Here is a 144,179-nt window from a genome sequence, read left to right as displayed (position 1 = left end):
AAAATATAGCAAAATAATATGAATTCATCTTGGAAATACAAAATTCTTTAAGAAAATCTAAAACTTTTGGGCACAAGAACGAAAGAGTGCTCTTGTTCAAACCCCACATACCTTGAAATTAAAACTTTGAGTGAGTTCTTGTCTTTGGCTTGCTATTCTTGAAATTAATGGGTGCTTCTTGTAGCCTTCAAAATGGGGATTTCAATTCTAAAAAAATTATTGAAAACTACCGATTAACTTTTGAGTTCTCTTGAAGTTTGTGTAGAAATCCTAAGCTATGTTCTTGGTGGTTTTTGAAGAAAGTATGAATAATATGGTATTTTTTGGGTGTATATCGTGTTAAGGATGATAAAGGAGTGGAAAAATACCAACTTTACCCTTAATGAGACAGAGAAAAGAAGCTGAAAACTGGGCACAAAGGCTATGGCCTGGGCGGCGCCTTGCCCAGAGCCTTTGCTAAGGTGGGCGGTGCCTTGCCCAGAGCCTTAGCTAAGCTGGGCGGTGCCCCTTAATAGCCTTTAGCTACTGGTTTGGCACCCTAAACATTCCCTAAATGGATTTCAAAATTCCTAAACTCACCCGAGATACCTTATGACCTTGCCCTATCACAAGGCAACAACAAAATCAACAAACGGAGGTCGGGAAGGTCGCAAAATAATTCATCGAAGTTTGAGGGCTCAAAAATAAACTAAGTGTTAGAACACTTAGGTAAAATTCTAAGTGTTAATCTTCTTTTAACCTACTTTGAAGGCTTTGAGATGAGGAAACTTTACGGGTCTTTCATAAGGTCTCCCTACCATAGACTGATATCACACAACCCCTATAGACGTTTCTAGTCATGATAAAGTCACCCATTGAGGTAGAAAAAAAGAAGGGGTTTGAAATACATTTAGGATCAAAACCAAAATGGATAGACATATAAGGGGTCATATAAGAGATAGTAGACCCAGGATCAAATAGGCAATATACATCATAAGAGAAAAGTTTGAGCATACTATTGACAACATTGGGGGACACTTCAGAATCCTGGTGAGTGATAAGAGCATACAAACGGTTCTGTCTGGTGTCGAAGACTAGCAGGTGTAATACCTTTTGGTATGGGAGCTTATGAAGTAGCGACATGAATCTTATTTGCCCTAGAATCAGCCCTAGAAAGACAATCCCTCCGCATATGACCAATATGCCCATATTTAAAGCATTTTTTCCTTTCTTCTTCACAAACACCATGGTACACCTGACTATAGAATCTAAAAAGAGTATATGATAGAGCTGACTAAGCCCCACTAGCCTGAGGATGGGCTTTTAGTTCTCTAAACCCACTATTATACTGAGAATAATGGTCACCTGATGGCTTTGGATAAGGAGCACTAGCCATAGAGTAGGAACCAAAATTGCCTCATTTATTGTTAGACCACTTCACACCATCTCTACCACTTTGCTGCTGACATCCATCCTGATCCGAATAGTGAAACTTCTTATTCAGCCTTTCACTTATCTGTGAGTGCTTCTTTTTTTTCTCTTCCACTTGTTTCATATATACCATAAGTGTATAGATGTCCATATCATTATTCAACGAGGCAACCTTGATCTTCTAGATCAATTCATGGAACCACCCAGAGGTAAAATTTCTAATTTTGGCCCTCATGCTAGACACCAATTCTGGAGCATGATGCGACAGTTGATAAAAATTTAAGGTATACTCCTTTACTGTCATCTTGCCTTGCTTTATATTCAAGAATTCCTCAGCCTTCGTCTTCCTCCACTCTTGAGGAAAGAAGCAATCAAGAAAAATATTGGGGAAGTCATCCCACAAAGAAGACTCTGTATCTCTCCCCTAAGCTGCTCCAACTCTTTATACCATTAGTATGCTACATCTTTCAACTGATAACCTACAAACTCTACACCCTCCACATCAGTAGCATGCATCACACAGAAGATTTTTTCATCTTATTAATAAAATTTTGAGGATCTTTCTCAACTTTAGAAGTAGTGAAAATAGGAGGACTCAACCTCATAAATTGTCCAACTCTAGTGGTCTTAGAGAATAGAGCAATCAAAGCAACACGCTCAGTCTGGGAGGCCACTAATTGGGAAAGTAAATGAATTGACTGGCGAAATTCAACATTAGACATGTCAGCCTAGGGTGCCTGAGGAAGGATATGGGGAACCGATAAAGCTCCCTTAGTGCAATCCAAAATAGTGACCCTTGATCAGTCTGAACTCCTAGAGTAGGACGAGCTCCATCCACATTATCCTCAAACGGGATAGAAGAGTTTCCATAAACATCATATCTTTTGGAAGGCATGATATAGAACATGAACATAGAGAATTAGAGGAAATTCAAGACCTTAGACTCTATATTTTGAAATAGAACAACAAAAAAGGAAAATATTCCTAATTGCCTCATACCCTCTCCCTTATTGCTACACATCCAAAAATGAGACTCTACTGATCATGGATTTTTTGGATACCCAATGATAACAAACCTTGGATGTGATACCATTTGTTTTATGACCCAAACTAGGGCTTATCCATGATGGGTATCTCATGTCTACCAAGATTAGAGGCTACCCCTGTGCACCTAACAAAACCACATAATATCCCTAATGTCGAATGAATTCCAAAGTTATAACAAGATAGGTTTAAATAATAAAGGGTATGTCTATAATTGATAATCATTGACTGGCCAAAATAACCAACTACATCACCCAAGTCCAAAGTAATCCTACAAAGCCTTCTAATAAAAGAACAAATAACTAATCTTGGTCAGGACATGTCCCTGACTCTGGCAGATGATAATGATAATGATAATGTTAATGCTAATGAAAATCTCAACTCTAGTCTATGATTGGAACTAATTAAATATCTAAGTATTCCGAAGTATGTAAGCTCACCACTTCACCCCAATAAACCAATGAACCAAGCCAATCTACCTAACTCTGTGCAGAAAAAGTAGAGGTATCTTCGGTTCCTGCATCGCGTGGGGATACAATGTTTGAAGACCGTTAGTGAGGTGAATACTAGCATGTCACTCAAGGATAAGGATAACATAATGTCATACTCAACACTTCAAAATCAATCAAAATCTAGTGCACATAATTATATGAAAATACATAAATATACATCACATGCTGGGATAGGGAACAAGTCTTAATATGTACTTTAAAACTTTATCCTAGATTATGTATCTCAGTCGTCATAACATAAGAAGGCACCCACAGGATATATGGGCCTAGATATCCCCCAGCTTGTAGGGCACTAGTGCGTGTAGCGGCACGAACCAGAAGGTATACATATGCACTATAGGGGATTCAAAACTCCTGACATATTAAGGTAACACAAGCACCAAATCATATAACATGATGAGGGGGACTCAAACCTCCCATCAAATGCTATTAAAAAGAGGGACTCAAACCAACCAGTCATATAGACCCCCACATTGGCAATTGTGGTTTCCAATATTAGTCCTTCAAGACCTCCACTTTCACGACTCGACTATACAACCCTCAATAAAGTCTAATTAAAATAATTAGCACATATTTTTTCATATATTGAACCATGATATATATTTATGCATACATTGTTGGTATCGTCATACCAACTACACTTGCAAGGTAACATCAACAAGCCAAACTAATTACCATCACTTGGGGAAATTAAAAACCCCATTTGGTTTAATTTCACATTAGCTTGGGGAATTACACAAACCTATAAGGTCCAATTCCAAATTATTATGCTTCATTAACCTTTTTACATTATGCAGTAGTTCAAAAGTAGTTCAATGTGCATATTTTTCATATTTAAAACCAATTCCATACTACGGGGTTGGGGTCATAACACTTCAAAAACTACTAGTTTGGAAAATCATAATCCCTAGTTCATTCACTATTCCCATACATCAATTTGATTTTTAGAACCACCATATAAACATAAACCATGCAGGGACAAACATGAAACGTCATATAAACAACAGTTATTCCAAACCCCCAACCTATGATTTCAAAACTAAACTCAATACCATATGAGCAACAGTTTAAAGCTTATGCTTTTAGCAAATTAATAGTTAGGGAATAGTAACATGCTTGAAATACTAAGCTTCACAAAAAAATTGAATCCTTGAGCCCTTGGATAACCTACTTCTTAGAAACCTTAAGTATGGCTTCTTGAGAGAATTTATGAGAGATTTGAAAGTGTTTGAGCATGTTATGAATGAGAAAAAACCTTTCCTAAGTAATTTATGAACATGGGGTTTTAATTGGGTGAGAAAAATATTATCTGAAGTACCCTTAATTTTAAACTAGAATTTAGTTTTCAGTGACTATGGGTCACTATAAGAAATATAGACTCATTATGACTAGTCACTATAATTTGTAGACAAGACACTCTCTAAGGCATTCACAATTTGTTGACCCTATGACTCAACCTATATGACTTATAATCAGACCGTACAACTTATAGGGTCTAATTATAGTCAACCCAACAACCATTTGAGGTTATACTAGACACCTTACAATTTGTACCTAATAGCCCATAACAATTCCTTATGACTCATAGTGAGACACTCATACTTAGAGCAGAACTTAACCACCCACTTACTGATTTGGTTATGATTTGAGTCCATCAACTTATCAAGACTCCCTAAGACTCATCTAGGTAATCATAGTCAGGATAAAAAAATTTTGAAGGACCAAAAACCCAAGGCATTACATTGATGTGTTCATAGATCACAAGTTTCTTTGGTATGTTTTTAACTAGAAGGATCAAAATCTTTGTTAGAGAAAGTGGCTATACTTATTGAAAGACTATGATATGAGTGTCTTTTACCTTTAATGTTATGGCCGACACCCTTAGAGATTTTATACGGGGAGTGTTTCTCATATGGAGGATGATAAAAAAGATTTAGTTTGTGAGGTTTATCAGCTTGCTAGGTTAGAAGTTCGATTGGTTGATTGAGCTGAATGTAGTGTTTGGGTTCATAATGGTTCAAATTATTCTTTGGTAGATGAAGTGTAGGAAAAGCAATATAGAGATCCTATTTTGCTAAAGTTGAAGGAGGTAGTTCATAGTTATAAGGTAGAGGTTTTCTCCCAAGGGAAAGATGGTGTTCTTCGCTTCCAGGGCAAATTATATGTTTCGGATTAGATGACTTAAGGTAGTGGATGTTTATAAAATCTCACAATTACCAATATTCTATTCACCTAGGAGCTATTAAGATGTATCCTAAATTGTGGAAAGCCTATTAATGGAATGGCATGGAGAAGGATATAACAGAATTTGTGGCTAAGTGTCCAATTTGCCAGCAGGTTAAGGTTGAACACTAGAGGCCTAGTGGTATGCTTTAGGAATTCAATATTCCTACTTGGAAGTGCGATGTGTTAAATATAGACTTCATTATAGAGTTTCATTGTACTCATCAACAACATAGTTCTATTTGGGTTATCGTGGACCAAATGACTAAGTTGGCCCATTTCTTTCCAGTTAATACTTCAGGTTCAACCAAAGATTATGCTAACCTCTATCTTAGGGAGTTGGTGAAGTTTCTGGAGTCCTTTTGACTATTATTTCAGATAGAGATACCTAGTTAACCTCTCAATTTTGGAAGACTTTTCAGAAGGGTCTTGGAACCCAAGTTCATCTTAGTATAACTTTTCACCTGCAGATAGATGGTCAGTCAGAGATTAATATTCATACATTACAGGACATGTTGAGAGCATGCGTGATTGATTTCAAGGGTAGTTAGGATGATCACTCACCTTTGATTGAGTTTTGTTATAATAATAGCTATTACTCCAGTATTCAGATAGTCTTGTTTGAGGCTCTTTATGGTAGGAGGTGTAGATTCCTATTGGATGGTTTGAGGTAGGTAAAGCTGCTTTGTTAGGGATGGATGAAGTATATGGGGCAATTGAAAAAGTTTAGCTAATTCAAAAAATGCCAAAAACTACTCAAAGTCGTTAGAAATACTATATAGATGTGAGAAGAAGGGATCTTGAGTTTGATATTGGTGAATTCATCTACTTGAAGATTTCACCTATGAAAAGGGTCATGATATTTGGTAAGAAAGGAAAGATTAGTCTCCCGTTATGTTGGTCCTTACAAAATTTTGAGTTGATATAGTAAGGTAGCCTATGAGTTGGAATTACCTGCAGAGTTAGCTTTAGTGCATCCAGTTTTCCATGTTTCCTTGTTGAAGAATTACATTAATGATCTAGCCTCAATAGCTCCTTTAGAAAGGGTTGGAGTAGGAAATAGCCTCTATTATGAAGAGGTCCCAATTGAGATCCTTGATCGTCAGATTCGTAGGTTGAGGAATAAAGAGGTTGCTTTGGTAAATGTTTTCTGGAGAAATCAGTCAGTAAAGGGATCTACATGGGAAGTATAGGCAAACATGCTGGACAAGTACCCCCCCATCTTTTTCACTTTGAACCTTGTTCTAACTTAAGGTAATAGTTTGCTTCATTAATTAATTCTTTAATTTGTATCTTAGGCTATCCAACTACTTTTATGTCATAGCATGCATTCATTAGTTCAGTTCAGTCCATGCATTAGTCATAGATTCAAATATCAACTCATGGTTTAGCTTGTAAGTGGTCAGTGCAAAATTTCAGCTTCTTCCTCTAGTACTTCAGTTAAGTAAGTTTTATTCGAGGATGAATAATCCCAAGGGGGGATATTTTAATACGTCAAAATTTATAGATCTAGACCCACCAAAAGACAACCATTTAATTAGCTTCCAAATACCGCTAGTGTCACTTAAATTTGAGGTCATAGTAAGAAGTTATGGAAAATCTCCTAAGGCACTGTCAGGCTTCCAGTGACAACAACTCTTGCAATGACTCATTGACAGGACCAATGATTCTTGAAATGACTTATTGTCACTATAGTGAGTGACCAAAGAATTGAGTCTAGTGGTAATGAGTCCAGTACTCATTGTCAAACTAAATGAGTCATCGTGTGGACCCGTTGTCCCAATCGCAAGGAACCAAGAAAATAACCCTTGGACAATGACCCTACATGATGGTTCATTGTCAGGCCTAACAAGTCATTGTATACATATAATTTTATCCCCCCCAAAAGCTAAATTTTGCCATTTACCCCACCTTACCATACACCCGACTCCATTCCATAATTTTTCCCTAAAAGGACAAAAAATAGCCAACTCTTAACAAGATCCATACAAATTTCACCACATCCTAACCTCCCCAACCCCCTACCCACATACCCTATACCTCACCCCCTCACTTGAGTCACGGTTTTCCCATATCTCTCATAAAAGAATATAGAAACCTTCACAAAAAAGATCTAATAGATAATACACTACTAAGATAGCATACACACACTGTACAGAGGACAAACTCTATTTCCATTCACACTAATTTCACATACTCATGCACATACATACTTTGCAAGATTCATATACGTACACACATCTGAACACACTAATTAAAGAACAGTACATACACCAGAAAAGAGAGATAGAGAGGGGGTAGAGAAAAATCGCTAACCATTAGAGGGAGAGAGTAACGTAAGAAAAAAAGAAAAAGAGAGGAGAGAGGTGGATTGAAGGAGAAGAGTAAAACCAGTAAGGAATACATAGTAAGAGAAGGAGAAACTAAAAAAATAATAGCAAAAATAGGGGAGATCTATCAAAGAAATTAGTAGGAAAACGACCAGTGTTTTTGAATCCTTTGGTAAGTTTCTCACTAAAATTTGCTTCTCCCTCATCATCAAGCCACCAAAAAATCACTATCCCCATCATCCCAATTCCTAAAACCACTAAAACCACTAGTTTCACCCATAATCACTAAACCCACAACCTAATCTGACATTTTCTTTATCTTTTCATCATTGTTGGAGCTCGCTAGAGCTCCGACGAATCCATAATAGTCCAAGTCCAAAAATTCCTAATATTTTTATTTTTTGAAGAAACCCATAACCCCATCGACGCCAGTGATACTATGAATTCAAAATTGAAAATATTTATTTCTCAGGTATAGATTAAATTGGGTTTTTGGAGTTTTGATTTGGGATTGTTATTTTTGGGGTTGCTCAGCTGTATGTTTGATTTGATTTGGTGGGTTATTATTGAAGTTAGACTCAAGGTTCTCGATGCAAATTTCATCATATTTAATTGAGTAATACTTGATTAAAAGCAATATTAGGATCCATTCTTCATCTTATTCTTTACTAATCTTTATCTTTTGATATTTTATGTAGTGAAGTCATAGTGTGTAGACTTTGATTTTGTTGATTTTGATATTTTTATATCATTATGTGTGATTGTTGCTATTGAATAATTGATTGTATGAATTTGGTAATCAAATGATTTGGGCTCAATTTGGGGGTAAATCATAATTTGAGGTGAGAATTTAAAATTGATAAAGGTGAATATTGATAATTTTAATTCATAATGCAAATGATTTTGTTAATTGTTTATTTGCTATTAATTTTCACTTGATAGTATCATGATAGGTAAAAATAGGTAGGGAAACGATCAGTTGGTTAGGCAAATTTAGTTCTTATGGATTATTGAATATTTGTAATGTTTGTTGAATGGTTTTATTTCATCACATTTAGTTTAATTGTACTTATTTAGTCGAGGAATTCCCCAAGTTTATTTATATTATTTTAATTGAGGAATGCCCTGAGGGAGTTGTACTCAAAGACGGTGCATGATTGATGCCCGGAATGTCGGGTGGAGCTAAATCTAGGATAGTTTAGAATAGGGTTTATATTTTTGTATTTTTTATTTTTTGGATTGTATAATTTGGATTGGACATTATTTTATTTTAAATTTTTGTTTGGTTTGTTTATTTGTTTGTTTATGTGATTTGTTGGTTTATTCACTTCATACCATCATACTTTCCAACATAGTTCATAGAGTGACCGTGGTTGAACCAAGGGACTGAGGGGTGCCTAACACCTTTTCCTCAGTAATAGTTTTTCTTAACTGGAATCTTTGTTCGTGGATAAGTTTTAAAGAGTCAAAAACCATTTTGAACAAGAATTTCCAAAGGTGACTTCACACATCAAATTTATACCAAGTGGTGACTCTGAGTTTGATTGTAAAATGTCTTTTTTTAAACAAATTTGTATCTTTATCACTTTGATAAATAAAATCTTTTCAAACTCAAATAATTCATCTCTTGGTTAAAAAATATTGTGATAGCTTTGGCGACTCCGCTGGAGAATTTTTAGAATTCAAGCTTATTTTTTGAGTTTATCGGCTTAATTTGGCACTGTAGGTGTATAGATGCCTTATTTGTGTTATCGTTTGTGTTATTATTTTATCATTGTTGAGTGCCTATGTGCTACGTGGTTATAATTTTTCTCTTATGTGTTACCGCTTTATATCTGGCATCATGTGCATTACCTCGAGTTATTTTTTTGCAATAAGTCCCATAGAACACGTGTATACCCAAACATTCATTGAGTCACCCTTATTTTAGAAGGGGGAACCGTTCGGTGTATGGAGTAGGAAGAAAGCTGTTGCAGCCATTGTTGATCATACGCTACTTGAATAGCCTTGTTAGTAGACCCAAACCTAGGTTGACCTTTAGTTTGTGCTTATTTGCATCATATTGAGACCTAGCAGGGCTTGCTTGGTCCTTTGTACAAGACTCACCCCTAAAGCATCCTTACGTGCTAATTGTTAAATATTTTAGGGTAACATAGTCATTTGACAAACTGATTTGGGTGAAGCATATGCTAGAATTAAAAGAGAGTGTGAAGAAAGAAGAAAGAAAGAAAAGGTGAGTCAAAGAAAAAAGTTTTGTAGTATTTAGGAGTTCTCTTCTGGCTTTTGTTTTCCACAATCAATAATTTAAAAAGATTTTTTATCTTTTGCACGCTGTTTTTTCAAAAAAAAAAAGATCAAAATATTTTCCCTTTGTTTCCTTTAGCATGCATTCATAATTCAAAAATGTCAAAAGATTTTTTTTTAATAGAAGCATTGAAAAAATATGGTAGAAGTTTGTACATTTCAAATAATGAAAATGTCTTAAAGATTTTCCTTTCATAGTTGTTAGTGTCATTTTTATGTGAAGTGTCAAATTGAGAACTCCAAAAAAGATTTTATTGATGTTTTTCATCATTTGTTTATGGTTGTGTCTCCGAAGTCAAGGTTCATTCGGTTATTTAATCTTTAATTGACCAATCTGAATGAACTATGCACACGTGATTCTCCTCTTTCAAGAGTAAGATACATAGGCAATCCTTCTTGGGTTCAGTGATCTTATTTAAAAAATAAAAAAAAAGATTTTCTTTAGATTCATTAGATTAGGTGTTTCATATGCTTTCCTAATAGAAAATACAAAAAAAAAATCCTTTAATAAGTTTTAGGTTTCATTTTCGTATGGAATCCAAAATCAAAATCCAAAAAAGATTTTTCTTTGGTGATCATGGGCTTCATTTTTAATAAGGGATTTTGAGTTGAATTATTCAAAAACAAAATTTTTGCTCAAATTCTTGTGAAAATTTTTCAAAAATGAAACACACAAAAATAGAGTTTGATTGGTCATTTTGTGGTCAAAATTCACGAACTATGCATATCTGATTCTCCTCTCCCGAGAGTGAGATACGTAGGCACCCTTTTAGGGTTCAGTGATCTTTTCCAAAGCAAAAAAGGAAAAAAAAGAAAATGATTTCGAGGAAATCTTAAACTCTAACGCATTTATTACCTCTTGTTCAGTTAGTTTAAGGTGGTTGGTTTGTGGCATTTTGGTCGGTCCACTATATTGAACCAAGTCGAAGAGAAAGTTATGGCCAACAAGGATACCGAGGTTGTTGTCACTAATAAAATAGGGAGTTCGGGAAATGAGATTTAGGACCTAATGAAGAGATTCAAAAATTATGGTAACAAATGATAGAAATGCATCGAGCTTGGGCTAACAGATTGCCTCCTCCTCCAGTTCCCATGGATAATCTGAAAAATCATTATACCTTACCTCCAGTGTCGCATGAACAATTTCCCATTTCTATTAATACGCCACAACATGCACCAGGGTTTACTATAGGGAAATACTATCCGAACACTTCCAATATTCATTTACTAACTCCTCAACACAAAACTATCACATACTCGGCTCCACCTGCTGTTCATCCTTTTTAGAACCATCCCCACCTGAAGAACCTACTTTTGATGTTCATCCAATAATTTTGCCTCCCCACTCTATGAGAGAGCCTGTATTGAATATTTTTGGTGATCAATATTGTGCTCTTGAGCCCACATTAAAGTTGACGGGTACACCCAGCTGCTTGAATTTTATCTTAATGCTAAAAAGCCTGTTATGAGAGAAGAACAAGTGGAAATGACCAGAAAGTTGAAAAGTTTGGAACTGGCTATGAGGAATTTCCAAGAACTTGGGGGTTACAAAAGTGTCTCATATAAAGACTTATGTTTGTTTCCAAGTGTTAACCTCCTTCTTGGATTTAAGATGCTGAAGTTTGAGAAGTAAGATGGACACGACAATCCCGTATCATATCTGAGACATTATTGTAACCAACTAAGGGGCATTGGAGGAAGGAAGAATTACTCATGGCTTATTTTGGTGAGACTCTTTAAAGTTTAGCTGCAGAATATTTGTTGATCAAAATATCGACAAGTGGAATAGTTGGGATGAACTGCCTAATGAATTTGTGAAACAATTCCAATACAATATGGCTTTGATTTAAGATGAGAAATCCTTAACTAATATAAAGATGAAGAGTATTGAAAGTTTCAAAGATTATACGATTAGATGGCATAAACAAACTGCTAGAGTGAAACCGCCAATGAAAGAAAGCAAGATAGTGGAAGTGTTTATTCAAGAGAGGTATGAAAAATATTATCAACACTTGTTACTTGTATTAGGCAAGCCATTTATAGGGGTCCCCAAAATGAGAGAGGTGATAGAGGATGGAATTAAGACCAATTGCATTGTGAATTTTGCAGCATTGAAAGCAACTACTAGGAAAACTCAAAATAGTCCAGGAAATGTTGAAGAAAATAAGAAAGAGAAAGATGTAGCTACTATTGTAGTCGAACAAAATGCATATCTAAGAAGATTGCCTTGCCATTATCCTTAGTCTCAAGTCCAAGGTTATACCCAAGCTCCATATGATCAATCCCAAAATTACAATCCTCCTGAAAACCCATTATACTCTATTTCCCCACCTCCACATCTAACCATATATGTTCAAACTCCTTCGGACTCACAATGGCATGCACCAACTCCTCAGAGTTATCCTTCAACTCCATAAACATACCCAAGCCTTTCTAGGTAAAATTTTCAATCCAAGCCAAACAATGAAATAAGGCATTATCCAAGGGATAGTTTCTTACCAATTGGGGAATCATATGCCAGTTTATTTTAGAGATTAAGATGGTGGAGTATGAATAATCCTCTCTTTGGTACACTCTTAATCCACATTTAAGAAATTTTGATCCTCATGTATGATGTGTATATCATTCTAATTTTCAAGGTCACAGTATTGAATATTGTCATTCTTTGCAAAGAGAAATAAAAAAAGCTAATTTAAGATAAATTAATTATAGTGCAGAACACTAACATTGGGGAAAGCTCTAGTCATGCTGATATGCAAACCATTAGCTAAGATGTCAAGCTCAGCAGTTGGAAAGTCACTCCTCTCCTTACTAGGATGGATTTGGGGTAGTTTATTTTTTTTTTCATTTCTATTATCCGAATTATTTTAGTGTTGTAATTCAAGATCTATCTTGTTGTGTTTCTTTGTTGTTAAGTTCAAACCCTTTATATTTCCTTTCAACAAAATGTAGTGTTCTTTTTTCTTTTAATTTTATGTTGTTTGTTTGTGTTCTTTATACTGTTCATTTTATGTTGGTTCTAGTGATATGACATGCTTGCGGAATTTTCAATCAGATCTTAAAATCTAGTTTAATTATGATACATTGAAATAGAAATAGAAGAGAGCAATTCGAGAAAATAGATAGTGTTGAGACATTGGGTGACCAAGCTGAAGCTTTCCATGAATAAATTAAGGTAATCATTTTGAGAATCACAAGAATAACTTGGTCATCAATTGAAAGACATATCTCAATTATTTCGAATTAGATCAAACAGTGGATGCATGATCTTCCTTGTCAAGAAAAACAAAAGAAAAATTTACTCCACTAAAATATGTGTCATTCGGTGTGAGATTTGCATATAAATGATGGATTAAGATGTTTAACAAGTATAAATGAAGAAATGACATGCATGCTCAGTTAAAATTTATGTTATGGAAAAGTTGGTACAAGTGACCTTCATTTTCATAGTGCATGATATGTGCTTGCATTTTCAAGGACTGATATGACTAAGGCATTTCATTCTGCTATCTAAATATTGTGTCATCCTTTGTTTACCCCATTTGAGATTTAGTTTTATTCTTCTTTTGACCCTTTTTTGGAATCAAGATAGAGCTAGTAAAAACATAAAAAAAATGTGTTAAAAAAGAAGAAAAAAGAGAAGAGTGGTAAGAAAAATAGAGTCAAAAAAGTGTCAAAGAAAACAAGAGTCAATAAAAGAAAAAAAGAAGAAAAGAAATCAGAATCAAGCAAAATAATGAGTTATCGGAACTACGCTTGACCTGATTATCCTCTTTTGGGGGTGTGATATGTCGGCAACCCTACTCTAGGTTTGGTCTAATCCTATAAACTATTTTGAATTACCCAGTCAAAAGAAACTAGTGCATGAGTTAATCTTCATTGTTTGAGTTGATTCCAAAAGTTTTAAGCCCCACCCCACTTCAAGTATAATGTGGGCCTCATGCCATTCTTTATTTCTAACCCTATCCAAAATCCAAGTTACAACCTAAGAAAGACCTTTGGAACAATCTTTGAGAATGTTAAGGCTAAGCATGCAATAGATGTGATGATGCATTTTGGGAACTATTTGTCTTCCTTAACATAAGGAATCAGGAAAGAAATTAAACAAGAGTCTTGTTGGTGAAAGCCCTCACAGGCATCATAAGACGATTATGAGTTAAGAGAATGAAATGAGAGTCTTATTGGTGAAAACTCTCCGAGGCATTGTAAGACGATTGTGAGTTGGAATTAATGAAATGAGAGAGTCTAATTGGTGAAAACCCTCACGGTCACCATAACATGATTGTGAGTTGAAAAAATAAAAATAAGAGAGTTTTGTTAGTTAAACCCTCACGGACACCATAACCGATGGTGAGCTGAGGAAAATATGAACAAGAGAGGCTTGTTGGCAAAAATATTCAAGGCGTCACTAGCCGAATGAGGATTGTGAGCTCAATTGGTCTATGGAAGCAACTCAATTTTTAGGGTCATTAACTCAACAACAGTTGGTGAGAGTTCGGATAGAAATATCATGCAATTTAATCCAAATGTATGTCATAATTATTAGAGTTGACTGCTATTTTTAGATAAGTTTTTCTTTTCCCTGTTTGTCTTTCTTATCTATTTATATTTTGTTTTCTTGAGTCAGTTATCCAAAGGGAAAATCATTGTCATTTTTCTCATTCTTTGAGTCAAGTACATATCAAAATAAGCGAGAAAGGATTCCAAAACTTGCTACCAACTTATTCAATGGTAGAAAGCAAGACAAAAGTCCAACACATGAAAAAAATATGATTGTAAGCTGACACAAGGCATGCAGAAAGTTTTGTCTGCATATAAGTTTTGGGATTTATGGAAATACCAAGGTTTAAAGGGTTTGTTCGAGAAACGTAGAACAATAGAGATACTTTGTTTGTTTAAGAGTCACTCTTAATACTCTAAGTTTGGATCAATGGTGAAGCAAGATAGTGATGTGCCATTAGTTGGAAGAAAGATTAAATATGACAAGTGTAAGAGCAATCGCGTCAAAAGCTAAATCCATAACCCAACCACCATGTTTATAAACTCATAAGTATTCTTTAATGAAATAGGAAAGCATACTACTTTCCCATCAAGGACTTCAAGGCCTAAATATCAAAGACCGTAATTTCTCACTTATGAAAATACAAGAGGAAATGTTGCTACACAAGTTTGGTAATTACAATTATGGTACAACTATTCATCATAGAACCTTAGAAGACACACTTCCTTGTCTGGGTAAATCAATCTTTACTTTTTAGGTGGTTCACTTCCTAACTTAAGCCTTGATTCCTAAAAGATACACTTTCTAGTCGAGTCATTCCACTTGACCCTTAAGAGACACACTTCCTTGTCTGGGTAATTCAAGTTTTTCTTGTTAGGTGGTTCATTTCCTAACTTAGTCCTTGACTCCTAGAAGATGTACTTTCTAGTAGAGTCATTCCACTTGACCCTTAGGAGACACACTTCCTTATCTGGGTAATTCAAGTTTTGTTTATTAGGTGGTTCATTTCCTAACTTAAGAGTTGACTCTTAGAAGATGCACTTTCTAGTCGAGTCATTCCACTTGAACCTTAGGAGACACACTTCCTTATTCAGGTAATTCAAGTTTAGCTTATTTGGTGGTTCACTTCCTAACTTAAGCCTTGACTCCTAGAAGATGCACTTTTATAGTTGAGTTATTCCACTTAACTCTTAGGAGACACACTTTCTTGTATGGGTAATTTAAGTTTGTCTTGTTAGGTGGTTCACTTCCTAACTCAAGCCTTGATTGCTAGAAGATGTACTTTCTAGTTGAGTCCTTCTACTTAATCCTTAGGAGACACATCTCCTTATCTGGGTAATTCAAGTTTCATTTATTAGTTGATGCACTTCCTAAATTGAACCTTCACTCCTAGAAGCCGTATTTTTTAGCGGTGTCATTCTTTTAACACAAAGGAGACACTTTCTTGTCAGGGTATTTTTATTTTCATTTGTCAGGTAACATAGTTCCTAACTTAAACCTCTATTTATAGAAGATTCACTTTCTAGCTAGAATTTATCATTTTAATTCTAAGGAGACACACTTCCTAGTATTAGCCATTTACTTTTATCCTTAAGACATACATTTATTGATAGAGTCTTGATTAACATTTGCATTACAATATTTTACAAGTAGTTGGGATTAGGTTTGACACCTACAAGAGTTTTTGATGATAAATTGGGGAAAAAATTTAATTCATGTTATTTAGAACTTCACTTTTAGGACTTTACTAGTAAATAGGACTTCATTTTTCTAGAAAATAGAATATTTCTTTATCATAATCTTTGTTTTGGGATAATTTTTGTTCTAGTTTGATGTTGATTTTAGGAGCCTGCCTGAAGAACAAGGTGAAGAAACAGAAAGTCAGGAGCCCTCCTGGAGAATAGGGTGAAGAAATGAAAAGTCAGGAGCCTTTCAGAGAATAGGGTGAAGAAATAGAAAGTCAGGATCTCTCTTGGAAAATAGGGTGAGAAATTACAAGTCAAAAACCTATCCAAAGAACAGGGTGAGGAAATTGTAAGTTGAGAATCGCTCGGAGGACAGGGTGATGAAATTAAAAGTCAACAGATTAAAGAAATAGCAAGTCAGGAACTTGCCTAGAGAACAGGGTGAAGAAATTTAAAGTCAAGTAACATGTTAAAGAAATTGAAAGTCAACAAGGTGAAGAAATTGTAAGTCAGAAGCCCACCTGAAAAACAGGGTGAAGAAATTGAAAGCCAACAAGCTGAAGAAATAGCAGGTCAGGAGCCCACCTGGAGAATAGGGTGAAGAACTTAAAATTGTAAGTTAGGAGCCCGCCTAAAGAGTAGGGTGAAAAGTTTCAAGTTTAAGTTCAAGTTTAGATGTCCCACTCGAAGAACATAGTTAACTGTTATTATCATCTCCTATATCAAATTTTGCATGAAGAAAGAATCTATATCTAAGTTCAACGCAATAGAAGTAGATAACTTATTAATTGAGAAAGCATTGGAAGTTTAAGTCAAGAACCAAGAGGATCTGCATAGACAGGATTCTTGTAATTTCATTTATCTTTTAAACTTACAATTTTTCATTTTTAATGTAATGATAGAGTCGCGGACAAAACCTCAATAGTACCTTACTCGACTCTCTAACTCAGTATAGTACCTCTCATGTTCAACCATTAGAAATGCATCTAATTGGATGCCCACATAACCTGGGATAGGTAGGGTGCCTAAAATCAAGACTCGATTACACTCTGTCCTTTTTACTTCTTCATTTTGAATAATGGGCGAGTCAAAATTCTATCTCGTTGTCTAATGTTTTATCTACAAATACTTTGTGTTCATAGTCAAAGAAGGCATGATGTAAACAGATAATTTTGTCTCTCTCAAAAGCCAAATTTTCCCATTTACCCCACCTTACCATACACCCTATCTTATTCTATAATTTTTTCCCAAAAGGATGAAAAATAACCAACTCTTGACAAGATCCATAACAAATTTCATCTCATCCTAACCACCCTACCCCCTACCCCACCCCCTCTCTCAAGTTATATTTTTTCTATCTTCCCCATAACGGAATATATACACCTTCACAGAAGTGATCCAATAGATAATACACCACTAAGATAGCATACATATATTGTATAGAGGACTAACTCCATTTACATTTACACTAATTTACACATACTCACACACATACATACCTTGATGGATTCATATACATACACACTTACACACTAATTGAAAAATAACACATATTCCATAAGAGGGAGATCCAGAAAAGGGTAGAGAAAAATTGATAACTGATAACGCTCAACTTACACGCCAATGTGAGTGGCAATTGAGTAGGTTCAAAATCAAAGTTACTTGCTATGTCCAAACCTATGGTACAAGGTAGTTTAGGGGTTTTCAATCCTGTCGAGTGTGAAAGCAATTCTTGGGCTTCTAAGGTACTAATTTAAGTCTAAAATCAATTAAAGGGTAATCAATTAGGAATGGATACTTGTTGTTCTGGCTTTTGACAGAACATTTTGCATTTATTTCTTAGGAAAATAGCATGTTTTCAATTAACAAAGGTTGCATCTAATGCTGGTCTTTAGTGTTTCAGGGTAAGGAGCTAGCTGAAGGAAAAAGCTCAAAAGATTGGCAAAAAACACTTCTGACGGTCAAAATGGTGGACCACCAGTCTCACGATGGACCACCAACTTAACCTCAGGCTTAAACAGAATCCATGATTTCAGAAGTGAGGTATTATATAGTGGACATGGACCACCACTTTGTCCATCAATTTGGACATGTTCTTTTTAAATTTGAATTTTAAATCTCTTTTACCTGGGGAACATATAAATGCCCAGTTTTAGGTTTTATTAGGGATTGTTTTTTCTTTTATCAGAGTTTTCCATACTTGAAACATATTGTACATAGTTTTTCTCTGAGATTCATTTCTAGAATTGTAGATCTAGATTTAATTATCATTTCCTCTATTGAAGATTGAAAAACAATAATTGTGACTTGTGTAAGTAAATTCTGAATTAGTTTATGAATAATACAATGATTTCTTCTCTTTCTGTGGTGGAGGATAAGCTCCCATAACTAGGGTTATGGGAGCCTTGATGTGAATAGTTGATTTGGGGTTGTGAATCTAGTAGATTCCCAAGATTAATTGATATTGCATGAACCCTTCTTTACTTTAATGACTTTTCTTGGTTGCAAACTAGAAAATTGAGCACAAGAACATCACTTGTTCGAATAAAAAAGTTTTTATTAGGAAAAGAAAGGGTTTACATAAATCTAAAGGATTTAACCATTGGATGGAGGGTAGATTCCTTAATCAGAGCAACCCATGTGAGAATATAGTTGAATTAATAATACATTTCCTAAGTTTGAATGAATTAAGGGATAAGCTTCTCATTCACGTTTAGAAACTAATGGGTAAACCTTAGAATTCAATTACTCTTTCAATTACAATTATTCATTAGGAATTCAAAATAGTTCACAACCCTAGCTACTTAAGCATCTTGGTAACCGTAACTCTAGTTTGACTACTTATATTGAATTACTATTTATAATAAAAATCGATATTTCGATTACTTTCTGTGACAAACATTTGAATATAGCTGATAAATCAAAACCCCCATTATATTCTGGAACCCTTGTAAATAGTCTAATAATAACCACTATACTTAGTGAGCACAGTATTCCATATAGGATTTGACGCCCAACCTAGTTAGGTTCTATATTTGACACCGATCGCTTATGTTTTCTAACGAGAGTTCTAATTTGGGCGTATCAAATTTTGGCATCCTTGCCAGGGATTACAGTTGTTAATTAAGTCTGTGATTGTTAATTGAGTTTTGGTCAAAGTTTTCTAAATTTTACTTTTTGTCTGTTGTTTTTGTTTTTCACAGGTTGATTGTCTGTATACCAAGTACATAGAGATTAGGTGAACCTTTATTACCTATTTATCCAGAATTTCAACTTATTGGTAGAATGGATGGTCAACAGGACCCAGAGAGAATAGCTGTACAGCAGGAAGAAGCTAGACTAGCTGCCTTAGCAGTTGCATAACTGAATTAGTAGAATGCGAATAATCTAGGTTGGGTACTAAACCCAGATGATGATGATCTGGGTGATGATGATTTATTAAATCCTGTCAACCAGAGGCGTGCAAAAAATATGCCTGCACCGGCGAACAGGAATGTCAATAGAAATCACCTTACTAGGGCGAGACCAGAGCGCCATGCCATCCAATTTAATCTTATGGATGATGATGATGACGAGCTAAGTTTAATATTACAAGTACTATGGTCCAGTTATTGTACCTCAAAGGTCTATTCGGTGGGCTTGTGGGTAATGACCCGAATATGCATTTGGTTAACTTTATCTCAATATGCAAATCATTTGACAACCTAGGAGTTGGGCAAAATACTATTAGATTGCGGTTGTTCCCGTTGTCTCTGTCTGGGGAGGCAACTTTATGGTTGAATGGGCTAACTCCCAACTCTATTACCAATTGGAGGCAACTAAAATATGCTTTCCTAGAAAGGCTCTTTTCGCTATCCAAGAGGGCATAATTGAGAGATGAAATCAGTAACTTCAGAAAGCTTCCAACTGAAGCTCTCCATAAGACTTGAGAGATATTCAATAAAAAGCCTATGAAGTTTCCAAATTATCAAATGAACAATGTCCACTTGATGGATATCTTATATCAGGCCTTGACTCTGTGACAAAGCCAGTAGTGGATAACGCTGCGGGAGGGTCATTCATAAATTTCACTTTTCCTAAAGTAGCTGAGATGCTTCATCGTATGACAAAGCAGAGTAGATCTTAGCATACCAGGGATTCTGAGGTAGCAAGATCTACTATATCTATTAGCATGACTGCAGATCAGAGGCGAAGGGAAGAAGAATGCGACCAAGACATGGTACACATAAAGATGCAGATGGATTATCTCACTAAGCACTTATTATTTGGAAAGACAGAGAAGGTTAAAGCTGTGGTGTCACTGGGAAGGGCTGAATCCAATTTTGAGGAAAATCAAGGGGGTTTTCGAGGCGGTGGCCAAGAAACCAAGGTCGAAACTATTATGACAAATTTGGCTATAAGGACTGCGATCAAGGGAATTAGAAGAATAAAAATAATAGGAGTGGGTTGTATTTTCTTCTTGGAAACCACGAGGTTGCTGCGACTAGTTTGGAAAAGATGTCCATAGAGGACATGATGGCTAATTTATTGAAAAGAGTAGAAGCAAGCAATACTAGGGTGGCTGAGATGAAAAGTGATTTGTGCTTGATGAATCATCTGGTTGATTCACACTCTACTTCAATAAAATAGTTGGATCAACAGATGAACCAACTATCTACCACATTAAATCAGAGGAAGAGTGGTACCTTACCAAGTGACATAGTTTAAAACTCGAGAAAGGATGGTTTGTGTATGGTAGTTACCTCTAAGATTGGTAAGGTATTGGCAAGCCCTCTTATGGGCAAGCCTGTGCTTGATATTGTGGTACATAATATTGATGAAGTAGAGATTGATCATCTAGTGGAATCTAAGAAACTGGATAAGGTTATTAATGATACATTATCTAACCATCAGAAGGTTGATGAGTTAGAGAAGTACAAGAAAAAGGAGGCTGAAGTGGTGGTTACTATACTTCCAAAACCACCTTCTCCATTTACCTATTGGCTGAAGAAGAAGGCTGATGACACAAAGTTTGGCAAGTTTATGGCCATGCTTAAGAAGTTGACAACCAATTTGCCATTAGTGGAGGCATTAGAGAAAATGCCCGGGTATGGAAAGTTCTTAAAAGACCTTGTTATGAAGAAGCGGATAGTTAGTTTTGAGCCGGTGGACAATTTTCATCATTGCGGTGAGATTTCCATAAGGTTGTTGGTGTAGAAGAAGGCATACCCAAGAGCATTTACCATCTCATGCACTATTGGGCCTCTTGATTTCACAAAAACTCTATATGATTTGGGAGCTAGTATTAACTTGATGTTGCTTGCTGTATATAAAAAATTAGGTTTAGGGGATTTTACTCCCACAAACATGAGAGTAGTTATAGTGGACAGGTCTGTGAAGCAGCCCATGGGGATTTTATATGACGTATTAGTTAAGGTGGGCAGTTTCATATTTTTGGCTGATTTTGTCATTCTAGATTGTGAGGTGGATTTTGAGGTGCCCATAATCTTGGGTCAACCTTTCCTCACAACCAGGAGTGTACTTATTGATTTAAGGGAAAATGAGCAACTATTCAAGTTGAATGATGAAGTATTTTGATTCGATGTATGCCATTCCATGAAACAGCATAAAGATATGAACGTGTTTTCTATTTTGGATGTTTATTATAAGGAGGAGCAGTAAGTGCCTATAGAAGAAAAATTTGCTATGGAGACTTTAGCTACTGTATTGATGAATTTTGATCATGATGGTATTAAAGATTATGAGGAGACGGTGTGTTCCTTAACAGGCATGGGGTCTTATTTATATGCTCTCAAGAAGTTGGATTTGGACTTAAAAAATTATCCAAGTCTATATGCTAAGCCTTCTATAGAAGAACCACCTACCTTAGAGCTGAAGGAGTTGCCTGGTCATTTAAGGTACAGGTTTATAGGCAGTGGGAATATGCTACCTGTGATTATTGCTGCTGATCTAGGTGAGTAACAGGTGGAAGCTCTCATCTCTGTTCTTAAGAGATATAAGAGGTCTATTGGTTGGATGATTGCAGACATCATCGGTGTCCCTCCTGGTATATGTACATATAAGATTCAGCTATAGGAGGATTGTGTTCCAGCTATTAAGCATCAGCGTCATCTAAACCCACCAATGAAAGAGGTGTTAAAGAAAGAAATCATCAAGTGGCTAGACAAAGGAGTAGTATATCCCATTTTAGACAGTAAGTGGGTAATTCCTATTCAGTGTGTGCCCAAGAAAGGGGGAAGGATAGTTATGGAAAATGATAAGAATGAGTTAATCCACTCAGGCCTATTACTGGGTGGAGGGTGTGTATAGATTACAGAAAACTCAACTCGTGGACATTGAAGGATCACTTCCTAATGCCTTTCATGGATTAGATGCTTGATCGACTATCGAGAAGGGGTTGGTATTATTTCTTAGATGGGTATTCTAGTTAAAACTAGATTTCTATTGCTCCTAAAGATCAGGAAAAGAGGACATTCACGTGCCCATATGGTACATTTGTTTTTAAGTGGATGCCTTTCGTTTTGTGTAATGCACCAGCCACTTCTTAGCGGTGCATGATGTCAATATTTTTTGATATGGTTGAAGATACCTTGGAGGTGTTTATGGATGATTTCTCAATTTTTGGTGATTCTTTTAAGCTCTGCTTGCTGAATCTTAGTCGGGCATTGCAGTGGTGTGAGGAGTTCAACCTTGTCTTTAACTGGGAAAAGTGCCACTTCATGGTGAAGAAAGGCATTCTTCTTGGTCACAAAATTTCAGCTAAAGGTATTGAGGTAGATAAGGGAAAGGTTGAAGTGATTGAGAAACTACCTCCCCCTATCTCAATCAAAGGGGTACATAGCTTTCTTAGTCATGCGGGGTTCTATCGCAGATTAATAAAAGACTTCACAAAGATCGGAAACCCGCTTTCCAAACTTCTGGAGAAGGAGGCTAAGTTTACTTTTGATGATGACTCTAGAAAGGCTTTTGAATGCCTTAAGATGAAACTAGTAGAGGCTCCAATTATTGTTGCTCCTGACCGGACGAAATCGTTCGAGATTATGTATGATTCCAGTGGAGTAGCACTTGGAGATATTCTTGGACAAAAGAAAGAAAAGTTGTTCCATCCGATATATATGAAAGCAAGGCCTTGAATGGGGTCTAAAAGAATTATATCATGACTGAGCAGGAACTTCTACCAGTTGTGTATGCTTTTGAGAAGTTTCGAGCATATTTGTTCGGTAGCAAGGTAGTGGTGCACACTGACCATGCTTCCTTGAGGTACTTAATAGTGAAGAAGGATGCTAAGCCAAGGTTGATCTAGTGGGTATTTCTACTTCAAGAATCTAACTAGTGGGTATTTCTACTTCAAGAATCTAACTTCGAAGTCAAGTATAGAAAGGGATGTAAGAATCAGGTAGAAAACTACTTATCCAGACTCGAAGGTGAGCAAACAGTCAAGGAGGAGCTAGATATTGATGATTCCTTTTTGGATGAGAAAATATTAGCTGCAGTGCTTAAAAATTACCTTGGTATACTGACTTCACAAACTATGTAGTAAGTGAAGTAATGCCAGAGAATCTTTCCTTCCATAAAAAAAAGTTTCTCCATAAGACACATTATTAGGCAGTGCATCCCAGAAGTAGATATGTTGAGTATACTAGAAGTGAGTCATACTTCTCCAGCTAGTGGTCACCATGCAGGGGATTGGACTATAAGAAAAGTGCTTCAAAGTGGATACTATTGGCCCTCCTTATTCAAAGATGCCTACGAGTTCACGAAGAGATGTGACCAATGTCAAAGGCAAGGGTCTATCTCAAAGCACCATGAGATGCCAATGTCTAAAATGCTGGAGGTAGAACTATTTGAAGTCTGGGGCATTGATTTCATGGGGCCCTTCGTGAGATCATTTGGGATGAAGTACATATTAGTTGCCATTGACTACGTGTCAAAATAGGTTGAGGTAGTGGATCTAGCAGATAATAAAGAAAAGCGAGTTGTTTCATTCTTAAGGTGAACTATCTTCTCTTGCTTTGGGGTACCATGGTCCATCATAAGCGATGAAGGATCACACTTTTGCAAAAAGATGTTCAGAGCTGCCTTGGCAAAATATGGAGTAAAGCAACATAAGGTGGCTACCCTATACCACCCACAAACCAGTGGGCAGGTGGAAATCTATAATCAGGAAATCAAGGCTATCTTTGCCAAGACTGTAAATGCTAGCAGGAAAGATTGGTCTAGGAAACTGGACGATGCCTAACGGGTATACCGAACAACTTTTAAGACACCTATTGGCATGTCGCCATACCAATTGGTTTATGGAAAGGCATGTCATTTGCTGATTGAGCTGGAGCATAAATCCCCGTGGGCACTGAAATAGCTTAATCTAAACTAGAATGAGGCAACAAATATGAGACTGGGGCAGCTGAATGAGATGGATGAGTTCCGTCTTGGAGCTTATGAACGGGCTGAATAGAAATACGTTAGTTTTGTTGGAAAATTTAGGTTATAACAATAAATTTTAGTTTCCTAATTGTGAAATGTTTAATTACTCGAATGTATCAATAGAATCATTTTCTTATTTCTACTAATGATTCTAACAAAAATCCATTTTTGGAGTGCAGAGTGCAACAAGAGTTTGTATTCTCAAATGATATCATAGGGATATGTATTTATTGTGGAAATTCCATTTTCTCTACAATTAATATCTTCTTTATCTTTTTTTAAAGGCAAAAAGATTTTAAAATCTTATAATTTATGATCAATTCATTCAATATTTCCTTTTTTAGAGGACAAATTTTCACATCTAAATTATGTATTAGATATACTAATACCCTATCCCATTCATTTGGAAATCTTGGTTCAAAATCTTCTCTATTGGGTAAATATACAAGGAAAGAATGAAGAAATACCATGACTATAGGATTGAAAAGCGGGATATCCAGAAAGGTGACTTGGTGCTTCTGTTCAACTTCAAACTCAAACTTTTTCCAGGTAAGCTTAAGTCCAAATTGTCTGGCCCATTTAAAGTGAACCAAGTCTACACATCTGGAGTAGTGGAACTTGAAAATAAAGATGGAAGTGTCTTCAAGGTAAATGGGCGGCGTATGAAACTGTATATTAGTCCAAAGGACTTGATAAAGATTATTGCTACTATATATCTCGATAAAGTCTGAGTAATCGAGATAACTAAGTCGTGTTGCGATGATAAATTAGGCGCTAGTGGGAGGCAACCCACAGTGTGTTGTTGTAAAGCATTATTAAGTTATTTTGTTGTTTTAGTGCATTTTTGATGTGTTTGTGAAGTGTGCAAGATTGAAATGTAGAAAAAAAGAGTGATACAGTTGGAAAAAGGGTGTAAAATCTGAGCTACTGGAACAAAAGTGATGGCCGATTTGGTGGACCACTAGTCACCTCACAGACGACCATTTCCACCATCATAAGTGATGAAAAATTCAATCACTGGAGCAAGTTGATGGCCAAAGTGGTTTGGGTTCTGCTCTACTTGATTGTACCCTCTATGGAGGACTGTAATTGGCATATGGGGGCGAATATTGTTGTTATAATTGTATGTTTTATGCTATCATTCCAGTTTATTTAATTATGTTGTACAACTATGTTGGCATTATTTCAGGTTAACTTTTTTACCTTGACATAGTTATCTTATCCTACTTTATCATGTTTATATCATGGTCTAGCTCAGTTGGCCGATGATGCCTATTAAGTAGTCGTGGATTTGGTACTCACACAATACTTCTATATATTTTGGTGCAGATCTAAGTACTAGTTGCCACCACTAATTCGACGATCATGTTATGGTTGATTTGGAGATAGGGTGAGCTCTTGGAGTCGGAGTCACCCTATTTTCTTTTGCATTTTTTATATCTAGTCTTTTATTTTGTGATAGACATATTGGTTGCTCCAAAACATAGGTTGTGTTTATAGTAGCTATTATACAGGATCTACTAGGTTGTGGGATGGTTATTTGGATTTTTAATTACCTCTTGTCTATTTCTCTTGCTTTGATTATTTAAAAGTTATAATTGTCTATTTTTTCTCTTTTTGGATATTTTCCACCTACTTAGCCTGTTGAAATAAGCTCTGGTCTACGTTTTAGCTTACCTACTGTTGGAGTTTTATAGGGTCCATCATGACTCATAAACTGGGTCATGCCAAATTGGTATTAGATCCTAGGTTTCACTAGTATTGTTTGTGTAAGAGCAAGTGTCTAGTCTAGTCCGGCGAATCAAAACAATGATGTTTGTTTCCTATTATTGGGAGGTTATATGAAATTCTTGGGAAATCTTCACTTCTTTCACTCATTTAAAGATAAGTGTCTAAGTTAGTTTCTAAGGCATTATTTTTCTTTCACTTTTTTAGATGGGTAGGACACATGCCACCTCTATACGAGATAAAGGTCTAAGATCGAGCCTAGGGATCCAATTGTTATTTGTGGATGGCTAAGAGGTTGTAGAATACCTTGAGATATGTCACCAACTAGGGTTTATAATAGGGGATTTGCATCTGACCCTATTCTTGTTCTTGAGCCAGAGGTTCTTCTACCCCAACCAGTGGTAGGCAAGAAAATAGCCTAGGCTCTACCAAGGTTTTTTTTTCTTTATTAATTAGGGATACTTTGGTTCAAATATTTGGGTTAGTTGGTAGTTGTCGTCTGATGATGTGATGTCTATATATCAGAGTGGTACTAAAGGGGGTTTTGAATATTAATTGCTATGAGTGATCATGTGCGGTCTTATATAATATTTTTGGCCTTTGGTACATGAAATTAGTTGTATCTAGTCTAGTAAAAAATCCTAACGTTGTATAAAGGGTATATTATGGTGCATTTTACTCTTTTGCCATATGATTATGTTTAGTTTCATGGATAGTTGGAAATATTGAGTGGATTATTAGCTCACTTTGTTGGTATATTTGTTGGATATGGAAATTTTCATTCTGGTTGGTTGTGAGCATTGCATCCTTATATCATACAAATTTATGAAGTATTGTAAATTCTTAAAATATTAGGAAAATTGACATTTTCTTATAGAAAATATGACATTTTAAAAATCATTTGTCAAAGGATGTGCCGGAGTAAAGTTATTGATATTTGTATTGGTCATTGGTTGTAATGGGTTGACAAACTCCTCATGGGTTCTATGTCAGGAAGCTTTAGCTCCATTGGTATATATGGAGGCTGTGCGACAACCTCGGGCATCATTATCATTATTATCATTATCAACATTATCTTTATTGAACTTTTATTCACATTATGCCTTTATTTTTGTTAAATTACCTCTTGATGCATACTTGTCTAAGTGTGATTCATTCCTTTGTACTTTTGTGTATGATATATGTATAACTTGTATTCTATTCTTGTATTCTCTATGATATGTGTGACTTTTATAGAATAGTTAGTGGAAATGGTGTAGGTTACCAATATGCCACCTTTTCTAATTGCAGGTGAGGCACCCTTAGTGTGTATTATGTATGCTATATTTTCTACTTTGCATAATTAGCCTATGATACCTACTAAGTACAAGTGGACTATACTCATCCGTATTGTGCCCTTTTGGTAAAGATCTAGGTTTGACTGTTCCTCACAGTGGTTGATTCGGGCTGCATGTTGAGCTTTTCTGAGGTAGCCGTTGATTTTATGCATCTGGTGTTGACTATTAGCTTTCCTTATCTAGACTATGTCTTTATTTGTATTCAGAGACAAATTTGTTCCTATTTTTGATATCTTATGTGTTTAGATCTCAAGTGTACTAGATAGTTTTTCATTGTGACACTATATATTAGAATTATGGAATTAAAACTTTTTTTATGTTCTTTTTCTTTCATTATATTATGTGATTTGACTTTGTTCTACAAGTCCCATGTAGGGTTATTAGTTTTATTTTCCCTTATTGTATCTTTTTCTGTGATAGGCTTACATGTTAAGGCTTACCGCGACAAATGCCATCATGACCCTTGATTTTTAGGTCATTAAAAATTTGTGTTAGAGAAAGGTTCATTGGTATCAATAGTGTATGAATGAGGTATTTAATACAATCTCGCGGATTGGTACATAGATGTCTGTATATACTTTAAAAATATATAAGATGTGCTTAGAAAATTTCCCATTTTTTTCCTTATCATGGAGATTCATTCAAACCTTGTGTTCTAAGTCATATTTAACTCTTTTCTTGGAATATGGTGATGAATAGATATCATAAGGTTAGAGATGCAACGTCTTCATCAAAGGAGAGAGCCTAGTCTTATGGGTGAGTTACGAGTCATGAATGGTCTTGAGGTAGTCGTTGTGCACGTCGATCTCCCCCAATCTAGTAGCAGTACTAGGGGACTCTCCCTTGAGTCCCTTGTTTAGTATGTTGGGGTTGTGGATCCTAATTTTATTCTAGTGAGTTCTTCTACCCAGTTTTTGATGGGTTCTTGATTTTATTGTTGACCTATTTTGAGGGAGATCTTATGGATGCAATTCTAAGTATCTTACCTTTATTTATACCAGAGTCTATTTATGGCATTCCTCCAGCCCTAAGTGTGGATCCTTTAGTAGTACCTAATTTTTATTTTGGTACTCCGTCGATTCTAAGTATTGTTTTTTCTTTAGCACCTATATTTTAGTATAGTATTCCGAGATTAATATTTCAACCTTCATCTATGTTACCTTCTCAGGTGGGATCTCAACCTTCTAGATTCACCATGCCTCTTCATCAGAAAGAGTAGTTATGTTATTTGAGGATTGAAAGAGGATTTAGAGATTAACTAATTTAGGTCCTCCTATGTTTAGTGTTTCTGTGTAAGAGCCTGCCTATAAGTTCTTGATTTACTATCAGGAGAGCTCGTTTGAACCTGTATTTGGTTGAGTCACATAGTGTTGCATACACTACTTATAAGTTGAGGGATGCTGCCATAGATTAGTAGAGGCCACTTGTTTGCAGACCTCTCTATTCTGCTAAGATGACCTAAGATTAGTTTGTTGAGTACTTGTTTGAGAGATTCATGCCTCATAGTCTGAGGGATCGGATGAGGGATAAGTTTGATCACATGGATCAAGGCTCCATGATTGTTTCAAGTATGAGGTACACTTTCATGCCTTGTCAGATATTCCTTTATCAGCATTGTCATTGAATCTCAATAGATTCGAAAGTTTGTAAAAGAATTTGATGTTTTTCTTCAGGTAGCTACATCTAAGATTATTGTGCTTGAAGTATTATTTAAGAGAATAGTGGATCATACTAAGATTAATGAGGGTATTCTTTAAGCATCTCAGGGAGGTAACCAGAGGGTGTGCCGTCTAGGTAAATTTAGAGGTCACACATCTAAAATTAGGGATTGTTGGGTTTTTTTTGGGTATCATGATAGACCACATAAGGAAACCTTAAAAAGTTTAGCTACTGAGTCTTCTGGTTTAGTAGTTCAAGGTGGTTGTTCTGATCTAGTTGTACCTCCTCCTGCTAAGTTGGGTAATAGTTGTTGCTATGTGTGTAATGAGACTAGCCATTTGGCTAAGCACTATCCATGTTATTTTTTCAAAGCAATCCCTATTTCACTTGTGAGAGGTAGGGGTTCTACTAGAGGTGCGTAAGGCAGAGGTAGTGGAGCATATGGTGGTGGTCACTGGGCTATTTATCTAGCTATTGGTCATGGATAATGCTGTGTTATACTTTTCAGACCAGACATAAAGGCCTACGATATTGTCATCATAGGTATCGTCTTTATTATTTTTAGACCTGCATTTGTATTATCTTATCTGAGATCAACTTTATCCTATGTGTCTCTAATTTTGCTTTATGTTTTTATTCTGCTACTAAGCCTTTTGCCATGCCTATTGAGTAGGAGACTCATTAGTGGTGAATCTAGTGTACATATCTTATGTTGTGATTTTTGATGGGCATAATACTTGGGTTGATTTGCTTTTATTGGATGTGGTAGATTTTTATGTCATCTTCGGTATAAATTGGTTGACTCTTTACCATATTGTCCTAGATTTTTATGCTAATATTGTGACCATAGCTTTGTCGGATGTGCCAAGAATAGCTTTGAAGGGTGTGCTTCATTCGAGTATTAAAGGGGTTATATCATATGTTAAGGTTGGTTCCTTATTTGAGAGGTGATACTTCCCTTATTTGGCTCATAATTATGATAATAGTGTTATTTATCATCCTTCATTGATTTCTGTTCATTAGGAATCTCAGGTTTCTCCTGATGTTTTCATTGGTACGTTAAATCTTTTCTCTCATGATGTGTATTATTTGCTTGATCTAGGGTTTACTATTTCTTATGTAACCCCTTATGTGGATATTCATATTAGTTTTGGTTCTAAGTGTATTTCAGATCCCTTTTTGTTTCTACCTTTGTAGGTGACTCTGTTATGGGTAAAAGAGTTTATTTGATTTGTGTGGTATCCATCTGTTGTAGGGAGACAATGGTGAATATAATATAGATGTTTATGTTAGAATTTGCTGTTAATTTAGGATGTATTGGATCCATTCATGCTAGGCATCTCTCAATTGTAGAGTCTAAAAGGTTTGTTTTTAATTCCAAAATGAGCTGGTGATTGAGTGGGAAGGTATTTCTCTAGCACCAAAAGGGAGGTTTATTTATTATCTTAGAGCTCAAAAATTTATTTCCAAGGGGTGTCTATATCATCTAGTTTGGATTAAGGATTCTAATTATGAGGGTCCCACTTTACAATCTGTCCAAGTAGTCTATTAGTTTTCTGAAATATTACCTGATGATCTTCTTGGTATTCCTCCTGATAGGGAAATATACTTTGGGATTTATCTTCTTTTGAATACCCATCCTATCTCTATCCCTCCTTATAGAATAGCTTCAACTGAGTTGAAAGTTCTTAAGAACCAATTAAAAGATCTTTTTGATAGGGGTTTTATTCTCCCTAGTGTTTCTCCATAGGGTGATCCTCTACATTTTGTGCTTAAGAATAATTGGTCCCTTTGGATGTGTATAGACTATCAAAGGTTAAATAACGTGACAGTGAAGAATAAGTCTCCTCTTCCTAGGATAAATTAACTATTTGATAAACTTCAGGGGGCCAAGTACTTTTGTCAGATAGATATTTGGTAGTGAAATCATCAGTTGAAGATTAGGGAGGTGGATGTCCCTAAGACTGCTTTATGAACTCGATATGGCCAATATGTGTTTTTTATCATGTCATTCGGTTTTACTAATGCTCCGACAGTGTTCATGGATCTTATAAACTTGGTATTAAGGAATTTCTTTGATTTGTTAATCATTGTGTTTGTTGATGACATCTTTGTATATTTTAATAGTGAGGAGGGCCATGCCAATCACCTCCGTATACTATTTTAGTCTCTTAAGGATCAATAATTGTATGTTAAGTATTTGAACTGTGAGTTCTAGTTGAATATTGTGACCTTATTGGTCATGTTATTTCTAGTGAAGGGATTATGGTGGATCCACAGAAAGTTATGGTGGTTAAGAAGTGGCATAGACCCATGACTCCAACTGATATATGGAGCTTCTGAGGTTTAGTAGGGTATTATATGAGGTTTGTGGAGATTTTCACTTTGATTGCTGCTCCATTGACTAATTTGACTCAAAAGGTGAAGTTTTCACAGTTGGATGGTTCTGAGGGTATCTTTAAAAAGTGAAAGGATAAGTTGACTTTGGCTCTGGTTTTCACCCTAACCGAGCGTAGTGATGGCTTTGATATTTATTGTGATATGTCCCGTGTGAGATTGGGTTATATTTTGATGTAGATGGTGAGGTTATGGCGTATGCTTCTAGGCAACTTAAGGTTCATGGGAAGAATTATCAAACTCATGATTTGGAGTTGTTGGCTATTTTTTTTTCTTTGAAGATTAAGTGACATTACATGTATAGATTTCATGTTGATATATATTGATACCATAAAAAGTTATAGTATGTGTTCGTCCAAAAGGAGTTGAATCTCAAGAAAAGGAGATAGCTTGAGTTGCTCAAGGATTATGAAATATGTCTCTATTATCAACCAGTCAAAGCTAATGAGGTTACAAATGCACTTAGTAATTTATATATTTTGAGCTTTTCTCATGTCGATGAAGAAAAACGAGGTTTAATGAAGGATATTCATCATTTGTTTAATATTAGAGTTCGTCTTTTAGATTTCGAGGAGTGTGGGGTGATCATTCAAGAGGTGGTGAAGTCTTCTCTCGGTACTGTGGTAAAATAGAAGCGGGTTTTAGATCCTATTTTGACGTGAATCAAAGATAATGTGGGTAAGCAGAAAGTCATGATTTTTGATATAGATAGTGATGGTGTCTTGAGGTACCAAGGGAGATAATGTGTTCCTGATATTAATGGGCTACGAGAAAGTATCTTTCTTAAGGCTTATTAGTCGATCTATACTATGTATACTAGTTCGACAAAGATGTACCATGACTTTATGGAGAATTATTGGTGGATTAATATGAAGAGAGCTATGGCTAATTTTGTGGAAAATTATGTGTTTTGTCAGCAAGAGAAAGTGGATCACTTAAGGCGAGGTTGTTTGTATCAAGAGATTGAGTTACTTGTTTGCAAATGGGAAGTGATTAATATGGATTTCATTACTGGTCTTTCATGGTATCATAGTTAGTTTGAGTTGATTAAGGTCATTTTGGATACAGTGACCAAGTTCGCTAATTTCAAGGTGAATATTAACACTATTTTCCACCCTAAAATGGATGGACAAGTGGAGAGGACTATTCAGATGTTTGAAGACATGCTAAGGTCCTATGTGACGGACTTTGTTGTAGTTGGTTTGATCATTTGCCTATCATAGAGTTTTCATATTATAACAATTATCATTCTAGTTTTCAGATAGATCTATTTGAGGCTTTGTAGGGTAGAAGATATTGTTCTCCTATTTGGTGATTCAATATTGTGAGACTATATTCTAGCTCCGGACATAGTCTATTAGCCAATGGAAAAGGTAAAGGTGATTAGGGAAAAGCTTAAGACTGCCCAAATTAACAAAATCATATACGGATGTGAGGCATAAGGTGTTGGAATTTGATGTTGGTGATTGTGTATTTTTTAAGGTGTCTCCTATGAAAGGGGTGATGAGGTTTGGAAATAAAGGGAATCTTAGTCCCCATTATGTTGGCCCGTACATAATCTTGAGGAAAGGGGGAAGTGTGGCTTATGAATTGGACTTGCCTTAGAGTTTAGGTTCTGTCCATCCCGTGTTCCATGTCTTGATGTTGAAAAAATATGCGGGTGATCCTTCCCTGGAGGTTTCTTTGGAGAGTGTTGCCGTTTTGAATACCTTGTCTTATGTGGAAGTCCTGGTTTAGATTTCTGATAGGCAAGTTTGTAATTTGAGGACTAAGGATGTGGCTTCAATGAAGGTGCTAAGGGGGAATCATAAGGTTGAATAAGGTACTTGGGAAATTGAAGAGAACATGAAGTCCAGATGTCCATTCTTATTTTTCTCTTTTGATTATCTTTCTTAAGGTATGTGTATTCCTTAATTTCATTGTTTTCTATATTTGTTAAGGGAAAGTGTGGTTGTATTCTATGTTAAATCATGCTAATGGATACTTTGTCTCATCATTTGGGGATGAATGATCGGAGGGGGGGGGGGGGGGGGGGGAGGAGGAAATGTAATTTTGCCTCTGAAAAATCCCTAAGTTTTGAGCTTACAGCTTAGACCATGACTCACCTTATGAGTCATAAAATGACCATGGGTCGTAGGACCCTAATCGTACCCTGAAAAGTAAGGTTTGTCTAGATAACTACCCTGACCACGCCTTGTACCTCACAAATTATTAATACTCAATACGAGTAATGATGTACCAATCGAAGGATGACCAGTGTGTTAACCAAAGATTCTATCTTAGGTATGGATAAGATATAATGAATCATAAGGTCTGAGTATGATCCATAGGGTATGACTTGTAGTCAGACTAATATGGGTGATTTGAGCTACTTACCAGACTACAACTCGTGGTGAAGAGTCGTAAGGTGTCCTCACGAGTCATAGGGTGAGCCATCATCACTAGAGAAAAATTTCCATCTTTTTTTAGGGGCACTATTTTAAATTCCCTCCTTCCCCAATTAAATCCCACATCCATAAAACATTTTAGGGACCCTATTCTCAACACTTAACCATTAAGTACATTCTTTCTTATCTCTAAAATCCCTAAGTCATGAACAATAGGGTTTGAAAGGAATTGGCATTTAGTTCTTAGGAGGGTTGATTTCTCTCTGTCATTCCTGATATATTAGGCATGTTACTCTTTCTTAAAGTTTATTTTTTAAAAGCTTGTACTTGCAATTGTTATTAAAGTGATTTAAATATGGTTTATGAATGTGGGTTGAGGGTTTTCGAGTTTTAATGAATGATTTGTTTTCGCATGGATTTTAAGAATGATTCATGGGTTGAATTGATGGTTTTAAACTATTTGGGGTGCATGGGTGTGGTTAATTGGAATGGGGGTCATGATTTACCCCAAATTGATGATTTTGAATATTGTATTTTGTATAACCTCAACCTAATCTTGTGAAACTTGTTTGAACATTAAAGCATGCATATTGAATTACTTTTGGAACCATTGTATGATGTAAATAGGTTATTTAAACATAATGTCCTTGATTTAATGAACAAAGAAGGTCGAGTGTTTCCCCCAAGTTAATAAAATTTATAATGGCATGATGATAATAGCTTGGAAGTGCAGTAGGTATAACGTTACAAACGGTGTGTGCCTGATATGTATCATTTCATCAATGAATAGGAATGTGTAACTATTTTCATTGGGCTTAAACGGGGTTGTATAGCTGGACCGTGTAAGTGGAGGTCCTGAGGGACCACTACTAGAAATTGTATTTACCAGCAAGGGGGTCGAAATAGGCTGGTGTTTGAGTCACCCTTGCTTTATGACTAGGTGGTTTGAGTCCTCCTTTTTACATGATCGAGTGTTCATGTAGCCCTTGATATATGAATGGGTACTTCGAGTCCCCCATTGTTCATCAGTGGGGAGAGATGAGCCAATACATATCGTAGGTGCCTTTTTATGATGGTTGAGATATGCAGTCCGGGATAATGTTTTAGAGTTCATGATAAAACTTGTTCCATATCCAGTCATGTTATATTTATATTTATGTATATGCGTATGACTGTGTGCATTGGATTTGGATGATTTTAAACTGTTGATTATTGCATTATTTAATCCCTCCCCTTAGATACATTCTAGCACTCGCCTTACTAATTATCTTCGGATGTTGTATCCCCGTGCAATGCAGGAACTGGAGAGACTTCTACTTTTCCTGTGCAGTTAAATGATTTTTGGGTTGTCAGTAGTCAACTTTGAAGTGGTGATCTTCCATTCTCTGGTAGGGCCATTACTTTAATGTCTTGTTTTATTTATGTCTAAGGCTACTTTATTTAGATTTTTTTGTTATCATTGGGGTAATAACGCTCAACTTACTCATCAGTTTAAGTGCAAGGCGGTCATCGCCAATATATTTACCCAACATTGGAGCCGGGGTCGAATCCATAAGGAACAATGTCAGTGACGATCAAATTAATTTTGAATAATAGATACAAGTTAAATTCAAACCAATATTACAAAAATATAAAAATGGGGGGAGATAGGTGTCTACACGAATGTTTCTTTTTGGGTTTTTTCTAGTATAAATTCGAGGTTACAAATAATAAGAGTTTAAACAATTATGCAAGGATCTTGGGATTAAATGTTACTAAGGGAAGTGATATGTGGATTCTAATGGTTAACTTCATTATTAGTAGAACAAGTGTGGGTAGGTTTTTTTTATGAGTTTTTGATGCTAGTCTTTCAACAAAACACCAAATTTTCACCCATTGATTCTTTCGAATAACTAACGGATGTGTTCAACATTTGATAATAACAACATCAATCTTGGCATCCCTACTTCTAGGATAATGCCCATAGTATAGTTGACTTCACGATCACCCGTATTTATAAGATAGTGAAAATTTAGTAAACTACACACACAATTGTCTATCATTGCTTCGGTCTCCATATCCGTCTTTCAAGGATGATGTGGATCCCTAAAGTTCACCCAAAACCCTTCTTTTGGAGATGGCCTTGAGATTTCTAGAATTTTGAGCTTTCACTCATCAAACCCATGTAGATATTTGGGGCTTTCACCATAAATCCCAATCAAATTAGCATAGCAATGATAAAACCTATGAACTACCAGATAGAAGATAATATTAACAAACCACACACACTATTAACCCCCTATATTAACACATAACGACAAGAGAGAGATCTATCTAAACATAAGATAAATAACCATAGATATACCCAAAATCTCCATTAAAATAACTTGTTAAAGATTAAGTGAATGTTACTTACAACTTTTCACTCCCACAAATCAATAATGAAAGTGGTCTAATCCTACATATAGAATATCTCCAATGTATTCTTCACCCAAAATTTATACAATATTTTTTCTCCACGTATGGAGCCTATTAACTCAAAAGCTAAACCTTAAATTTTGGGGAAGAAGGAATATCATCAATGAATGCTAAGGTTTGCGTCTATTTTGACAAAATTGGGATCAATCACGTGCATTTCCACATTTGCCCTTGGACTAAATTCTTCCACTAAGCCACGATCGTACTAGCTTGGTTGTGACCGCTGCCTCCTTCATCACGAAGGACTTACACGACCACAGTTGATTGACCCAGCTTGACTGCCATGATCGCAGTCAACAGATCGCGACCACGGTAACATAGGCCTTTATGCTCCAGGTCTTCAACTATACTTTCTTGTTCCCTTTTTGGTCATTTTAAGCTCCAATCCATATCTTTCTATTTCCTTAACACTATGCCTGTAAAGAGTGGATATTAGTGCATTTAATCACAATTATGTCTTATTTATTCATTAAAAAAAGGTAATGTACACGATTATTCAGTGCAAATGAGTTGTAAAATCACCACTCATCAACAACCCCAACTTAAAGTTATTTCTTGTCCTCAGGCAACACTACCTCCTACCATGAGACACAATTGTCTATGCCCAAAATTTATGCCATAAAGATCACAATGACCTCAACTTTAGTCATCACTACAGGTAGCTAATTGCTCATATGCTTGGCTATCTTCACTACACCCCTTATTATAAAATCGTAATATCTAAGGTTGCATTAGACTTTTAAGGAGCAACTAGGCAACAAGAAATAATACTTTTAGATGTGGCTTCTTTTTTACCACAACTCCGATGTACTCCATTTGCCTCATTGTTCAGGAGGTGACATAATTACCCACCTCAACTTTTTCATATGCCAACCTCATAAGAAAGAGAATTCCATACACCAAACTACTAAATACGCAACAAGGATTTTTAAGTGTAAGAACTCTCTCCCTCACAAAAGAAATCTATTTTCAAAAAGTGTCATACCATAGGCTTAACCCTATTTTCAATCACCACTAAAAAGAAAGTAAAAGGTTGAAAATCTCGAAGAACTTTCCAAGTTTGTAACGTAGGTTTGGTCTAGAGTAGGATATCATTCGGGAACAATGTGGCTATTACTTGAACATCTACATCACACTTTTCAATTCTTCTTTTTGACTATGGGCCATCCTTCTTTGTTTTATCTTTTTGTATACCTACTTTTCTCTTACTTGGTTCACCCATTTTTCATTCTATTTCTTTTTCCTACAATTTTCATGCAATACCATTCTTTATCTGATCCTTTTTCTTCTATTCCTTTATTTTCAACACTTAGGCACACTTAGTTGAGAAAAAGAAGCTATTGAAATGATTTTAATTTTTTTCCTCTTTAATTTTTTAAACAGTCTACAAAAATTTAATGAAATATATAACAAGAATAAAAGAAAATTAAATAAATAGTACTCATAGACTTTGGGGTCTAAACCAAAACTACACACTTTGGATTAACAAGAAAAATTTCAATCTGACTGCTCCAAAGGATTAACAAACACTTTGGATCTTGGATCGATTTTGCACCAGTGCTACAAATCTTCAAAATTAACAAAACCTTTGCACTAGTGCAACAACTGCATCTCAAATCAATGCTTCGATTATTGCTCTGACCACCATTGCTTCGATTGACTACTGCTCTGACTACGAGTTCTCTAACTACCAGTGCACCAATCAAATACCGCTCCAACCACCAGTGCTCTAACCTTTTTCTATTAAATCCTAGATATCTATTGAAATAGTTATTCATCCTTCTTGTAGCTTCTCTAATTCGCCGAAATACTTGCAAAGTGCCATAGGATTTTAGTGCCCTAATTTCTTCCAATGCATCAATTTTTGCACAACACACTCAAGAACATAAAAAAGAAGAATCAAGACCGAATAAAAATATAGTTCTAACCAATATAAAAAGAATACAAATATACGCAGAAAGGGGAAGAAGATAAAAGAGGTGGAATTAATTAAGAAAAAAGATTAGAGAAGAGAATCTATTTTAGTGCAAAGTTATGTTACAATGTATTTTTCTTCTCTTTGATTCTGGGTATCCCTTCTTCTATCTTTACTTTTTGTAAATTTCTCAACTAATAATTATATTTGATTTGAAGTTTTGTTACTAAAGATCTGTGTAATTCAATTGGCACTATGTAGGGAGGTAATGTTAGAAAAACAACTTACTAGTCATTGAGTTGATAGGTCAATATGTTCTTGGTTTTGGATCAAGCTATTGCTCAAGGTGATTCCTTCAAGGTAATTTGGGAAAATAAAGATTCTTGATTTGAGTTTAACATAGCTTTTTTTTTTGTTTTTGGTTGCCAAAGTTTGAAGCTTTTGTTGTGTCTTGTATTGAAAAGATTTAGGTTGTTGTAGCATTTGCCAATAATTGCTTCACCAACACATTATCTTTTCTAAGTTAATCATGAAGGAGTTACTTTCTTGGATTGTACTCAAGTGGAAATGCCACCTTTAATGACGATTGAGGTAATGCACTTATTGATTTTAGTTCTTGTTTGGTTATTTATGTTGTTGCTGCTAGATTGATCTCTTTTTTGATAAGCTTATGTGACAAGATGGGTTAATGGAATTGTAATTGAACTATCAAACACCTGACTATTATGTGTTAGGAGAGGTTAGTAGCATGGATGTTTGACGGCTAAGAGGCAATGCCTCTTGTAATTCTTGTCATTACAAAAATGAACATCCTGGCTTACCTCGACACAAAGATTGCATTCAATGTGAATCTAAAATTTTTATATTTGATCAGTATGTCTGGAGGATATTGAAGGGATTTGAGCTAAAATATGACAATTTTGGCCTTAGGGCTTTGTTTCAGTGAGAAGGGTTCAACATGGATGAGTGGATAGAGTGAACTTCGTGATTTTAAACCTTTGTAGTGAATAATATTATGCTATGTAAGTGGAAGTAGGGTAGTATTTCAAATACTCCCCAAGTTCTGATGTTTGAGCTAACCAAGGTTGGCCCAACTAACTCAGAAGGGACTTTTTGGTTATCAAAAAAGAAGGGCCTTTAGTATGTGACTCTCAAGTTAATTTACAGTAGTATATTATAGTAATTGGTTATCAAAAATAAAATAAATTATTGAAGAGACTTATGCCCTTTGTATTTTATAAAATCTGGCATAGAGAGATTTATTTTTCTAAATTTTTCTTTTGATAAGTTATTTCTTCCGTTCCTCAATAAAGTTTTGTAGGCTTTGTGGTCTTCTATTCTAGGTTAAATGATTAGATTTGTAAGATTCCAGTCATACTATTGGAAGTCCTTGCACCTAGCATTTAAGCTTTTATTGCTAACTGATTTATTGAATTAATATGGCAAAGTACTAGTTCCAGCTATTGTAGTTTTGTGCTTCTAGGTGAACATAGGGAGGCTACTACATATTTTTTATTAACTTTAAAACTCTGTATCGTCTCTGCAAATAAGGACTTTTATTGATATTTTGATTATTTAATTTATAGTTCCTATGTAGAGTAACTGATGTCCTGTCAGAATAACTTGTAGGGTTGAATGAAGATTGGATAAAGGATAATGTTGTGATTGTTTATGAGGTATTTGACATCTTCAATCTCTTTTTTGAAATTGGTAGCTGCAAAAGATATTTTCTTAGTATACTTTTCTAACAACAAAAATAGAAATGATATTTTGTTAGGAAAAAACAAAACTGTTGCTAACCAAGTTAAGTTGAATTTTTTAAATCATCAAACTAAGTTAAGCAAGATGTGCTAAACAGTTCCTCAATAATATACTGTCAGATTCTATAGAGTGATTTGGTTGAATTACTTATTTCTTTTTTTTTCAAGTTCCTTTCCTACTAATTGCTTATTCACATTCTTCAGTTTTCAATCACAAATGTTGTCTATTAACTTATAAATTTGGCATGGTCTTGTATGATTTTTGTGTTAATTTTTAATTTTAACCCTCGAAAAACTTGTTGGCTTTTGCCTAGAAATACCATTTGGCCAACTATCAGTACAACTGTAGAGGCTGTTACCATGATATTTATTGATGCACAAAAGATCATGTTCTACTCTTTAACTATAGGAAAGCCCAAAGAAAACACCACCCTGCCAAATCCTTGCTTGTAAAGATCCTAAAATGATCTCACATCTATTTAGGCTAAACAAACAAGGTCACTTTAACAAGCTAAACACTGTAAAAATTTGGCTTTTCTTTCCTTCCATATCCCCCTACCTAATTTGAGACATTCCATTTACTGAAGCTTGAAACTTCTGCTAATTCTTTAAGACATCAAAGAATAGTTTGATTACACCACTACTATAGAGCAATTTTAATTTTGAGTGTGGTTTCCTAACTTTATCCTTATAAAGTTGCTAGTAGTATTTTTTGACATTTTCTTCATCTAACCAGCCAATTATGGTGAGATGATATACGATGACACTAACAACATTTCAGCTGAATCAAGGTCTATTTTCTTTTATTCTTCTTCTCATCCTTTTTTCTTCTTATTTTTTTCTTATTGGCAGCACTAGACAAAATAAAACTTATTGATGTTATTTGGGTATAGTGGTAGCCATTTAGGATAGTATTTTTCTTGTCCTTTATCATTGGTTATGTTGCAACTGTGTTTCAAGAGAAGATGTAGAATATTCTTTCAATCCCCTCATTTGTGATATTTTCTAAAGAGCATAACCGGTTAATGTAGCCTATTTGATTAAAAGAAAGTATCTGAAAATTGTCTAATTACTTGTAATTTAGGATCAAGTACTCTTTTTTCTTCAGAGAAACCATGTAAATATTTTTACTGCAAGTTTTAGTGCATTAAAAGAATACTCTATTAATGAATACCTATGTTGTTCAGACTCTTCAAAAATTTCATCGGGTGCGTGTGGAATCCTTCAAAAGTTATGCATTTTTGAGAATCCGGCATAGGTAAGGCAATATTTTTGGATAGTCTGAGCTACTTAGTGGTGAATACATAAGAGCAAACATAAGTAAAACAGTAGAAAAGAACTTAAAGACAATTAACAAGCCTGAGTAGTGTCTAAGCTCAATAATTTTGAGCAATTATAGGTAGGTGATCTAGTTTAAAGTCCTTTCAAGTTCATCTGCAATTGACTAATGGTATTGAACTAATCAATGGACAAATTTGGGTTGTCATGAACATATTACAAAGTAGTTTTGCAAATAATGATCGATCCAAAAAAAGTTGAAATTTCAGCTTGGTTTGCTAATCTGATACCTTGATTTGGTGATATAAAACAATCTCAAATTTAATTGTTCTCCTTATTAAATATTGTAGTTTGAGTAGGGTGGCAGTATCTATTAGAATCTCGTGCAGTTAGACAGGCAGCAACATCATTCAAAACTTTTAGAGGAGTTGCTAATAAGATTAAATTGGCATATACAATGCTTAATTTCCCTCAATGGCAAAGGTATGTATCTACTGAGGTGGACTAACAAGTCCCATAGGATATTTTTCTCCTGGTGTCTCATTAAGTTGTCTTATATTCTCAGTCTAAATCTCACAAAAAACTTTTATCTCCACAAAATACAAAATGCATTCAGCTGGTTGCCCAAGAGCACATGACAGTACAAGTTCATGCTCTGGATGAACTTCCTTGTTATACAGGAATTGACATGGATAATAGTACAACAAATGATTGGGACAATAGTGAAAAATATGAGGGTAGCAGTGAAAAATTATTAGATAAAAGATCAACTGGCTCAATAGATTCCAACAGTTATTTATGTAATAAAGATAAAGATGACACCAAAGAAATGCCGATGAACATATTTATTAAAGAGAATAACATGATAAACATGTTGGTGAAAATAGCGGCTCGACATTTATTGTGTAGTTGGGCAGCAAAAACATAATCTGAAGCATAATTTATTTCAGGTTGACCACATCTATTGTTAAGAATGTGTTAAAGCAATAGGTAGGAAGTTTACTTTATTATGCTTATGAGTAGTGCTCTTTGTTGTCCGTAAGGAGTGTTTGGACCCAAAATGTTGTTTTGTTTACAAATACTATTATATTCATGTATACTTTCTAATTTGTGATATTAACATATTGTGTTATAATTTATTATGTATGTATATAAATATTTACTTTAATAAAAGTGACTATTTTAAATAAATTATTTCACTTTAATAACATATGGCAACAATCATTGCAATAGATCAATAAACTATTGCAATAGGTAGTCAAAAAGCATTGCAATAGAATAACAAAAACGTCACAATAGATGCTATTTCAATGGTTTAATCACATTGCAATAGAATCTATTACAATGGTCTAATGTTGTTGCAACATAAGTGTCGCAATAGATGTTGTTGCAACTGTTTAATGTCGTTATAATAGCTTCTATTACAACGGTTAGTAACCGTTATGATAGATAAAAATAAGCATCTCAATAAGTCAAAAAATAACCATCACCATAGGTCAAGCTATGGAGACGGTTGTTAGAGAACCATCGCTATAGATTGACCTATGGTGATGGTTCAGACAACAGTCACATACACCATTGCAATAGACCTATTGCAATGCCCACCTATAAGACTTTTGCTGAATCGTTGTGGTGGAGCTATGGCAATAGTTTTTCTGCTATTGCAATGGTTTTGCAACCATCACAATAGGGGTAATTTCTAGTAGTGTTTATACTACGAGTTCTAAGATACAATTATATCAAAATCAAGGGAGTTAAGAAAACTTACCAAGTTAGATGATTCTATTGGAATGAAATGACACTTGGATATGCAATGTAAAGCCACAAAATAGAGAGAATTTTAAGACAAATATGAGAGTGAAGCATGGGAAGAAATGGCATTTGGATGGTAGCTTAAACTATTTGACCTTGATCATGGTCCTTGTTCTGCTATCACGTTTATGTGGCCTTCGCGATCGCGGTGGCATGGACGACAGTTGCGGTAACTAAGACCAAGCAATAGGGTTTCCTGCATTTCTTGTTCAGTCCAATTTTCTAATTTCATATATTCCTTTTTCAAATTCAATAAAAATTCCACTTATCACCAACATTTTGTGGATTATTCATGCATAACCAAAAAAATGAAATCTACTCTATCATGCATAAATAAAAAGGATATGGGCCACTTTTGGTGGTGTGATGGGTTGCCTCCCATCTAGCACTTAGTTTAATATTGTAGCACGACGCCTCCACCACTTTTTTTGTGCTTCCACTTAGAAGATTTGAATTTCCATCACAACTTTCATTTGACATAAATGAGTGGCAGAGGGACAGAAGGATTAGATCTTCCAAGGTAAAACTTGGAAGATGTGAGAACATGGTGAACAAGTTTCAATCTCTCCATTTTGAAGACTTAAATCATTTACCCAATTTCACATTAAACTTATGGTTTGGATCTTTGGGTAAAAGTTATCTCATCAATAGGCCATTCTTTGTACATCGGAATTTCAGTTCCTTGTCTTTTGGTAGATGGGGTTCGATATGATCTTTTGGAATGTCAATTCCATAATATAGGAATCCTACTCCATCGCCCCACAATCTTTCATTTGTATCAGTGGATGGATTCTCATTATATCCTTGAGGCACAATGTTTAAAAGTGGGTTGAATGAGGCCAAACCCCTATTTTTGAAATAGCTTCCTCAAAAAAATCTTCACCCTAGAGTGAGCTAGAGTCATCACAGGGGATTTGCCTTATTTCTTCTTAAGATTGTAGCACCATTCTTTCTATTTTGGCTTCTTCTTCCTCAATTGAGTTAGTAGATTGGGAAGTCATTGAGGAGTCTTCGCTACCAAACTCATCATCATAGCTTGGTTTCTTTTCTTGATGAACCTCCTCTTGGGAAATGGGCAAGGTAGTAATAGTTTAAAGCTTTTGTTCTTTACTCATTTCCCTCATTATGACATGTTTCCATCCTAATTCCTCTTGATGTATGTCTTCTATATTCTCCCCCATTACATCCAATCAATCAAGTCTTATTTTTCAAAACCTACTATGTATGAATATGAAGCACAATAATGTGACACAATGGGATCAAGGTATGTCAAGCACATTAGCAATATATAATCATTCATGTATACAAGTTACACTACTAGAAACAAGCAAACAACTAGCAATATGACTGAAGTTTCCTCACAACAAAAATATCCCACTCACTCATATGTAATAATTCATGTCAATATAGGGACGATAAAGATACACCCATACTCAAAAAATAAGTCCCAATCAATGCATGCCAAATACCATACACTTGGCCTTATTTTCTTTATCATAGCATTTAGACAGTCAAGTTAGGATCATTATAGGACTTTTATCCACTTGTAATGTAGGCTTGAGGATTTGTAAGGTACATATGGATATATCAAGTGACTAAGCCTCCTTGGCACTATACTAACCTTGGTATCACACATACTAGCAAATTTTATTTTTATTCAACACTTATTTCTCCCTTTTTATTCTTTTATGCATATTGAGGTTCGGTGTGGTCTTATATTCTTCCTTTTTCTCTTTTTCACAATTGGTTTATTTTTATTTTTTATTTCAAACCATGAAGGAAAAATAATCATATGCCAAGTTCTCCATGTGTAAGATTTGGTTGAAAGATGTGACTTTCTTATGTCATATTATTTCTATTGAGGGAATCATGGTGGATCCACAAAAATTTTTTGTTGTGAAGTGATGGCCTAGACCCATGACTCAATCTGACATTCAGAGCTTAATGGGTTTACTCGGGGATTATAGGAGGTTTGCAGAAAGTTTCTCGACAATAGCTGCCCTATTGACTAAGTTATCTCAAAAAAAAGGTAAGGTTTTCTTTGTCTCAAGAAGCTTAAGGATAAGCTAACTTTGGCTTAGGTTTTGACTTTCCTGAAGATAATAAGGGGTTTGTGGTTTATTATGATGCATCTCGGGTGGGACTTATTTGTATTTTGATACAACAAGGGAAGTTTATAGCCTATAATTATATGCAATTAAAGGTGGGGTACTAGTTTAGAAGGTTGTTAGGTCATCTCTTAGTCCAAATATCAAGGATTCTAAGTGTTAGATCCTATTTTAATAAAAATCAAGATTAATGTTTGTGTGTTAAAGGTGATAGTCTTTGAAATCAGTAGTGATGGTATTATGTGGTATGAAGGGATGTTATGCATTCAAGATATCAATGGTTTGTGACTAATGAATTTGGCTGTGCTGCATGAATCCCACTATGTTGCTCATCCTGGTTCGACAAAGATGTATAATGATATGAAAGAGATGTATTGGTGGAAAGTTATGAAAAAAGGGATGTGGTTGATTTTGTAGATAAGTGTATAAGCACATGAGGCTCAATCAGTTGTCTCAAGAAATTGATTTTGTTAAAGTTGAGCACATGTGAGGTGACTAATATGGATTTTATTCTAGTCTTCCTCGGCCTACAAATCAATTTAATTCGGTTTGGGTCATCACGGATAGGATAATGAAGATTGCTCACTTCTTGCTAGTGAGAACTACATTATGCAAAGTTGTACCTTCAGAAGATTATGAAGATGTATGGGGTACCTATTTAGATTTTCTCTGATTGTGGTACATAATTTTCATCTTATTTTTAGCAATTTTTTCAAAAGAGATTAGGGACTAAGGCTAGTCTGAGTATTATTTTTCCTTCGTGGATAGATATATGTGCAAGTAGAGAGGATAATTCAGGTATTTGAGGATATGCTTTGGGTAGGCGTGATTGAATATGGTGGAAATCGGGTTGAACATCTACCTCTAGTAGAGTTTGCTAACAATAATAGCTATCATTCTAGCATTAGTGTGGACCCTTCTGAGGCATTGTCTAGTAGTAGGTATAGATATCCTATTGGTTGGTTTGAGCTTGGTGAGGTGGATATGTTAGGTCTAGATTTGGTTTTTTAGGCTATGGAAAAAGTAAAGGTGATTTGATATAGGCTTAAGGATGTCTTAAGTTGCCAAAAGTCCTATGTGGATGAAAGACGGAGTGACTAGAGTTTGAGGTTGGGGATAACGTATTTGTAAAGGTATCTCCAACGAAGAGAGTAATGCGGTTTAGTGAAAAGGGGAAGCTCAGTCCTTAATATATTGGTCTTTATGTAGTTTTGTGAAAGGTTGGTAATGCGGCTTATGAATTAGAGTTGCCTTCTAGTTTGTGCTCCATTCATCTGGTATTTCATGTTTCAATGTAGAGTAAGTGAATTGGTGATCCTTCTTTGGTTGTTCTTTTTGAAGTATTGGGTATCTCAGATTCTTTATCTTATGATGAGGTCTCGGTTGAGATATTGGATTAGTAGATTCATCGATTATGGTCCAAGGATGTGGCCTCAATTAAGGTAAAATGGTGAAACCACAAGGTGGAAGAGGCTACATAGGATGCGGAGAAGGACATAAAGTCCAAGTATCCACATCTATTTCTGCCCCTACAATTCTTGATGAAGGTATGTGTTCTTAAGCATACTTTTGTAGTAAAACTTTGTTAAAGAAACAATTAATATTGTTGAGTCTTTATTTCCGAACTTGGTTAAAGGTTGGATTGATATTTGAAAAGGCAAATGAATAGTGCTTGTGTTTACCTTACCTTGTCTGTCATTCGGTGATGAATATTCCTAGTGGTGTAGACAATAACACCCTGATTTTTACACACTTAGAAAATTTCATGGATTTCTAGTTTCTAGATAAGTTATGACTAGAGGGAACAAGTCGTACACCCGGTACAAGTGGTATGGGTTGGTCGTATGCTGATCAGTGATGGATGGTAGGTTAAATTTTTTTCCTGGAATGAATACGACTTGAGTGGTATGAGTCATATTGGTGGATATGGGTTATTGGGTTTGGTTCTTTCCTTCACTTAATCTTAGACTTGGAAACTTATGTTGGATCAGAGCATGAATATCTCTCTATAAGCCGTAAGTTAGGGTATGAGTCATACCATGCACTCGTATGGTAGATAATGTTTAGTCCTCTTTTAAATATTTTATGATAGGGGTACGAGATAAAAGTTTGGGTTGTATTCATGGGTATAATTTGGTTTAGGTAAGTCGTACCCTGGGTAGAGTTGGATCTAAGGGAGAGGCCAAGGGTACGATTGGTGGGTACCACTCATATTGGAGGGTACGACTGGTATGGTTAGTCGTACCCCTTGGTGGAAATTTTATGCAGTTTAAGTGAGGGCAATTTGGACATTTCCCCACTTGACCTAATAAGGCCCTACGACTGTTAACTCACTTGGGAGGTTATTTTCCCTATTATATTATTCATTAGCACTTATAAAACACTCTATAATCCTCTCTATAGTTCTTGGACAAATGAAGCTAGGGTTTTATCTTAAGGACTAATTAGGGGCATGTGTTGGGGATTTTTGTCCATTATCTTCTCAATTAAAGCATGTACTCTTCCCTCATTTCTTGTTCCAACAAAAGGCATTGTTTTATACATTGTTTTCATAGCATGATTTATTGTATGGTTTTGGGGTTTATAAATATGTGTTGGGGTTTTGGTTATAAATACTTGGTTATGGTTTTACCATGTTTTAATAATGTTATTACATACATAAGTGGTGGTATTGGATAATTGGTTGCATGGGAAAGGCCATATGGTAGTTGGTTTTGGCTTTTGGAATACTTTTCCCCTAACATGTTTGCTAAAATGCCTATGATTATGCTTTTACTATGTTATTGGATTTTTAATGGAACTACTGGATAGCATGGTTTTGTAATGAATCTCTAAATGTTTTAAATGGTTTGGTGGTCATGATTATGGTTAATTCAACATCCTCGTGGGGCATAATGGAATCCCCCAAGTAAACATGTTCATGAAAATCCTTGTAGGGTAAAATAGAATCCCAAAAGCAAAAATAATAATGGAACACTTATGGGGTACATGGGACTCCCCCAAGATAACTCGGTTAATGGGTACACATGAATCCATTTTACCTTAAAAGTTTTGGCTAAGGTCAAAACTTGCAAGTTATAGTCGTTATGGCAATATAACTATTAATAGACTTGGTTAATAAATGGAATAATGGATTGGTTGGTTGGAAATGGTTTTAATTGGAAAATAATGGTGGGGTGTGATTGCTAATCATGAAGGTGGGAGTTCAATGAACAAACACTGGAAACTCATTTTTGCCTACATGAGGGGTTGGTTATGCAGATTATATAAGATACTTGAGGTATTCGGGAATCCTCTAAGTACACTGTATATATGAATCATGAAGAGATAAGGGTACTTAGGAATCCCCTACTCTCTTGGTATCTATGGTTCATGCGGCTACACATATCAGGGCAAGTTCAAGGGGTTACACTAGAACTATCTACCCCGTGGGTGGTTAAGGATAGTTAAGCTACACATACCCTGGTTAATGGTTTTAAATGCATGCTAAACTAGGTTCCCTTTCCTGGCATAGTTATATATATGTATATGGTTTATATTCACATGGTTGGTTAACATGGTTTTACTAGATGGTATTATTTTATCGTTATCTTGAGTTTACGTTAGCACTCACTCGCTAAGTCATCCTCGGGCGGCTATATCCCCACGCAATGCAGGAACCAACCGTTCTACTCCACCTACATAGTTATCAAATTTCAAGGTCAGCTTTTGGATTGCAGTGGTGAGCTTTCATCTTTTTGGAAGGCTCAATTTGTTATTGACATTTTCATATACTTTGGTTACTTTATGGATATTTATTTTGGCTATGGTAGGGGGAATGTCCCAACCGAATATTGGTTTTCTTTTGGTTAGAGATTTTTGTAAAAGTTCTGTGGGTTGGTATGGGTGGGGATCAATATCGGTGTTAGCCTTAGTATTGGGGCTGACACCAGTTGATTGTTCCATCCTCTTTTATTTTGGGATTATATATAAATATTATGGAACTTATATGGTTATGGTTATGGATTATGGTTTGGTTTGTTATTGGTTATTGTTTAGTATTGGAAGATTGGGCTTGTTTCGGTGGTCATGATCAAAGACCTATCCCTAAGTCTTAGATTGTACAATAACACTATCTTGTTATATATTTGGAGTTCATCTAACTCAGGATATGCATAGGTTGGTTAGGTTGGGTAAAGGGGGTTGTCTCCAGTCCCTGTTGGACTTGGGATGCCCATTACAATAATGCCATGGTTTAGGTCGTCTCATACAAGATAAATTATGCATGTCAAACCAATCCACATAAGCATGCTAGACTTATCCACATAACCATATCGACTCCCAAGTCCAATTAAAATCTAAACCAAGGCAACCAAGGCCATTCAAATGCATTTTTATATTCATTTATCCATTAATGCAATGAATTTAGTTTAACATAGTTAAACTGTGGAATTATCCATAATTAAAGTCAAATTAACAAAGTTGGTTGAGGTTAATACAATTACAAGAAAAGGTTCATCAAATATACGAAAACCCATGTCCCTTATTCCAACCATTTAAATAATGTGCAAATTCAGTCCTAAAAACATCACTTTAAAGCATGAATAATCAATTCAAAACATGGGGCAAGTTATTCAATCAGTAACGACTACAACCCTCAACAAAATTTCATAACCCACAAATTAATCACATGAAAACCAATTTAATTTAAGCCATAATATTAAATTAAAGTTTAAGTAAGAGAAACATGCCTGAAAACACATAAGAAATTGGACTCAATTGAGAGTTTGGAGCCCGGATGATGAATTCACTGTGAAACGCTTGAATGATTATGGGATTTGAGTTTTTAGAGAGAATGGATAGTTTTCATCTTTGAAATCTAAAGAAAAGAGGCTTATTTTATGTTTAAAGTTTGTACAAGGGGTAAAAAGACCACAAGCCCCACACTATAAGTAAAAAAAATAAAACCTAGATGAAATTAAAATACTGGCATGGGACGCCGTTATCACGGAGGTTATCCTCTATGCCACATTGATATCATAGATGTTTTACTCAGTGACACGGCCTTATCATGGACCCTCACTGCCCCGAGGTCCAAAAATGACCCTCAACCCCTTCCAAGATATCAAAAACTTTTCCCAAACACCCTTTTAACCTCCATAGTAAAAATTCTAGTCAAAAATCAATATTATGCTTGTGGAAAGGTATAAATTAAAATAATTGAAACTTTAAGGGGCCTTACATTATCACCCTTTAGGATCTTTCATCCCAAAATGATGTGTTAGGAGAATTTTAGCATGAGAATAGCAAGAATACACCAGATTCAAATGACAACTCAGAAAATGACAAGAGGAAAACAAAACTAATACCTTAAGCACTTTCATCTAACACAGGAAACAAAAAATGGATATTTGGCCTTCATATCTTCTTCAACTTCCCATATTTCCTCTTCTACCCTTTGGTTTCTCCAAAGGACCACTGAAGCTTTATATTTGGTCCACAATATACGAACTTGCCTATCTAACATTTTATACGGGACTTCCTCATAGGATAAGGAATCCACAACACCAACATCCTTAATAGACACTACTAAAGAAGGATCACCCACATACATTTTTAGTAAGGAAAAATGAAACATGGGTTAAATAGAACCCAAACTCGTAGGCAAATCTAACTCATATGCAACATTACAAATTTTCCTCAAAATTTTATATGAACTAATTTAACTGGGACTGATCTTTCCATTTTTTCCAAATCTCATGAATTCTTTTATAAGAGATACCTTCAACAATTCGTAATCATTTACTTCAAACTCCAACTTTCTTTCACTTACATCCGCATAGGACATTTGGTGACTCTGAGTTGTACTAAGTTGTTGAATCACTTTCACCTTCTCCATATCTTGGTGAACTAATTCAAGACCAAACAACCTAGTCTTACCAACTTTAAACCACCCAATAAGATTGTCACAACCCAAACTAGGCCCTGGCCGTGACGGAATCCCAAACCATGTAGGCCCAAAATGCCCTTCTCTATCTGGTAATCATGCACAACATTCATATAATAAAAGAAGATGTAGAAACATAATCTTCTAAGGAAACATGGTCAACTCTAAATTCAACATAAGTATGGAAACTATAAATCAAATACATCTAAATAACATCTGACTCAGTCTGCGAAATCTCTACTACATGAAAATCTGACAACTGTTTAAAACTAGGAAAAGGCCCCCAGTAGACCAAAACTAAAATAAGTGACATAATCTGAAAACATAGGCCTTCCGGAATAGAGAAGGCTTACCACTACACAATCTGATCAGTTGTATGAATTATCTACTGCTTATCTGGACCCCTAGACAGAGTCTTAGAACCTGAGAGGTAAGGGGAGAGGGGGTCAATACAAATGTACTGGTACACAGAGCATATCCAAAATAATCATTTATAAATCAACATATATGAGAGCAATTTAACATAGTTCAGAAGTATATCATATAGTAAAAATTCTCGTGGGCATTTTAAAGACTCTGTAAAAATCATCTTAACTCTGAGAAATCTGTGTTACTTTTGCATTAGGTGGTATACCCTACAACTCTGAAAAATTCCATGGGATATATAGAACTTCTAATAACTCAGTAGCGAATCCCCTAACCCAAGTGTGCCTCAAGGGTCGGAGTCTCTGAATCTACTATGCCACACAGCCATCGTCAGCGTACAATAATAATCTACCCGTATCGGAAAATACGATTTCAGGCTAAGAGTTGCTTAAACTCGTGCCTTCTATAGGTAACCACCTAACCCTCTATAATCCCCATTTTAAGACTCTATCAAAATATGTAGTCTCTGAAAACATACTCTGAAAACATCTTTTGAAAACATACTCTAAAAATATACTCTGAAAACATACTCTGTTATGGCATAAATACATATGGTATCATCATACCATTGACTTGTAAGTCACATCTCTGAGCCATTATTAATCTATTGTAACTCCCTGTTTTAAAAACACAAGTTTTAGGACCACCATTTCAATAATTCAATTCACAGAAACCCTTTCTCAAACCTCATGTAAACACATGCAAGGAACTCATCTTTGTCAAGCATTTTAGTTGTACAGTACAAGGTGGTCATGTCAACGTTCTCAATTCACATGTAATTCTTTCTCTTAAACACAAAACATATTTATATCAAGAAACACCCTCTCAACAATTTCAAATAGTGCTCAAATGCTATAATATTGTGTAAACATCTTTACAATCACAAAACCATAATCTTTAATTCAATTCACAAGAGAGAGTTCATAATTTATGCTCTCAACGATCTTAAATCTCAAATTTCATACATATACGTATACATGTAAATCAATTCAGGGGATAGGACCACAAGGTCAAAACAATAGTAACATTAAAATATTCGGAGTACGTAATTTAGAACATAGATTCCAAAACCCCTTTGAAATTCATGCATAAAAGTAAAAAAAATCATGCTATAATGGTTTTAAGCATAGTTTTTAGGATAAACCCCACATACCTTTATCTAGAAATTTAAAGGATGCTTCTTGATGCCCACAACTTGGGGATTCTAAATCTTTAATTTGTTTTGAAAACCCATAGTTGAATCTTGAGTTTCTTGGAGGAGAAGTATATGAACTAGGATTTTTATTTTGAGGAAAATCTTAAGATTGTCATATATTATGCTTGTAGAGGTCTTAATATACTGTTTGGACGTTTTAAGAGGCTTGGAAAAAGTCCAAATTGCCCTTGTTAACTTCTAAATGAAACTAGAAAAATTAAACTAGGAACCCGATTTTATGGGCCACCACAACGCGCCACTATCGCGGTGTCTCACTGAAAATTAATGAATGGGAAATTGGGAACCTACACGATGCACCACTATCGTGTTGTCCTACTAGAATTTGACAATTTCTAATTAAACCCTTTTCACGGTGCACTAAACACTAGGATGACGATTTTTCAACTAGCACATAAAATAGCCCTAACTTCTTCATCGAGTGTCCATTTTGGACGAATCTTATATCGACAGAAAGCTTATTCAGTCATCTACGTAATAAAAAGTTGAAATCTAAAGGATTCTATTGGGAAAAAAATATAAACCATTCTAGAAGCCAATGCTTGATATTTTAGGGACAAAATTTAGCTAAGAAAAACTTTGGGGCTTTACAATATCCCCCCCTTAGGAACATTCATCCCCGATGTTGATGCAAGATATAGAAAAGTCTAATTTCAAGCATACTAAGGCATAGAAAGAATAATGCAAGGATTGTACCTTCTATTTTATCATCCATTGGATAAAAAAGGTTTGGGTATCTAGCTCTCACGTCAACTTCTAATTCCCAAGTCGCTTCTTCAATTGTATGGTTTCTCCACAGCCCTTTAACTGAGGCTATCTCTTTGTTCCTCAATCTTCTAACTTGGCGATCCAAAATCTCTACAGGCTCTTCTTCATAGGATAAGGAGTCTGTTACTTTGAGTTTTTCGATAGGCAATATTAAAGAATGGTCATCAATACACTTCTTCAACATAGATGTATAAAATAACGGATGAACCGAACCCAAACTAACAGGCAATTCTAAATCATATGAAACTCCACCTATCCTTCTCATAATCTGTATGGTCCTATATAGCAAGGACTTAGCTTACCTTTCTTCCCGAATCTCATGACTCCCTTCATGGGAGAAACCTTGAAAAACACCCAATCTCTAACCTCAAACTCTATATCTCTTCTAACATCGGCGTAGGACTTCTGATGACTCTGAGTAGTCTTAAGTCATTCTCTAATGACCTTTACATTCTTTATTGCCTGATGAACAAGATCAGGCCCAAATATTTGCATCTTACCTACTTCATACCTATCTTATTAGTGACCTACATCTTCTCTCATACAATACCTCAAATGGTGCCATCTTAATAATGGAATGGAAACTATTATTACATGTGAACTATATCAATGGTAAGCGCTCTACCCAATACCTTTAAAATCAATCATGTAGGCCCTCAACATATCCTCAAGTGTCTAGATAGTGCGCTCAGCTTGCCCATCTGTCTAAGGGTGGAAAGTCGTGCTCAAATTCACTTGGGTACCTAAATCCTTTTGAAATGATCTCCAAAACTATGAATAAAATTGTGTAACTATGTCAGATATGATTGAAACAAGTGCCCCATGCAAACGAACTATTTCTGCAATAAATAGCTTGGCATAATGCTCTCCCAAATAATTTGTCCTGACAGGTAGAAAGTGAGCTGACTTGGTCAACCTATCTACAATCGCTTAAATGGAATCATACTGGTTTTGGGACCTCAAAAGTCCTGTAATAAAGTCCATATTAATTATCTCCCACTTCCACAAAGGCAAAGCTATCTCTTGAGAAGAACCACCTAGCCTCAAATGTTCCACTTTAACTTATTGACAATTCAAACACTTGGAAACATAGTTATCCATATCACACTTCATATTATTCCACCAATAAGTGTTTTTTGAATCTTGATACATCTTAGTAGAGCCAGAGTAAACAAGATACCTGGACATGTGAACTTCGTCAAGGATTCTCTTCCTCAAACCATCTACATCTGGGACGCACAACCTGCCTTGGTATCTCAAAATACCATCACCACCAATATCAAATAACATTAACTTTTTTTGACCCATATCTTTCTTGATCTGCATCAAGATGGGATCTTCAACCTACTTCTCTTTAACTCCTGCACAAATGGAAGATTTAGCTATCTCATGAACAACTACTCCTTCATCCACGAAATCTAAAAGTCGCACTTCTAGATTTCTAAGTCAGTGAATATTCTCCACCTTCTCCTTCTTTTCTTTTCCTACATGAGAAATACTGCCCATAGATAACTTGCTGAGGGCGTCGGCTACAACATTCGCCTTGCCTGGATAATAGTGCAGGCTCATGTCATAGTCTTTTAAAAGTTCCAACCATCACCTCTTCCTGAGATTTAATTATTTCTATGAGAAAACATACTGTAAACTCTTGCGGTTAGTAAATATATCAACATGTACCCCATACAAATAGTGCTACCGGATCTTAAGTGTAAAAACCACAGCCACTAACTCCAAGTCGTGAGTAGGGTAGTTCTGCTCATGCACCTTCAACTTCCTAGATTCATAAGCCACTACCTTACCGTGCTGCATAAGAACACACCCAAGTCCCACTCAGGATGCATCACAGTATACAACAAAACCTTTTGTACCCTCCGAAAGAGTCAGAACAGGAGCAGTAGTCAACTTGTTTTTCAACTTCTCAAAACTATTCTCACAAGAGTCAGACCACAAAAACTTCACCTTTTTCTGAGTCAACTTAGTAAGTGGTACAGCTATGGAAGAAAAACTCTCGGCGAATCTTCTGTAATAACCTGCCAAACCCACAAAGCTTTAAATGTCGGCTGGACTCGTGGGTCTGGGCTATTTTCTCACTACCTCAATCTTTTGCAGATCAAACTTAATCCCCTCACTAGACACAGTATACCCTAAGAACGCAATAGCATTCAACCATAATTCATACTTGGAAAATTTTGCATACAATTTATGATCTTTAAGGTTTTAAAGGATGATCAGAGGTGATTAGCATGGTCTTCCTCACTCTTAGAATATACCAAAATTTCATCAATGAATACAATGACAAACAGATCCAGAAACTGAAAAAAACCCTATTCATTAGATCTATGAAAGCTACAGGGCATTAGTCAACCCGAAGGACATAACTAAGAATTCATATTGGCTATATCTGGTTCCAAAAGCTATTTTGGGAATATCTAACTCTCTAACTTTCAAATGGTGATATCCCAAACGAAGGTCTATCTTCGAAAAATATTTAGCACCCTGAAGTTGATCAAAAAGATCATCAATCCTAGGAAAGGGATATTTATTTTTAAGCGTGACCTTATTTAACTGGCGGTAATCTATGCACATACGAAGGGAACAGTCTTTCTTTCATACAAAAAGTACAGGTGCACGCCAGGGAGACACACTGGGGTAGATAAATCCTTCATCTAGAAGATTTGATAGCTGTTCTTTCAACTCTTTAGCTCTGCAGGAGCCATCCTATAGGCGGAATAAAAATAGGATGGGTATCTGGCAATAAATCAATACAAAAATCTATCTCCCTATCAGGTGGTATTCCTGGGAGATAATCTGGAAAGACTTCCAGGAATTTATTTACTTAGGGACAAATTGAAGAGGGAGACTTTTGGTACTAGAATCTTTAACCAGACTAAGATGATACAAGCAACTTTGGAATAAGTTTACAGGCCCTGAGATAAGATATAAAGTGCCCTCTAGGTACTAGAGAATGTCTCTCCCATTTTATCACAGACTCATTTAGAAAAGAAAAGGTAACTCTTTGGGTTCTACAATTCAAGGTGGCATAGAACGAATGGAGCCAGTCCATCCCTAAGATGGCATCAAAATCAACCATATAAAGTTCTAGGAGATCTGCCTTGGTATCTCAGCTGAAAATAGATATAACACAATTTCTATACACCCTCCTAGCCACAACAGAATCTCCCATTAGGGTGGAAATCAAAAAAGGTTCAGCAATTACATCAGGCTCAAACCCAAAACCAACAACCACATATGGGGTCATATAAGATAAGGTAGACTTGGGATCAAGTAATGCATATACATCATGAGAAAATATTTGCAATGTACCAGTGACTACATCTAGTGAGACCTCTGCCTCCTAGTGGTTGGTAAAAGTGTACAACCGATTCCAACCATTTCCAGCGGCTGAAGTGGTACCTTTTGAGGTGGTGGTGCAGATGAATTTGCCTGCGACTTGGCTTCTCCAATATTATTCTTTGCTACCAAACAGTCTCTATGGATATGGCCTGGATAGCCACATCAATAACACCACATCAATATCACTCATAGATAGATACTTTTGAGGATCAAGTATCATCCCGGTTTAGTAGGATTGAGATGCTAGATCTAGGAAACATTAGTGAGTAGTCAGACCTACTTAGTGAAGAGGTACGCTCTATTACTTTGATCCATATATTATCCATCCCTCCAGTTGTATCTCTAATTTGTAAGCCACCACATTCATCTGATCCCTGATACTTTGATTTATTCACAAAAGATGATATGGTGGTTCCCATGGTTGGGACCAGGAACCAGGAGAGGCTGAGGAGGGACCTACAGAATCCAGACAGACCATATGAGCAATCCCTTAAAAGTGCCTCCGATGATACGATAGAGACTATATTTGTTGATAGGCAGAGGCGTGTCGAGATGGTTGTGGGTGCATCTTGTCGTAGTGCACCGCTACTACCATGGACTTTATTAGTAGAAATTCCTCTTTCTAGGGATACTCATGACACAGATGCTTAGTATGTCCCAGGTATGTACTCGTTCCCTTTATTTTATAATATTTTATTGCATTAGGGATAGTGCATAATTTTTATTTTTGGGTGGGTATACTATAGTCGTCATGAGTTTTTATTATCGCGCTTTTTTTCTGTTGGTTATGGTATGGTTGTATAAGCAAAACGTCTAGGTTAAAATTTGTGTTTTACTGGGTTTTGTTTTTTATTGTTATGTGTTTCTGAGTAATTAGAAGATTTTAAAGTATTTAGGGCAGTTGTCATGTTTTTCTATTGATTTTTAAGAAAAATAACACCCCTCAAAAATTGTGTTTTAGAATTATGTGAATGTATATATGTGTGAACATTGTGGATCTTGTTATGACATTAGGATCAGGGTCATGATAATCACTTGCTAACAATTGCATGAACTAAATAAGTAGTAGCTTGTAATATTCACTTTGTTGCAAGTGTCTGTTAGATGGTACTTAGGTCCCTTTGTGTGTTGAATTCAAAACTTGCCTAGTTAGTCTTGCCTAGGTTGTAGGATAGTCAATTAGGAAAAAATCATAGGTCTTCTTTTATTTTGTGTCTATTTTTATCCTAAATAACCTTCCTAATGTGAAATAATATCCCTTGATCCCTGTTTTGAGCTTTATAGCCTATTTTTGTTTTTTCACCTTTCATTTTTCCATTTGTGTTGCAATAACTTATTTTGGCATGTCCTTTCTTGGACATTGTGCACCTCAACTCAGACAAATCTCTTAAGTTGTGGGTGGCTTTCATAAGGGTGTGCGGTGTAAAGTGGGTATGTAGAAGGGTAAAATAATAAAAAAAATTTACTAGGACTAGGCGTGGTAGAAAAAAGAAATAGAAAAGAAACACAAAAAGAAAAATAAAAGAAAAATTGTGAAAAAGAAAGAATAAAAGACCACACCCAACTTGAATGTGAAATAAAGAATAAAAAGGGAGAAAAAAGGGTGGAATAAAAAAGAAATTTTGCTAATAAGTGAGACCCCAAGCTTACTGTAGTTCCAAAGAGGCGTAGTCACTTGATATGTCCATATATACCATACCCCCCCCCCCCACCCCACCCACCACCCAAGAAAAAAACCATTAGTATAGTGATCCTATCCTGACTGTCTTAAAAATAAGGGCATGATTTTGGTATTTGGTGTAGATTGCTAGGAACTTCTCTTCTGAGTGTGAGTATTTCTTGATTTTCCCTACATTGACATGCATTATTCCATATGAGTAAGTGGGACATCTTTGTTGTGAGGGTACATGAGTCATATTGCTAGGTGCTTACGTGTTTGGGTAGTGTAACTTGTACATATGCATGGTTTTCTATTGTTATTGTAGTGCCATACCTTGATCACATTGTCTCACATATGTGTTTTATGTTTTATACAAAATTCGTTTTGGAAAGTTGAGATAGGAGGGGGCATTGCAGTTAGAGCTTAAAGTGTTGATTTACTTCCTTAACATGCTTAGATTCTCCTAATTAAGCATTGTGTTTTCTTTTGTTTTATTTTATTGTGATATGTTGCCTGAGGATATGTGAATGTTCTAATTTAAGGGTGTAGATATGCTATAGAAATATAGAACTTTCAATGCTTAAAATCATCAAACAATATGCAAGTTTCTTAGGTTGTTTTTGTTAGATATAATGTATTTTTGGTATGTTTTGCAGGAAACTAGGTTTTGGATGCTAAGATCGTTAAAAAGATGAAAATGGAGTTCTTGTCTACTTAATAAATTTTGGGGTATTCATAACACTTTTTGAATGTACGTGGCCAATGCACGTGATGAAAGTTGAAGATTTGAAGCTTGGTTGCAAGTATTGGAAGGCCTAACACTTACCTATGTCTACATATGGATCACATGTATAATATGTGGTCTTTATAAGACTTAGATAAGTATCGAAATTGAAGATCCAGAGAGTAAAAGAGAGGAAAAATATCTTCTGGCACTTACATATGTCAACATATGGACCACATATAGCACATATGGACCACATGTGAGTAAGGTAAGAGCCAGAAGTCCAAAATCCTGAGAACAAAAGGTGCAGGAATTTTTCTGGCCCCTGTAGGTGTCTACATGCACCTCTCCTTAGGTTGCATATGGCACATGCGCTTTAGACTAAGGCACATATGGACATAGAAAAGTGGCCACCGACACTTTTCTGGCCTTTAACATTCAATATTTGATTTTTGAGTTTCCTCATGTACTATAAATACCCCTTATCTATTTTTTGTAAAAGTAAAGCACTCTTGATACTTACAAACATATTTCGATTTCGATATTTGATTTTGGTCTTAGAATTCTCTTGTATTTATTTTGGTATTAATTATGTTAAAGTTTTTGAAACCATAGTGGATTGACGAAGTAGGGGAAGTGCTATTGTTGATCAGAATTGATACCCATGCATGCACTGTATTATCTTCACTTTAATAGATATCTTAGTGGTTCCAAATATTAGGATACCACCTAGATTAATGCCACTTACTCCAAAAGAGTAGTAGTGACTAAGAAAAGATAACTACAATAGTGATTTAAAGTTTAAGTATCAATCCATGCTACCAGGTATTATCTACATAAGATGGTTAGCTATCATCTAATAACTAGAGACTCAAAATTTAATAGTTAACTGAGATCAAGATAAGGGTTAGTAGGCAACATCCTGAGACTCAAAAAGGTAAAGAATAAAATCCATCAGCTCATCCAAAACACTGTTAATGGTACATAACTTATTAGATTTTGCATAAAAGGTATCAAGTTTGTTTGAAAAATCACGATAAGTCTACAGAGTTAACAAGCCAGGGGAAACACAATCCTAGTGTTCAACTATGATTGATTACAACCGAAGTTGATATTAGATACTTTTTTCACATCGCTACTCAAATCCCCCCATTTACTTTTCAAGTTTTTATCTGTTGAATATATCATCTTAAAGCCGCAATTCCATGCATTCCTTTGTGATTTGATCCCAATCTTTTTTGGGTTACTATATTAGAAGTGACCACATAATATTTAGAGGGAAGGTGTAGCTTGGGAACTATCACTCATAGGTTTCCACAAGAAAGGTCATCTTTCAGATCTTGTCTTGTATAATTCTCAGTATGATATTATTGGTCCTTGGTACCATCATGAAACCCTTTTTTAGGATCCACCTGTAGCTTGCACTATTTTTGTATTATCCTCTCATGATTAGTACGACTTAGTTCTTCCTACGTACGATCATAAGATGTCATATATGATCCTTATGCCACTTAACATCTGTAGACTATAATTCTGGATATCCCTCTCACTATAAAGAGTTACGATTGTTACAAAGAATTACGATTGTGGGAAGCTTGTGTATGATAAAATACTGAATGTTGCTTCAAATATATCATCTCACGATAGCCATGGTTCGATGTGGTTAGTCTTACAGTGTCCTTTTCTAATGCCTCTAAGTCTAAAAATATTCACTTTCCTTATCTAGACATGCTTAACCTACAAATACCTTAAAACATCGCATATCCCTATAAAATTTCTTTTCTTCATGCAAGTTTCCATAGTATTAAGTATCAAAAGTGCCAAAAGTCCCCGACACATCATTCTATCAAAAATTTAAGTTGAAATCATGCATTGGGAAGCTTCAGTTAATTTACAAAACTCTCTCTGAGAAATATTAGTCTAAACTTGTGCCTCTTCCCAAACCTCATAACGCCATTCATGGGCAACACACGAAGAAAGACATGATCACCAACACTAAATATCAAAGCACAAAGTGTACGATCAGTGCAACACTTTTGCATACTATGAGCAGCTCAAAGTCTATCTTGAATGATCCAAACTCTATCCAAATACTCATGAAGCATGTCCGTACCATGAGGTCTAATCTTAGAAACCATAAACAACCAACTGGATAGTGAAAATTCCTACCATACAAATCGTTTAAATGAGACATCTATACACTAGAATTGTAGTTGTTATTATATGCAAACTTCGCCAAAGATAGATGTTGCTCCTACTAACCACCGAAGTCCATCACATAAGCATAAAGCATATCCTCTAAATCCTGAATAGTTCACTCCAATTGACTGTTGGTTTGGGGGTGAAATGTTGTACTAAGATCATCTCGGGTACCTAACTCCTACTAAAATGTCTTTCAAAAGTTAGATAAGAACATTGAAATTCAATCTGAGATGACGAACACTTGCACACTATAAAGACGAACTATCTTAAAAAATTGATATAGGCCAACCTCTCAACACTGAAAAAAACCTAAATCGGAATGAAATGAGAAAACTTGGTCAATCAATCCATGATGACCCAAACACTATCACAACTATGAGAAGTATAAGGTAACCCATCGACGAAGTCGATAGTAATCTATTCCCATTTCCACTTGGGAATGGGTAACCTTCAAAGCAAACTACTAGGTCTCAAATGCTCATCTTTCACCTATTTACCAATATACAATGAACTACAAAATCCACTACATCCTTCCTGATACCACCTCACCATCAGTGTTATCTCATATCATGATAACACAAGTTAATAACAAAAAAAAATATTTTCAATGTAAGGACATCTAGGTTCTTGCTATAAAATTGATATGACCATATGTGAAAATTGTCTTTCTAGAAGGATTATACATAAATCGTTTTGGAAGGCTAAAAGAATTGAGCTCCCATTGCAATTAATCTATTACGATATTTATGGTTAAATGAATATGAGCGACAGGTTTGATGCTTTATATTTCATTACATTTACTAATAGTTTCACATGCTTTGGTTATGTCTATTTTATTTCTTATCAATTTGAAGCACTTGAGTGCTTTTAAAATATATATATAAAAGAAGTTGAAAATTAATTAAATAAAAGTATAAAGGCTTTACGAACTGATAGTGGTCATAAATATTTATCAAATTTATTTGAAGAATTATGTACTAAAAAGACATTATCAGAAAATTAACTATACCTTATATGCCTTAATAGAATGGTGTAGTTGTAACAAAGAAAACATCACTATTCGACATGACAATCCATGATGGCAGAGAAAAATTTATCTATATCCTTCTAGCGAGATGCATTATCGATTGCAACATTCATATAAAATAATGTGCCTTCTATGTATGTATCTTCCACTCTTTATAAACTATAAACTTGTAATAAACTAAATGTTAATGATTTAGGACCTTAAGGTTATGTTGCATACATTAAATATCTTTTTGTGAGTTTGATAAACTTGAAACGGTATGTTCATTATGTATTAGAGGATGGAAGTAATCCAAAAATTAAATTATAAGATTTTTCATTCATAGAAAATTATTTTTCCAAAAATGGTGCAAGAAAGGAAAGTGAGAATCTTTATAAGAAGTTGAATTTAGATGATTTGACAATGTTATTAGACATACTAGATAATTAAATATATCAAGAAATGGTTCCTGATCCAAGTGGAAGTTTGGATCCTAAAATCCTATGAGGGAATTGAAACTTCAATCACATAAGAGTACAAAAAAGAGTGACCTTATGAGATTGAAGATTATGTATTCTTGATATCTCTAAAAAAAAGTGAACATAATTATGCGACTAAGGCATTTTCGGGTCTTAAAAAGATGAGAGGATAAAAGCAATAAAAGAAGAATTAGATTCTATAAAAATTGGTAAGATAATGACCCATTCTGTTGTTACTGTAATAAATGATTCTAAAGGACAAGGGATATGGAAAATTTCTTACAAATCTTCAATATGTCCATTAAAGGATTATTGTTAGATAAAATTTTGTATAAGAAATTTTAGACAGGCGACTGAACTTTACTCTGCTATAACAAGAATTTCCCCTGATAAAAGTGTTGCTACACAGGTATGTAGGTTGTTATAGCAGGGTCTCAATAGTCTTGCCATGAATTTTTACAACCTTTCACCTTTTAGATTTAAAGTAGAGTGTTTTCTTCTTAGAAAAACTAACTAGGGTGTCTTTAAGAACCTAGAATAATAAGATGAAGAGGTACGCTTTGAAATGATAAATCCCAAAGGTTCCTCATTGTTTTCACATATAGCTTCTTTGCGTCCAAGTACTCTTGGCTAATTTGAATAGTATCCTCGATTAGAAAACACACTCATATTATAGATAATGTGAGATTTTATACTTAGGTCCGAGTATATGATGATTGGATGGATTTAAATGAGTAAATTACATCAAACGCGAATGAATTTAGTGTATAAGTAATTGTATGGTAAAAAGTTACCAATACTTACCTGCTGCTTTATTTTACATGCCAATTAAGTAGTGAAGTGGGAATCAACCAATTTATATTTAAGGGATAATTGTTGTTTAAAGATAAGTTGGTAGAAAAGCTGGTGTTAATTTCTTAAATCTAATTTTGTTAGTGATACTTAATTGTACAATATAATATCTAGTTACAGATTATAAAATATGGTATGTTAGTACATTGATAATAGAATTTGGGGAAAGTTATGAAGTAAATTAAGGATTATATATTATTAAAATTGAAACTGATGAGTTACTGATGTTGTATTTAAAGAGAAATTGTGAATGCATGAGAATATGTAGATATGTATATTTATATAATTATAAAATAAGTAGTTAACTAGATTGACGGTAGGTATGTCCTTTTATGAGCTACTGGTTGATAATAGTTGATGTAGTAAGTGGTCGACTTCCCCTGAGTTAGGCTCTAGGTTATGGTTGAATTGGATATAATGCTTTATTTGTTTGTGTTTGTACATGCTGACTAATAATTTATTTTTTTAGTTGGAATAGGTGACAATTGATGTGCTATTGGATATTGAACTTGTTATTTATGTAACACGTATCTCGAAATTGATAACCTATAAAGAGATTGGTACAAAGTACCTTATTGCTATGCAAGTGTGGTTGATTTAACTTACTATGCAGTTATACTTCTTGATGATACTATTTATTTACCGTGAAAGATTTGATAAAGATTTATTATGAATAAATTAGTATATTTTATGAAAGATATGGGTTGGGACATAGGAATAAGAGTGGTATAATACTTAGTTTGAATAAGGGTGTCAGGCACTAGTTGTCTAATATATTTAGTACATGGACTATGCTCGTCCCCTACAAGTCATAGATGATGGACAAACATAAGACCCATAACATGTTAGTACACTATGTTTTTTGAGATTTTAATGGTTTGTGAGTGCACTGGGTTATATTATATTATTTATATATTGGTTTCTTTGTGTGGGTCATTGGTTAATGATATTTCTTAGTTTCTTGAATGAACCGGTGAGTTGACTTAATGATTTGTACATTGTACTTGATGTAAGTTATTACTTGATGTAATAAGTAAATGAGATGCTTTTAAAGTAATAATAAATAATGTTGGTCTTATGAGATATTATGGGTGTGTTTGAGAGTATTAGTATGTATGATATGATCTTATGCGTTATCTTAATTTGGATGACATCCTAAGGGAATTGTTTTGAGTGATATTGAATTAATTAGATTATTAATTTCTATGTGTATTTATTTGTAAAAACATGTAGGTTCTTGATGTCTTATCAAGATAATTGGCCATTCCATAGTTAAGGGTGAAATGTAATAGTCTGGAAGTGGTCAATTGTTAATAAGCATTGTATTATGAGTAATATAGTTATTAGTGTGAAGAGGGGAAATGGAATTGGAAATGTTAAAGTTAAATTGGTAATTATGAGTTCATGTTTGATTCTAGATTTTGGTATTATGTTTATGTAATTTAACATTGGTCTACCAGTGATGCCTACCAGTACATATGGTTGAACTGACAAAACTCTTGCTATACCTTTTTTGTGGTATAATTTGGTTGTAAAATCAGTTGATGTTTCTTGTTTGTTCTGGATATTGATCTCCAGTCGCTTTCACCTTCTCATTCCATGGTAGACACTGGTCTGATGTATCTATTATGCTATTTAGCAGCTTATGTATATTTCTAGACTAGTTCTTAAGGAAAAAGGTTTCTTTTATTGTATTTAAAGAACTGCAATGAGTTTTACAAAACTATGAACATATTAATAATATTGTTTATGACTTCCTCATGTTTTTCTAGATAGATGGTAAGGATTTTTCTATATAGCTATAGTAGAGTAGGTGTCTACATGATTCAATTAGTTAGGTTGTTGTAACACCCCAAAAAATCTAGCGTAGTCTAGAACCATGCTTCAAGTACATGTAGGGTAAATTATCAAGTTTTAATAGCATGAGAAGGGATTTTTCCATGTACCAATGCCACAAGAATGCCCTATCCCTTAACAAAGTTAAAACCTCCCTTATCGATCGATCTTTAATAGAGTGATCATTTTCAAACGAGAATAACTTATTGATTCTGATGCATCTTCCTAAACTCTTCAAATGATATATATATATATATATATGTTTGAATTATCCTTCCAACATATTAAGTTTCATAGTAATCCTACTTCAAAGTAAATATTTATGTCCTTTTCGGTAAGGCACGGCTCTATAGTAAGATACCACTAATAAAACCACGATTGTCATTACATTGTATGACCTTACAATGGTCTCATCTGATCAAGAAAACCCCAATATCAGAAAATGGGTGAAGTGTACCTACATATTACTACAGAAAACCATGATCATTCTTTTAAACCACAACCCCCCATGAATGATCGTGAGTCCCATAAATGCTTTTAATGTAGCCACTAAAACCTACTAAAACACCTTAGATTTTGACCTTTAGAAAATTTCTTGAGTTTTAGCTTATGAACATTATGGGACTTGAGGGTACTTGACGAATGATGTGGGTATGGTTTAGGGTCCTCAACTCATATGATAATTTGTGTGGTTTGGTTTTTTACTATCAAAGGTACGAGAAGGCATTATACTAGTTGTATGTCAGTGTACGAGAAACATAGTCCCAAACAGTATTATGTCCTATGCCTAGCCTAGATGATTATGCTTAGAGTATGGTTTATGGGTACCAATCATATGTTATGGATACGATTTGGCCCTTTTGGTTGTATACTAAAAAGTGTTGAAGTCCAAGTTGCTGCCTAGGATATGAGTGGTGGGTACCACTCGTGTGTAGTGGGTATGGCTTGGGTGGTATGGCTGTACCCTCCTGCGCTCTTTTTTCAGCTTTTAAGCTAGGACATTATAGACATTTCCCAACCCCAAAACCCTTAATACCAATGTCCTATAACATTAAGTGGTTCCTCATTCTTCACTTTGAATAATTAAAACACTCCTACAACATTCTCAAAACTCTCTCAAGCTCTTGGCTAAGAAAAGGCTGAGGTTTCCTTCAAGGTGCTCAATCAACACTCTGAAGGGTGGTTCCTCTCTATCTTCTTTGGTGTCTAAAGAATGTTACTTCTCACTCATTATTAGTTAAACTAAATTTATGTTTTATTTAATGGTTGTCATGATTTAATTATGGGCATTGTTTGGTTTTGAATTATATGTTGGGGATTTTGGTTGTTGATGAATGAATAATGTTTTCCAATGTTTTATTTATATTTTTTCATGTTATAATGGTGGTTTTTAACATGTGGTCACATGAGAATGGTCAATTGGTACTTGGTTTTGGTTTTGGAAACTATATGTCCTCAACATGTTTGATAAAATGTCAATGAGAATGGTTTTGTCACATAGTTTGACTTTTATGAAAACTATTGCAATGTATAATTTGATAATGGAACCTAAATTGGCTTAAATGGATTTAAATGATGTGGTAAGGCCTTGATGACCATGTCTTAGTTTATTTGGAAATCATGTGGGGTACATAGGAATCTATTAGTATTGGCTGATGACATTTCTTGCAAGCTATAGTTGGTATGATGATACCATTTCATAATTCCTTAGAAAATAACTTATGGAATTATTTAGTTGGTTGGTTGTGTTCTAATAGTTTTAAATGGGAAATAAAGTTGGGTTGTGATATCTTACCGTGAAGGTGTGAGTCCAATAGACGGAAACTAGAAACTCAAGTTTGTTGACATGAGGGTGGGTCATAGTGAACTTATACTTGTGTAGTACACAGGAATCCCCTAAGTTCATACATGTATATATGTTTCATGGTGGGTGAAAGGTAAAAGAGAATCCCCGACCCCTGTGATATCTCCAGTTCGTGCAGCTACATGCACTAGGTCTTATTTAGGGGTTAGTACTTGACCCATATAGCCCATGGGTGGATTATTATGGTAAAGCTACGCAAACCTAGGTTAAAGGTTTTAAATGCATGTTAAAATCGGTTCCCTTTCCTGACTTGGATTATATATATATGTTTAGATATGATTACATGTGGTTATTTACATGATAGTGTTCACCTTCTAGCCTATCTTTGGGCATTGTATCCCCACATGATGCAGGAATCAACCATGATACTCCTCTTACTTAGTAACTTAGATTCAGGAATAGCATTGTATCTGATTGAAGGGGTGAGCTTCCATACTTCGAAAGGCTCCAATCATGTTATGGTCTTCTCTACATACTTTTGTTATTTTGTAGACTTTGATGTTTGGCTATGGTCGGGGGCATGTCTTGACCAGATATTATTTTGATTTTTTATAAAGGTTTTAAAAACTATTTTGGGTTGGCATTGGTGGTGTTCGTATTGGTGTTATCCTTTGCATTAGTATTGTCATTAGGAATAACACAATTTGATTTTATTTGATTTATGATTGTTCCATCCTGTTATGTTATATGATTGAAACTCATCTTACTTAGGGTGTAGAGTGGTTATGGTTGAGTATTGGGGGGTGGTCCCCAGTCTCGGTTGGCTTGAGGCACTAGACATGACTAGGCCCTAGTTCGGGTCATGTCAGATTTGTATCAGAGCCCTAGATTCATAGTCAATATGGAGTCCACAAAGTCATATGAAGTAGAATCTCTTTTAATAGTGTGTAGCACGCCACACTCATAAGGGAGAGGCTAAAAAGAATCTAGAAATATTTATCTTTCTTTTGTTCTAATTTCAAGATGTAGAGTTTATGGTTTTGAATTCTTCTCTAATTCCTATTTGTTTGCTTTTCAGATTATGCCTTCTCCTTGATATGAAGTTCATGGAAACTCCTCTCTCCTAACTAGGGATAATGTTGATGGGACACACTCTACTCTTTAGATCCATACTCGGTCTAGGGGTCTCATTCCTAATTGTCCTAGAGTTCCACCAGTTGCATCTAGTCCATCTCAAACTCCTTAGGCTAAAGTGCTGAAGACTAAGTTTCATTAGTTCATTCAATTATTGGCATAGTTTCTATATACTCAGTCTAAGCATGGTATTCCTGTTACTCCATCTTTTAAGGCCATAAGGGTTGGCCAGTTTATGAGGTTGTATCCTCCAACCTTTAGGGGTGTTAAAATGGAGAAGTATTCTCAAGGTTTTTAGGATTAAATGGAAAAGATTTTTTGAGTTATGTATGCCAAGAATGTGGAGGGTATGGAGTTTACCGCCTACTAGCTGAAAGATGTGGCATACCATTTGTACGAGAAATAGTAATAGTCAAAGGGTGATGGTGTTGAGTCATCTTTGTAGGAGGATTTTTCTAATGCTTTCTTGTATCGCATTTTTCCTTAGGAGTTGAGGGACGCAAAAATGAGAGAGTTTGTTAATCTAAAGTAGGGTAAGATATTGGTGAAAGAGTATGCCTTGATATTTCACCAGTTATCATTTTATGCTCTGGTGTTTTCTTCTAGCATGAGGGTCCAGATGAGAAAGTCCGCTTCAGGATTGTCTCATGAATTGATTCTTAGGAGTAAGGATGCCTTATTAATCAAGAACATGGATATCTCTAGGTTGGTGGTATGTATGTAGTAGGTAGAGAAAGGGAAAAAAGTAGGCAAAGTTAGGGAAGAGGCAAGGAAAAATTTTTAGGTTTTCTGAGTAAGGTGGTGGCCAATAGTACCAAGGCTCGTATGATCATTTCCATAGAACTTTTATCTTTCTCCAAACCATGAGTACAACCCACCATTATAGATTTGTCCCACAATATTGGGAAGATGTCGACGCCCTTCCTACAGTTTCCAGTTATGCATCAATATTTTCCCACTTGTTTAACATCTAAGCTACATTGTTTTGGTAATCTTAAGGGTAATGTTAGGGTTAAAATGAGCCTAAGCTCTCAGTACTTATAATAACATCCAATACTTATTTTCGAAAGAGAAAAGAGCAAATTTCTTTTTCAAAGCTAGGGTCCATCTACCTCAAGCATCTAACTCGAAAGAATTTTTAATGGTTCTCATCTCCAGGTATGTAAGATTTCATCAATAGGTTCAGTTTCACCCATTGAGTCCCAAAGTTAATCTAATTCTCTAGTACAATTCCCTTTTCACAATTCAGGGGTATGGATATTGGTAATTCATTGATATCTCAGTCATTTGGTGTGATTGAGTTACAATCCCTAATTTAGTATAAATGTAAGTGTTATTACTTGGAAATGACCTCAATCCCTAGTTACATTGTAAAATCTACAATTGTTAGATTTGATTCATTTAATTCTATAATTTTTCTAGTTTATGAAATTGACATAATTGTTGCATTCTTCAAAGATGGGGTCATGAACACTCGATGACCTAGGATTTCATGCATATGATTTTGGAAGTTATATTGCCTAGTTTATATATTTTTAATGATTTAAGATAGTTTATTTATTTTATTCTTTAGATTGTTATTAGCATTGGTCATTTTATCTATCAGTGTCATTTAGTTGGGAGTAGTACATAGCATCAAACGAACGTAAGGATGAAGGCTCATCCGATAGTTCAGCTAAGACCTTTAGTAGAAGATCATAAGTCCCAAAACAATGACACCACTGTATGTTCTAAAAGGTCACCTACCAAACAAAGATTTACACTTTAGTCCTTTTAGACATTAGTTTAGTGAATCCACGTCAGTCAGTGTTCATACCCTTGGCAAGGTACTGAACATCCTTCAAGTTGGGATTATAGGTTGGACCCTGATTAGATCAATTTGGGATATGTCACTTATTACTAACTCCCATATTCTAAGATTTGCAATTCAAATTCAGATTCTTGCATGACCTTATAGTCGGTTATTCAGTTCATAATACAACATAAATTTTTTACTTGGTGTTGCATTAATTTACCTTGTTATATGTACCATATTTAGCTTAGATCAGTTATAATCCTACCGCACATACTTAGTATATTCAAAGTGTTGATTTATAGTTAGTAGAGGATTTTAAGATTTATAGTTAGATATTCATCTTGTGATCTTAGATTTCACTATTGATGATTTGATTCCTATGAAAATTTATATATTATTTGGTTCAACTTTTGCATAAGTATTTTTATCTTTTACTATCTATATTCTTAGTGTTTTTCTAGGACAAGGGTTATCTGCAGTCACTTATGATTCTAAGCATCGTGTAACAACTAGGGGGTAGTCTCGGGTCGTAACAAACTTGGTATCTCTAAAATCCCATAAAATTTTAATGAATTTATTTTTGACCCCCATCCCCCGTATGTGTAATGTCAATTTTTTACATGAATTTTGTGTAGGGATATTAAAAGGGTGTTTTGGAAAAGTTTTAGAATTTTCAGAAGGGGTTTGGTGATACTATGGGATTTTAAGGAAGTATGCCTCCGCGATAGTGGTGTGCCACACTAGTGGAGCTCCATGATAGAGGCGTGGCATTGAGACTAGCCTCCACAATATTGGCGTGCCATGCTGTTGTGTTAAAAAAGCTCAATTTTTATTTCTTTCACTTGGGGTGAGGGGCTTTTGGTCTTTTTACCCCCTACACGAATTTATAACATTAAAGTTTCCCTTTTCCTTTAGTTTTCAAAGATCAAAACCATTCTTTTTCGTCTTTACTCACAACCCAAGAAAGTTTAACGGTTTTGCATAGGATTAACCATTCAACCCTCAAATTTCATTCCCTTTAACTATTTAAGCTTGGAAGCATACTGGTATAACGATACTATGTTGATAAATTCCTTAATGAATGAATCATGGGTTAATGGTTGGTTATGTACAATTGTTTTAATTTGGGATTAAAGGGAATTATATAGCTCACTATAAAGGTGTAGATCCCAAGGGGATTAACACTGGAAACCATATTTGTCGGCGTTAGAGGTTCATGTGATCGTGTTCTTATTGCACATATTATATATATTTTGGGATAACTATAGCCTTAGTGTCTTTAGCCTTTCCTTGGTTTTCCTTGATTCATGCAAATAACACGCAATGGGCCCTTCCAGCAGGTACAACTGAACCTATATAGCCCATAGCTGCCTTTAAATTTTCATGTTCATGACCATTGTCCTTCTTCCGGAATCCTATATATAAATGAATATAAATGTGGTGTATATGGTTTATGACAGGATTTTGGCAATTGCATTATTTTATCCCTACCCTGAGTTAATGCAATACTCGGCCAGACCATCCCTAGACACTATTTCGTTTCATGATGTTGGGTCCAAGGGATATTTTATTACTCCTATGCAGCGTTACATGGTTTGGTATATCCATTACTTTGCTTTTAAGTAGTGAGCCTCCATCCATTAAAGGCCCTAACATTTCACAGGTTTCTTTATTATCCTTGTACTTTGGATTGTTTTTGTTATAGGTGGGGGCATGTCCCGACTTAGTTGATCTTCAATTTACACTATTCTATGGAAAAGTTTGGGTTAGTTGTTTGTTTTGATTTTTAAAATTTACAATTGACTTATTTATCCTTCTCATTGTTATTTTTGTTGACTTTCACTTTTAACAATTATGTGCTCTGGAGGTAAGGCTAAGGGGGTGGTCTTCATCCCACGGTGGGCTTAAATAACCGTCACGACCAAGACTGGGTTTGGTTATGATAATATAAAAGCCATAGGTTTAAGGTGTCCTAGGGTGTCTGAAAGTCACATCGAATACTGTCTTATTCATAGATGTGAAGCGTTTCACACTTATAAGTGAGGGGCTATGAGTCATTTTAGGAGAAAAGTCACTTCTTTTATGCTACTATCATGTGATAGAGGATGTGTTCTATTATAACATTCTTCTAATTTGTTCTCTACATGTTTAATAAATATTTCTCCATAGATCACTAACATAAGGAGAAGTAGAAACAAAAATGGGGTAGAGAATAAGCAAGCACCACATCCTCTAGAAAATACTCTCAATGAACAAGTCTGTCATGCCAAACTCAGGGCTACCTTTATAGCCTTAGACAAGTCCATGACCACTCAGAATAACCATCTTGCGATGGAACTAGCCAGCCTGACAATGAATGTAACAACATGTAGAGTCTAAGACTTCACTCAATTGAATCAACCAGTGTTCATTGGATGTATGTCTAAGGAGGCCCCATAGGATTCTTGGACAATATTCTAAAGGTTACAGAGATTATGCGTGTTCCTTTAACTGAAATTGTTGACATGGTTGTCTATCAGATGCAAGGAGTAACTCACACTTGGTACAAGTAATCGAAGGAATATATGGGTGCAAATATAGAACCGATACAATGGGATAAGTTTATGGTTGCATTTTTGGACAGATTTTTCCTACTAGAGTTAAGGGAAGCCAAGGCGCAGGAGTTCAAAAACCTGAATAAGGTAGAATAAGTGTGAAGGTTTTGTTTACTCAGTTAGTGAGGTATGCTACAACTATGGTTGTTGATTCTAGGGATGGCACGATCAAGTATGTGTTTGAAGTTTCTGACGATCTAGTCAAAGAGTATAGGACCAAGTTGATAAAGAGGATAGACATCTCTAGGCTAATGGTTCATGCTCATCATATTAAGGTAGAAAAATTTAAGTAGAAGGAAAAGACTTCCAGAACTGGTAGCTTTAATTTCTCTAAGCAAAGGTCATATGATGAAAACCATTCTTTATGCAACAAGAAATCTTTAACTTAAGCCCCATCTTTTTCTAGTGCACCAGCGCCTAAGTTCAAAAAGATCATAGAGATAAGGAACCAGGCTGTAAGTCCTAGGGTAGTGTGAGTAGTGTTCATACTAACCCGGTATGCAATTAATATGGTATGAACCATAAGGGTGAATGTATGGATGACAGTGATAGTTGCTTTTGGTGTAGCAAGCCAAGAACAAACTTAGGAAATACTCAATTGCTTCCCAGAAAGTTAGGTATTCCCATAAACAAAGAAAGTCCAATTCTTCAAAAGCTCCTAGAGGTCACCCAACTCAGTAGGGTGCCTCATCTAATGAAGTGGACGGATAGTGTAAGAACATGTTTTATTCTCTTCAGATTTTATCGGATCAAAAGGGTTCTTCTGATATAGTCATTAGTACATTTCTAGTTCTCCATATTTATCGTTATGCATTATAAGATGTTGGATCCATATTTTCTTTTGTAACTCCATATATAGCAATAGACTTTGGTGTTAGTCCCAATCCTTTTAGAATAATAAACCAACTCTACTCAAGTTGGTGACACAGTTATAGCGAGATTAGTATACAGAAATTGCATATTTGTAGTTTACCAGAAAGTCATCTTTGTTTAACTCGTAGAGTTAGACATAGTAGACTTTGAATTCATTTTTTGTATATATTGGCTATAATATTGCTATTCCTCGATGGATTAGATGAAGAAAGTAGACTAATTCATATTTTTGAATAAACCAATTTAAGAGTGGAAAGGTAGTACCTCAGCAACAATGGATCGGTTAGTCTCTTACCATAAGGACAAAAAGTTAATCTCCTAAGGGTGTATTTATAACCATGTCTAGGTTAAGTATTCAAAATCCAAAACCCTTCTATCAGTTCCAGTGGTTAACAAATTTTTATAATTATTTCTAGAAGATCTACTTGGAGTTCCTCCCGAATAGGAATTTGGCGTCGAAATAGATTTCATTCTCGAGACCCTACGTATTTTAATTTCACCCTACAGTATGATTCCAACTAATCTTAATTTGTTTAAGGGACAATCAAACAAAATCTTAGATAATAGTTTTATCATGCCCAATGTTTCTTCATTGGATGCTCCAATTCTTTTTATGTGAAAAAAAGTTAATGCGCTTACAATATGCATCTACTACCACTTGTAGAACAAGGCCACAGTAAAAAATAAGTATCTCATACCTATGATTAATGAATTGTTTGACCAACTTTAGGGTGCAAGTTACTTCTTTATGATAGACCTCAAATCAGGCTATTATTAGCTCAGTCAAAGAATATGATAGGCAAAAGATAGCCTTTAGAACTTAGTATGGTCACTTTGAATTTGCTGTTATGTCTTTTGGACTAATAAATGCTCCTACAACCTTTATATACTTGATAATGAGTGTGTTTAATAAGTATTGTGCATGTTTATTCTACTCCTCATAGACGACATTAAGCTTAATTTCGGAGTTAGGATGAACGTGTAAATCCTTTATAGATTGTCTTCTAGACTCTTACGGATTGTTAACTATTTGTCAAATTCAGTAAGTGTGAGTTCTGGTTTAAATTAGTAACATTCCTTGGTCATATTATTTTAAAAAAAGGCACTTAGGTTGATCCTTAAAATATTAAAGCAATAACAAACTAGCCTAGAATTATCACTCCAGCAAATATCATATAGTTTGTTTAGGTATTTTCTTATATTACTTATCCTATGTCTTGGTAGACTTAGAATTAAGTAAAATTTTAGTGGTCTAATTCTTGTGAGAAATGGTCAATAGATACTTGATTTAGGTTTTGAAATATATATGCCCTCAACATATTTGATAAAATGTAAATGAGAATGGTTTTACCACATAGTTTGACTTTTATGAAAATTGTTGAATTATATAATTGGTAATGATATCTAAATTGTCTTAAATGGTTTTAAATAATTTGGTAAGGCCTTTGTGTCCATGGTTTGGTTTAACTGGTAATCATGTGGGGTACATGGGAATCCCTTAAGGATTGGCTAATGATATTACTTGCAAGGTATAGTCAACAAGATGATACCACTTCATAATGCCTTGGCAAAACGTTCTGGAATCCATTGTTTGGTTGGTTATGTGCAAATAGGTTTAATTTGTCAATATTATCGCACTGTGATAGCTTACCATAAAGGTGTGAGTCCGATGGATGGAAACTGGACAACTCATATTTGCTGACATGAGGGTGGGTCATAGCGACCTTATACTTGTGGGGTACATGGGAATCCCCTAAGTTTATACATGTATATATACTTCATGGAGGGCAAAGGGTATACGAGAATCCCTGGCGCCTGTGATATCTCTGGTTCGTATGGCTACACGTACTGGGGCCCATTTAGAGGGTAATAGTAGACCCATATAACACATTAGTAGATTATGATGGTAAAGTTATGCAACCCAGGTTAAAGATTTTAAATTCATGCTAAACATGATTCCCTTTCCCGATATGGATTTTATATATATATATATATATATATATATGGATGTGATGGCATATGGTTATTTACCCAATAGTATTCACCCACTAACCTATCTTCAGGTGTTGTATCCCCACGAGATACAGAAATTGGCCATACAACGCCTCTTTCTTAGTGACTTAGAGTGTTTGGATAGTTATGGGTCTGATTAAAGTGGTGAGCTTCCATAATCTAAAAGGTTCCATTTCATGTTATGGTCTTCCCCACATATTTTTTGTTATTTCATAGACTTTGGTGTTTGCCTATGGTCAGGGGTATGTCCCAACCAGCTATTGTTTTTATTTTGGATAGATGTTTTGCAAAACTATTTTGGGTTGGCATAGGTGGCGTTGGTATTGGTGTCAGCCTTGGCATTTGTATTAGTATTGGGGCTGACATCTTTTGACTGTATTTGATTTATGATTGTTCCATCTGGTTATGTTATATGATTGGAACTCATCTGACATAGGGTGTAGTGTGGTTACGGTTGGATATTGGGGGTGGTCTCCAGTATCGGTTTTGATTGAAGAGCTCGACAAGACTAGACCCTAGTTAGGGTCATGTCATATTAGTATCAGAGCCCTAGGTTCATGATCAATTAGGAGTCCACAATGCCATGTCAAGTAGAGTCTCTTTTAAGTGTATGTAGCGCGCTACACTCATTAAAGAGAGACTATAAGGCATCTAGAAATGTTTCTCTTTATTTTGTTCTATTTTCAAGCTGTAGAGTTTATTGTTCTGATTTCTCCTCTAATTAATTTCTCTTCATTTGATTTTCTGATCATGCCTTCTCGGCAATCAAAAGTTCATAAAACTCCTTTATCCCAACTTGGGGACAACATTGATGGGATACACTCTACTCATGGGATCCATACTCGGTTTAGGGGTCCTTTTCCTGATTATCCTAGAGTTCCACCGGTTCCCTCTAGTCTATCTCAAACTCCTTAGGCTAAAGTTGCGAATGCTAAATTTTTTTAGTCTATTCAAATAATGGCATAGTTTTTAGCTACTCAGTATGAGTGTGGTATTATTATTACTCTATCTTTTTAGGCTATAATGGTTGGCTAGTTCACATGATAAAATCCTCTAACCTTTAGGGCTGTCAGGGTGGAGGATGATCCTCAAGGTTTTTGGCCTGAAATGGAAAAGATTTTTTGAGTTATGCATGGCAATAATGGTAAGGGCATTGAGTTTGTCGCTGGAAGATGTGGCATACCAAGTGTATGAGGAATGGAAACAGTCAAAGGGTGATGGTGTTGAGTCATCTCTGTGGGAGAATTTTTCTAATGTTTTATTTGACCATTTTTTTCCTTAGGAGTTGAGGAAAGAGAAAGCGAAAGAGTTTGTCAATTTGAAGTAGGGTAAGATGTCGATCATATAGTATGCCTTGAAGTTTCTCAAGTGATCAACTTATTCTCTAGAGTTGGTTTTGAGTATGAGGGTTTGAGTGAAAAAGTTTGCTTTAGGATTATCTCATGAGTTGATTCTATAGAGTAAGGATGCCTTATTAACAAGGACATAGATATCTCTAGGCTAGTGGTATACAAATAATAGGTAGAGGAATAGAAGAAGAAGTAGGCTAAGTTAGGGGAGAGGTAAGGAAAGAATTTCAGGTTTTCTAAGAAAAGTGGTGGCTAAAGCAGAGTGGGGGGGAAGGTGGTAAGTGGCCTAAGAAGATATGGGGAAATTCTGGGTCTTATTCAATAGCTAGTGCTCCCTACCCAAAGTCATTGAGTGATAAGAATTTCCATGGTGGTGACAATTTTAGGGCATAGGGTTTCTAATCTCAGGCTAGTGAGGCTCTATCAGCTCTATCATATCCTTCTTAAAGGTTCTATGGTCATTTGCATCGTGGTTTTTGTGATAAGGGAAAGGGATAAGTGTTTAAACTATGGTCAGCCAGGACATATGTTTTTAAAATGTACTATTGGCAAGGTTGTCTCTCAGAAAACAATATTCCTATTGCATCTTCTTTAGCTTTAGCATCAAAGGGTGCACCATCTAAATTTAGCACTAGTCATAACCATTTTTATGATCTCACTACCCGACACGAGTCAGAGTCATCGCCTGAATCGTGACTAGTATGTTGAAACTCTTTTCATGTGATTTGTATTATTTTCTTCATCTGAGGTCCACTTTATATTATGCGACCCTATATATGAATGTGTATTATGGTTTTGGTTCGGAGTGTATTTCAGACCCTTTTTTTGTTTCTAGCCCTGTAGGTTACTCTGTGATTGCTAAAAGAGTCTATAGGGGGTGTGTGGTATCTGTTCATAGTAAAGAACTATGGTGGATCTGTTTGAATTAGATATGATAGATTTTGATGCTATATGAGGTATGGATTGGTTACACTAGTGCTATAAATCTCTAGAATATTGGACGTATAATTTTGACTTTAATTTCTCAAAAAAGCTAATTACTAATTGGGAGGGTGGTTCCCTAGCTCCTAAGGGGAAGTTCATACCATATCTTTCACCTTGGATATTAGTCTCCAAGGGGTGTCTCTATCATCTAGTCTTGGATAAAGATTCTAACTCAGAGGGTCCTTCTTTGAATTTCATCCCAGTTGTGAATAAATTTCTTGAGGTCTTTCCTAACGACCTTCTTGGTGTTGCTTCGGATAGGGAGATTTAGTTTGGGATAGATCTTGTTCAGAACACTTATCCAATTTTTATTCCTCTTTATAGAATGGCTCCGGCTGAATTAAAGGAGCTTAAAGAACAATCAAATGATCTTTTAGATGAGGGTTTCATCTGTCCTAGTATGTCTCTATAGGGTGCACCAGTGTTATTCATGTATAAGAAGGATGGTTCCCTTCGAATGTGTATTGATTACTGGCTGCTGAATAAGGTTACGATACAGAATTAAGTATCCTCTTCTGAGAATAGATAATTTATTTGATCAGTTGTAGGGTTCTAAGTTTTTCTCTAAAATTGATCTTTGATTCGGGTATCATCAATTAAATATTAGTGAGGTGGATATCCCTAAGATAGATTTTCGTACCCGTATAGTTACTTTGATTTTTTGGTTATGTCTTTTGGGATGACTAATGCCCCGACGACAGTCATGGATTTGATAATTAATGTCTTCTATTAGTTTCTATACTTTTTCATCATTGTGTTCATAGATGATATTATGGTGTACTCTAAGATTGAGGTGGATCATTTCAATCATCTCCACATAGTGATGTAGATCTTGAAAGAGCAGCAGCTGTATGCCAAATTTTTGAGATATGAATTCTAGTTGAATGTTGTCACTTTTCTAGGTCATATCATTTCTAATGAAGGAATCATCGTTGATCCACAAATGTTTGCAGTGGTTAAGAAGTGTCCTGGACCCATGACTCTAATCGAGATTCTGAGCTTCCTGGATTTAACTAGTTACTACAGAAGGTTTATGGAGATTTTTTCTTCTATAGTTTCCCCGTTGACTAAGTTACCTGAGAAGAAGGTAAAGTTCTTGTGGTATAATGCTTGTGAGGGTAGTTTTGAGAAGCTTAAGGATAAGCTAACTTCTGCACCGGTTTTTACTTTGCCTAAAGGAACTTATGGGTTTATTGTTTATTGTATTTCCTCCTGTGTAGGGCTTGGTTGTGTTCTGATGTAGCATGGAAAAGTGATAGCTTATTCTTCCAGGCAATTGAAGGTACATCAGAGGACTTATGTAACTCCTGATTTGGAATTTTTAGCTGTGGTGTTCATGTTTAAAATCTTTCATCACTATTTGCGTGGGGTGCATTGGATATCTTTTTTTTTATCATAAGAGCCTACAATATGTGAATACTCAGAAAGGCTTAACCTCAGACAAAGGAGATAACTTGAGTTGCTCAAGTATTATGGTATGAGTCTTTATTACTATCTAGGTAAAGCGAATGTGGTTTCTGATGATCTTAGCATGTTATCCATAAGGATTCTAGCCCATGTGGATTAGGAAAAGTAGGAGTTGGTGAAGGACATTCACTATTTAGATAACTTTGGATTTCATTTCTTGGACTTTAAAGATATTAGTATATTTATTTAAAAAGTGGCGCAGTCCTCTCTAGGTACTGAAATCAAGGAGAAGCAAATGTTAGATCCTATCTTAATGAGGATCAAGGGTAATGTTGATGGGCAGAAGGTGATAGCCTTCAATAATAGTAGTGATGGTACTTTGTGGTAGAAAGAGAGATTATGCATTCTCGACGTTGATAGTTTGCAAGAGAGGATATTCACTAAGGCATATGAGTCACGCTATGTTGTTCATCTGTGTTCGATGAAAATGTATCATAACCTCAAGGAAATGTATTGGTGAAACAATATGATGAGGGATGTGGCTAATTTTTTGCCAAGTGCATGGTGCATCAATAAGTGTAAGTATAGCACATGAGGCTCGTATGATTGTATCAAGAAATTGAGTTGCTAGAGCGGAAGTAGAAAGTGATCAATATGGATTCTGTTATCGGTCTTCCTTGGTCTAGAAGGTAATTTGATTAGGTTTGGGTCATCGAGGAAAGGATGACAAAGTTTGCTCACTTTTTCTAGTGAGGACTAACTTCTCAGTTGAGGATTATGCAAAGTTTTATCTATATGAGATGGTGTAGTTGTATGGGGTGCTGGTTTCTATCATCTCATATCGTGGTACGCAGTTTACATCTCACTTTTGATGGTCATTTTAGAAAGTTTTGGGGACTAAGGGGAGTCTTAGTATAGCTTTCAATCCACAGTCAGATGGGAAAGCATAAATGACTATTCTGACATTAGAGGACATGCTTAGTGCTTATGTGATTGACTATGGTGGTAGTTGGGTTGAGCATTTAACCCTTGTGCAGTTTGCCTATACTAATAGCTATAGCTCTAGCATTAGGATGGCTCTATTTGAGGCCTTGTATGGAAGAAGGTATAGGTCTCCTATTAGGTGGTTTGAAGTTGGTGAGGCAGAGATATTTTGCCTAAATTTGGTTCGCCAAGATATGGAGAAGGTGAAGGTTATTCGGGATAGGCTTAAGGCTTCCCAAAGTTGCCAAAAGTCCTAAGCGTATATGAGGCAACATGACTTGGAGTTTGAGGTTAAAGATAGGGTGTTCTTGAAGGTATCTCCCATGAAGGAAGTGATGTGGTTTGGGGGAAGTTCAGTGTCTGGTATGTGGGCCTTTGTATGATTTTGATGAGGGTTGGCAATGTTACCTATGAGTTGGAATTTACTTCTATCTTGAGCGCCATTCACCCGATATTCAATGTCTCTATGTTGATGAAGGATATTGGTGATCCATTGCAAATCTTGCATATCAAAGATATTGGTATTTTGGATTCCCTCTCTTATGAGGAGATCCTAATTGAGATCTTGGAACATCAGCTTCGTTGGTGACAGACCAAGGATGTGGCTTCGGTAAAGGTTCTTTAGAGGTATCATAGGGTTGATGAAGCTACTTGGGAAGCGAAAGAGGTCATGAAGTCCAAGTATCCACATTTGTTCCCCATTCTGAAAATTTGTGCTTAAGGAATAAGTTGATATTTATATGTATTTTTATGTCTTTGTTTTCTAGCATTCGTTAAAGGGAAGTTTGATGGGAATTATCATCTTAAATCATACTTATGCTTGCCTTTACACATCATTCAAGGATGAATGATCGAAGTGGGGGAGAATTGAAACACCTTGGCTTTGGAACATTAGAAAATGTCTTAAGTTTGAGCTTTTGGACATCATACAATGTGAGGGTACTAGTTGTATGATGTGGGTATGGTTTAGGGTCTTCAACTCGGATGATAATCAGTGAGGTTTTGTTGTTTACTGTCAAAGGTATGATATGGCATCATGATAGTCATATGGTAGGCTACGAGAAGTATTGTGCCAAACTCTATGTTGTCCTATGCCTAGCCTATATGATTCTTCCTAGGGTACGGTTTAAGGGTACCAATAGTATGTTATGGATATGAGTTAACCCTTGTGGTGGTATGTTGGACAGTTTTGAAGTTGAAGTTTCTACCTAGTATACGAGTGGTAGGTACCACTCGTATGTTGTGGGTACATTTTGGGTGGTGTGGACGTACCCTCCCATGCTCATTTTTCAGCTTTTAAGCTGAGTATGATTTAGACATTTCCCACCCTAAAACCCTTAAGACCCACATCCTATAACCTTAATTGGTCCCTCATTCTTAACTTTGAAAGATCAAAACTCTCCTAAAACACTCTCAAATCTCTCTCAATCTATTAGGCTAAGAAAAGTCTTGGGTTTCCTTGAAGGTGTTCAATTAAGGCTATGAAGGTTGGTTCTCTCCATCTTCTTTGGTATCTATGGTATGTTACTCCTCCATCATTGTTACTTCAATTAAATTCATCTTTTGATGAATGGTTTTCATGGTTTAATTATGGTATTGTTTGGTTTCTAATTGTAACTAAGGGGTTTTGCTTGTTGAAGGGTGAATTTATTTTCCGATGTTTTATTTATGGTTTTTCATGTTATAATAGTGTTTTGAACATGTGGTTGCATGGGAATGGTCAATTAGTATTAAGTTTTGGTTTCAGAAATTATATGCCCTCAACATGTTTGATAAAATGTCAATAAGAATGGTTTTGTCACATAGTTTGACTTTTATGGAAACTATTGCATTGTATGATTTGGTAATGGAACCTAAATTGGTTTAAATAGGTTTAATTGATTTGGTAAGTCCTTGTGGACATATTTTTGCTTAATTGGAAATTATGTAGGGTACATGTGAATCCCTTCAGGATTTGCTAATAACATTGCTTGTTAGCTATTTTTTGTATGATGATACCACTTTATAATGCCTTGGAAAATAACTTATGCAATTGGTTCTCTGGTTTGTTGTGTTCTAATGTTTTTAATATGGTAATAATGGACGATTGTAAATGCTTACCGTAAAGGTGCGAGTGATGGACGGACACTGGAAACTCTTGTTTGCCAATATGAGGGTGGGTCATGATGGCCTAATACTTGTGGGATACACGGGAATCCCCTAAGTTTATACTTGTATGTATTTATCATGGAGGGAGAAAGGTACATGGGAATCTCCGGCCTCTGTGATATCTTTGATTCGTGTGGCTAAACATATTAGGGCCCGTTTAGGGGGTAACACTGGACCCATATAGCACATAGGTGGATTATGATGATAAAGCTACGCAAACATAGGTTAAACGTTTTAAATGTATGCTAAAACTAGTTACCTTTCCAAACATGGATTATATATGTGTGTGTGTGTGTATACATGTATGGATGTGATCGCATATGGTTATTTACTTGGTTTTAAATGTGTTCATTATTTTATTCTTACTCCTGAGTACATGCTGACATTCACCCACTAACCCGTCTTCGAGTGTAGTAACCCCAAACGATGCTGACACTGGCCGTTCTACTCCTCCTGCTCAACGACTTTGATCTAGGGACACCTTTATATCGGATTGAAGTTGTGAGCTTCCATACTCCAGAAGGATCCATTTGATGGTCTAATCTTCTCTACATACTTTTATTTTTTGGTAGACTTCGATTTTTGACTATGGTCGGGGGAATGTCCCATCCAGATATTGTTTTGATTTCGGATAGAGGCTTGGTGAGACTATTTTGGGTTGGCAAGAGCGGTGGTATTGCTTTCATCCTTGGCATTGGTATTATTATTTGGACTGACACTATTTGAATGTATTTGATATATGATTGTTCCATCTTGTTATGTTATATGATTGGAACTCATCGGCCATAGGTTTTAGGGTGGTTATGGTTGGGCATTGGGGGTAGTCTTCCGTCCCTGTTGGGCTTGAGGCACCCCACACGACTAGGCCCTGGTTTGGGTTGTGTCACCTACAAACCAAGGTACGATTATATTAGATCTCATGGTAGTACCAAGACTCATTTAATCATGTTAATAAAACTTTTATCTAGCTTAAAACCATGAGTGTAACCCATAATTTTGGGTTTATCCCAGATTCTTGGGAAGGTCTCGTATGTCCCTCCCTACAGTTCCCAGTTATGCATCAATATTTTCCCGCTCGTTTAACATCTAAACTACATTGTTTATGGAATCTCAAGGGTTATTTTAGGGTTAATATGACCCTAAGCTCTCGTTACTTAGAATTACATCCAATAATAAGTTTCAAAAGAGAAAAGAGTCAATTTCTTTTTTAAAGCTAGGGTTCATTTATCTCAAGCATCCAACTCTAAAGAATTTTTAAGGGTTCTCATCTCCAGGTATGTAAGATTTCATTAATTGGTTCTCTTTCACCCACTTAGTTCAAAAGTTAACCTAGTTCTCATGTACAACTCCTTTTTCATAATTTAGGGTTATGGATATTGGTAATTCATTGTTATCTCAGTCATTTGGTGAGATTGAGTTACAATCCCTATTTTAGTATAAATTTAAGTGTTATTACTTGGCCATGATAACAAACCCTAGTTACTATGTAAAATCTATGATTGTTGGACCTAATTCATTTAATTCTATAATTTTTTTAAGTCTATGAAATTTACATAATTGTTGCATTCTTCAAAGATGAGGGGTTATGAACACCCAGTGACTTAGGATTTCATGCATCTGTTTTACAAGTTATATTTCCTTGCTTATAGGTTTTTACTGATTTCAGATAGTTTATTTATTTCAATCTTCTGATTATTATTTTCATTTACCATTTCATCTATCATTGCCATTCAGTTGGGAGTAGTGCTTAGCATCAAACAAACGTAAGAATGAAGGGCCATCCAACAGTTCGGCCGATGCCTTTAGTAGAAGAGCATAAGTCCCAAAAATACGGCACCACAATGGTTCTAAAGGGTCACCCATCAAACCAGGCCTTACAGCTTAGTCCTTTTAGATATCAGTTTAGTGGATCCACTTCAGTCAGTGTTCATACCCTTGGCAAGGTACTATACATCCTTCCAGTTGGGGTTACAGGTTGGACCCTAATTAGCTTAAATTGGGAGATGTTAGTTATTAGTAACTCCGACAGTCTAAGATTTGGAGATCAGATTTGGATTCTTGCATGACCTTATATTTGGTTATTCTGTTCATCACACAACATATGTACATTACTTGGCGTTGCATTAATTTACAATTCTATATGTACTATGTTTATCTTAGATCAGTTAATTTCCTATCTCACATACTCAGTACATTCAAAGAACTGATCACATACTTTTTTTTGCGCTATATTATCTTATACTATAGATCCTGACACTCGATATATGGGCCTCTTAACGTATATTATTGCTATACTCTAGTACAATCTCTTAACGTATCACCAATAATAGCTTTAGTGAATCCTCATTATACAAATATCAGAGGCAGTATTTCATTACATTTGGTCTTTATCGCTCCCAATTTTTGAATAGTTAAAGTTAGCTGGGGGCTTGTCCCAGTAACTTAGCTTAATTCAAGATTGTAAAATTTATAATTAGATATTCATCTTGTGATCTTAGATTTCATGACTGATGATTTGATTCCTATGAAAATTTATTATATTATTTGGTTCGACTTTTGTATAAGTGTTTTTATCATTAATTATCTATATTCTTAGTGTTTTTCTAGGACATGGATTATCTTGGATTCACTTGTGATTCTAAGCATCGTATTACAACTAGGGAGTAGTCTCGGGTCGTAAAAAACTTTGTATCTCTAAGACCCCATAAAATTTCAATGAATTTATTTTTAATCCTTCGGCATATGTAATGTCGATTTTTGACTTTTATTATTTTTAGCGGTATTAGAAGGGTGTTTTGGGAATGTTTTGGAATTTTTGGAAGGGGTTCAGAGCTACTTTTTAACTCTGAGGCAGTATGCCTCCATGATAGTGGCGTGCCACATTACTGGGGCTCCGTGATAGAGGTGTGGCATGGAGGCTAGCCTCCATAAATTGGAGTCCCACGTTGTTGCATTAAAAAAGTCCAATTTTTATTTTTTCACTTGTGGTGAGGGATTTTGGTCATTTTACCCCTTACACGACGTCATAGCATTAAAGTTACCCTTTTTCTTTAGTTTTCAAGGATCAAAACCATTCTTTTTCCTCTTTACTCACAACCCAAGAAAGTTCAAGGGTTTTGCATAAAATTCACCATTTAAGCTCCAAACATTGAATTCTCTTTGAATTGTTCTATATTTCACACAAGTTTCTCATCCCTAACTTATTTTTTTACATTTTTACATCTATTTAGACAACATTCATGTATTTTGATTCATGGGTCTGAAATTGGGTTGAGGGGTTTTAATAGTGAATTGGTGCATTTTTTTAATGGTTGGAATAAGGTGCATGGTTTCTCCAAATTGTATAAATTTTTACTTGATAATGGTATAACCTCAACCTACTTTGTAAACATGATTTTGAATTTGGATAATTGAATGGTTAAACTTGTATTTTTAACCCATTGCATTACATTAAAGAATAAATGGATATAAATATATTTAGATAGCCTTGGTGGCCATGTCTTGGTTTTCAAATGGATCTTGGGAGTCAGATTTGTTATATGGATTTATTTGGCATAATTATATAAGCTTGCACGCATACTGGTATGACAATACCATGTCGGTAAATACCTTAATAAATAATACATGGGTTAATGTTTAGTTTATATGCAATTGTTTTAAGTTAGGCTTAAATGGAATTACGTAGCTCACCATAAAGGTGTAGATCCCAGGGCGATCAACACTGGAAACCTTACTTATCAGCGGTGGGGTCCATGTGATCATGTTCTAGTTGCACACATTATATATATTTTGGGATGGGTATAGCCTTGGCGTCTTTAGTCTTTCCTTGCTTTTCCTTGGTTCATGTGGCTAACACGAAATGGGCCCTTTCAGCAGGGACAGCTGGACCCATATAGCCCATGAGTGCCTTTAGGATGGAGAGAGCTTCATATTTCAGGTTAATACTTTAATTATCATGTTCATGACCCTTGTCCCTCTCCCGACATCCTATATATGTGTACATAAATGAAGTGCATATAGTTTATGACTAGATTTTTGCAATTGCATTATTTTATCCTTACCCTGAGTTAATGTCAATTCTTGGCCAGTGACCATCCGTAGATGTTGCATCATTTCATGATGTTGTGTCCAAGGGATATTTTATTACTCCTATGTAGCGTTAGGTGGTTCGAAAAATCCATTGGTTTGCTGAGAAGTGGTGAGCCTCCAACCTTTGAAGGCCCCAATATTTCACAAGTTTCTTTATTATCCTAGTACATTAGATTCATTTTGTTACAGGTGGAGGCATGTCCCGACATAGTTGATCTTCTTGGTTTAGAGCATCCTGTGAACAAGTGTGGGTTTGTTTTGATTTTTAAAATCTTTATTTGACTTGTTAATCCTTCTCAATGTTATTTTGGTCGACTTTCACAATTTATAAATATGTGCTCTTGAGGTAAGGCTAAGGGGGTGGTCTCCGGCCCACAGTAGGCTTATGGTACCAGTCATGGCCAAGATCGGGTTTGGGTCGTGATAGTATAAAAGCCATAGGTTTAAGGTGTCCTAGGGTATTTGAAAGTTGCATCGAATACAATCTTATTCATAGATGTGAAGCATGCCACACTTATGAGTAAGGGGCTATGAGTCATTTTAGCAAAAAATTCCCTTTTTTCATGCTTATATCATGAGATAGAGGGTGTGTTCTATTAAAACCTTCTTCTAACTTATTCTCTACACATTTATTGAATATATTTCCATAGAGCACTAATAGAAGGGGAAGTGGAAATATGTAACAACCTGATTTCTGGAACCAGAACATCACTGGTGCTCATGATCCCGAAGGATCACAAGCCAACCCTCTACTGATATTTGTACCTGAACACTACATAATATAGAAAATAAATGCAAAAACTGGCCATAAGGTTAAAAATATCTAAAAATACTTAAAATTTAAAACTGAATATTGATACATCTGTCCAAAAAGCCTCTAAACTGTATTAACTCTGGAGTTGATGGGATATGTCCCTAACTAGCTTCGTCTAATAAAAATAAACAAAATCTGATACAAAAATGATTAAAGGATCTTACTTGAATGAAGAGTAATCACTACTATGCCTACTACTGCTGATTGGGACTAAACTGCTAAGGGTACTCTGGATCTCATGCCTCAGAACCTATGGTGTCAAATAAAACACCATAGCACAAATATGTTAGTACGGAAATATACCAAGTATGCAGACAAGGTAAGGCTAAATACAAGGGCTTATGTATGAATAATTACTTAACTAAATAATCATGAGAGTATTGAATGAGAACACATGCATGAATGCACAAACCATAATCACAATCATCACGACTCTGAGTACTGAAACTCGGGTACTGCATAACTGACATTTGAACTCACTACTAATACTGAGATACTAAACAATTGAATCATTTGATACTGATAAATGAGTACTGAGGTGAGATTTGTCTTATCTAGCGAGTTATCTCAGAATCTGAGGACACTGAAGTTGATTAACTGAATATACTCACATCAATGACTGAATTTAGAGCTTTCTACTCTCAACTAACTGCATTAGAGATCAAACCTTTCTAACGGATGATTTCAGAGTCTACTATCAATGATAAAAAATGATCATGTTCGAATCTGACAACAAGAAAGCTCAACTAAATTTGACATTAAGATCAAGCCTATCTATCGGGTGATCTCTAGATCTAATAACAAGAATACTCAACTGAATCTGAGAATGAGATCAATCCTATCTGATGGATGATCACTAGATCTGATAACAAGAATACTCAATTGAGTCTAAGATTGAGATCAAGCCTATCTGACGGGTGATCTCTAGATCTGATAATGAGATTACTCAACTGAATATGAAACTGAGATCAAGCCTATCTGATGGGTGATCTCTAGATCTGATAATGAGATTACTCAACTAAATATGAGACTGAGATCAAGCCTATCTAATGGGAGATCTGATATTGAATAAATTTATATGGGACCAAGCATATCTGACAGGTGGTCCACGAATCAATGGACCAATCTGAGTTCCTCACTGAGATAGATGACTGTGTCTGACAGTCCTAATTTTTGAAGATTGATACTGAAACTATAGCTGTGGGAACTAGTCACTTAACTGACATGCCCCAAATCTCAACTGGTGGGATCTAACCTATAACCCCAGCTGGAAGGGTAAATATACCGTGACCCTCGTAGGAAGTTAAGCCTAAGGAAATATAATAGTCAAGCCTATATGACGGGTGACTAGCCTTTCCTTATGCGTGACTCCTGCATCCTGGGCTGGCTATGTAGTTCTGAAGTTCAGGGATTGCTCCTAACGACTCTGCCTCTCTAATGGCGAGAATCCATCCCTGACCACACTCGGTGCTAGCTCCTACTCTAACCTGAAAGACTCTGAACTGATTCTTAACTGAACACGAACTAAGCTGAATCTGATTCTGACCATGTTTCTCTAATGATCTGACTGAGTTAAGATGAATTATCTTGGTTCCGTATCTAACAAAATACTACTGAATCTAGTTATCTGACTGTACGACACTGAGCTATGAATAGATTACTCGATTAATATAGAGGTCAAAACTGAACACTTGAATACTACGAGATCTGAGTTGGGTACAAAACTGAAGCTAGATTACTAGCGATACAGAGATTACGACTATTATAGAGATTATTGAGATTTCTTAATTTTTGTATTTGTCTGAGAATATAGAGTTCTATAACTCGCTGAGTTCTGTGAATTATGGCTAGACTGGAATTATCATGAAAATTGACATGGGCTCTAGAAAGCAGCTAAATTGTTGGGTATAAATACCCCCACGACTCAATAACATAAAATTAAAACATAACCATTCTTGAATAGTCAAGACCATGGACAATCATTTACCATCACAATCACTAAGGCATCACTTCATGCATTTAAGAATCCTAAACATGTAATAAGATAGAGGGACATGCTATTGGATCAAACTCTATTCAACAAGGCCTTGCATCAAGCACTTCACACATATTTAAGTCTTGGCATGTACCGGAGAACACATAATTGGGGAACTTCATGCTATCATGTTACATTTATTCATTAAATACTTTGCATGTATTAAAGTCTTAGCGTGTATCAAAGAGCACATAATTAGGGAATTTCATGCTATCATGCCATAATTCATTAACTAAGGCTTTTTCAACAAACACTTGGCATGCATGGGCTTACACACAATTTGGGATTTCTAGTCAACATGCTATAACAACTCTAATTCATTCACATAAGTATTTTATCATGCATATGGGGAGCATGGTCTGCTTATTCAACAATTTTTACACTTAATTAACATGAAAACATCACTTAACAACCAACTTGAAGAGGGCTTGTCATGAATACACATGGGTATCGCTTACTAGGGTTAAAGCTTTAAAACCATACAAATAACCATGAATCAAAACTGAATAATAGCGTGAGCATCAATTTCAACAAAAATGAATCATGGAAACTCATAAACATAAAATCTGTGAATTTTTGAAAAAAGGTTCTTGAGCTTCTTGGATGAAAGGGACTCAAAAATCAATATCTACATACCTTAGAAAAACTCTTTCTTGAAAGCTGTTGTAGAGATTCTTTATTTCTTGATTTCTCTTGAAGAAGAAGGAAGGGTTTTGATTTTGTAGAAACCCTAGATCTTGTTCTTGAACTACTTTGAGAGAAAACAATGATATTTTTGGTTAAACAAGGCCAAATCCTATGTTAAGAAGTATATATAGGGGTTGGGAAAAGACCCTTTTCCCTCTTAGAATTAAACTGAAGAATCTCGGTTTTACATGTTGGCGTGATGTGCCATAATCATGCTAGCTCACTAGAAATTGGACAATTGGGAAATTGCATGATGGCATGACATGGTGGAAATTGTGTTGCAACCTTGGTTGGGAACTGGAAAGGCACCGCGACAAGGTGAAATTTCTTTGGTGCACTAGAAATTGACAATTCTGAAATTAAGCCTTGGCGCGTTGCGTCATAATTGTGGAGGCTCACTAGATTTTGATGATTGAAATTTTGGATGGCTCCGTGATGCGATAAAGTGCCGGGTGGCACACTGTCTCACTAAAATGGCTCTAACTCTTCGACCTAGTGTTGGATTTGGGTAAATTTGGTATCGACAGAAAGCTTATTCAATTCTTTACATGATAGAAAACTTCTCAATTGGGAAGAAACTTCTCATCCTTTTAAGGTTGGATTAACACTTCACTGAATACGCTCTAAGGATCAAACTACAAAAGAATTTTGTAAGGTCTTACAAAACAAAAGACAGGTGGAGAATAAGAAAGAATCACAAGCTCTAGAAAACCCTGTCAATGAAAAAGCCTGTCATGCTAAATTTAGGGTTACATTTATAGCCTTAGACCAGTCCATGATCACTCAGAATAACTAGTATGCGATGAAACCAGCTATCCCGACAATAAATACAACAACATCCAGAGTCAAAGACTTTACTCGAATAAATCAACATATGTTCTTTGGATATATGTCTAAGAAAGACCTATAGGAGTTCGTGGATAGTATTTTGAAGTTTACATAGATTATGGGTATTACTCCAAATAAAAGTGTCTACCTGGCTATTTATCAGCTGTAAAGAGTAGTTCAGACTTAGTACAAGTAATCGAAGGAAGATAGAGGGGCAACTGTAGAGTTGGTACAATGGGACAAGTGTGTGGTTTCATTTTTGGATAGTTTCTTCCTACTTTAGTTAAGAGAGGGCAAGCTTGAATAGGGTAGAATTAGTATAAGGAGTAATCCCTTGAGTTTTCTCCATTGGTGAGGTATGCTCCAACTACGGTTGTTGATTTCACAGATAGCATGATCAAGTTTGTGTTTGAAGCTTCTGACAATATAGTCAAAGAATGTAGGACCATGCTAATAAAGAAGATGGACATATCTAGGCTAATGGTTTATGCTTAGCATATAAATAAAGAGAATATTAAGAAGAAGAAAAAATAGAGTAAGAGGTCCAGAACGAGTAGCTCCAATTCATCTTGCAAAGGTTAAATGGTGAAAATCATTCTCCATTCCACCAGAAATCTTTAGCTTAAGCCTTATATTTTACTAGTGTAGCAGCACCCAAGTTCAAGTAAGATCATTGAGATAGGGAACAAGGTTGTAAGTCCTAGGGTGGTGTGACCAGTGTTTATACTAATGTGGTATGCAATAAATGTGGTACGAACCATAAGGGTGATTATATGGATGATACTGATGGTTGCTTTGGGTGTAGCAAGCCAAGCACAGACTTAGGAAATGTACAATGGCATCCCAAAAAGTTAGGCATACCCATCAACAAAGCCATTCTAATTCTTCAGCAGCTCCTACATGTCACCCTACTCGGTAGGGTGCCTCATCTAATGCAGTTTGCGGATAGTGTAAGAACAGGTTCTATTCTCTTCAGATATGATAGGATCAGAAGGGTTCTTGTGATATAGTCATTGGTATGTTGCTAGTTTTCCATATTTATCATTATGAATTATATTAGATACTTGATCTATACTTTCTTTTGTAACTTCCTATATAGAAATAGACTTTGGTGTTAGTCACAAAATCCTTACACAATATTTCATTGTCTCTACTAAGGTCTATGACTAATTTAGAGCAAGATGAGTATACATAAATTGCATAGTTGTAGTGTACGAGAAATTCATCTTTGTTGAACTTGTAGAGTTAGACATGGTAGCTTTTGAATTCATTTTTAGTATATATTGGCTGCACTATTGCTATACCTTAATTGATTATATGATGAGAGTAGTCCAATTCAACTTTTTGAATGAATCTGTTCAAGAGTGGAAGGGTAGTACCTCAGAAACTATAGGTTAGTTCATCTCTTACCTTATGGATAAAAAGTTTATCTATAAAAGGAGTATTTATCATCTTGTTTAGGTTAAGTATTAAAACTCAAAAACCCTTCGATTAGTTCCAGTGGTAAACAAATTTTATAATTATTTCTTGAAGATCTACCCAAAGTTCCTCCCGAATGCGAAATTGAATTCTGAATAGAATTCCTCCAGATACCCTACATATTTCAATTCCACCCTACAATATGGCTCAATCAAAGCTTAAATAGTTGAAAGAACAATTGATAGACATCTTAAATAATTGTTTTATCAACCCAACATCTCTCTACTGGGTGCTCCAATTATTTTACTATGCAATAAAGTTAATATACTTATAAAGTGCATCGACTACCATTTGTAAAACAAGGCCATAGTAAAAAATAAGTATCCCATACCCAGGATTAATGACTTATTTGACCAAGTTTAGGGTGAAAGTTACTTCTCTAAGATAGACCTCAAATCAGACTTTTGTTAGCTTAGTCAGAGAACATAATAGTCTAAAGATAGCCTTTAGAACTCGTTATGGTCATTTTGAAATTGTTGTTATGTCTTTTAGACTAACAAATGAACCGACAGCTTTTATGTACTTGATAATCAGTGTGTTTAAGTAGTATTGTACATGTTTATTGTACTCTTCATAGATGACATTGAGTGTAACGACCCAAGACTACCCCCTAATTGTTACACAATGCCCATCATCCCGAAGGACCACAAGATAACTTTTTACTTATATCTATACCTGAGCTATGTATAATATCATATAGTAAATGTGGAAAAACTGGTAAAAATATGCCATAAGGTTCAAAACATCTAAAATACTCAAAATTGAAAACTAAATACTGATACATCCATCCGAAAAACCACTAAACTATCTGAGCTATGGAGTTGATGGGACATGTCCCCAACTAACCCATCTACTAAAAATAAACTAAATCTGATGTGATAATAAAATAAGGATCATCCTTGAATGAAGAGGACTCAATGCTACGTCTACTGCTACTGACTGGGACTGAGCTGCTAAGAGTACTTTAGATCTCATGCCTCTGAACCTATTATGTAAAGTAAAACACCATAGCGCAAATTCATCAGTATGTGGGAATGTACTGAGTATGCAAGATGAGGTAAGGATAAATGCATGAACAGTTACTTCACTAAATAATCATGAGAGTACTGAATAAGAACATATGCATGAATGCACAAACCATAACTAAAATCATCGTGACTCTGAATACTAAAACTCGGGTACTGCTTTACTAATGTCTGAACTCATTACTAATACTGAGATACTGAACAACTGAAACATCTGATATTGATAACTGAGTACTGAAGTTGAGATCATTCTTATCTAGCAAGTGATCTCAGAAACTGATGATACTGAAGCTGATTAACTGAATCTACTCATATCAATAACTGAGTTCTCAGCTTGCTACAATTGACTGACTAAACCTAAGATCAAACCTCTCTAATTGATAATACTAGTATCTACTATAAATAATATGAAATGATTATGTTTGAGATCAGACCTGTCTAACAGAAGATCTCTGAATCTGATAATGAGAATAATCAACTGAACCTGAGACTGAGATTAGGCCTATCTAACGACTGATCTTAGGATTTGATAATGAGAATACTCAACCAAATCTAAGACTGACATCAGACATATCTAACGGGTGATCGCTGGATCTATTAGTACTGATATTGATTAACTTTATGAGAGACCAGGCCTATCTAGCAGGTGGTCCATGAATTTATGGAACTATTTGAGTTCAGTACTAAGATAGGTGACTGTATCTCACAGTCCTAATTTTTGAGTTCTACTCTAAAGACTAATACTAAAACTACAACTGTGAGAGTTCTCACTTAGCCGACATGCCCCAAATCTAAGCTAGTGAGGTCCAACCTGTAACCCCAACTAGAAGGGTATCAATACCATGACACAGTTAAAGACCTATACTCTAGTCAAACCTCTCTAATGGGTGACATTGAACAGGAAGTCAGGACTAAAGCAGTATGATAGTCAAACCTTTATCTAAAAAGCGACTCTTGGTCCTATGTTGGATATGCAATTTTGGAGTTTAGGGATTGCTGCTTATGATTCTTGCCTCTCTAACTGGAAATACATTATCGCTGCACTCACTCGGTGCTAGCTCCTATTCCTAATTAAAAGACTCTGAACTGATTCTTAACTGAACTTAAACTGAGTTAAATCTGTTACTGATCATATTTCTCGAATGATTTGATTGAGTTAAGCTGAGTTCACTTGGTTCTGTTAGCTGACGAAATACTACTGAACCTTGTTATCAGATTGAATGATACTGAGCTCTGAATAGATTGCTTGATTGCTACTAAGGTACGAACTGACCACTCGAATACTACTAGATCTGAGCTGAGTATTGAACTGAGTCTAGAATACTTATGATACTAGATTATTGAGATTTCTTAAGTCTTTTAACTATTTGAGAGTTTTCAAGTTTTATAACTCACTGAGTTCTGAGAATCGTGGCTTGACTGAGATTATCATGAAAACTGATACTAGCTTTAGACTATAACTTATTTGTTGGTATAAATACCCCTAGGACTCAATAACATAAAAGTAAAACATAACCATTCTTGAATAATCATGAACACGGATATTCATTCACTATCACAATCACTAAAGCATCACTTCAAGCATTTAGAAATCATAAACATGTGATAATATAGGGAGACATGCTATTTGCTCATACTCCATTCAACAAGGTCTTGCGTGAAACACTTAGAATGCATTAACAAATACATAATTAGGGAATTTCATGCTATTATGTCACAATTCATTCACTAAGGCTTTTCAACAAACAGTTGGCATGCATGAGCTAGCACATAATTGGGGATTTCTAGTCAACATGCTTGAATGGCTCTAATTTCTTCACGTAAGCATTTTAATAAACATATGGGGAACATGTCTTGGTTATTCCACAATTTCTACACTTAATTGACATGAACACATCACTTAACAAGTAACTTGAAGAGTCTTTATCATGAACATCATATGAATATCACATACTTGGGTCAAAGCTTGAAAACCTTGTAAACAAACACGAATTAAAACTCAATAAAAGCATTAAAATCAATTTTGAACTCCCATAAATCATGAAAACTCATAAACATAGGAAGCTTTGAATTTAGAAAAGGATTCTTGAGCTTCTTGGGTAAGAGGGACCCAAGAATCAACATCTGCATACCTTAGGAAACTCTTTCTTGAAGGCTCTTGGGGAGATTCTTGATTTTCTTAATTTTTCTTCTTGAAGAAAGAAGGGTTTGATCTTATTGGAAACCCTAGCTTTGATATTGAAGATGAAGAATGAATCCCTCAGCTTCGTTCAAGACATATATCAGGGTTAAAAAGGGTGGGAAAAGACCCACAAGCCCTTTTTTAAAAATGACTTTAAAATACTAAATAGAATTTGTGATGATCGGAGTGACGGTCTGTCGCCAGTCTGACGGCCCGTCGGATCATCATCGCACGTTGATTAGAAAAAAGCCACACTGCCTCAGTTGTGATGGTCTTAGCGATGATCCATCACTAGCTTGACGGTTTATTGTCTTGGCCATCATAGTTAGGCTAGAAAAGAGAGACACTTTCTTTGTTAATATGGTTTGGGCGATGGTCCATCGCAAGTTCGATGGTCCATCAATCTGTCTGTCGCAGCTGGGAAGTTTCGACAACTCTTAGTAAAACAGCCATAACTTCCTCATCCTATGTCATATTTTGACAAAATATGTATCAATGGAAAGCTTATTAAATTATCTAATATTAGGGAAATTCTACAAGATTTAAAATATTTCTCACTTGGGAAGTCACTTCTTAATCTTTTAGGGCCGAATTTATACTTTACTTGACACGCTCTAAGGCTTAGACTACAAGAGAATTTTGTGGGGGTCTTACATTGAGCTTATTCTTGGAGTGAGAATGAACATGCAAATCCTCAATGGATTGTCTTTTACACTCTTACGGATTGTCAACTATTTTCCAAATTTAGTAAGTATGAGTTTTAGTTTAAATTAGTAACATTCCTTGGTCATATTATTTTCTAAAAACGCATTCAGCTTGATCCTTAAAATATTGAAGCAGTAACAACCTGGCCTAGACTTATCTCTTCATCAAATATCAAATGGTTTATCAAGGTATTTCACTCTATTGCTTATCATATATCCAGGTAGATTTAGAATAAAGTAAAATTTTAGTGGTTCGATTCTCGTGAGAAATGTTTTTGGAGTTGAATACTCTACTCACTACCATTTCAATTTTAACTCTACCCGAGGGCTCAACTGGTTTATAGTTTATTGTAATACTTCCAGGGTTAGACTTGGTTGTGTGTTGATGCAGAGGGGTAAAGTTGTAACACGTTCCTCTAGAAAGATCTACTCATATGAGAAGAATTAATGAACTCATGATCTAGTGTTGGCAGCAGTTATTTTTGCCATAAAGATTTAGAGGAATTATCTTTATAGGGTTAATGTTTATGTGTTAATCGATCACAAGAGTCTTTAGTATGTGTTTAGATATAAAAATTTAGATCTCTGTCAGATAAGGTGGCTAAAGTCACTAAAGGACTATGATATAAGTATTTTGTAGAATTCGGGTAAGGCCAATGGTGTGGCCGGCACTCTTAGAAGAATATTTATGGGAAGTGTTTCTCATGTAGAGGATGAGAAGAAATAACTAGCTGGCAAAGTTTATAGATTGGACAAATTGGGATTTTTATTGGCTGTCTCAGTCGAAGGTTGTATATTGGTCCATAATGGTTTCGAATCCTTCTTTGTAGATGAGATTAAGGAAGAACAAGATAGTGAACCTATTTTTCTTAAATTAAAAGTAGCGGTCCTAAGTTAGAAAATTGAGGTTTTCTCCTAAAAGAGGATGGTTTTTTTGATTTTAAGGTAGGATTTATGTTTCGATTGTTGATATATTAAGTCATTAGATGTTAGCGGAGTCTCATGCTTGTTGGTATTCTATTAACCCAAGATCCACCAAGATTAATGGAATGTCTATTAGTGGAATAAATGAAGAAGGATATCATAGAATTTGTGGCTAAGTGCCTAAATTGCCAGAAAGTCAAGGTTGAGCAATAGACACCTAGTGGCATGCTTCAGGAAATCAATTTTCCTACATAGAAGTAGGAGGTAGTAAACATAGACTATAGTATAGGGTTGCCTCATACTCATCAACAATACGATTCTAAGTGAGTTATTGTGGATAGAATGACCAAGTCAGCTTACTTTATACCAGTTAATACTTCAGATTTGAGAGACCTCATGAAAAAAATCAACTATTTTATCCTCCCACATATATAATGTTTATTTTTTACTTAAATGATGTTTAGGGATGTTAAAAGGATGTTTGGGGAAAGTTACAAAATTTTTGTAAGGGGTTCAGGGCTATTTTAGAACTCCGAGGTAGTGTGCCTCAGCGATAGTTGTGTGCTATTCCACTTGAGCTCTGCGAGGCAGCGTGTCATGGAGGCTAGACTCCACGATATTGGTGTGCCACGTTGCCGCATTAAAAATGCCCAGTTTTTGTTTTTTTCACTTGGGGTGAGGGGTTTTTTGTATTTTAACCCCTTGCATAACTTTTAAAAATAAAATAAATCAAAACCATTATTTTTACACATTAACTCAAAATCCAAGATAACTCAAGGGTTTTTATAGATAATTCAACATTCAAGCTCTAAATTTTGATTTCTCTTCGATTTTCTTTGATTACAGGCATGTCTCTCATCCTTAACTTGTATTTTTATATTACGACATCTATTTAATCAATATTCATGTGTTCTAATGGATGGGTTTGAAATTGGGTTGGGGGTTTTTATTTGTATTACTTGAATTTCTATTGTCATGGTTTAATTAGATTATTTATTCTTTAATTTATAGGTTTTAGGACTGAATTGCTACGTTGTTTTAATGGATGGAATGGAGGCATGGATTTTCCCAAATTGGATAAATTTTTCTTGGTAATGGCATTAAACTCAATCCATTTTGTATACTTGATTTTGACTGTGGATAGTTGCATATTTTAACTTATTTTTAACCTATTTTATTGCATTGCAGGATAAATGGATATAAATAGATTTGGATGGACTGGGTGGCTATAGCTTGGATTTTAAATAGAACTTGGGAGTCAGTATATTTATATGGATTGATTGAGAAAATACCCTAAAGTGGAGCAGAAATTTTGAGACTATGACTTGGGATGGACCGCGAAAAGAGGAAGCTAATTTTGCACTACACTAGTTTGGGAGTTTTATTCAAACTATTAGGCTCGACTGGAGAACATGTGCAAAGAAGGAGAGAAACCAACAGATCAATCTTTGTTGGATAAAGTTCCAGTATGAGGTGTGATGGTGGATCTCACAGAAACAACAATTAATAGATTACTTCATGGCACCCCAAATTCACTCCTCAGGACACTTCACCTTTATTCTATACTCATTTGAAGTATCATGTAAATCAATGGTCTTGTTCAGCCACTCTCATAGCTAAAGGGAAACCTAAAAGGCTAACCAACCTGAATAAAAAAATTTTCAAGGCCTCTTTGACTCAAGAGGCAAGGTTCTGGTGGGGCGTAGTGCACACCCATTTAATGCCTACTGAGGGAGATAATATCATTGGAGATTATAGGGAAATACTGGTCGGAAGTCTTATGGCTAAACTCAGTTTGAACTTTAGGGAGATCATTGCTAAAGAGATAAAATTTTGGTCGCAAGACCCGACATGGCAGATCATTTCCATTATCTAATCATAAGGTTGTGTTAGGAAGCTAATGTACCTAAAGTTACAGGGATAGACAATGAATTGCCTACCAAGAACACCCACAACCCCATCCGATATGATGAAAATCAGCCGAGAATGATACTTGGAAAAGGAACAGGGGTTGAAATAGATCTACTAATTACAGGTACCAGCTCAGCACCTAATGTAGCGATGCAGAATACTGAATCTACAACACCAACATCCTCAACAATAGAAGAATCAATACCTACAAACAAAACAAATCCATTAGCTCCTGTGTCTACCATAGAATTTGACGTCAACCAGATGAATTTTAAGAGAGTGGCAAAACAAGCCAAGTGGTGCGAGGCTCAGCTATAACTTTTTCCTAAACAATTTGCCTCTACGGTAGACAAGAGGATTAAGGTCACACAGGATCTATTTTAAGCCTTGCTCGATTGGATTGATGGGTTAGAAAATAGTTTTAATACAGGCAGCCCTGGGCAAGGTAAAGGTAGATGTTGGGGTATTATAGTAGTACCAACTTATAGTATCGGCAGATTTGGCTGTTGATAACTATGAAGGTGCAATCCCATTGCTTGATCTCACGGGGGAAATAGTGAAGAAAAAGAAGAAGAAGGGCAAGAAAAAAGGCAAGGGTAAGAGAGAGAGGCCTGATAGCGATGAAGAAAGAAAAATAGAGAAAAAGGTGAGAAAGATAGATAAAAAAGAGGAGATGAAGAAGACACTGATTGAGTCCATAGTTGATAATGAGAAATAAGAGGCAGCCATCCGAGCGGGAGTATAGGTGTCTCAACTAGTAGGCCCCCAACAACTACTGGGATAGATGCATCAGAATAGAGAGAGACTCCCGATAGAGATAAGGTAGATGAGGATGCAGCAGTAGGGTCAGGGACCCATGATCCCCATGATTGATCCACTCCAGGTATACCCTAACCCATAGTTTAGCTTCTTTTTTTATTTTAAGTTGAGGGTAGGGTGAGTTATTGTTGTAAAATTTTGTAGTTGACTAGGAGAAATAAAAATACCTGAGGCAGTTAACATCGTTTTGTTATTTTGTGAACACTGCTCAAATGTTCTAATTCTTTAATTGTGTGATTTACATCTAATTGTGACCACTGTGCATCTTTGTATGGTATTAGTTTTAGTGACTTGATAACTATTGCTAATCAACTGTATGAACTGGATTAGTAGTAACTTGTGATATACTTGTGTGCTATGTGCGTGTGATATTTAACTTAGTTCACTTTGTATGTTAAATGCAGAACTTGCCCGGTTAGTCTTACCTAGGTTGAAGGATAGGGGTTAGGAAAGAAGGATCATAGGCTGTTTTGATGTTAGCCCACTTTAGCCTAAATGACCTTCCCTGCATGCATAATATCCCTTGATCCCTATTTTGAGCCTGAATAGCCTATTTCTTTTTATGACACCTATCACCGTCCCATTTATATCATAATAAACCTGTTTTGACTCTGGTCCTCCATGGACATTATGCACCTTGACTTAGGAAAATAGCCTAATTTGAGGGTGGCTATCATAGGGTGCGTGATGTAAAATAAGTATGAAGAAAGGTAGAATAAAAAATAAAAAGTTAGGTTCGGTGGAAAAGAACAAGAAAAGAAAAGTTGTGAAAAAAAAGTGATTGTAGAAGGGACCGCACCCATCCTAAATATTGTGATCAAGAAAAGAGAAAAATAGAAAAAGGCAAATGAGTGAGACCCCAAAATCTAGTGTAGTGTCATGGAGGCTTAGTCACTTTAAATATCATTGAGTATCATACCAACCCCTAGCTACAACAAGCCAAAGAGAAGACCTATAGTGATCCTAGCTGACCTATCTGGAAATCTTAGTAATGAAAATAAGGGTAATCCTATGGTATTCAGCATACACTGATTGGAACCTTATTTTGAAAGTGAGTGTCTATTGATTGTCCCCATGGTTACATAGGTGATGTCTGATATAAGTGAAGTAAGACTTCTTTGTAGTAACGGCACACTGGTTACATTGTGAAGTGCTAACTTATTTGAATAGTGTAGTCTTGGTACATGCATGGTTGCTGTTGCTGAATAGATGCCATATATTAATTCCTATGTGTCACATTATTGTTCTTTAAAAATATACACAGTTGTTTTTAAATTGATTGAACTTGGAGATAGTGAAAATGTTTTGAGATAATATGAATGGTTGACTGCTGAATGTGCATTGTATCCTTTTGGTTGTGTTTTAGTTACTTAAGGACAAGTAATTTTTTTAAGTTGAGGGTGTTGATATGTGACATGATGCTAACATATTTGAGTCTTTTAACTAAGAATAATTGCAAAGTCTTAAGCAACTTTTGTCATTTTTGATTATTTTCTCTTTGATATTGCAGTAAAAGCCAAGATACAAGAGAATCAGCAAGTAAGGGAGTAAAAGAGTTGATTTTTTAGCAAGTAGAGAAGGAAGAATAGCTGATGACTTGTTTGATAGGTCATCATCCTTGTTATAAGCTATCAAAGTTGTCGTTAGGCTTAGGAAGAGAATGTTCTTCATCTAGAATATGTGACGACATCTGTGATAGGCCGTTAGAAGTATGATAAACCATCACGCTCGTTGTCAGGCTTAGACAGAGAATTGCCTTCATCTAGAATATGTGATGACATTTGAGATATTCCATTAGAAGTTTGATAAGCCATCAGGCTTGTTGTCTGGCTAAAGTAGGCCTCTAATAAGTAGTCATACGTCTGATAAGGAGCCAAGCCTCATCGTCAGCCCAAGGCAGAGATTATCAACGTGAAGAGGAGCTGACGACATTCCTGATAAGCCGTCGACTCCTGATAAGCTGTCACCCACATTGTCACTATCCAAGAAAATACTGTGATGTATGATTTTTTTCCATAATTATACTGAAGTATTTAAAGCATATGTTAGGGTTTTCATTCATCATCTTGGACATCTACAACTCATATTTTGAGCACTTTTCTCTCTATATTTTGACTTTAATTCTTTAGAGAGATTATTACAATTGTTTGGGATTTTGTACTGGATCAAATTTGAGAAACAGTTGTTGCTATTCATCTTGTTGTAAGATCATCTATCTAAGTTTGAATTTAACTTGTTGTCTTGCTAATTTTATTATGAGTAGCTAAATTCCCTTAACTGAAGTTATGGGATCTATGGGTTTGGGTTTGTAACGTAACTATTAGACTTTAACCAAAGTTGTGGTATGGCAGCAGTAGTAAAGAAAGAAGCTGCTCACTCTACTTTACAAAAAAAAGGAGTAGTAAGAAAGGGGCGACTATCATACATAAATGAAACTAGTAAAGTAAGATGCCAAGACTCTTGTTTTTATATTGCCTTTACTCTTCCTCCATCCTTTTGTTTCCTATCTGCTCAACTCTTACACCCGAATCTCATAGGACCAGCTGCTTTTTTTATCTCGTTTTCACTTAGTTCGTCTAGCACCTTTTGGTTGGGGTTCGCCCTGGGGTTAGGGTAGACCACGTGGGTTTCTTTTCCAATGAATAATAAGAGGAGATCAAAGTAGCAATGGCATATGAAGTGCATGCGGAACGGTCACAGAGAAGAAAAAAGTGTGGAGGAGAAGCAGCCGAGCTTATTCCCTTCGCTTCTTAGGCTCAAGGCAGTGCTCTGGCCAAATCAAGGATTTGGGAAAAAATATAGATAGTTGGAACGCAACTCCAACTCTTACTAATCAATATATGAAATAATAAAATACATAAATAACATCTAACTTACGTCCTAGAAATTGGGGGACTCATCTTCTACTGGCGGGAATCTACAAGCTATTTGAATATGGTATGGGTGCTACAACTGAACTTATACCTACACTATGAGACAATGTAGCCAATAGACATATATGTGGATCAGTACTTTGAGTATGTACTGAGTATATGGGGGTGAAATGCATAAGTAAAATATCTTATTATTATCATAATTTCTAAAACAATGCATGCTAATTGTAAATCACTCACATAAGTTGGAATATCTGAAATACTAAAAATAATAATTAGGAGAAACAAAGCATACTTGTAAATAGAGTGAGCCATAACATTTAGTTCTAAAAGTTCTGCTAATACTCCGTCTTAAAATTATACTGTCGAAGTGTAGAAAGGACTCACTTCTAAGTTGAAATCTGAAAATTGAAATTTGTAACTCTAATATTTCTGTAAAGCCTAATCTCAGTTAAAATTGTGAGCCTTTACACTTAGTTTTCTAAAATATGGAAAATACCTTATCTTACGGTTTAAAATCTTAAAACCATAATTTCCAAAACGTGTGCTTTTATCTTAAATCTTTTAATCAATAGACTCTTAAAGAGTGAGGGACATCTGTTAGGAGGTTCTTTTAACTGACATACACCATATGAGAATCCATGGAGTCCCACGTCTGGCCCCCATTAGGTAGGACTGTTCTACCCTTGCCATCGAAATAGAACGTTTATCATAAGTGATCACAATCCGAATCATCTACGTAGAAGTGGGAATAATCTTAATCCAATATTGGCATGTAGTTCTAGGGTATGAACTTCTTGGTGCTAAATCCTACTCCCATTCTATGATCAAAATCTTAACAAATCCACTTCAAAATTAGCACAAGAGTTTACAAGAAAACCAATTATGCTTTTCTTTCTTTAAATCTCAAGTTATTTAAACAAAGTAGATTCTTATCTTAGATTAGGACCAAAAGGTCAAATATTTATCAAAATCTGTGAATAATCTTATTTGAGGGTGCTTATAGCATAAATAATCTTGAAATAGAAATCTTAATTAGGGCATAATGACCCATGCAGCAATCTTATGTTAAAACATCTAAAAATTCAAACTTGATAATGTAAACACTTAGAATTCATCATAAAATCTAGAAATTTCTACACAAGGCATAGAAATCTGAATAAAGTCCTGTAATTAAACTTCTAAATCATGGGAAATCTCATAATCTTGCAAATAATGATAATAGACATAAACCTTAACTTTAATTACATGGGAGATCTCATAAATTACAGTAAATTTGTAATTATAATAAAGTTCTTGAAACAAGGATGAAAGAATTATCCTTGTTCAAACCCCACATACCTTGATTGAAGGTTGGATGAAGAATCTTGAAATATTAATTCCTAATTGGGTTCTTAAAGATTAGGTCTTGACTATCTTGTCTTAGGAATCATCAATATAAATATTTCTTAGAGAATTTATGGTGGAATTTGATTTTTTGGAGAAGAGGATTTTGGTTTCTAGGGTTTTGCTTTTGAAAGAATGGTGAATAGTAAGCATGAATGCTTGGAAATATGATTAATCTTATGTTTAAGGTAGATTGGGGCCTTGGGAATTGACCAAAATACCCTCTTTAAACCCCCAAAGGAACTAAAAAAATGACCAAAAATCTTGATATGGTTGGCCACCATAACGCGACACAATAGCGGTGACTAACTGGAAAAAGGACGAGTGGGAACTGGGCTTTCTCTGCAATACGAAGCTAGTGCGGTGCCTTATAGTTTTTTCCATTTTGGACACTGGTGCAATGCACCACTATCACGTAGCTTGCTGGAAATTGACAAATGTGAAATGGGACTCCTTCGCAACGTGGTGGAATCGGGGAGGAGTCTTAGAGTATCACTAGAATTTGGCAACTGTCAATTTACTTAGCTCAGCAACGTGTTGAGAGTCCAAGTGATACATTGTCAATTTAAAAATGCCATAACTCCTTCACCTAGGGTTGGATTTAGGCAAATTTGGTATCGATGGAAAGCTTATTCAATTTCCATAATAAATTAATATTATTCATTTTAGAAGCTATCCCTTAACATTCTAGGAAAAAATTTATGCTAAGAAAAATATGGGTTATTACATGTCTACAAGGCTGCCAGTGATATATGTTTTAGATGTGGCAAGCTAGGACATAGAGTTAGAGATTGTCCTCAGTCAGGTTCTCAAGGTAATTATAATTGTCCTTCAGCTTAGTTCGATCATACTAATAAGTAGGGTGCCATTCCTAGTGTCACCAGTAGGCAGCACCCAAATAGAATCTATGCACTTCAGTCCCAATAGGATCAGGAAAGTTCTCCTGATATGGTCACTTATACGTTACAAGTTTATCATTTACATGTTTATGCTTTGCTAGACCCAGGAGCTTCTTTGTAACTCCTTATATTTCTTTTAACTTTAGAGTCAATCCTGAAATCCTAGTAGAGCCTTTCTTAGTCTCTACCCCAGTGGGTAAATCTATTATATCCCGATGGGTATATAAGAACTATTCGGTTATGGTACCTCAAAAAGTAACTTCAGTAAACTTTGTAAAATTAGAGATGATAGATTTTGATGTCATTCTTAGCATGGATTGGCTTCATTCATTCTATGCTTCAGTTGACTGTAGAAACCGAATTGTCCATTTTTAGTTTCCGAATGAACATGTCCTTGAATAGAGGGGTAGTACTTTATCACTTAGGGGCCAACTTATTTCTTACCATAGGGTGAGAAAAATAATATCTAAGGGATGTGTTTATTATTTCTTTCAAGTTCAAGACCCTTGTAAAAAAACCCCTAATCTTGAGTCAGTGTTGGTGGCATGTGAATTCCCATTTGTGTTTCTCGAAGATCTTTCTGAAGTCCTTCCCGAGTAGGAAATTGACTTTGGAATAGAACTTCTTCCAGATACTCAAACTATCTCTATTCCACCATACAGAATGGCTCCAATAGAACTTAAAGAGTTGAAGGAACAGTTAAACAATCTATTCATGCGTAAGAAAGACAGTTCTCTTAGATTATGTATAGACCACCATTAGTTAAATAAAGTCGCGGTCAAGAACAAGTATCCACTTCCCTTAATTGATGACTTATTTGACCAACTTCCTAAATAATTTTATAAGATAGACCTCAGATTAGGCTATTATTAGCTCAGGGTAAGAGAAAGTGATATTTCAAAAATAACATTTAGAACTTGGTATGGCCACTTCGAATTCTTAGTTATGTTATTTGATCTTATCAATGCTCCAGCAGTCTTCATGAACTTGATGAACCACATGTTCAAGCAGTACTTGGACATGTTCATCATAGTCTTCATTGATGACATTCTTGTCTACTTCTGCAGTGAACATGATAGTGCAGACCATCTCAAAATAGTGTTACAGAACCTAAGAGCCCCTCGCTTGTTCATCAAATTCAGTAAATGCAAATTTGCCTAAGGTCAAAAGATTTTCTTGGCCATATAGTCTTCGTTAATCGTATTAGAGTGGATCTTTAAAAGACCAAAGCAGTGAGAAACTAGCCTAGACCTATCTTTCCATCTGTTATTAGGAGTTTTTTAGGTTTGGCTGGCCATTACCGATGATTTGTTGAAGGATTCTAGACTATTGCATCCCCCATATCCAGATTGACTTAGAAGAAAGTCAAATTCCACTCGTTAGATTCTTATGAGAAGAGTTTTTAGGAGTTAAAGACTTGACTTACTACAACACCAATTTTTACTCTACCAAATGGCTTAGATGAGTTTGTGGTATATTGCGATCCTTCTAGAGTTTGTTTGGGGTATGTTTTAATATAGAGAGGTAAGGTCATAGCCTATTTCTCTAGATAGCTTAAGCCCCATGAAAAGAATTACCTCACTCATGATCTTAAATTAGCAGTTGTGGTGTTTGCCTTAAAGATATGGAGGCATTATTTATCTGGGATACATATGGATGTGTTCACAGACCACACGATCCTACAGTATATGTTTTCTCAAAAAGATCTGAACCAACATCAGAGAAAGTGGTTAGAGTAGTTGAAACACCATAACATGAGTGTCTTGTATCACCCGGGCAAGACCTATGTAGTAGATGATGCTCTTCGTAGGATGTCTATGGGCAGTATTACTCACATGGAGGATAGAAAGAAGAAGTTAGTTCAAAAATTTCATTAGCTTACCCAAATAGGTATTTGCTTAGTTGATTTAGCAGAGGGAAGTGTGTGGGTATAGAATAGTTCAAAATCATTTTTAGTTTCCAAAGTCAAAGAAAAGCAGGACAGAGATCCCAGTTTAGTCAAGTTGAAAAAGTTAGTCTGAGATCCAAATGAAGAGGTTTTCTCCCAAGGGGGTGATGGTGTGTTGCATTGCTAGAGTCGATTATGCATGCCAGGTTTAGATGACTTAAGGCAAAAAATTCTTACTTAAGCGCATGGTATGTGTTACTCTTTCATCCAGGGTCACTAAGATGTACTGCAATTTGCGGGAGGTATATTGGTAGAGTGGTATGAAGAGAGACATTATAGAGTTTGTGTCTAAGTGCTTTACATATCAGCAGGTTAATATTGAGCAACAGAAACGTAGTGGTTCCATGCAAGAGTTCACTATTTCCATGTGGAAGTGGGAGGAAGTGAATATGGACTTTGTGATGGGTTTGCCCCGTACTCGTCCTTAGCATGATTCAATTTGGGTCATTGTAGATAGGATAACCAAAACAACTTATTTCCTACTAGTTTATACCTCTTATTCAGTCGAGGATTATGCCAAGCTCTCTGTTAGAGAGTTGGTCAGATTGCATAGAGTTCTACTGTCCATTATCTTAGATAGAGGTATGTAGTTCACCTCTCACTTTTGGAAAGCCTTCTAAAAAGGTGGTGTTACCCAAGTTTACCTCTTTATAGCCTTCCATACTTAGATAGATGGTCAAGTAAAGAGGACTATTTAAACTTTAGAAAATATGTTAAGGGTGTGTACCATTGACTTTAATGGTTGTTCGGATGGCCACTTGCTTTTGATTGAGTTCACATATAATAATAACTATCATTCCATCATTCAGATGGCTCTATTCGAGGCACTTTATAGGAGAAGATGTAGATCTCCCTTTGATTTGTTTGAAGTAGGCAAGGTTACAGTGGTATATCCTGACTTGTTGTTTGATACCTTAGAAAAGGTTCAGTTGATCAGGGAAAGGCATAAGACAACTCAGAGCAGATAAAAATCATACGCAGATGTGCGAAGAATAAGATTGGTGACTTTGTGTATTTGAAAATCTCTCCAATGAAAAGGGTGAAGTGGTTAGGTAAGAAGTGAAAGCTTAGTCCCCAATATGTCGGTCCTTACCGAATTCTCAGCCATTTTGGAAAGGTATCTTACGAGCTTGAGTTGCCTTCAGACTTAGCTTTAGTACATCCAGTGTTTCATTTCTCCTTGATAAATAAGTCCATAGGAGACCCACCAGTTGTTGTACCTTTAGAGGGTATAGATATTTAGAACAATCTTTCTTATGAGGAGGTCCCAATCAAAATTCTTGACTATTAGGTTCGCGGACTGAGGAATAAAGAAGTTTTGTTAGTCAAAGTTCTTTGGCAGAATCAGTCCGTTGAGGAAGCTACTTGGGAAGCAAAAAAAGATATAAGGATCAAGTATCCTAACCTCTTCTCAGCAAACTCAGACTCAACTTAAGGTGATAGTTTTCCTTGAATTTATTCAGTTCTATGATCAAATTACCTTTACAAATCTGTATCAGTTCAGTTGAATAACATTTTTATATCATGCATACCTTCATGAAATTATCCAGTCATGTGTCATGTTTTCAAAACTCAGTCATGCTTCAGTTATGCATATTCAGTATAAAATATCAATATATCAGTACTTTCAGTTAGGTAATCATGCTTTAGTTGTATGTGTACAGTATATAAATTCAATGTATCAGTACTCTTATCTTAGTCAGTCGTATTCGAGGATAAATGTTCCTAATGGGGAGATATTGTAGACCCTATAAACTCCTAAGCTTAACTCACTCCGTTAAAGCTTGAAAAGAGGTCCCAGACTTTGAAATTTTAGCTAAGTGTTCTTTTAGCCTTCGTATGTTGGCGATCATATTTCATGACCCTTATGACATTAAAGTATTGATTTTTAGGTTTATTCATGATCAAGAATGTTAGTAGGTAACATCGGGTGAATTTGGATTTTTTGAACCTCGTTTGAACCATGTTTAGGTGACGAAAATAGTGGGTTGATGCTATCTTGATGTGTCACATTTCCCATCACCTCGACATATAATTTCTCCAAACTTTCAATGTAATTCCGGTGAACCAATGCAAAGTCGACGTGGTGTGTTGGTCATCGCGTTCATGTCATCGATGTGGTGCGTCGATCTACGCATCACTGGAAACATTTTCATTCATTAAAATCCCGCGTCCAGAGGGTTATTTGGGTCATTATCCCACCAATTTTTAAGCTTCTTAACATGAAACCAAACGACCTTAGAGGCTAAATTGCTCACTTTCTTCAAAATCTTTCAAATTTACTCAAGAACAAACCCTATCGCTTTTAATTTTCAAGAGCAAATCTTCAAGAACAAACCATCAGTCTTCGTGAATTCAAGCATCAAGGTATGTGAAATGTTCATCCAAGTGTTCGCTTCCACCCTTGTAGATCAATAAACTCTTTTAAACTCCAAGTTAATTGATTTCATAAATTCCATGTTGGATTTGAGTGCACTTATGATTATGATGTTAATTGTGTTCCAATCCATGGTTTATTTCAAGTTTCATGTGAAATTATTTATTATGTGTGTAGTATCAGGTGAATTCATGTTAAAATCCCTTGATTTTTGAATTGAGATTTGAAATTTATGGTGCCTACATGTTGTATAGTATTATGTTCATAGATTATGTTCCCCAAGTGCTTGATAAATTGCTCATTTGAATTAAATGTGAAAATCATGACAAGATAGCATATGTGCAAGCTTATATCTTTCAAGTGTTTGATAAAATGCCTCTATGAACGAGTTGTGAGCAAGTGAACATTTTTATGCATTTCAAGTTTATGCTATGTTGTATTTTTCATGCTATCGAGTCTTGGGGGTATTGAATACCCAAAAATATAGCTGCTTAGCTAGAGTTACAGTAGTTACAGAACAGTCTCAGTAGCATCACAAACAGTAGTACTCAGTATTCAGTCACAGTATCAGCTCATTATTTAGTTCAGAACTTAGTAGTATTCCATTAATAAGTGGGATCCATTAAACTCAATTTGGTTCAAATAGACAACACGATCTTACCAGTTTAGTCTAGCCTAGTACATTTTAGAGATTAGTTTAGTGTCTATTCAGTTGGGAGTAAGATTAGAGCACGGAGTGAACCTAAGGATGGAGACTCACCTGCACATAGAGGGTGTGATCCTTAGAAGCAGTCATTGCATTCCAGAACATGTAGCCAGTGTAGCTTGAGACATCAACATACCAATTGTGGTTTAATAATGTGTTCTACCTGGCAGTTGAGGGCACCACCATTCTCATTCAGAGCACCTATCAGATAAGGGTAACTAGACACTTATGTTTACTCGTGGCATGGTACTAACACCCTTCCAGCTGAGGTTACAGGTTAGACCCTAATCAGTTCAGAGAGGAGCATGTCAGTTAGATGATTACCTACCGTAGTTTCAGTAGCAGGCTCAGTATAGAACTCAATTAAGTTCTACAGAATCAGGACATCAAAAATAGTCAACCAGCTCAGCAAAGAACTCAGTTCAGTTCTACAGAATTAGGACTATCAGAAATAGTCTCTTAGTTAACAATAATTTAGTTATTAGTAAGCTTAGATATCATTCATTCAGTTATCAGTTTTCAGAACTTAGTACCCAATGTTAACATTATCTTAGTTACAACATACGTAGTTATGCACATAGTATCGCATAATCAGATATGTACAGCAGTTTCACGTATATATGTACTCTTATTTAGTTATATTTATGTTACTCAACCAGTTATTGTTTATGCATATGAACCCATGCATTTAACCTTACCTCACTTAGCATACTAGTATATTCAAAGTATTGATGCATACCTTTTTTTTGCACTAAGATGTTTATATCATAGGTTTAGACGCACGGGCTCCTGACCATACCTAGCAACCCAGATTATCAGCAGCATATTTTGTGGTGAGTCCTGATAGTTCAAGGACATATTTTTTATATTCAGAATTTTCAGTATATTAATAGTAGTCTAAGTTAGTTGGGGACTTGTCCCATCAACTTTACTTTTTGACAGTTCAGTTAGAGGCTTTTCAGACTAGACTATTTTAGATAGTTATTCATTTTTTAGAAATGATTATCAGATATTCAGCATTCAGTATTTACATATCAGTGTAAAATTTAGTTTTGAACCTTATGGAAATTTCTACCTAATTTTCGCATTATATAGTATTATTAATCAGTGATTGTAGTAGGTTCCATTCATGGGTTAGCTTACAGTCCTTCGGGAATATGAGCACTGTGTAGAGTTTGGGGTACAAACTCAGGGTGTTAAATTATCATACTAAAATTGACCATTCTAGATCTGCTGACACAGTCTATTTTACCATCCGATGCACTGATGTGCTAGCTTTGTGTTGGCATATTTAAAACTTTTAACTCAAAATAATTGTATGTTCTTAAGTAACTATTGTTGTTTAAGATTATATTTCTTTTAATTTTATAGGGAAGTTAAGAAGCATGAAATCTTAAGAAAACTACGTCAAGAAGGGACATTTATTGATGAAGTAGATAAGAAATTAAGTTTTGAAGATTTTAGTTGAAGATTGGTCTAATCAATCTTCAACTTGCTGATAAGTTTTCAGAGGAGGTCATCACCTTTAGCCAAAACATGGATTCTAGAGAAATAACTTGAAGACTTTTCTGTTAAGTGCTCAACCTATTGATAAGTCTTCACTTGGAAGTAGAATACAATTGTTGGAAAGATATGTTGACGACTTGTTTGATAAGTCGTCAACCTTCTGATAGGCCGTTAGGTGAAGTCATTAGCTATGGTGTAGAGAATCTGGTATTTGAAATTCAAAATCTAAACATTATGAGTATAAATATAAATTTTTTAGGTTTTGATTGGCATCTTGAACTCACTCTAAAAACAACAACTTCTACATATTTTTTTGTTAAGTTGGAATTTAGTTTTTGAGATTATTATTTTGGTTTTGGGATTGTCGTTTGAATTTTAAGCTAGAACAATCTATAATTTCCATTGCTTATAAGTTAACTACTTTTGAATTATGTATTTAATATATGTTATTTCTTTCTATCTCATGAGCAACTATATCATATAATCGGAGTTGTTGGATCTATGAGTGTTGCATTATGAATTCTATAGTTGGCTAAGATTTGATTGACTGTAGAAACTTCTTAATAATTTATTTGAAATAAATATACTCTGTTGGTTGAAAACAATAGATTCAGTCTTCTATTGGTTTGATTGAACTAAGAAATCAATTAAAGGAAGGGAATTATGAATGGGGATTTAGAAATGTTAAATTTTCGTCTAGTGGTTAATGTTTTAACAAGATTAGTTAAATCGAGAAGAAATCAGTTTAAAAATAAGGATTTCCTCAGTTTAAATAAATTAGGTAATCTAGCATCTAAATAGGTCGGAAGACATTTAGATGAATTATTGATAGTGATAATTTGATGTTTCGTACATGTTATAAGATCTTTTGCTACAACAATTGATCAATAAAAACACAGTACTCATTGTTAACATAACTCTGGTATTGCCACATCATTAATTTGAAATATTGAATCATCAACTTTGGGTTACTCAAACAATTTGAAAAGTAACAGTTGTTTGAATTTTAAAAACCCCCCAATTTACAAGAAACTACTAGCTACTAGTCGATTAAAGAACAAATAGTCTTGATTTACACCATATTTCTTGTGAGATTCTACCCCAACCTAGTTGGGTTATGTATTTGATGATAACCGCTTACTCTTTTATAAGAGACATACAATTTGGGTGTATTAACTTTTAGTGCAGTTACCGGGGAATACAGTTGTCAATTAAGCATATCTGTGTTTATTGACTTTGAGTTAAGTTTCCTAATTTTACTTTTATTTTTTGTTTTTCATCATTACAGGTTCCTTGTTGTATATGCCATGAACCAGAAGGTCGGGAGAGACATTATTACTTTTTAACCCCGGACCTTATTTTATTAGGAGAATGGCTGAACAACAAGAAGTTAAAAAATTACCCACTTTGGCTAATGGAAAACTCAATCAGCAAAACACTAAAAACACAGGTCGGGTGGCTAATACAGATTGATGATTTAGGGGAGAATGATCTGATTGATCATGCAAATAAGATTCGTACGGAGAATATAGATACACTAGTGAATTGAAATTGACTAGTTAGAAGTAGAGCAAACCACCAACTTGTTGTGCAGTTTACACGTGATGATGAGGATGATACTGATGTGGATGCTGCTTGTGCTACATGAGCAATTATTCCACCACTATTATCACCAGGTATGAAGTTCAATATCACAAGCACTATGATACAATTGGTAAACCTCAAAGGGTTATTTGGTGGACTTCTAGGAGATGAACCAACTATGCATTTAGTAAACTTTATCAATATCTGCAAATCTTTTGATCAACCTGGAGTAGGGCAGAATGCAATCCATCTAAGGTTATTCCCATTGTCTCCGTGTGGGGAGGCAATATTATGGCTGAATATGTTATCTCCCAATTCTATAACAAATTAGAAGTAATTGAAAGGAGCTTTCCTAAAAAGGTTCTTTCCATCCTCTAGAATGTTATAGTTGAGGGATGAAATAAGTAATTTTAGGAAATTACAAAATAAATCTCTTCATTAGAGATGGGTAAGATTCAAGAAGAAGTTGACACAGTGCCCTAATCATAAAATGATCGATGAGCAATTGATGGAAACATTCTATAGGGATCTGAACTCTATAACGAACCCAATTGTGGACAATACTACAGGTGGAGCATTCATGGACTTTTCTTTTACTTAGGCTACGGAGATGTTTGAAAAATTGACTAAGATAAGTAGATCTTGGAATACCAAGGATTTTGTAGTAGCATGTAATACTATTTCTAAGGCGATGTCAGTTGAACAACACATCAGAGAAGAGATATGTGAAAAAAAATTGGTACATATACATACACAGATAGATTTGGTCACAAAGTATTTGCTATTCGGGAAGATAGAAAAGGTTAAAGATGTGCGGTCTAAAAGTAGGGGAGTTGAATCAAATTCTGAGGAAGAAGTAAACTACTTGAATAATCAGGGGGGTTTCCTAGGCAATAGCCAAGGGAATCAAGGTCAAAATTACAACGATACACTTAGTTATAGAGAACGTGACCAATGTGGTTGGAAAAATAATAATGATAGGAGTGGATTGTATGTACTTCCTAGAAACCATGACATTTCTACTACTTGATCCGATAAGATGTCAATGGAGTATATGATGGCTAAGTTATTAAAAGGGGTAGATTATACTAATGCTGGAGTGAGAGAGATAAAGCGTGATCTTTCATTTATGAGTCAATTAGTTGACTCACATTAAACTTCTAGTAAACAACTAGAGCAATAGATGAAAAACCTATTGGCGTTGTTCAATCAGATAAAGACTAGTACATTGTCGAGTTATATCGTGCAAAATTTGAGGAATGAAAATTTTGTATGGTTATCACTACGAGAAGTGGTAAAGTGTTACCTAGCCCTTTTGTGGGAAAACCTGTTGTAGATGATGTGGTGGAGTTGCATGTGGAAGTAGAAGAAGAAATTCCAGTGGAGTCAGAGAACTTAGAGAATAACAAGGTTCTATTTAATCAAAAATAGGTTGATAAATTAGAGAAAGGAAAGGGGAAGGAAGGAGAAATAGTAGTTACAAAAATACCTCCCCCGTTACCGCACAGATTGTACAAGAAGGTGGATGATATAATATTTAGCAAGTTCACAGCCATGCTAAAGCAGCTAACAATAAATGTGTCTTTAGTTGAGGCACTAGAACAAATGTCGGGTTATGCTAAATTCATGAAAGATTTTGTGAGTAAGAAATGGAATGTGAGATATAAATTGATGGATAATATTCACCATTGTAGTGTTGTCCTACCAGATCGTTAGGGCAAAAGAGAGTTGATTTGGGAGCATTCACTGTCCCGTGTACTATTGGATCGCTTGATTTTGCAAAGGCCCTTTGTGATCATGACGAAATTATTAATCTGATGCCATTAGCGATTTTCAAGAAACTGGAGTTGGGGGATCCTACACCCACTAACGTGTGGATTTTGATGGCAGATAGATCAATGAAGTGGCCGTTTGGAATACTTCATGATGTGTTCATGCAAGTAGCCAATTTCATCTTCCTAGTGGACTTTGAAATCCTAGTTTGCGAGGTTGACATTAAAGTACCCATAATATTGGGTAGACCTTTCTAAGAAACCCTGAGTGTATTGACTGATTTGCAGACAAATGAGCTAAAATTTTGGCTAATGATGAAGAGGTGAGCTTTGATGTTTGCCAATTGATGAAGCAGTAAAAGGACATGAGTTTATTTTAAATAATTGATGTATATTATGAAGATGAGAAATAGGTGATTGAGGAGAGATTTTGTGTGGAAACATTGGCTGCAGTATTGATGAATTTCAATAGTGACAGGATTGAAGAATGTGATCAGACTTTGTGTCACTGATAGGAATGGGGTCGTATTATTATGCTCCCAAGAAGCTACTTTGATCTTAAATATCATCCAATACTGTAGGCCATACCTTCTATTGAGGAGCCACCGATGTTGAAACTGAAGGAGTTGACAAGCTATTTTTGGTATGTGTTTCTAGGTAGTGGGAATACCTTATTAGTTATTATTCTAACAAACTAGGCAGAGCAATAGGTTGAGGCCCTTATTTCATTGATAAGGAGATACAAGAGGGCTATTGCATAAATGACTGCAGTGTTCTACCGGGCATTTACATGCACAAAATACAGCTAGAGAAAGAATGCATACCAACTATTGAATATCAATGCAGACTAAACCCACCTATGCAAGAAGTGGTAAAAAAGGAGATTATAAAGTGGCTCAACATAAGGGTACTATACCCAATCTCTGATAGTATGTGGCTCAACATAAGGGTACTATACCCAATCTCTGATAGTAAGTGGCTCAATATAAGGGTACTATACCCAATCTCTGATTGTTGGGAACCAAGGTGGTGGTTCATATAGACCACGCTACTTTGAGATACTTAATAGAGAAGAAGGATGCCAAACCAAGGCTGATAAGATATGTGTTACTTCTACAGAGTTTGATTTTGACGTCAAAGGCAAAAAGGGTGTGAAAACTAAGTCGTAGACCACCTGTCCATGCTGGAAGGAGATTATTCCATTACAGAAAAGCTTGACATTGATGATTTTTTTATAGAGGAAAAAATTCTAGCAACTGCGTTTGAAATGGTGTCTTGGTATGCGGACTTTGCCAACTTTTTTGTGAGTGATATATTGTAGAGAATCTTTCTTTCCATCATAAAAAGAATTTTCTCCATGATGCGACAAGATATTTCTGGGATGAACCATACTAATTCAGGAATTATATTGACAATATTATGAAAGGTGCATCCTTTAAGTTGACATGTTGAGTATTTTGGAAGCCTTCCATACTTCCCAATCCAGGGACATCATGTAGGTGAGATTGTACGATGAGAAAGGTGCTGCAAAGTGGGTACTATTGGCCATCCGTATTTAAGGATGCTTACAAGTTTGTAAAGAGATATAATCAGTGCCAGATACAAGGTTCAATCTCAAAACATCATGATATGCCTATTGCAAAGATGATGGAGGTCGAACAATTGAATTTCTGGGAAATTGACTTCATGGGGCCATTCGTAAGCTCCTATGGGCTGAATTATATCTTAGTGGCTGTTGACTATGTGTCCAAATGGGCCGAGGACATTACTTTGAATGAAAATAAGGGCAAAAGAGTGGTTTCTTTTCTAAAGAAGAACATCTTCTCCTGCTTTAGGGTTCCACGAACTATCATAAGCGATGGGAGATCCCACTTCTTCAACCAAATATTTCGGGCTGCATTAATGAAATATGGTGTGAAGCAATATAAGGTAGCAACTCCATACCACCCATGAACTAATAGGCAAGTGGAGATCTTAAATTGGGAAATAAAAGCAATCTTGGCTTAGACGGTGATTGCAAGTAGAAACGACTGGTCTCAAAAACTCAATGATGCTTTATGGCCATATCAGACATCTTCAAGACACCTATTGGGATGTCACCATATCAGTTAGTCTATGGAAAAGCATGTCACCTTCCGGTTAAGATAGAGCACAAAGCTTTGTTGGCTCTTAAATGATTGAACATGGACTGGAAGGAAGTAGCTGAGTTAAGTTGGGACAATTGAATGCGATGGATGAATTCTATCTTGGCACATACGAAAGAGAAAACTTGTATAAATAAAGGATGCAGAGTTACCAAGATCAAAGAATTGAGAAATGAGACTTTCTTCCTGGTGATTGGTTGATATTGTTCAATTCTTAACTTAAGCTCTTTCAGAGAAAATTGAAGTCAAAATGGTCGAGACCTTTAAAACTGAGTCAAGTACTTCTATCAGGTATGGTGGAACTTGAAAGTAAAGATGGAAGTCTGTTTAAGGTTAACAGGAAAATAATCAATAATTATATTAGTCCAATTGATGAAGCTAAGTTATTGTCTACAGTGTATCTCGACAAAGTCTGAGTAGTTGAATAACTTAGTTGTGCCGCGATATTAAATCAGGCACCATTTTGAGACAACCCAACTTTTTGTTTGGTAAGTATTTTGTTTGTATCAAAGCTTTGTTTTATATATAATAAGTTGTTCAGATGTGCACGAATTAAGTTCGGATCAATGTTGCGGATGACAAAAGTTGATAACTTATCAACTTCTTGACGACCTATTACTTAAAGTCGTTGATTTTAGAAAAAGAGAGTGCATACACTGGATTGAGTGATCACCATATTGATAGGTTATTATCAAGCTAACGACCTATCACTTGAAGTTGTTAACTCAAAAAAAAATTAGGCATTTTCTAGATAAGGATGACGACAAGGCTGATAAGCCATCACCCAAGTAACGAGCCGCCATACCTTGTCATCCAATGAACAAAAACTCAGAAACATTTTGTTTTAAGGAGACAAGATATGTGATGGAATATCAACCAATTGATAAGCCATCACTTAAATTTCGAATCTAGGTATGTCATTTTAACCCGAATCCAAAGCCATGAACTGATCCAAACCTTATACCCTATGACTTTTCAAATTCCTGTAGATAAATTATTTTCCCACTTCTATTTTTGGTATATTTTACTCTTTATTAGTACTTATTAGTTTTTATTAGTCTTTTTTTAAAATTTAGATAAACTTAGAAGAAAAGCAGCTACAGTAATGCAACCGTTTTATATTTCCCGTCTTTTTTCTTTTCAACTTCTAAAATTGGTGTTCTCTCTTCATCATCCCAAAAGCAAAATAAGTTCTAGAATTTTTCTTCTCCTCTATGAAAACTCTTTGAATTTACAAAAATCATAGAGTACGGAAGTTGTGTTTCTCTAAGCAAGTTGAAAATTCACACGTTTGAAGTGTGTAGTCAAGTCATCCCAAAGGTATGTTCTAAAAGATTGTCTTTTTTCTTGTTGAAGGTATTGGGAATTGCGTGCAACTGAAAGCTTTAAAGGATTTTGACGTGTTCATGAACAAATTTAAGTAATACAAAGTGATTTGGTCACCCAAATCAACTTAACATTTTGTAACTGAAAATTGCTTATGAACAACTTCTCATCAAGATGTGAAATTTATCATTTTTTTAGAAGATTTATTCTTTAATTAAATGAAAATCAATTGCACCCACATTTTTTAAACTTTATTTTATAAAAATGGGTGTAGTGTCTTGTCAAATGTCAAAAATTAGGGTTAACTAGTTGAACATTGGACATCAAGTTTGAATTAGCCTATAATTCATAGATTAATGAGTTCGTAAATATATTTTGGGGTTGATTAACATGTTGTTAAGTCATCAAGCAAGTGATAACTTGTCAACTAAGTCGCCAATCGAAGTGCAATAGGCTGAGGATTCTTTTTTAAGTTGACGACATGACCTATAAGCATCACTTAAGTGAAAACTTATCAGTCCAAGTCGTTATCTCAGTTCAAAAAATCTTTGAGTTCTATTTTGGCCTAATGATATGGCTTGATAAGTCGACAATTAAGTGACGGCTTATCAGACCAAGTCGTCACCTTTTACTCTGAAGTGAGTTGATTCTGCCTATGGATGACATCTTAGACGATAAGCCGTCACCTAGGTGATGACTTATCAACTAAGTCATCACACACTTGTTACCTAGTATGCTTGACCCCTTTCAGGATAGATAATGGAAATGATGTTGTGTTACCAAGATTGATTGAAAGAAGTTGATATATAAAAATAATGTGTTCTATAACATACTAAGTTGTAGTTGGGTTCACATAGGAAGATCATAACTCTTTGTGTGTAGTCTTGTACATCAAATGATTCTTGTTTGCTTATGCAACTATAAGTATACCTCCTAAAGAAAAGAAAGTGAATAAGGGAAATTTTACTTAGAGACTGTTCAATGAGTCTGAGAGTGAACAGAAAGAAGAACAACTTCAAAGATGTCATACAAGAAAAAGTCTCTGCATAGCAGAACCACCTCCACAGTATAAAAAAAGGGTGAATGAGGAAGAAATCTCTAAAGAAAAGGATTTTTATTCCTCAGAACAACATTCTTCAAAAAAATCTTCTTTTGGGAAACCAATGGATAAAGTCACTCAAACAATGGAAGATGTTATAAAGAGTAAGAATCCATGCATTTGAGGAAGTGTACGGTGAAAAGTAGTAAGAGAAAAAAATCTACCATGATGGATGAATAGAAACACGATGATGGAGTCTTAAGAGGCCTCTATATGAATAGGTAATAATAATCACATCTGGGCTAAGCATGTATCCACAACTAGAGAGAGAATTTATAGAGTATGATCTAGCATGGACAATAAATAAAGTAGATGTATACTGCCCAAAGTTAGTAAGGGAATTTTATGAAAACTACATAGCTATATTGGAGAGCATGTGCAAAAATAGAAAGAAAACTGCAGAAAAACCAAACATGAATCAAATACCAGTGGGGGATGTGATGGTGGACATATCTGACCGTACAATCAATCAGTTTCTGCATGGTCCTAACTTTATTCCTCCAGTCAACTCACAAAAGGTCTATCATAGGATGATGGATAGGGAAAACCAACAACCTTGGTTGGCACAAGTTATAGCTGATAGGGAGCCCGAATGGTTACACAATCCAAGTGTAAGGATTTTTAAGGCGTCACTAACTTAGGAGGCAAGATTTTAGTAGGGAGTGGTTAGGTTAAGACTGATGCCCACAATAGGTGATAATATCACAGGCGAGAATAGAGAAGTTTTAGTAGAAACTCTATTGTCCAAACTCCCCTTGAACTTTGGGAAATCATTGCTGACTAGATAAAGATTTGGGCAACATGACTCGATACAACATACCCATTCCACTGTTTGATTACAAATTGTGTGAAGTAGCCCTTGTGTCAGCTATCACAAGATTAGACAAAGAGGTTCATGCCAAGAAAACTCATAACCCTAATAGTGTTGACTAGAGTGAACCAATGTTGGTTCTAGATAAAGGAGCAAATATGGAGAGTTACACGATCAGATCCGAGGGAGGGAAACTACCTGCCACTGCTACACACTTTACACAAAATATGCATCTTTCAGCATAAGATTCTGCTCCGACTACTTCCTTTGTAGGTGATGCACCTATTCCAGAAAGAGATGAAAGTGCAGTAGTTACAACACCGTTGTCCAAGTATGTATTGACTCCATACAATTTCAAGCAGCTAGTAAAGCAGGTAAAATGATTTGACACATAATTGAGGGTATTTTCTAATCAATTTGAGGCAGTTTTTGAAAAAAAATCAAGGAAGCCATTGCACATTTCTAGACTCTCCATGGACGTATTAATGAGATAGAGCATCGAGTAAATGAACAGTTGAAAGAGATATATGTTCCTGATCTTACAACATTTAAGGCAGTCATGGAAAAGGCTAGAATTGACATTAGTGCCTTATAAAGACTACAACTTGTGATACTCTCGAACCTATTGTTGAATAATCTAAAGAAGAAAAAAAGAAGAAGAACCGCTATTTGAAATCACTGGAAACCACTTGATAAAAATATAAAGGCAAAAGAAACAGAAGTGACTACAATGAAGAAAAGTGACTTGACAAGATAGAAAAGTGGAAGAAAGAAAAGAAAAAAAATGAAAGAAGCATTGAGGAAGTCGAAAGCGAATGGTGAACCATTTAAAGAGGCTATGAGGGGCCGACCTGTAGAAGCCTTGGCTTGTGTACCTCCTAAGACTGTTGGGGAGTTCTTTACTATACCAACAACTACATTAGATGCATCAGTCCATCCTAATGCCACTAATGAGTATCTTCTTGCTGATGATACAGTAGCACGATCAGTGGCTCATGATACAAGCTCTTAAGACATAACAGGTATTTCCTCATCCTTATTGTTCTAGCTTGATACTTTTATTAAGGACAATGAATTATTTTATTTGTGGGGGTGGGGGTACTTGAAACCTCGAAGGTATACTATTTGTATTCTATGAGCTTTAACACTCTCTAGTGAACCGACATGTTTAGCAGTAGTTATGTGTTATGTAGGCATTGAAGAGTAACATGTGATCGATTAGCAATTGTATGTTTGAAATTTAAATCAAAATCAAAATTTTTCTCCCTATCAAAATTTTTGATTATGAGATTGATTGGTAGGTGCATGGGAAACCATTTATTTATATGTAAGTATGCAAATATGGCACTCCCTCCTTAAGTTTGAGTGTTAATTAAGTATTTGGTGATGTTTGTGAAATTCCATGCCATGAGAGAGTGAGGTTTTTCTGAGAAGTTATCACAGGCCGTTTTTTATTATTGAACCATTTAGCCAAGATAATCAACCCTTAGGTACATATTATATTTCGTTTTGAACCCTTATTGAACCGTTAGAAAGTTTTCTTTGTTTCAAGAAATTGATAACCTTTCACTGACTTCATAATCAAGCCTTGTTTTAGACAAGTTCTCTCTTTGGACAGTTCACATATCAACTTAGGCAAATCACCTAAGTTGAGGGTGGCTACAATAGAGAAGATGATGATTGGAAAGTGCAAAAGATGTGAAATTTAGTTAAAATATATAAAAATATATATAATGGCCTTTAGTAATAGTAAATAAATTGTACTAAGTGGAATTGCTGAGAATGATGTGAAACTTTATTTGGAATGAATGTGAAGGAGAAAGTAGGTGTAGACAAATGTTATAAGTGAACAAAGAGAGGCTAAGTCACCGATCCCAAATATACTACCCTAGACTTAAGCCTTCATTTAAAGTTGAAAAAGTCCTATACTGATCTTAGTCTGAAGACTAGATGAACCAAACGGAATAGTAAGGGAAAGCTTATGGCATTGTAGGTGTACAATTTGAACCTTTGTTCTAAGAGCAAGAGCTTCATTATATAGTTCCTAAAGAGAGATATGTGGATTTATGAACTATTTTCTTTTGTGTGAGGGAATGTGAATGATAGTGGAAATCGCTAATTATTGGATTGAATACTCTAAGTTTAAGTAGCGGTTTGTTTGTTTGAACTTTAAAGATGCGTATCGAATCTTTATGTTTATTGGAAAAAGATCACATGTTCTTAATGGATCACATGTTCTTAATGGGTACAGAATAAAGGAAACAAATGATACTCTTTACGTTGATGCTTTTGTTGTGTGCATAATAAAATGTGTCAATTGTTTGAGGACAAGCAAGTATTTTAAGTTGAGGATGTTGATGTGTTAGCTTTGTGTAGAACATTTAAAGCTTTTAACTCAAAATAATTGTAAGTTCTTAAGCAACTATTATTGTTTTTGATTATATTTCATGTGATTCTGCAGGGAAGTTAAGATGCATGAAAACCTATTAAAACAATGTCAAGAAGGATGGTTTTTTATGAAGTAGATAAGAAATTAAGTTTTGAAGATTTTAGTTGACAACTTGTCTGATAAGTCGGCAACTTGCTGATAAGTTATTAGAGAAGGTAGTCACCTTTAGATAGAACATAGATGCTGGAGAAGTAAGTTGATGACTTGTCTTATAAGTCGTATGAAGTCATCACTTGGAAGCAAAATACAATTGTTGGAAAGATAAGTTGATGACTTATCTGAAAACTCATCAACCTTCTGATAGGCTATCAGGTGAAGTCGTCAGCTATGACGAGGACAATCTGGAATTTGAAATTCAAAATCTAAAGATTAAGAGTATAAATTGAGGATTTTCAGGTGTTGACTGGCATCTTGAACTTACTCTAAAACATAACAACTTTTACATATTTTTCTCGTAAGTTGGAATTCATGTTTGAGATTATTGTTTTAGTTTTTGGGATTCTTGTTTGAATTTGAAGGAAGAAGAATCTTCAATTTCCATCGTTTGTAAGTTAACTACTTTTGAATTATGGATCTAATATATGTTATTTCTTTCTATCTCATAAGGAACTAAATCTTATAAATAGAGTTGTGGGATCTATGAGTGTTGCATTATGATTTCTATAATTCGCTAAGATTCGAATGACTATAGGAACTTCTTGATAATTCTTTTTTAAGGAATATTCTCTACTGGTTGCAAACAATCGATTAAGCCTTACATTGGATTGCTTGAACTAAGAAATCAATTAAAGGAAGGGAATTATCAATGAGGAAATGGAAACGTTTAATTTCCATGTAATGATTAATGTTATACCAAGATTAGTTAACTCGAGATGAAATCTGTTTAAACATAAGAATTTCCTAAGTTTGAAAGAATTAGGTAATCTAGGATCTAAATATGTCGGAAGACATTTAGAAGAATCATCAATAGTGATAATTTTTTGTTTCTTATATGTCTTGAGAATCTTTTTCTATAACTATTGAACAATATAAATCAATAATCATAGTGAACATAACTGTGGTATTGCCACATCATTAATTTGAAACTTTGAATCATTGAATTTTTTTTACTAAAACAAAGTGAACAGTAAGAGTTGTTTGAATTCTAAAACCCCTCATTTACAGGAAACTACTAGCTACTAATCGATTAAAGCACAAATAGTCTTGATTTACACCATATTCCCTTTACGATTCAACCGTAACCTAGTTGGGTTATATATTTGACGACGACCACTCACTCTCTCATAAGGGACGTGTAATTTAGGCGTATCACGTACAAAAAACAAATGTTGACCAAAGTCAGCTAATAAGCCTTTATAACCACCAAATACCACAAACTCGCACAAATCACACAGAAATGCATTAGGAACCATGCAAAACATCCCCACACCACTGAAATACAATAGAGAAACCAAATACCATGAGGAGAGGTAAAGTGGTCAAATTATAAATAAATAAATAATTCCCTAAAATTAGGTTATTACATCATCCGCCACTAAGAATCTAGTTCATCCTCAGACACCAAATGCTCAACCTTTACATTTTGGCAACATAGAGCTACAAAATTTGATACATCCTTTCTCATACCACCCTACCAGTAGTGGTACCTTAAGTCAGGATATTTCTTAATCACTCCCGAGTGGAATGAATACCTAGAACAATGAGCCTCCTCCAAAATCAATCCAATCAATCACCCACTCTAACTACACAAACTAGATAAAAGAAACCTCAAAGCACCATCTGAATCATGCAAGGATTCCTTAGTTGCTCCACTCAACAAATTATCTTGAATCACTCTCAATCTAACACTATCAAATTGAGAAGCCCAAATTTTATTTCTTATAAGGAAAACCTAGCCTCCGAAAATGCCAAAACACATCAAGGTGTTTAAATATAAAGTCTTACTATCTTGTTAGCTAAAAAATAAACCTCTAAGGCCTAAGGCGTCTCCTTGGTAAAAAGATGCACCATCTTTTTTAAGATCTCTATGCGTGAACAAATTGAAGGCTACAATAATCCAAGAAAATCTCATAATGGACTCCATACTACATGCAATGCTTCCACAACTTCAAGGCAAATGCAACCATACATAATTCCAAATCATAAGCAGGGTAATTCTTCTTGTTAGGCTTCAGCTAATAAGAATCTTACAAAATCACCATACCATGCCATATAAATATAGAACCTACCCCAACACCTGAAGCATAAAAAAAAACGATAAAATATACCCTCCTTGGGCAAAGTGAACATAAGAGCTAAGGTCAACAAATCCTTGAGCTTTTGAAATCTTATATCACAAGCATCAGACCATTAAAAGAAAATCTTTTTCTGAGTCAACTTAGATAATGGAGATATAATAGAGGAAAAACCCTCAACAAAACACTTATAGTAACTTGCTAAATCAACAAAACTCAGAATATCCATTGGATAAGTAGGCCTAGCCCAATCAGGAACTGTTGCAATCTTGATCGGATCAACCAGAATACCATCCTTGATCTTTACATGACCAAAGAAAGAGTTAGACTCCAACCAAAACTCACAGTTGGAGACCTTAGCATACAATATCTCATCCCTCAATCACTAAATTACCATCCATAAGTACTCCTTATGGTCGATCTCACACTTTGAATTAACAAGATATCACTATAAATACAGTAACGAAAGAGTTAAGATATGTTTAAAATACCCTATTCATCAACTCTATAAACGCCCCTGAGGCATTAGACAATGAAAAAGACATGACCAAGAACTTATAATTACTGTATCTAGTCCAAAAAGTTGTTTTTCTAAAGCTCTAATCCTCAAGTGTTGATACCCGAACCTCAAATCAATCTTTTATAACGTCAAAGCACCCTGAAGTTGAGCAAAAAAATCATAAATACAAGGAAGAGGATGCACATTCATAACTATAACTTTAGCTAACTTTTGATAGTCAATACACATACGTATATACCTATCCTTTTTTTAAACAAAATAAATACACTTAAGGTGATACACTAGGTAAAATAGATCCCTAATCATAACAACTTCTGCAACTAATCTTTCACTTTCTTCAACTCTATTTGGATCATTCATAATGAGGAGTAGAAATGGTCTTAGTTCTAGCTCAACATCAATGGTGAATTCAATATCACAATGCATAGGCATACCAGGTAAATCTATAGGGAACATATCCATAAATTTATGGACAATATGAATAGAATCCAAAGAAGGAGGTTAAACAACACTAGTATCACGAATATAAGCAAAATAAGACATTCATCCCCTCTCAACAAAAATAATAAGCCTGAAGGAAAACTATAATTCTCTTAGGAACCAAATAAAGCACACCCTTCTAAGTTATCCTTAGTACTCCCAGAAAAGCTAACATCATAGTCCTATCAAAACAATCTAGGACAACATGATAATAAGAAACCCAGTCCATAAATATGATGAAATAAAAATCTACCATATCGAGGATAATCAGATCTACCCATGTCTCATGCCAAGCAATGATCACAAAATAAGATCGGTACACCCGATCCACCACTAAAGAGTCTCCTACAAGGGTAGATAAATAGATACGTATGGCAAGAGGATCACTAAATAATCAAAACCCAAATCAAAATATGCAGATATATAGGAGAAAGTTAATCATAAATCAAATAACACAATAGCATATTTGAAATAAATAGGGAGGATACCTATGATGACAGTGTTGAAAGCCTCTACCTCTTGTCTGGTAATATATCATAGCACTATCTGCGATCAGCACTTGACTAAGTAGCCCCGTTACCACTACTATGAGCACTACTACCTCTTCTATACTAACCTCTAGTTGAAACTCTACCTACCACTACCGATATAAGAGTAGGCCTAAAAATATAGAGGGGAGAGTCGTTAGCCAAATGTCTAAACTTATCACACATAACGCAACTTATGTGACCTAAATTAATAAGAGGAGGTATGACTTAGCCAGACAACCTCTCAAAGCTCCTGAACCAGAAAACCCACTACCTAAAACCCATAAGGCTACCTATAGTAGTCTACCATGATATCTAAAGTAACCTCTAGAATCTTTGCCTCGACGATGTGACCTCTAAACTCACCAAAATAGTGCACTTTGTTGGCTCCCTGAGATGCTCAAATAATAGACTAAGTTATCTTAGTATTATCCACTATACTCTGTATGATGTCTCTAACACTACCATATGAGCAGTAGCAAGATAAAACAAAACATCAAACCACTTCATAAATATTCAATTATTTATAAATTTGGAGGTAATACTGGCATAAGAATATCTAGACAGGGCATAGATGTGCCTCATATGCAGTAGTAATCACAGAGCCCTACTCCAAATGATCAAGATCTTCTCTTATATGATCCATCAAATTGTAAGGCATAAACCTATTCAAAAAGGCCTCAAAAAACTTATCTTAAGTCATCTATAACTAATAGGCCCCATATCTCCAACATACTCCATTCGAGGCTCAGGGGAGTGACCCCTATTACTACCTTTGGACAAATAAAATCCTTATGCCCATAACTATATCGGACCCATTTTAGACCTTAAACTCTCTCTCTAAACTGAGCCCTTTCTTTGAATGATAACTCCACATCTCTAACCTCACAGGATATAGTCCTCAATATCTATGTAGAAAAGAGTGATATGATTTAAAACACAAGATATGGAAATATCCATACAATATAGAATGAAATAAAGAAAGTCTCCTAAAGATATTTTATAGCCTCCAAAAGATATACACGGACTTCTATGTACCTATATACGAGACTCAACTTGACACCCTATCCTTACACTAGTGACTTCGATGGAACCTGGCTACTCTTATCTAATTTGTCATGATCCAAAGACCAAGGGTCATAATGGGACTTGTCTCGATAAGCCTTGGCAAGTAATCTAACCACCCAAAATAACGTAAAATGAGAAAAAATATAACTCCCAAGGCAAGGCTTCTAAAATTAAGTCTAACAATACAAATATGATTGAAGCATAAATTACATAAAAAACACCATACAGTACCTCAAATTATATATCACAGTGTAAGAACCAACCAATTACATCTCAAATGCCAAGAGATAAAATTATAGTCCAAAAGGATCATAATTTATCTTTGAATACAAAATAGGACATGGACTAGATAGGAAGAGGTAATAGATAAACTTCATAAGCATAGACTGAATTCTACCTCAAATATACTCTAGATACAACTTAAATCAACTATTGTGTGGTGCACTCGTACCTAGATCTAAACCAAAAGGTGGTAAGGGTAAGTATGTCCACTTGTACTCATTAGGTATCACAGGCCGCCTAAGCAAAATAGAAACTAAGGCATATAAAATACACACTATGGGAACTTCACCTGTAATAAAAAAATATCCCAAATCATAGACCATATTTTCTACAATAATAGTTCTACAATGTACGCAAATAAGATACACAAATACAAAAAAGAAACATAAATCTATTTGTATACAAAATACAAGTGTAAGAAAGAAGTGAAAATAAAAAAATAGCACAAAAACACAATAATACAACACATAATAAGCATAATATATATGAAATGAAATGATGATGATGATGTGATATTCGAGATTGTTGCACAACATTCATATACACCTATCGAGTTGTCCTTCGAGGAAGGATGTATGGGGGGTTTGCAACAAATATACAATCAAATAACCAATACCAATATCCATAAACTTCTCTCTAGCATATCCCTTGGTAGAGGGTCTGTAAAGATGTCACAAGCCAATGTTTCCAGCATTTCCATAGTGGTACTAATGTTACTGTCATGACCCGAGACTACCCCATAGTCATAAGACAATGTTCAAAGTCTTAAGAAACCCAAGATAATCCTTTATCTTTCACAAGTTGTAAATGCTGTGAATGTAACAAAATAATATGCAGAAATCATTCAAAAGTATCGGACAATCAAACCAATATTCAAAGAAAACTAAAGAACATCATTTAAAAATATGTCTTAACTATCTAACCATAGCCTCTAAACCTATTAAGTGGTTGGACATGTCCCCAACTAAATCGAAGAAACATAATAGAAATAGGAGTTTTGGAGCTTACCCAACATAAAAATAGAAAAATTGCCCCAAAACTTGAATCCCTAAGCTCCAAGTTCTGAAATGGTGATAAAACACAAAACTAGGGGATTTAACTCACCCAGGCATGTGGTTGTTTAAGAGGCCATCACTTAAGCAACCAGCCATCGCTTATGCGATGATTGCATCATCGCATATGCGACTTGGATATCTCTTAAACGACTGCCACCTAAGTGATGGGGGAGTCGCTTATGCAATACCCCTTGTTGGCTACTAGTTGATTAAGAACCTAACAGGTCGCCTAAGAAAATGTACTAGTTGAGTGATGCACTAGTTAGAGGCTTACAAAATTCCAAGTCACCTGGACCCCTCCAGATTCAACCAAAATTTTGAGAAGGGAAATAAATAGGCTACCCTTTCATATTCATCGCTTTAGAAAAAATAGCGATATTAGATTTTCAAAAAAAATGTCATTTTCACAAAGGTGTCCCTTAAAACCCAAGTTTACAACTTTTCAAATAGAGGATTGAATGAGATTTAAAAGTCACAAAACCACACCATCCATGATACTGACCTAAAATCGATGTTGCAAATCTGTTGGCGCAGTCTATTTTGTCATCTAATGCACAAATCAATTATTGTTGACCAAAGTCAACAATAAAGCCTTTTCAACCGCCAAAAATAACAATCTCAGACAAATCACAACAAAATGCATTAAAAATTATGCCAATCACCCTACACCCCAGCAATACCATAATGAAACACGAGGAGGGGGAAAATTTTCAAATGATATAGAAGTGTATAATTCACACAAATCACAAAAAATTAGGTCATTACATTATCCATCATAAATATCTAGTTTGTCATCGAACTAAAGGCAAGAGAAATACCAGAATTAGCAAAAAGTTGGGGATAACTACTATGCATATCAGACTCAATCATCCACGTAGACTCATCTATTGGTCGTTCCCTCCACTGGACCTTAACCACTTGAAGGTCTCTAGAACACAACCATCTAATATCTCTAGCTAGAACTAAGACGGGCTCTTCAACAAAAGACAACCTCTCATCTAAATGGACTAAATCCCATTGAATGCCATGTGACTCATTTAACATGTAAAAAAGTAACATGTAAAGATGAAAAACTAGATGAATAAGTGATACAACTTGGGGTGATGCTAACTCATAATCCATATCCCTATTGATTTGATGAATCTCAAAAGGTCCAATATACTAGGACAAAGCTTGCCCTTCTTCACAAACTTTATCACACCCTTTATAGGAAACACATGAAGGAAGACACAATCACCAATACTAAATCTCAAGCTACAAAGTCTACTATCCGCATAACACGTCTTCCTACTTTGACCTCCTCAAAGTCTATCCTAAATGACCGAGACTCTATCCAAAGACTCACAAAGAAAGTTCATACCTCGAGATCTAATCTCAAAAATGTTAAACCAACTAATTAAAAAGAGACAAAGCCTACCATAAAAAGTCTCAACAAGAGCAAACTAAATACTAGAATGGTAGCTATTAGAATAAGAAAACTTTACCAAATCTAGATATTATACCTTTTGACCTACAAAATCCATCACGTAGGCATGGAGCATATCCCCAAAACTTGAATAGTTAGCTCTAACTAACCTTCGGTCTGGGGGTGAAATGCTATACTATTATCACTCGGGTACCCAACTCTTCTGGAAAGGTCTTCCAAAAGTGGAATGTCAATATTGAAGCTTTAATACAGATAACAGACACTAGCACACTATGAAGACGTTTAATCTAAGCACTAAAAAACCCTAAACTAAAATGAAATGAGAAGACTTGGTCAATTGATCCATGATAACCGAAACACTATCATAAACACGAGAATCATGAGGCAACATGGTCCAAAATTCTATGGTAAATCATTCCCATTTCCACTCAGTAATGGTAACCTCTGAAGAAAACCACCAGGTCTTAAATGCTTAGCATTCATCTGTTCAAAACATATGCAATAAGCTACAAAATTCACTACGTCCTTCGTCATACCACTCCACCAAAAATGTTATCTAAAATCATGATACATCTTACTCACTCCCATAAGGATGGGATACCTGGAATAATAAGACTCCTCCAAAATCAATCTAGTTCAGTCACCCACTCTTAGCATACAAACTCGGCCTTCAATCATCAAAATGGCATTAGAACCAAGCAAGGATTCCTTAGCCTCTACACTCGACACATTATCCCAAATCACTCTCAACCCACCTTTATCAAACTAAAGAGCCCAAATCTTCTCTAATTTGAAAGACCTAGCCTTCACAAATACCAAAAAATAGAAGGTATTAAAATATCAAGCCTCACCATATGGTTAGCTTAGACTGAACCTCTAAGGTCAAAGGCCTCTCCAGGGTAAAAAGATGTACCAAAACACTCATGCTAGTTGACTTTCATCTCAAGGCATCCACAACAACATTAGCCTTTATTTAATAATAAAGAATATATAAATCATAATACTTAAGCAACATAAGATCAACGCTGCCTCATAATATTATCTTCCAGGGTGAAGAATTTTATGACCCAAACTAGGGCCTTTATGTGTTGGGCATCTCCAATCCACTGTGGATCGGAGACTACCCCATGAATATCACCAAACAACTACACCACCCAACAATGGCTGAATTCCAAACATATAACAAGATAGCGCAAGGTAAGTTTAAAGAATAAAAGTCATGTATATAACCGATAGTCGATAACTGATCAAAACAACCGACCAACATCACTCATGTCCATTGTAATTCAACAAAGTCTCTACCAAAACTTAATATCAATAATTGTAGGGACATGCCCCCAACTATTGCCAAAAAAACAAATCTAGAGAAATAGTCTAAACATAAAGTAAACCAAAGCATGAAATAGGGTTTGGTATAGGAGCTCACCACTTCTATCTAACTCTCTACCTGATCCTAAATCCTAGTAACTAAGTAGGTAAAGTTGAAGTATGGCTAATTGCTACATCACATGGGGATATAGTGTCCGAATACGATTAGCAGGGTGAATGCTAGCATGTAACTCAGGGGTAAAGATTGAATAATGCCATCAATTCAAAGTCAAATTAAACTAATGTACATGTTCACATCCATGCATATCAAAGTATTTATATATATAAGATGTTGGGAAAAGGATTGTTCTTAACGTGAACTATAAAACCTTTACTTGGGTTATCTATCCATACCATCGCAATCCACCCTCGGGTTATATGAGTTAAATGTTACTCCATTATTAAAATTTAATTAGGGTATTCCGATGTATCCCACAAGGTTTTCATAATCCTTATTTTTATCTAATTAACCAATTAAGCCATGCATTAACATTAATAAATAAGCCAAACCAATTCATAATGTATAAAAAAAATTAATTATGCATGTCGGTTGAGGTTATTACCAAATTCCATACCAAATAAGTTATTTGGGGATTCCATTGTGCAACTATTTCATCTACCATTCCTATGCACCAATGCATGTACCAACCATTAATTTAAGCAAAACACTTTCATAAACATCAGGGAAAGGTATTTAAACAATTTTTATTCAAAGCCCTTAACCCATTCTTTAAAATCCAACATCAAATCAATGTAAACATTATCCAAATCATGTTATTAAGAAAATACAAGTGTAGGGTAAGATTAAAATTCCTCAAATATCACAATATTTTGAGGAGATAGCACCCTCAGAAACCTAGATAATTAATTTCGTTTAAACTCGAGCCGTGACTTGAATTGAGAGTTTGAGAGTGTTTGACTGGGAATAATGTGACAATGATATACCAAAGATGGTTTTAAGTCATAGGGTCTACGTGGGGTAAAGGGGAAATTACAAAGATGCCCTTTAATTAAAAGATAGAAAAATGTTGTCAGTTGTTACGAGTCTTCCAAAGACTTGTTAGGACATATTATGACTCGACTCCAGGAGTCATAGTCAAAACAGAACCACCAAGGCCTCACACTGTTCTTGCTATATGTCATACCAAATGACTCGTAACTAGTCCAAATGACTCATTCCCACTTCTCGTACACTGGATGGAAACTTGGAAGGTTATAATGGTCACTATATAATTTTGATGCTACAACTCGTTATGAGTCTTTACGACTAGTTATCAGTCTTAACGACTAATTTCTTTATGTCGTAGCCAAGATAGTGACTTTGATAAATCCCTCCTGGGCACTTTATGACTGGGTACTACGACCGTTAAACACTTACTTTGACATAGAAAGAGTCATAGTTAGGGAAGTGAGGATAAAAGTTCATAAATTTTTAGGGATCAACACCTGGGATATTTCATTTTCCCCCTTAGGATCTTTTGTCCTCGAATGATGCGTTAAGGATCCTCTGAGCATTATTTGACCCCAAACACAACCATCATTACCTTTAACAAAGACATAAAACAAGGACATCAAGGAATTCACAAATTCCTTTTACAAAGTCAGAAAACAAAGATGCTAAGATCACGCATACCTTAAGCACCATTTTGTGGAATAGCAAATAGGAATAGATACTTGGACTTCATGTACTTTTCATCTTCCCAAATAGCTCCCTCGAACTTTTGGTTCCTCCATAGAACCTTTATGAAAGCCACATCCTTCATACATAATCTCCAGACTTGTCGATCCAAGATTTTCATAAAAACTTCCTCAAAAAATAAGTAATTTGAAATGCCCACACTTTATAAGGGAATAACCAACGTAGGATCACCCATGCACTTCCTCAACAATGAAACATGGAAGAGTGGATGAATAGATCTTAAACTAGAAGGCAACTCCAATTCATATGTAATATTCCCAACCCTTCTCAAAACAAAATATGGACAAACATAATAGGTACTGAGATTTCCCTTCTTTCCTAACCGCATCAATCCCTTCAAGGGAGACACCTTTAAGAATACCCGGTCACCAACATTAAACTCGATCTCCCTTTATCTCACATTATCATTGGAAGTTTTGCAACTTTGAGCGGTCTTTAGCCTATACTGAATCACCTTTACCTTTTCCAAAGCTTGGTGAAAAAAATCCAAGCCCATTATCTCAGCCTTGTAAACTTTAAAACACCCAATAGGAGATCCATACCTCCTACCATACAATGCCTCAAATAGAGCCATACCAATGCTAGAGTGGTAACTATTGTTATATGCGAACTCAATGAGAGGAAAATGATCAACCTAACAACCACAACAATCGATCACATAAGCTTGAAGCATATACTCTAAGGCCCGAATCATCCTCTCCGCTTTCTTATTTGTTTGAGGGTGGAAAGCGGTATTATGGCTCACTTTAGTCCCCAAGACTCTCTGAAATGATTTCCAAAATTGAGATGTGAATTGCAGTCCACTATAAAAATAATGGATAATGGAGAACCATGCAATCTAACGATCTCCTAAAGGAATAACTTGGCATAATCATCTCAAGAATAATTTGTCCTCATGGGAAAAAGGTAAGCGGACTTGGTAATCCTATCCACAATAACAAAAAATAGAATCAAACTATTTTTGAGACCACGGAGGACTAGTAACAAAATCTATATTAAATATTTACTTATTTTCTTGAAATAATGCACCGGGCCTCAAGTGCTCAACCTTGACATTTTGAGACACCATGCACTTAACCACAAAATGGGCGACATCCTGCTTCATATTATTTCACCAATAAGTCTCCTTAAGATCATGATACATCTTGGTAGAACTAGAATGAACAATATACCTCGACTCGTGAGCTTCAGTAAAAATTCTTCCTCGCAACCCATCAATATTGGAAACTATAATCTGCCTTGGTACCATAAGATAACATCACCGCCAATCTTGAAAGCCATCACTTTCTACCTAGCTATATCCTTCCTGATTTGCATCAAGATAGGGTCCAACACTTGATTTTCGTTTACCTTATCTCCTAGAGATAATTCACTACCTCTTGAAAATTACATCACCATCCTTGAAATCTAAGAGATAGGCCTCATGTTTAGCCAAACAATAAATAACTTTCACCAAATCCCACTTTTCTTTGTCCATATGAGATATGCTCCCCATCGATAACCTGCTAAGATCAATAACAACCACGTTATCTTTACTGGGTGATAGTGGAAACTTATGTCATAGTCCTTTTACAACTAAAGCCACCTTCTTTGCTTGAGATTTAGCTTTTTCTTAGTGAATACATGTTGCAGGCTCTTACGATTAGAATAAATATCAACATGGACTCCATACAAATAATAGCACCAAATCTTCCATGCAAACACCGCAGCCAATAACTCCAAATCATTGGCCGGATAGTTAATCTCATAAACCTACAACTTTCTAGAAGCATACGCGGTAACCTTGCCATAATACATTAATGTACAACCAAGTCCCACCCGATATGAATCACAATAGACCATGAAACATTAGTACCCTCAAGTAGGGTCAAAATCTGAGCTAAAGTCAACTTATCCTTTAACTTCTTGAAACTACCCTCTAAAGCATTATACCACAAGAACCTCTCCTTTTTCTAAGTCAAATTAGTCAAAGGGGCCGTAATCGATATGGATCTTTCTACAAACCTTCTATAATAATCAGCGAAACCCAAGAAGCTCTAACTATCAGTTGGAGTCTTGGGTCTAGGCCACTTCTTTGCCACTACAACCTTCAGTGGATTCACCATGATCCACTGACTAGAAACAACTTTCCCTAGAAGGTAACAACATTAAACCAGAATTAACATTTTGAAAATTTACCATAAAATTACTGATCTTTCAAGGTTTGCAACACATGTGTAAGTGACAGATATAATTCTCTGCACTCTTAGAGTACACCAAAATACCATCTATGAATACAATGATGTACGAATCCAGAAATTGATAGAAGATCTGATTCATCAAGTCCATAATTGCCACCAAGGCATTGGTCAAACCAAAAGACATGTCCCTAATCTTTAACTGATGATACCCGGATCAAAGATCAATATCAAAGAAAAACTTATCACCCTGAAGCAGATCAAACAAATTATTCATCATAGAAAGAGGATACTTATTCTTTACCATCACCTTATTTAAATGTTGGTAATCAATACACATACATATAAAAAAAAATAGGTGCACCACATAGAGACACACTTGGACGGATAAAACTCTTGACCTGAAGGTCACTCAACTAAGCTGGAGCAATTCTATAAGGAGGGATAGTATAGGATGAGTGTTCGGAACAAGATCAATCACAAATTCAATTTAACTATCGGGAGGGACACTAGGAAAATCATTAGCCAAGACCTCAGGAAATTCATTAACTAAGGGGATAGAATGTAATGAAGGACTCTCCAATATAGAATCTTTATCCCGAACCAAATTATAGAGACAACCCTTGGTAATTAATTTTCAGGCTCTAAGATATGATATGAACCTCTACATAGGCATTAAGGAACTCTCCCTAATTAAATACCAGACTTATTAGGGAATTTAAAATGACCTTATTGGTCCAACAGTCTAAGGAGGCATAAAAAGATTGCAATGAATCCATCCTCAATATAATGTCAAAATAAACCATGTCTAACTCACTCATATCTTCCAGAGTTTGTCTACTACCTATGGATACCAGACAACCCTTATAGACTCTTCTAGAAACCACAGAATCACTCATCAGGGTAGAAATAGAGAAAGGGTCCAACATACATTAAGGACCAAAATCAAAATACATATCCATAAATGGGGTCACAAATAAATGAGTGGACCTCAGATCAGGTAAATAGTACACATCATGGGGAAAAAGTTCTAACATTACAGTAACAACATATAGATATTCTTCAGACTCTTGACGTGTAGTAAGATCACAGAGACGGTTTCGATCAATGCTAGAGCCAGAAGGGGCACACTGTGGTCGAGGAGATGATGAAATGGCAACACGAACCTTATTCCTCCTAGAAGCAACTTTATGCATGGGATAGTTTCTCAGCATATACACTGACTGACCACAATTGAAATACCTAATCCTCCCATCATCACAAAAACTATGATTTAACCAACCATACAATCTCTAGGAAGGATATATTGGAGCTGATTGGGCCCCACTATCCTAAGGTTGGGAAGCCTGGGTTTTAGAACCATCGTCACCCTAAAAATGTCGATCACTAAATAACTTTGGGAGAGGAGCACTAGCTATCGAATAGGACCCAAAATTGCCCCACTTCTTCTTAACCCACTTCCCACCATCTCTACCATTCTGTTGTTGGCCACCACCATATTCTAAAATAAAATTTCTTACTTCACCTTTCCTCTCAGCTTGCTACTTCTTCTCTTCCTCAACCTGTTTTATATAAACCATAAGTTGAGGGATATCCATGCCTTTATTTAATAAGGAAACCTTACTATTAAAAATCAAATCTAAGCATTACCCAAAAGATAACTTCCTCATCCTAGCACTCATACTAGTCACTAACTCGGAAGCATACTGGGACAAATAAAAGAATCTCAAGGCATAATCTTTGATCGTTATCCTTTCTTGCTTTAGATTTACAAACTATTCCATTTTTCCTTCTTTTGGCTCCTACCAAAAGAAACAGCCACAAAAAGCACTGAGAAATCATTCTACTGGGCTGACTCAACATCATCACCCTAAAGCTACTCCCACTCTTCATACCTTTGATATGCTACATCTATTAGTCTATAGGTAGTTAATTCTACTTTATCTTATTAATAAAGTTTTGAGGATCATCCTCGACCTTAGTACCAATGAAAGTTTAAGGGTGCAACCTCTTAAACTGAAGAGCCCTTGGGGCCTCAAAAGATATAGTAACAAAACCATCATGCTTAGGCTAAAAAGCTACTAATTAAGAGAACATATGAATCAACTAACAAAACTCAAAATTTGGCATATTAGCCTGACGAGTACAAGGAGGACTAGAGGGACCTAAGGGAACTCCAAGAAGGCAATCGAGAATAGGACCCCTAGACCTAGTAAGTACCCCACGAGTAGAGAGAATCCCATCAACATTATCCTTAAGTGCTATAGAGGAGTTTCCATGAGCTTCAGATCTTCTAGGAGGCCTGATCAAAACGGTGAACAAACTGGAATTATAGGAGATTCTAGACCTTAGACTCTATAACCCAAAAATAGAACACCAAGATAGGGAAATATTAACTCCTAAATGCTTCGTAGCCTTGCCATTATAAGTGTGGCACTCTACATACCTATAAAAGAGACTCTACTTGACATGGCTTTGTAACACCTAATGACACTAAACCTAGGCTCTAATACCAACTTTCTCATAACCAGAACCAGGGAATATCCATAAAGTGCATCTTTAATCTACCATGGACCATAGACAACCCCCAAACCTCACCAAACACCATACACAACCCAAGAATCGATGAATTTTGAATATATAATAAGATAACACAAGGTAATTTTAGAGGATAAAAGTGTGTCTACAACCTATTATCAGTAATTGATAAAAACAACTGACCAATGTCACCCAAGTCCACAATAATCAAACAAAGCCTCTACCAAAACTGAATGCCAATAGAGTGTCGGGATATGCCCCTTACAATAGACAAAAACCAAGTCTAGATAAATAGTCAAATAATAAAGTAAACCAAAACATGAAATGGGGTTTACCAAAGTATGAAAGCTTGCCACTTCAATCTAACTTGCTAGCTGATCCCGAATCCTAGTCACTATACAGGTGAAGTAGAATTATGGCCAGTGCGGACAATGCATGGGGATATAGCATCCGAAGATGGTTTGCAGAGTGAACGCTTGCATATAATTCAAGAATAAAGATAAAATAACGCCATAAATTCAAGGCTGAATCAAACCAATGTACATGTTCACATGCACATATAACCAAGTATATATATGTATATAAGATGCTGGGAGAGAAAACCAAGCTTACCATGAAATATGCCATTCCTATGCACCCTAATGCATTTACCAACCATCCAGTTATGCAAAACAATTTCATAAATATCAAGGAAAAATATTTAAACAATTTATATTCAAAACCCTTAACCCATAGTTCAAAACCCAATATCAAAGCCATGTAAACATTATCCAAATCATGCCATTGAGAAAATACAAGTATGGAGGAAGAATAAAATGCCTCAAATATCATAAAATTTTGAGATGATAGCACCCTTAGAACCCTAGATGATCAATTCATTTAAAACCCTAGCCATGACTTGAACACAAAGTTTGAGAGAGAATTTAAGAGTGTTTGAATAGAAATAATATGATAATAAAGTCCCAATGATGGTTTTAAAAAATTCTACCAGTTGATACGAGTCTCCTAATGACTCGTTAGGACAAATTACAAATCACGTCTAAGAATTAGAAGTCAAACTAGTGTGGCTAAGAGTGATACCACATGACTTATAACTAGTCCCAATGACTAGTTCCGACTTCTCGTATTTAGGACAGAAACTTGGGAAGACTACTGGTCACCCTATGATTTGAATGGTATGACTCACTATAAGTATTTATGACTTATTTCCTAATATCATAAATAAGATAATAACTTAGACAAATATCCCCAGGCACTTATGATTGGGTTCTATCACCTGTAAAGACTCACTACGAATTGTTAGGTGGAGTCGTAGTCAGAGTAGTGAGGATAAAATTTTTGGAATTTTTAGGGATCAAAACCTAGGATATTTCAAAGAAATACTGAAGGCTACAATGATTTGAGAAGGTCTCACAATGGACTTCATACAAGTGGTGCCTCATCAACTTCAAAGTAAAAATGACCTATGCACAACTCATGGGAATTCTACCGGCAAGAAACATACACAATCACCTTACCCCCTTTATCAATATAGCACCTAACCTAACACTTAAAATATCACAAAAGATGGTTATACCATACCCTTCTTGGGTAATGTCAAGATAGGACCTGAAGTCAACAAATCCTTGGACTTTTGAATATTTGCCTCACAAGTATCAGACCATTGAGAAGAAATAGTATTTTGTGCTAACTTGGTTAAAAGAGCTATAATACATGAAAATTCCTCGAAAAACCATTGTTAGAATCCTTCCAAATCAATAAAACTGCAAATCTCTATAGGAGAAATAGGCATAGCCCAAACACAATCTGTTATAACCTTGGATGAATCAACCATAATAGCATCCTTGGTCACTACATTACCTAACAAAGAGATATAATCCATTAAAAACTTACACTTAGAGAGCTTAGCATACATACTTTCTCTCTTAATCTTTAAAGAATAATCCATTAATGCTCTTCAAGGTCAGCCTCTCTCTTGGAATAAACAAAGATATCATTTATAAATATAATGAAAAAAGAGTTTATGGTCAAAATGCCTAATTAATCAAATACATGACGTTGTTGGGGCATTGGTTAACCCAAATGACATGACCAAGAACACATAATGACTGTACTAAATCTAAAAAGATGTCTTAGAAATATCTAAATCACTAATCCTCAACTGGTGAAACCCAAAAATCAAATCAATCTTCAAAAATACTAAAGCACCATCAAGCTGATTGAATAAATCATCACTATAGGGTAGAGGATACTTATTCTTAATTGTTACCTTGTTCAATTGTAAATAATTAGTACACATATGCATATACCCATTAATTTTTTTTACAAAAAATATAGGCATACCCCAAGGTGATACTCTAGATTGGATAAATCCCATATCTAAAAACTTTTGAAACTGTTCCTTCCTTTACATCAACTATACTAGGCCATCCTATAAGGAGGAAAAGAAATGGGGCATGGTACTTGGCTCAACATCAATATCAAAGTCAATATCATGGTACAGAGGCAATAGTATCATGAACTTAAGCAAAATAAAACAAACATCCTCTCTCAACCAAACAATGAGCCTGAGGGAAAGATATAACTCTCCTGGGACCCTAAGGCATCCTTGCAAGCTATGCTTGTCACAACCGAGAAAATAACATCACGATATTAGAATAAAAATCAAGGAGCAACTAATCCATACTCAAGATAACATCAAAATCTACTATATCTAATACAATAAGATCTTTTCAATTCTCACGCCCAGCAAAAGTTGTAACACAAGATCGGTACACCCGATACACCATTAAAAAATCTCCTATAAGATGTAGATATAAGGATAGGCATAGCAAGAGGCTCACTAGTTGAATCAAAACCCAAAGTAAAATATGTAGACACATGAGATATAGACAATCCTAGATAAAATAACATAGATGCTAATCTAAAACAAACAGGGATGATATTTATGATGACGATATCAAAAGCCTCTATATCTGGTATGGAAGGTATAGCATAACACTACCCATGACCATTACTTAACTGGTTTGCCCTGCAACCACCGCTATGGGAAAAACTACCTCTACCTCGCACACCCTAAGTAGAACGTCTACCTCTCATGGCTAATATTGAGTAGCCCTAAACACACTAAAGGGACGGTCCATGAACAAATAGCTAACCTCATAACACACATATCAACCTCTATATCTTATCTCAATAGAAGGGAGTATGACTGAGCTATAACGACCACCAAAAGTTATTAGAACAGAAGACCTGCTATATGAACCCTACAAGGCTGCCTATATTGGTCTACCATGATAACTACAAAAACCTCTACAATCTCTCTCTTGATTAGCATGACCTCTAAAAAAAATTAATAGGGGTTGTGTGGAGTGCATTCTTTATTAGGAGACATTGGTAGATTTTACATAACGTGATATGGTGGATTCTGAAGTACTCTTCATATCATGACTGATGAGTGGTAAGTTTACCACTTAATCACACTAATTTTTTATGCACATTACCTTTTTATGGATTAATAAATGAGACATAATTGCGATTAGAAAAACTAATATACACTTCTTAAAGGCATAGAATTAAAGGGTTAGAAGGATATGGATTAGAGCTCAAAATGATAAAAAGGGGAGGAAGAAAGTACAACTGAAGACCTAAAATAGAAGGGCCTCTAATATCGTGGTCGCGATCTGCTAACCATGGTCACGGCAATCAAGGATGGTCAATCAATTGTTATCATAGAGGTAAACTGCGATCGTAGCTAGACCTATGCAATCATAGGGTAGTAGAGGATTTCAGCCCAATGGTAAAACTATAATAGTACATGTTGTTCCCATTTTAACAAAATTGACTCAAACCCTATCATGATGGAAGAATTCCATCTTCACCAATTTTTAAGGTTTTAGTTTTAGTGTAGTTCATAGCCTCCTTTGTTGGAGAAGAAAATATTGTATAAAATTTGGGTGAAGAATACATTAAAGACTTTCTAAGTGGAAAATTTTCTCACTTCCAATGTTGATATTGTGGGAGAACCAAGTTTGAAGCAACATTCTCTTAGGTCTTCAATAATTCACTTCAATGGAGATTATGGGTATATCTATTCTTATTTATCTTATGTGTAGATAAATCTCCCTCTTGGGGTTATGTGTGATAGTGGTTAAAGTGTGTGTGTGTTGTTATTGTTAGCATCCGTTTGCTAGTTCATGTTTATTGGTTTTGTCATTGCTATTTTATTTTTATGGGATTTGATGGGTGAAAGCCCCAAATACCCAAAATAGTTTGATGGGTGAAAGCTCCATGATCTAAGAAGTTTAAGGTCATCTTTAAAACAAGGGTTTTAAGTGAGCTTTTGGAATCCATGTCATCCTCGAAATAGGGATATGGAGACCAAACCAATGCTAAACAATTATATATGTAGTCTACTAAATTTTAACTATCTTAGATATAAAAGTGAATGTGGGGTTGACTATGCCATAGGTATCATCCTAGAAATAAGGATGCCTAGATTGAGGTTGTGGTTAATAATTGTTGAATACACCTATTAGTATTCAAAATAATCAATGGGTGAAAGTTTGGTGTTTTGTTTAAAGACAAGCATCAAAATCTATAACTAAGCCTACCCCTATTTGATCTACTAAATTGATGTTGATGAATAACCCCTGTATTTCACTCCTTTAATAGTGAATAATCCCATGATCCATGTTTAATTGTTAAAATTCTAATTATTCAAAGCCCCATTTATACTAGAAAAACCCAAAAAGAAACATTAGTGTAGGAACCTATCCCCCAGTTTACCCTTTTGTACCATTTGTTTGAATTTAACTTTTATCTATCATTTCAAATTAATTTGATCTCCACTCACATTGTTCCTCATGGATTTGACCCCAAATCCAAAGTTGGGAAAATATATTAATGATGACTACATTACTCTTAAATTGATGTGTAAGTCGACCGTTATCAAAAATGACACCGTTGTCGGGGAATAATTTGTCGTATTAACTTAGTTTGGAATTTTAGTTACTTGCTTGAATTCAAGCTTGTATATATTTGTTTTAGATTTCTTTTGTAGGTAGAATTTATATTATTTCTTATTTTTCTATGGCATATTACAATAAATATGATGTTGGTAGTTGGAATTCTAATCTTGATGATCCATATCCATGAAACGATATACCATATTTCATGAGCGATTATGACTATGCTCCCCAGAGAGAGATGGATATTGGAGTGATTTTCGATATGCCCCTTCCCCCCATTATGCTAACCGAGTTGCTAGTCCTTCTTATGAGATTGATAGGTATGATAAAGAGAAAAAGAAAGAGAAAGATACCGTGTCCAATAGTTATAACTCAAGGTTACAAGACATTTTGGATTGGTTGAAAGCAACAGGAGAGGGCCTAGAACACATCCATCTAGAGTGGACAACTATCAAAAAGGCGGCGATGGGTGAAAAAGAAAAGCTTGAAACTATCTTTACCGTACCCATTACCCAAGAAGAAGTATGTCAAGAAGATAAACCAAGATATAATGATAATCTTTGTAGAAAATAATCCTCGGCGGCTTCCCAACAAATCGACTCATATGAGGAAGAAAAAGCAAAAAGAAAAGAAAAAGAGCCTAGAGTTAAGAGGAG

The sequence above is a fragment of the Capsicum annuum genome, chromosome 9 (genome assembly GCF_002878395.1).
Source record: "Capsicum annuum cultivar UCD-10X-F1 chromosome 9, UCD10Xv1.1, whole genome shotgun sequence".
Taxonomy (NCBI): Eukaryota; Viridiplantae; Streptophyta; class Magnoliopsida; order Solanales; family Solanaceae; genus Capsicum; species Capsicum annuum.
This window is presented reverse-complemented; position numbering follows the sequence as displayed.